Source organism: Rutilus rutilus (assembly GCF_951802725.1).
Source record: "Rutilus rutilus genome assembly, chromosome: 3".
NCBI classification, from domain to species: Eukaryota; Metazoa; Chordata; class Actinopteri; order Cypriniformes; family Leuciscidae; genus Rutilus; species Rutilus rutilus.
In genome coordinates this window covers 4,917,813-5,035,898 of record NC_140211.1, presented here as the reverse complement: position 1 = coordinate 5,035,898, position 118,086 = coordinate 4,917,813, and the positions used below count along the sequence as shown (strand labels likewise).

Here is a 118,086-nt window from a genome sequence, read left to right as displayed (position 1 = left end):
AAAAGCCCACATGGGGCCCACATGGACATGTTGGCTGGGAACACGCTTGCGTGTCGCGTGATAGGCGTCGATTCTATTTCTAGAATGCACGGGTTTTCCGCGCGGCAGTGTGCAAGCTCTAACCTGTTAACATGGGAACCGAAATAAAAACGGACACGCCACGCAGCCAGTGTCTTGTCTCGCCGGCCTTAGTGAGCAAATTTTTATATGCTCAAGTAGGCCATAATAAAATAAAATACATATAGCCCCTGTCACAATACATAACACATTATGTGCAATCAAATTCATGGTATTACCAGAGTATTTTTCCCAGACACAATTTACAAACTGCATGGTTCCTGTCGATATCGGTAGTGTGCCTCTTTACTCTGGAAACCAAAATGATTCCACACTTCAGCACGGAATGCAGCGGGAGCCGGTTCAGCCATCTACGTGGTTAACGTCTAGCAAAAATGTTAGGCGAGGACACTAGTGGTGCGTCTCAGCATAGCCATCTAGTGGTAGGGATTTAAACAACATAAACGTAAACCACTGTCTTACCATGAATATTTTTGCACGTAAACAAAAAAAAAAAAAAAAAATCGATATTGCGTTTTTGAAAATCGATACAGTATTGCAAAATAAAATATCGCGATACTCAAGTGTATCGATTTTTTCTTACACCCCTACTCTCATCCCTCATTCAGCTCATCACATCATTTGTGTATTGTTCAAAACCCATATTCCATATTTGACTTCCTCATTTGTGTATTCGCCCAACTCTTTCACCTTATTTGCATCTTGACGTCTGTGTCAGTCTGTTTCAGTCAATATGAATATGGACCTTAATCAGACAATTATATACGTAATTAACATTAATAATTTAAATTTGAACATTAATAACTAAACAGTTTCTCTAATGTTATTGCTGGACTGTATAACTCGTGTTACATCCCTGTTCAATTTGACATGTATGTTTGTGTTTCTCTGTTTTTGGTCACTTTTTATCTGTTTGTGTGTGAACTGAACAACCCACTAATGATCTGATTGATGAGGGTTGAGTTCATTAGTGAAGACTGGTGATACTGGTTACTGAGAGCCTTTAAAAAAAACCTGTTTGAGACTCCAATCAAAGAGAAAGAAACGTGTGTGAGATGAAGGAGTGAGTTTGACTATTGAGAGAGTTTGTGTTGAGAAGAGGGCTTGAAAACTGTTTTTGCTCTTATATTTCTTCTTTTCTTCCTCTTCTGAGAGCCGAGATCACTGATGTTGAGGAGGAGATCACGACAGACATTCACAACAGAGACGAGATAAAGACATTAAAGTGCTCATATCATGCTTTCATTCCCCTGAAGTCCATTTCTAATGTTAGTAAAGGTTGTTGGACTCTCATTATCTCACTGAAATAATATCATCATCTTCTGCTGCTGCTGTTTCAGAATAAACGTGTCTTTATTTCCTCCGTCTAAATACTTGATTGTGAATGGCTGGAATGTGGACATTAAAACAGTGTTAATTATTTTTTTTGAATTGGTCTCTTTGTGAAAATGTCATACTCCTTTTTACTGTTTCTTTGTTTGTTTATAAAACATGAACACATTTGCATGTTAACACATCCTCATCACTCAATTTTTTTATGTCTACATTCAGATGTTCAGGATGGACAATATTTACATCTTGTCAAACAGGAGAAACAGTGAGATTAATCTGTTGGTTTTACTGCAACAACAGGAAAGTTACACTATAATTGACTCCCAATTCAGAGCTGAATCCTTCGAAGTCCAGTAAGGTTGAAGTGAATGTTGTTAAAGGAGACGCTCTGAAATATGGAGGATTTCCTGTTTACATCACCAGCTGTTCCCGCCCACCAGTCCTGTCGCCTAGCAACTGTGACAGATGCATTTCTGACAGACTTTTAAATACAAAAATGGAGGCAGAAAAGGTTTTATTTTTTTTTTTTTTTTTTTTTTAGAAGCCACCCGCCATATCTCAGGCTGAGACAAGACCATAGACAGTTAAAATAAGTATTGTGTATTTCTCATGTTATTTAATTTAATATTTGAAATAAGCAGGGTAGGGTTGTCTAACCCTTATGCAGTGGCGCAAAAAGTGGTTATGTGCTATATGCGGCGCATAGGTATAGGTGCTAGCGCATAGGTGCTATATGCTATATGTGGCGCAAATACATTTAGGTATTTTCTTATGTAGCTGCTGTTGTGCGTTTCTAAACTATTTCTGCATTTCCTCAATGTTATATAACAATTTAGAGGACTAACAGGCTAGAGTAGGTGCCGGTGCTCTCATAAGATTCCATCAATCATTTAAAATTCGAACACATTATTCTCTATGAGTGTAGCCTACACACACCGCCGGCGTCTGTCGGCGACACCCAGCAACGGCTCAGGACCGTGTTCAAAATCGCGTCCGGTGTGTGATAACGTTACCTCGAGTTGTCCTAGATGTTGTCGTGATAGCCGCGGCTACATGCCAACCACAGAACTACCACGACTAACGTTTTTTTTTTTCAGCAAATGGTGCTAAACTAGCAACAGGGACATGAACACAGAAAAGTTTACATTACATCAACACTGAAAATACTCTCTTACCTTGAAATTGAATATAGATGAAGTTGCACCGATGAAGCACAGGCCAAAAAGGATCGAGCGCGAAAGCGACGGTTATTTCAAACGACTGTTGTTGTGAGAAAATTCCAGAACAACTGCGGGCGGGCGAGAGAGAGAGAGAGAGAGAGAGAGAGAGAGAAAGCCAACCCTATAACCCAGAACATGGGTTACTCTTTGAAAAATAACCCAGAAACCCAAACAACCCATGAATTGGGTCAAAATATTAGCCCTATAACCCAGAAAATGGTTACTCTCTGAAAAAATAACCCATAATTTTAACCCAACACAAATAACCCAGAAAATGGGTTGAAGAAATAACCCAGGAGTTTTTAGAGTTTAAGATTTAAAGTGTGACGTCTGTGTGTGCTTGGAGGCTTGCAAATATTCTTGTTAACAGACTAGCTAGCGTTTGCTAACACTGGGAATGTAGCAGCCAAATGGGGGGTTAAATTACGGCTATCTTAGAATATGCAAAACTGAGGTTGCTTAGCTGAAACCTGGAAAATATAAGGTAGCATGTATAATAAACGATCTGGAAAACAACTAATGCAATATCTCTGGTTTACCATGGAATCATGCATAGATTTGCTCCCAAACTTGGAGGCTTGCAAATATTGATGTAAACTGAGACTGGCTAGTGTTTGCTAACTTAATGCAGACTTTAAGGTTGCTGATATTTACATTTAGATTTTGGTTAAACCCTATGGTACCAATCCCATGCATGATATATCTCAATTTTATTAAGGTAAAATAAGGTAGCATGCACAATAAATGACTATTAGCTGGGAAACAAAACATAATATATATATATGTAGCAGACTTCAAGTGGTAACCACAGGACACCATGGAAACACGACCACACAATGACTGAAGTGATGATACTCTGAGTTGTTTATTCACCTTAAACAGAGTAGTGAGACACAATTAGGGACATACCAGAAGGCCTACTCTCTCATTCCTCCGCTTCCCCGTCTGCATACACCATGCGTCTGAGCCCGAACGCTTTAACAAGGGCATTATTTAGCCCATTTAACATATGTAGATGATGGTGCTGAATTACCCCACATAACAGGACAGCACTCATAGGAAACATAAATTGAAATTAAATAACACATTTGAGAAAGTTAACATACAAACATGTTATAAATTCACTTAAATGCACATATGAATGTACTTTAAACTGATTGTTGAACTACTGTGTGTATAATAAAGTTCCTTTTTTTACACAAACAGTCTCATTGTATGAAAATATACCACAAGGCATTTAGTATAAAATTAGCCCTAGTATTTACTGGAGGTACACAACTATCAACTCACACATTACATAGTAAACAGTCAAATAAAAGATCACAAATTGAAAAAACCTTAAACAGAGTAGTGAGACAAAATTAGGGACATACCAGAAGGCCTACTCTCTCATTCCTGCATTGAAAGACGCACGTGAAAACGAGGCTCTAACTTTAACACGGTTAAAAGAGCAACTTACAAAGAAAATAATCGAATCACACTGATACACATTATGACATAACCTCTTAACAGTGTTTTGACATCATAAAAAAAAGTGATTTCATTACAGAAAATCAGTTAATACAAGACATAGGAGAGAGGAAAAACTACCTCCGCTTCCTCGTCTCCATACACCATGCGTCTGAGGCTGAACGCGAATGTTTAAAGGAGACGCGAGCTGTGTCCCAATGTGAAGGCTGCATCCTCCGAAGGCCGTATTTGAAGGACGATTGGCCGCATTTGAAGGCCGATTGCGTCACAGCGGCGCGACGAAGGACGTCCCAATTCAAAGGCTGCATCCTTGGAAGGTCGCATTTGAAGGCCGATTGCGTCACGCGGCTCGATGAAGGCTGTCCCAATTCAGTTCTGCATCCTCCGAAGTCCGTATTTGAAGGCCGGTTGCGTCATTGCGACGCGACGAAGGCTACCCTGATTCAAAAGCGACGCCAAATGCGTCCTTCGTTTCCCCGTGAAAGGAAGGATACATAAATGAACACTTAGCGGCCTATCTTACCCTATTCTACCCCATAAGTCATTGCGCGCCGTTGACGACAGCATTTATTTATTTATTTTTAAAGGCGGTCGAGACTAGAGATCGGTGGTGGACAGCAAATTCACATTTAAATGTAAGTATTATGTTTTCATTTATTTAAATGGCTAGCGAAACCGAGTTAAAGTTTATTATAAACTTCATCTTAACTCCTTCGTCACTATTGCGTGGCTTCATTTGTCAGGTAGTTTGAGGCAAAACTTGTGCTAATATTAGTTTAACGACCTATTTGTAATATTTGCACTAGTCTATCTCACTTGTGTATTAGGCTAAAAGAAATATGCTAAAGAAGTAAGCCCACAACAATAAGAAAAGCAGTTGATAAGGCAATGGGGTTTCACTTTTATGTGTTTTTGTAGTGCTGTCATGCAAGCTATGTGGTTTTAACCAAATTTGAGTATATAGAAATATGATTTATTAAGTATTTTGTATGCATGTCTTGATGTGTCATATTTTGCAGTGTTAACAATGCACTTAAGATTGCACCCCTGTGTTAAGCTTTTTTAGAGCAATTCAGGAGAAAAAAAAAACACGTCTTTGCTGAAATGTATTGTGCTGTTGTTGTTAACAAGCCATGGTTAATTTGCTCTGCCCTTAGGATTGCAAGTGTCCTGGGACAGGTGAGGGTGTGAGTGGGAAACCCACTGCTGAAACTCGGCCCTGGTTTGTCCTCATGGCCCAGTTCAGCAGTGGGTGCCCACGGTGAGGAGGAGCCAGCACCAGCAGCACCAGCACCAGCACCAAGGCAGAGGCGAAGAGAGCAGGGAGAGGATGGACAGGCTGTTTTCTCTTCTTGAGAAAATGATTGAATTGTTTTTTTTTTTCTACATATTCTTTAACTTTTTTCATTATTTTTTAAAAGGAAAGAAAATCTGTACATTTTTTTATGCAACTTTAAATGTGTAAATAAAAGAGAATGAATTGTTCTGGACATAATTTCTACTTGAAACAAACTCTTGTAGGCCTATACCTTTTTTTTTTCAAATAAAATTGGTAAATGAAAATCATTTGTTCCATGGGCTACATTAAAGTACTTTTTCCAACTATTAACAACATACGTTAAACATATCAAAATCAACAAACATTTACAGTACATAAAATAAGAAAAAATGATGTAGACTTTTATTAGAATTTATTAGAATAATAATTAGACTTTCAAAAAGAGTAATTTCTGAAAAAAGTACTTTTAATAACAAGTTTTTAGTATCAAGAGTAAAACTAGAGGTATGTATTCTGCAGGGGAAAAAACTCCTTGTCAGGGTTTTTATTATAGTTTGTATTTATATTATGACATGCATTTTACTTCTGAATATTTTCAAGGTTGTTACATTATATACTTTTGTGTAGTTTAATGTAAAATCATATGTGAGGGGAAAAAAGGTACTTCAGTAGGTTACTTCACATTTGTACTTGAATATTTAATGAAATATGCAGTTCCGAAAATTAAAGTCCCATATCAGTTTGAAAATTAAAGTCTCATATAAGTTTGATATGTCCCATATCAAAGGGCTCATCTGAAGCGCTCGGACCGGTCTAGCCTACGGAGGATTGTTCTTGTCGCCTGGCAACCGTGACAGCTGCCGATCACGAGCGCGAGAAATACTGGACTTTTTTTATATTCAATTGGGTTTTATTTTCAAACAGGGCTAAACCGAAAATACATGACCTGGCAGCGCCAGGGCTGAAACATCCTCACCATGTCCTCCAGTAAAATATAAAACATAAAAATGACAGTAGCCAATTCTGGCTCCATAGCTGTTTACTCAATTAGGCTATATCAAATGAATGATCAGGATGGCAGCTGTCCTCTCGCACCGTTGAGGAGCGGTGATCAGAAACACCTGGTTGCGCAATTAGGAAATCCTATGAAGGCTACATGGTGCGTCCTTCGAGGACGCATAGGCTGCATCCTTGAAGTCTTCAGTCCTTCGAAGGATGCAGCCTTCACATTGGGACACAGCTGCGATATAGTTATCTTTGGTGTCCCACTAATTAAGGCCCACATACAACAATTGATAGGAACTCTCGATCAGAACCATTGAAAATAGTACATTGAAAACAAGTTTTGCTGAAGTTAACAGTTTACTACATTTCTTTTTACACATAAAAAATAAAAAAATAAAACTCAAATGCATAAATTGACCGTAAATTCAAATGTGAATGTAATTTCAACAGCAGCACAACCTTACTGCATAATAGAGCTGGTAAGTCCCGCCCCTTCTGCTAACCCCACTGGACCTCTAGGTTGAAAAATCGTCAATGCAAGTGAATGGGAGAAAATAATTATTTTCTGGTCCCGTTTGAATTGTGCCATGAATGTGAACATATGTTGTGTGTGAATGTTTTTATATAATTTTTCGTGTAAAGAATGCTACAATTTAGCGGGTAGAAGTTTGATACGGTTAGACTTTGTGTGAGAGGACTTTGTGGACTACAACTCTTCGCTGCTTTCGACGCGTTTGAAACGTCACCACCACTCGCACACGGACACTAGCTCACGGATCCCGCTAAACATGACTGTGTCTTTGGTGCACTTCACCGCCTTCTTTCAGGGAGAGGACAAAATCGTTGAGGTTGGAGAAAACCACGGGTAAGTCAACTTTATGGGGTGACGTCACATAGGCGACATGTAGTCTTTCTCGTTATGTCTTTTCCACAACTGCTAGCCGAAGAATCATACTATATTCTGTCAAACTCGTAACATGAAAGATTATATAAAAACTTACCAGCTCTATAGTTGTCTTATCTGATGCCATCACTAGGCTGATTTAAGAATTGAATTTAGGCTGCTATATTTTAACAGTGAGGATGGTGGATCAGGAAAGACAGGGAAAGGCAACAGGTAGGCTAGGTCTAACATTAGGTGGAAGTGTAGGGGGAGCCACTTGATACCAACAGATTAATTTCTTAATATTAATAATATGGAAAAAGTAATATGGAAAATCTATTACATAATATTTGTTTGACAATATGTCTTAGTGGAGAAGAACACAGGCAAGGAGTAAAAGAGACAGACATGAGGGGTGCTTCTCAATATCCCTCCTCGTCTCCTCGCTCCTCCGTCCTCCATCCTATGACCTGGAAACCGATCGAGCTCAGCCATCTTGAAGGACATCTCAGTTCTCTAATCGCACTGCGAGGAATCGAGGATCGAAGAGTTTTATGAGTACAAGAACCTATTTGTACTACTGTAGAAGTTTGGTACCATTCTGGGCATTATTAGTGTGGTAATTTACGAGATACATCCATTAGCACCTGCACTAAGCCATCCGGCTGATATCTCTAAATAAGCTCTAACTTTAATAATGTTCGACCAAGGGAGAAAAGGCTTCTGGGGGTGTGTTTGGCTCGGGTCATGGTGCAAAGGACCCTAGGTTGATTTTACTATCAACCTATGGTCCTTTAGACCATGACACCCTCGAGGCAAACACCAGCGTAAACGCTGCATCAGAAGTGTGTCTGAAATCAGTTTAGTGAGGTACCTTTGTGCGCAAACGCTGCCTGCAAAGTCACTGCCTAAGGTTTCGTACGCAGCAAACACTCACTTCGACCTTCTTGGACTTTGAAGGATTCAGCTCTGAATTGGGACAAAGTTATAGTGTAACTTTCCTGTTGTTTCAGTGAAACTAAATGAATGCGACTGAATGAAATATGACTAGAACAATAACACACTGTTTCTCCTGTTTCACGTCAGAGATGGAAATATTGTCCAGCCTGAACGTCTAAATGTGGACATAAACAAATGAGTGATGAGGATGTTTACATGCAAATGTGTTTACATGCAAATGTGTAAAAAAAAAAAAAAACAGCAGGAGTATGAAATTAAACAAAATAAGAATTTTCACAAAGAGACAGGTTTTACTTATTTTTATGTTTTAATGTCGCATCCAGCCAATCACAGTCAAGTATTTAGACGGAGGAGATAAAGACACGTTTATTCTGAAACAGCAGCAGCAGAAGATGATGATATTATTTCAGTGAGATAATGAGAGTCCAACAACCTTTACTAACATTAGAAATGGACTTCAGGGGAATGAAAGCATGATATGAGCACTTTAATGTCTTTATCTCGTCTCTGTTGTGAATGTCATGTCATTGTCTGCTGCTACAAGCTTATTTCTGCAACAGAATAAAAAAATGCAATTGTGACTTTTTATCTTTTTTCTCAGAATTGTGTGATATAAAGTATCAATGGTGAGTTATAAAGTCACAATTCTTTATTTTTCTCACAATTGTGACTATATCTAGCAATTCTGACTTCATGACTTGCATTTGTGAGTTTATATCTCACAATTTTGACTATTTACCTTGCAATTGAGAGATAAAAAGTCACAATTATCTTTTGAATAGTTTTATTACGTGGTTGAAACAAGTTTCCATTGGTTTCAGCCTAGAAACCTCTGTGCTGACGAGTTAATCAGAGCGGCTGAACCTGCTGTGCATTAAAGCTCCTAAATCTGCCTCACGGTTTGCTGTGTTTGTTGTCAGATTGTTGTTTGCTCTCGTCCTGTCGTTATTCTCACCAGTGTATCTCTAGTTCTCTGTTTCTGTGTGTGCGTCCAGCCATTGTGTGGATTTATCTGCCTGGTGTGGATTGCTTTAGCCCATTGCAGTCTCGGCATCTCGAAAACGCCACGCTGATATTGATCCTCGTTTTACTTCTCCTTTTGTCCCAAAGTCTGCTTGTCATGGTCCATAATGTTTCAACAAAACAACAACAGTGTGAGCTAAACGTAGCGCAGTTGTCCATGTCTGTCGCCATGGTTACTATGGCAGATCGAGCGGAAACCAGGGATAACGCGGATATTACGTCATTGACAGGCGACAAGTGAATATGGACGAGCCATTATTTAAAATTGGAATTTCTCTGAAATTAAAAAACTTTGGGAACTTTTGGGATATTGTAAGTACACAACTGCAGGAAATATATCACACTGTGCAAGAGATTTTTAGATATTTTATTACGAAAATCTTACGTATTGTAGCTTTAATATTGTCCTTTTCTATCCCTCAATCCCTCAACCCCCCCACCCACCTTCACTAATGAACTCAACCCTCATCAATCAGATCATTAGTGGGTTGTTCAGTTCACACACAGACAGATAAAAAGTTACACAAGAGATACACAAACATACATATAGAGTTGAACAGGGATGTAACACGAGTTATAGTCCAGCAATAACATTAGAGAAACTGTTTAGTTATTAATGTTCAAATGTAAATTATGAATGTTCATATGTATATAATTTTCTGATTAAGGTCCATATTAACATAGACTGATACAGACTGACAGGCGCCAAGATGCAAATAAGGGGAAAGAGTTGGAGAAACACACAAAAATAGAGGAAGTAAAATATGAAATAGGGGTTTTCAGAGAAATAAACAAATGACGTGATGAGCTGAATGAGGGATGAGAGCAGATATAATAATCACGTAGTTTAAATCTGCAGACAGAAACATCAGACTCAGGACAGAAACACACAACCTCTAAAGTAAGAACATGTTCATTCTTCAAACACAATTACACTTTCAGATGTTAATATTGTCTAAAAGATTATGTACAGTAAATTCATGCTGCTTTTAAGATAATAACTGAAATTGTCATTTTTTTACTCCAAAATGAATCAGGGAATGTTTGATGTCTGAGTTTTTCAATGTGTTTCTTCCTCAGAAATGGACCAAACTCTATATGTGATTCTTCTTCTCATTGGTGAGTGTGTTTGTTGTATTATTTATGGTTTATAGTTTCATCAGGTTTGACCCTGTTATGAAAAGCATTAAATCAAACGCTCTCTTTCACAGCTCTCTGCTCCGTATCTGAATGTGTTCAGCGTCAGTATCACTTTATAAACGTGTTGAAGACCTGGACTGAAGCTCAGAGATTCTGCAGAGAGAATTACACAGATCTGGCCACCGTTGACAACATGAACGACATGAACGAGCTGAAGAAGAGTGTGAATGATGGAGGTGTTGGGAATATCCGGATTGGGCTGAAGAGGACGAGTGTTGATAAATGGCAGTGGTCTTCAGGTGAACCTGCGCTCTATCTGAACTGGGGATCTGGACAACCTGATAGTGGAGATGAGTGTGCTTTCATGAGAAATGGAGAATGGCATGATTGGCCATGTAGTAACAGCCTGACTTTCATCTGCAGTTCATCTAACAGTAAGTGCAGCTCCATACAATCACAATAAACATTCATTAATAAAAAGATGCACAATATACTGTACAAAATTAATGTAATACTAAATGCTGCTACTTTTTAATGTAGTCATAAATATAGAGCAGACTGTGGATATTTGTCACATTTTCAACTTTTGGATAGAAAATAAACCGATATTGAACATGTTGATCTTCTGTTGTTGATAACTCTGGGAATCCGCCATTAGAGAGAAGAGTTTTTTATTTATTTTTATTTTTTTCAGCAACAATATATACTGTAAGTTATAAATTCAAAATAAATTGTAATGAAATAATGAATGCATATAATGTCAACATATAGTAGACATACAATAACGTTACACATCTTGAATGATATATATGAACAAAACTCTTGTACCGAGAACAAATTTCAGTATGATATATGTACAAAATAAATATGATATAATAATTTTGTTTTGATGATTATATTAACTGGAATTTAATTTGGAACAATAATCATTTGTCTACAATCCAACATTTAGATTTTTTTTTTTTTTTTTTACTGACACTACTTTTTTACTCTTCTTTAACTTTTTTTTCTAAGGACTAGTTAACAAACATTAATATGCAGTTTAACATCTTCATCTGTTTGATGTGTCTCTCATTCAGCTCTGTGTGTCTGAATACAGTATTCCAGAGAAATGTGTAAGGACACATAATGGAGAAATATAAAGTTGCAATAAAATTGTCATGAAAATTCTCTAAATGGTACTCAATGTTATTGTCAAGTGATTCCTCAATATTTTGCACGGTTCTCCGTGTGCAGAACTCTGCCACTTAGCCTACAATAATAATAAAACTGGACTTCACTCTTTGACCACACTTTTGCTCTCTTTCTTTTTTATTTTGAAAGTTTGATGCAGTCAATCAGTCAGGTGAAAAACTTTTAAACACAAATACAAACACCACTTTAAGAGCATACAAACATACAAAACAGGATTTTGCACACACCACTACAAGTGGCTGTTTCCTCAAATATGCCCTATTTAACCCCCTGGGGTCGGCTATCGCTCGTTTTTTTCCTTATCAGTGCAAAAAAGAATCAAAATTCTAATATTAATTTTTATTTTATATGCTTGTGTTATACATCAGTCGATCCTGTTAAGTGTGTATTTTTTTTTTGTGTGTATACTCATAATAAAAACAAAGTGTTGTGCTTTTCGCCAAATAAAGAAAAATAAACATTTGCGAGTTCTGCCTCCTCTCCGTCAGTGAAGTCCATTCTGAAACGCGTCCGAAAATGAACTGTAACTCAGCGAATACTTCTCACACAGGCACGTGATATATGTCTTTATGAAGCTTGGATTCTCTTCTTTTAAGTGAAGTAATTAATATAAAAAACAAATGTTTTCAACTCATGTAATCCGTTTGAAAGCAAGGAGAGGTGCCGTTTTTTCTTTCTGCCTCATTATCTCTATAATGAGCTGAGGCCGCCCCGCCCCCGGCGCTATTGACATGGTAAATAGTTTAGGTGATATAGATGCTTCGCACCCGCCCCCCGATCAATGCCATAAAAACACAAAGTTTCTTCATCAGATTCACTGATAGTTCATCGCGTTTAGAGAGGATGGCTCGTTTCTCCGGTAAAGACGCCCTTCAGATGATTCTGGACAGCGAGGAAGAACTCACCTTTTCCTCAGAGGAAGATTGTAACTCAGACACGAACGGCAGCATTTTCAAGAGCGAATTGATCACGCCGAGTAAACACCGAGTTTTCACGTGAGTATATACGTGGACTCAAGTGGTCTAGTGGTAGAACATTTGCCAAGCGTGTCAGAGGTTCTGAGTTCGAATCTGCACTCATATAGTTTTTTTATTTTTTTATAAAATCAGATTATGTTTATCAGTGGTTGTATATCAGGCAGAGACGTGTTTGTGTGTATTTTGTTTTGTAATTTCACTGGAACGAATAGAGAGTCTCCACAACGGATTGAAGCGCGCGTCCGAGTGAAGACTGCGCGAGCCTAAAACAAACACAGTATCCGCGTCTGACTCGCGGGAATCCACGGCGCAAACCTGTGAGGGGCTGTGTTTTCTCGAGCCCCATATCAGCTCGAGAAAACACAAGTTTATTCAGATCATTACTTGTTTACACCGTCTCGCAGCGCTGTGAGGAATAACAATAATGGAAAATGTCCCTCAAAAGGTAGATGTAAACAAACTATTAAAAGGTAAACATAATTTTTTTCTTTAAATAATTTTTATTGTGTTTTATTAGTAACAAATTTGGGGAGAGGATAAATATTCCAAAACTGAAAATACAGTATGAGAATTAACTGCACAATTACTAGACATGTTTACCTTGGATATTATACAATTTGCAAGCACAATTTGTAAAAAAAAAAAAAAAAAAAAAAAATGTATATAAAAAAAATATAAATAAAATGTATATTTGTGTATAAATATACACACACACACACACATATATATATATATATATGTGTGTGTGTGTGTGTATATGAAGAGTTCAGATGCAAAAGCCTCTAAATGCCATCTGAAATTTTCTCCTAGAATGATCATTTTTATGAAGCTTGTATATTTAAGTTAGCTATAGGTGACACACCTGAATGAATGGCTCATTAAGTATGCAGGGGCGTTGTCTCACCAGGTGTGAACTACTAAATATGCATGATGCTGTTGGAGCGTTTACGCCCCATCCGCATATTGGCTTTCCAAACTAAAAGTGTTTCACAAAACTAAAATCAATGTATCGTTTTATGTGAATGATTAGGCAGGATGATTTTCACATCATTTTGAAGAAAAAATTCTAGGCGACGACATCCATTAATCAGAAGTCTTATTGCCACATATTTAGTATGTGTTTTGTGGCCTTATTTCAGAAACTTTAATTTTTAGTTTTTTCAATAACCATGCATAAACATTATTCTCTCAAAAATGAAAACATGTACATACATGTGGCTCACATATTATGGAACTCCTGTTTGTGCTATATAGAGTGAATTTACACCTTTGCCATTAATATGTTTATAAGCAACTGAAAAAAGCACAAATGTCAGGGCATGTCAGAACATCTCAAGGACCCCAAAAACACCATAGACCCCAGAGGGTTAAGGGTGTATGTGCGATTTCGTACACAGCCTGTGTCTACCCTGCTAATGAGCAGATCAACTCCACCTGGTGCAGTCTGGCTGGACCAGCAGTTTGTCACAACAGTTATCAGCAAAATCAGTCTATGAATGACACATGTTTCTGATAGGGATGGAGAAGAGAATCCTCATGAAGCACTGAGAATTTCCCCTGATTGTTCCGGGAAAAGATTGGAAGCATCAAGAGTGTTGAAAACAGCGCCATCTTGTGGCAGGTCAAATCTATAGCAGCCATAAACCCTGTCCACAGCGCCGTTGTTTTATCTATTGAGCACAAATAAAAGCCTGACTACACTAAATGTTCAGTTTTCTGATAATATAATTCACATATTAAAGTGTGGCAATAAATTAAATATAACAATTATATTAATACTATTTATAAAAAATACCAACAAAGTTGCTTGATGCAAGTAAATGGTGGTCTAATTACTTTATAGTTTCTATGATGTTTATATGGCATAATATGTGATCATGTAACACAGGCTATAGGTCTATTTATAAAAAATAAAATAAAATAAAAATTATATATATATATAGTAAATGGACTTAAACTTTCAATAACCTGTAGAGTATTGTTCTGGGTTCAAACATTCCGACAAAGTGAAGCATTCACGAGACTGGACAGAAAGTGAGGCTTCATTTTACGCTGATCACTCGTTTCTCTGAAAGCAATACGCGCTCCGGCACGGAGATTCATGAGATATTGCTGAAAACTGGATATGCGCTTTGAAGCTTCAGTGTCAAATGTAACATCACTAGTTTCTGATGACCACTGGTCCTCTTTGCTTCCAAACTGTAAATCGGCATAATAATTATGAATAAACTGATTTATGAATCTGTTTCCATGTGTTTTTCTTAAAGTGAACACAGGACTCGTCTTTGTCAATCAGATGAAGAACTGGAGAGACGCTCAGAGTCACTGCAGACAGAATCACATTGATCTGGTCAGTGTGAGGAACCAGAATGAGAATCAACAGATTCAGAAGTTCATCAATGATAGTCACATATCTAATGATGTCTGGATCGGTCTGTTCAGAGACTCATGGCAGTGGTCAGATCAGAGTGACTCCTCATTCAGATACTGGGCTTCTGGTGAACCTAATAATGCTGTAGGAAATGAAAACTGTATAGTTCTCAGTCCGATTGACCCGAACACTCAGGGTCAATGGTATGACAGCTCTTGCAACGGCCCGCTTCCTTTTGTGTGTCATGAAGGTGAGCAGATCCTCACAAACACACACAATCCATCCATCACCTCCAGATATCTTAAAGTTCACGCTACATGTCTGACATGACAGATTCCTCCACAGTGTTTGTTCTGCATGTTGTTTTTGATCAGTCTCTCTCTAGTTTTTGCTTGTGGTTTGTTTTGTGTCCAGATAAACTGATTCTGATCAAAGAGACTCTGACGTGGCCTGAAGCTCTGAGATACTGCAGACAGAATTATACGGATCTGGTCTCGGTTCATTCAGTCGAGATGCAGGAGGAGGTGATGAATGTGGTTAAACGTGCGTCTACTGAGGCGGTGTGGTTGGGTTTACACAACTACTGCCAAATGAACATGTGGCTCTGGTTGAGCGGAGAGATCGTGTGCTATCAGAACTGGGCTCCAGGGAACGGAACGACACCGGAAGACTGCAGCCTTACGAAGAGAAAAGGAGCAGTTCAGTCTGGAGGAGATCAGCGCTGGATCAGCCTTCCTGAGACTCACAAACTCAACTTCATCTGCAGCAGATCTTAGGAGTGAGAAGACGTCAATGTTTGTGTGTTTACTTACATTCACCGTTTTCATTCTTTATTATTTTTCTTATTTACTTTCATGTTTAATTTGTTTTTTAGTATTTTCTGAGTGAATCTACTAACTGTTTTAAAAGTCTCTGTTTTATTTCTCTGTTAATTGTCATGACATAATGTGATCTTATCAAAGTTTTCTAACACCAATGATTATTCTTTAGATGTCTAAAATATTAACACAATATGTGTGTTTTAAGAAACTCTTTGCATATCTGGTGTGTTTGTGTCTTTATGCTTTTCACTGATCTTATCTGTAGAAATGTGCACTGCATTGTTTATAATTTACTGATATGAAAATAAACCGATGTTGCTTGAAAAACAATATACAAACACAAACAAAATATAGTCGCAATCGTGTGTTTGTTGGATTCATTTGTTCATATAAGGGACTTCCTGGAACTTCATAATTGCATGAGTCCAGTTTGTATTTTCTGGGAGAGATTGCCCTCCGGTTTTTGAACGAAACATACATTTCATTTCATTTAATTACATTTTCATTCAGAATTTTTAAAAAGTGTATATATTACATTTTTTTATGAAAATGGTGAATCTTTTCATTAGAGAAGACCCTTATTCGCAAGCTGGGTATTTGAAGCCCTAAATATGGATTTTGTACTGTCAAAAATGGCCCAGGTTGGGCGCCATTCACTTGGAAACAATCTTTGAGTGTTTTTCCTCCAAAACTAACTTCTCTTCTCTAATGAAGATCATATACATATTTGATGGCTTTGGTGTGAGTAATTAATCAGGAAATGTACATTTTTGGATGAACTATCTTCCTTTTAAGAGAGTGTGTGGTAAAGAAGGTGGTGATTGAGTTTTATTCTCAACCTTTTGTCATATTTGATGCCCTTAATGAGGAACTGGTGTTTTCTTATGTTCATCTAAGCCTTATTTTGGTTTGAGTTTGCATTGTATGATGTCCTGAGTCAAGCGATGCAACTATCAGTGGCAGCCATGCTTGAGTTTTGATAACCATTATGTAGATTATTACCATTGCTTGGATTAGATTTGTGGATTATGTGTGTATTGTAGCCTGGCAAGCATCAAGATGTTAGGTCTGGCAACTCACCATAGACACGGCTCAATCCGAGAGGCGGGATAAACGGTGGTCTTTCAAATTCCCTCGGCACGCAATAGGATAGCGCTTCAACCAACCAGGGCTGCGTTTCCCAAAAGCATCGTAAGCCTAAGTAGATCGTAAAAACGATCGTACGACTGATCTTAATATTACGGTCTGTTTCCCAAAAACATCGTAACTTAAGTAACACTTGAAAATCATCGTAGATCTGCGAATGCTCTGGAGTAATCGTAAATCCCTAAGTGCGTCGTAAGAAGACAGAGTTATGAGGACACCTGCAGGACAATCCGCAGATTACACCTTTAACTTTATTCAAACGCAATGTGATTATAATATAAGGTTTTGATTGTACTTTATTGTACACTTTATTACTTTATCATTATTTGTTTTGTTTAATGAATGTATAAATAAAATAATTAAAAAGGTCAGAAAACCAAACAAAAAATAGAAATAATTTAATCTAATAATTTTAATAAAAATTAAACGAATGAACAAAAAAATAAATAAAAGATGTGATATGCTTCAAAGACTGGGAAAAATAGGAAAAAATCTGACAATGACTTGCTGATCTGCACGAAAACCAGCCATGTATTGGGCATTTCTTGGTTGGCCATCATGTGGTCCCATGCCATCTTTGTCCTCCTAGTCCTCCACCAGCTCTTCATCTTATTCCTCCCTGTTAAGTAAGGACACTCTCATTTGCCCTGACAACAACTACAAAGACTCCCAAACTGCTGAGGTGTTGTGGCTGCAGTCTGGACAACAGAAGATGGAGGCTGAGGCCTGGGAGGGTTGTTTGGAGGACTAGGAGATGGTGGGTGCTGGGAGATGGCAGATGAAACTGATGAAGGACCTGACTCAGGCTCAGGCTGTGTTACCCCTACTCCTCCATGGATGTCAATACCACCACAAATGCCATCTGAAGCACTTGTGCCAAGCATTGACAAGGCCTTTTCTTCCTCTGCTGTGAGAAGGGAGGACTCATTGGTCCCACCACCTGTTTTATTAAATGTTGTCCTCTGCAGAGCCCTTTTCCTTTTAGCAAGGCTGGCAAAGTCCTGCCACTTCTTCCTGACCTCCTTCCCTGATCTTCTAATGCCACTAGTTGCACTCAGTTTTCTAGCAAAATCCCAGATTTTCAGTTTTTGTTTATTTGTATGACTTCCCTTAAACCTGCTGAAAATAATGTTTGTATAGCTCTAAAATGACATTAATCTCCTGTTTAAAAAAAAAAAGTTTGCTGGTAAATACTTTGGTGTTTAAAACGCTGGTAAAAAAAAAGGTTTGTGCTTTTGTAGATTATTGGCCTCGTAGAAAATGCACATCAGTTGAAAACAATTAAGTTAAACATTTCAAAATACAAGCGTGTGCTACAATTACGAGCCATTCTACAAGGTGACATTTCAGCACTTGACAAATGGACAGCGTTCTCACGCGTTCATGTTAAGTGCATTTTTGGGAAACGCGCGTGGAATTGCGGCGAGCATTCGTAACCTTGCATGTAGAGAGCGCTCTTAAGAGCTAAGATACATCGTTATCGGGAAACTCAGCCCAGAGCGTTTTCCCAACAGCGGAGCTAGTTGATAGATTAAACTTTTGCCGTATCTGGTCAGCAAAACTACGAACACATCTTCCTTTTTTAAGAATGACTTCAGTGCCGTTCTTTGTTCTTTTCTCAAAGAAAAGCTTAACTCCAAGTCTTCCAGAGTCGCGGCCAAAGCTGATTCGAAAGACCACTGTTCGTCATCAGCCATTCTTTGTTTTCAAGTAGCAGGGAATTCACACGGAACCGTCACAACTCTGTCGTCATTATGTTAAACTCTATACACAATGTGATTGGCCTGACCTGAGTTTGGTTTTTTCCAGCTCAAAAAGTCAACGGAGAGTTGCTAGACTACCCTGGAAGCAAAATAAATGTTGCTGCCGCTAGGGTGCGTCTAGATTTCTAGGCTATGTGTATTGTGGATTACTCGTTTTTGCAGACACCAGGCAGGCTAGGCCGAATGGAAGAACTCTGTATTGATATGATGAAAGTCAGGCTAATTCTACATGAATAATCATTCCATTCTCCATTCCCATTCATCATAGCACACTCATCTCTGCCTTCAGGTTGTCCAGATCCCCAGTTCAGATAGAGCGCAGGTTCACCTGAAGACCACTGCCATTTATCAGCTCGTTCATGTCGTTCATGTTGTCAACGGTGGCCAGATCTGTGTAATTCTCTCTGCAGAATCTCTGAGCTTCAGTCCAGGTCTTCAACACGTTTATAAAGTGATACTGACGCTGAACACATTCAGATACGGAGCAGAGAGCTGTGAAAGAGAGCGTTTGATTTAATGCTTTTCATAACAGGGTCAAACCTGATGAAACTATAAACCATAAGCACACTTTACCAATGAGAAGAAGAATCAAATATAGAGTTTGGTCCATTTCTGAGTTGAAAAACTCAAATATTAAGTTAAACATGATCATGTAAACATTTTATCAGCATAACACAATTCACGATCATTAAGACAGTATGAACATCTCAAAGTCTAATTGTGTTTGAAGAATAAACATGTTCTTACTTTAGAGGTTGTGCGTTTCTGTCCTGAGTCTGATGCAGAGTCCTGCACGGGTCCGATTTTGTAAATCCGCACCCGCCCGTACCCGCAATTAAAGCCGCATCCGACCCGTTTTCCGACAGCAGCACTAATTAAAATCCACACCTGACCCGCTTAAAACAGAACTGACCACCCGACCCGCACCCGAAATAAAATCAGTTTAGACTATCACATTATAGACACACTTAAAAAAAAATGTATTGCCAGGTCATACAGAAGTTATTACACGACCATTAACACAAGGACAACTTCAGCCGAAGCTGTCAAAAGGCCGGTACATGAAGAACATGGATAACGTTACCACAAAACTGAGTAGCCTTATAACATTTTACCAATGAACAGACGCAGCTACAACATATCTGCCACGCAATTTTGTCTAGCCTACATCTGACAATTTTGGGTTCAAACACGCCCTGCACACCACACATACTTAACAGTGTTAAATTTGAAAAATACTGTTCAATAGAACTGCTTGGTTTGTTACCACAGTTATCTGCGTGCTTCCTCGGCGATGAAGTTCCACATTTGCGGCTATCCAACACGAAAATGCATGCAGCAAAGCCTTTCACAATAATGTTTTCTTCAGAAACTCCAAATTTCTCCCACACACTGGACTTGATTTTTTATGACGTATTGTCGACAACTTTACAATCTCCACTAGCTATTATTTTCTTCAACTCCTCAGCATCCATCTCGACGACTGCAAGCAGATCGCGCGCGCGGTTATGAGGAATTTTTAAAAGTGAAAGTAGGTATAGAGACTCCTGGGAGGGCGTGGGCACAAATAAACTGATGTGGATTTTAAATTGTGTTATCAACTTGAAATACAGGCATATTTTTAGTAGATGTGTTCCTAAAATTATGCATATATTGTTTTAAACCTGTGTTTAGACCTGTGTTTAGCCCGTGTCCGACCTGACCCGCACCCGTATCCGACACAGTTGGATATTTTTCACCCATCTGAGCAAAATTTGCGGGTCACTCATCGGGTACCCGAACCCGTGCAGGACTCTGGTCTGATGTTTCTGTTTGCAATGTGATTATTATATCTGCTCTCATCCCTCATTCAGCTCATCACATCATTTGTGTATTGTTCTAAAACTAATTTTCATATTTTACTTCCTCCTTATTTGTATTTCTCTATATCTGCATATTGGCATATGTGTCAGTCAGTATCAGTAAAACTACAATTTCTGCTGAATAAAGGATTAACAAGAAAATATGTGAAATTTCATAATTTACATTTTAAATTTCACATCCAGACAGCTGCTTTCATGTTATCGCTAGGCAGCGTAAAGTGTTACTTCCCTGTTTAATTTGACGTACATTTGTTTTTCTGACAAATGTTTTCTGACATTTTTCATCCAAACAACCCACTAATGATCTGATTGATGAGGGTTGAGTTCATTAGTGAAGACTGGTGATACTGGTTACTGAGAGCCTTTAAAAAACCCTGTTTGAGACTCCAGTCAAAGAGAAAGAAATGTGTGTGAGATGACGGAGTAAGTTTGACTGTTGAGAGTGTATGTTGAATTTTTTGTGCAAAAATTTGCACACAGATTTTCACTTGAGCAGTGCCCTCAAAAGGACTTATTTGTACCATTTTTACCCCTAAAAGGTCATAGTACCTTAAGGGTACATCCCACATATCAAGCGATCTTGGCCCGAATGTGTCCTCACGCTGGCACTTCTGGCCTCCTGTCGGCAATGCCAGAGCTGGGCCATGTGAGGCAATGATGGCACAGCATGATCAATCCAGTGATCATCTGCTCCAAATCAGGCTTGTGACCCTGGGCATATTAAGTGCACTTTAATGCAGTTGACTTGACTGATTTACAATGTTCTTAATTTGAAATTATAACGTTTCATCTGTTATGACTTGGCATTTCAAAGATTACAAAACCAACACTACAGTGATAATCATGCAGTATTTTATTAATTTTGTTTATCATGGAGTATAATTTATTAATATGCTCTAATAAAAGACACTGTATTTTATTACTGGGCTGTAATCCAAATCTTCGGGATGTGATGCTTTGTGTGAGGAATTGTTGTGGAGTGAGATTTAAAAGTTCTATGTGAATATTTACGACAGTCTAGTGTAGTTCAACAGCTTAAAAAGTAACAAAGAAGAAGCTGTTGTTTGTGCATGTGGATCCAGCTGTGATGCGCTTGATTGAACTCACTCAGTAAATGATCAATCTTTAATTCTCAGACCTACTGTATCTCTCTCTCAAGTTATTACAGGAACAGATCCAAATTCAAACTTTTATCCAATGCTATTAATCTCCTTCCTCACAACAAAAACTGTAAAATTAAAGTAAAATATCCTATTTTCAATAAAACTTTAACAGAATTTTTCCTTAAATGTATTATTATTTTGTAGGTTTTTCCTGAATTAATTCAAATGACTGGCAGCAGCAGCACATACACCCTAACATATCTCTCAAGATCTCTGCATCTTCACTTGTTACAATCCAGTTTGACTTTATTTCTTTCATACAAAAGTTCTTATTCAGAATTAGCAGACATTTAGGTATTGTCTTATTGAAAAAAAATAAAAATTTGGTGTCACCATTATGGTGATCAGTGTTTGCTTTAGTTGGGCTCTTGACACTTGACTTTTTAAAATAAGTTTTTCATTTGTTGCTTTAACTTTGTGATTCTGATACCCATTTATTTGTGGTGAAAAAAAATGCTGGAGAATAAATCATTAGACAACGTTGGTCACTTGTATTGATGATACAGTTATCATGTAGTGGCCTGGTTCACTTATATTGCTTTAAGGCAAACTTATGAGTGTTTTAGCTGTCAATTTCACATATTTTCTTGTGATATATCTGGTATATAGATTTTTTTTTTATTATTATTATTATTATTATTTTTATGTCTTTATACAGAGAAGACAATTTAAAAAAAAAAAAAAAAGAAGATTTTTGGCCGCACAGATACATCATGAATCAACATAATGAATCTCAACAATGGTAGCAATTGTCATTTTCTCCATAATGACTTAATAAAATCTTTTAGAATATCACAGCACTGCAGGTACTTTTGCAGTAGTGTTGTCATGAGAAATGACTAAAAGATCAGAGATTATACTATGGTATCAGTGAATCAGGCCACTAAATTATGACAATATCATCACTAAAAAGAGATCAAGCTCATCTGATCAGAGGTTCTTTTGTATTTGTTTGCCACAACAAACATGTATCAGAGACGTGCAGTTACAACAATCAAAGATAAACTAATAGTAAATATTCAAGGGTCAAGAGCCCAACTAAAACAAACACTGATCACAATCATGGTGAACTTATTATTTTCAATACAAAAATGAACATCCAAACCTCTTTTAATTCTCAATAAGAGAACTTTAGTATAAAATAAATAAAGTCTGGATTGTAATAAGTGAAAATGCTGAGATCTTGAGAGATCTGTTGGTGTTTAATGTTCTATTGAGATTTAAAGGTTTTCTGTTATCTGTTACCATTGTGTTGAAGAGTAGAGCCTGTGCTTCAGTCCAGGAGAAGACCAAGAAACATTGATGATATGCTGCATGTTGTTCATTTAAGAGGCATTAACTGTGTAGTTACTGATGCAGTGAAGTTTAGTTACATTAATTCATGTATGTAGTTAACAGAAAGAGATTCACAGATGTTTGTTGGTAATATTTCAGGAAACACCTGTAAAATAACTGTTTTTCCTATAAAAATTTTATTGAAAATTTCTGTAAAAGTTTTTTGCACTTAATGTAAATGAGGACATTTTATTTAATTTTTCGTTTTTTTTTTTTCGTTTGGCAGCCATAGCTGACAGCCATTAACATTTTGTTTTTAACAGTGTAGCTCAGGTGTGGCTCAATTGTGGGGTTACTGGTTTACTGAAGGCTGAGAATCAGTACCAACACTAAAACTTATTCAGGCCCAGTGCAGGACAAGTTATGGGTTGGTAATTGACAAACTTTTATGGCCCATGTGTGGCCCTTGTCTTTAATCCAGATTGTGGCCTATCTAGAGCCTTCATTCTTTGTGGCATGTGGGCCGTTGTTAAAAGGGGCTGTGTGGACCAGAGCTGGGCCATACAAAATAATAATAATAATTGTTTTATGGGATATTACTACTCTTAAGCCATGAAAACACAACTTTTAGTTTGCTAAAAGTATCACTGCCCCAGTGACAAGCTGACGGGCTTCAGAGGGGGTTTGGGGATTGAAAAAAAAAAAAAAAAAAAGGAAGGGAATGATTGCCTTTGTTCTTTTGGGTTTTGGAGGAACATATCATCCGATATGTCTAATCCTAGAGTTTTCAATATGATGGTCAATAATAGTAAAATATATTAATTTAATTAAGCTAAGAAACAACAACATGAGCCAGTAACAATAGCAGTTAAATTATGTGAATTTGGGGAGAAAAAGGAAGACAAAACTCCAGGAAACAGGTATCCAACAAACAGTTAAAACAAATTACTCAGGTAAGATCATCCATAAATTGGTAACAATACAGTCTTTTCCAACAAATATGGTGCAAAAGGTGAATCAACGAAACATACAACAAGTCCAGACAATAACTGAGTGAAAGTGAGCAGATTAAATGCAAGACCAAACAATAAAAGAAAAGAGAAACAGGTGTGACTACCTAAACAATATAACCAAGGAGACAAATTATTAAAACTAGGCAACAGAACAGGGGTCCGTTCTTCGTAACTTACTCAATACATCTGAGATGATTTGACTGATTCCAGATCTTCTAATCGTGGTAAATGATCTCTGGCTGAATTGGTTCTTCAAACTAATTTGTGGATTTGATAAAAAAAATCTGGATTAAGTATAATAATAAAATAAAATAAACATCACACACCTGACAAAATCAGTGTCAAAAAGGTTGAAATAGTGCATCAAATCAAAGAAGGCGGGTTTACTTTTCACGGAACCTGAGTGTGAATTCAGTGGCTACATTTTTGACAACTGTTTTATGAAACAAAATACATTTATGCATACAAAACCTTTTTGAATGACAAATCTAAGCTATCATGTAGTGATTACTTCTAAATTGTTCTAAGTTGTTAGAACTTAGAAGTCCAGGAGCTGCTGTCAAAGAAAAGATCAGCACACAAGGCCCACCTGGCCCAACCCGTATAAAAAAAATCAGCCTTCCGTCTGGAATGCAGCACCCTCCAGCGTAAGCTGCGAGAGATTCAGAACAAGTGGTGGACCAACCTCGCAGTAAAAACTCGATAGATAATAGTGACTATAGGGGTTTCTACGAAGCTTTAAAAGCAGCATATGGTCCCTTGTACCAAATCCTGAGCCCCCTGCGGAGTGCAGACGGAAAAAAACTGCTCTCCGAAAAGGACTTTATTCTGAAGCGCTGGTCTGAACACTTTTACACCCTTTTTAATGCTAGCCGCTCAGTCCAAGAACCAGCGATTGACCGCATCCCACAACAACCAGTGAAAACTGAATTGGATGTGGCACCAACACTAAAAGAGACTGAGGAAGCCATTAAACAGCTAAAGAGTGGAAAAGCTGCAGGAGTTGATGCCATCCCTCCTGATGTATGGAAGAACGGAGGCCCAACACTACACACCAAACTCCATGAATTATTCGTCTGCTGCTGGGAGCAGGGAAAACTCCCTCAAGACCTCCGTGATCAGTCATCATTACTCTGTACAAGAACAAAGGGGAGAAGTCAGACTTTTCTAATTATCGAGGCATAACACTTCTGTCCATCGCCGGCAAAATCCTTGCAAGAGGTCTGCTGAATCGAATGGTACCCGTGATAGCAGAAGATCACCTTCCAGAGACACAGTGTGGCTTCAGAGCCAACCGGGGAACCACAGACCAGGAACAAAACAAAGCGCTTTACGTCACCTTTGTGGATCTGACAAAAGCATTTGATACCGTGAGCAGGCAGGGACTTTGGAAAATTCTGGAAAAGCTAGGCTCCCCACCGAAGTTCCTCACCATGATCATCCAGCTTCATGAAGACCAGCTTGGACAAGTCAGACACAGCAACGACCTTTCGCAGTCCTTCCCTATTGCAAACGGTGTAAAACAGGGCTGTGTTCTTGCTCCCACAGTTCACCATTTTTTTCAGCATGATGCTCCAGCAGATCACAGAGGACCTTGACGACATTGATGGCGTATACATCCGTTTTCGTCTCGATGGGACCGTGTTCAACCTGCGGCGTCTGCAGGCCCGTACAAAGACAATGGAGCTACTAATCCGGGAGCTGCTGTTTGCTGACGATGCCGCCCTCCTTGCTCACACAGAGACAGCTATGCAGCGAATCACGTCTTGTTTCGCAAAAACTGCTCAGGTCTTCGGCCTTGAAGTCAGCTTGAAGAAGACTGAAGTTCTGCATCAGCCCGCACCACAAAAAGAGTACCATCCACCAAGTATATCGATCGAACAAACAGAACTGAAGGCTGTCCACCATTTCAGCTACTTGGGGTGCGTGATCTCGTCTGACGCCAAGATCGACAAAGAAATCGACAACAGGCTGGCCAAGGCAAACAGAGCATTCAGCAGACTATACGGACACGTCTGGAACAACAACAACCTCAAAAAAGACACGAAGGTCAGTGTGTACAAAGCTGTCGTGCTGACCACTCTCCTGTATGGTGCTGAGTCCTGGGTTACGTACCGCCATCACCTGAGACTCCTCGAGCGCTTCCATCAGCGCTGCCTCCGCACAATCCTCAACATTTGTTGGAATGACTTTGTCGCCAACACTGAAGTCCTCGAGTCAGCGGAGGTCACTAGCATTGAGGCTATGGTCCTCAAGGTACAACTTCGCTGGGCAGGGCACGTCTCCAGGATGGAGAACCATCGCTTACCTAAGATCGTGCTGTATGGGGAATTGTCCTCTGGCTACCGTAACATCGGGGAACCACGAAAGCGGTACAAAGACTCCCTGAAGAAGTCCCTCACTGCTTGCTGCATCAATCACCATCAGTGGGCAACACAAGCAGATGATCGCGACTCCTGGCGGTGCACAGTCCATCAGGCCACCTCCCTCTTTGAAGATGCGTGTCCCGCATAGGCGGGGACCTGCCTGCCTGTCCCGCATAGGCCTTGTCAGCCACCAGCGTGCCTGTAGAAAACTTGGATTTCCTTCCCAAATCTTCGTTCGCGAAGCCAAGCCATGATGATGATGATGACTGTGATTCATAATTGATAGTGAAGAGATTCTAAACATTAGCATCGGGCGGCGCCCACCCCTGGAACCCGTTACCACCCTTGGGGAGTCGGACCAAGGTCAGGCAAGGAGGACAGACACAGAAACTTCACAGAAACAGTGTTTTATTGAACATAAAAATGGGTTAAAAGGATTAAAACAATGAATCTTCTGGGCAGGGTTGTCCCGTCCTACGGACCCGCCGAAGGCCCGCTGGACGCAGCGCAGGGGGGGGTGCTCTGGTGAGCGGCTCCACCGTCTTCCCGTGAAGCAACGGGTCGGGGCTCACGGCTGAAGGGAGGCTGCTGCAGGACGATCCAGGTGGGTTACTTCCGGTAACGTACTCCCTTCTTCTACGGAGGACGGAGGGGGAACTTACGGCTGAGGAGCTTCACTGCCAAGCAGTCAGGTGAATGTACAAGCGCGTAATCCTCTTCTTCATCCCATGACAGACAGAGGACTTACGGCTGAGGAGCTTCACTGCAAAGCAGTCAGGTGAGAATACAGACACGTAATCCTCTTCTCCACTCAATGACAGACAGAGAACTTACGGCTGGAGGAATCGCTGCAAAGCAGTTGGCGAGTCTTCCGGTACGGAATCCTCTGGAGGAGCTGGCGGCACAGACCTTACGGTGGCGGACTATTACTGTAAAGCAGACAGGTAAATATACAAGCACGTAGTCCTCTTCTTCAGCAACGACAGACAGAGAGCTTACGGCTGGAGGAATTTTCTGCAAAGCAGTCGGTGCGTCATTCACCTATGTGTCCCTCTTCACAACGGCAGTTAGACAGTACACTCAAACATCTGTGGAGTACAACAGTGTTAGCTTCTTCTTACGTCTCAGAACATGATAGACACTCAGGTAAACAATGGACATCCAGCGGGTTTAAGTTCACACTTCACACATCAAGAACGTGCATCACATCACTCCATCACTGCAGTTCAGCACTCAGTGGAAATTACATACATGGATGGCCGTCGCCCATTCTCTGACCTGACATGCGCATCAGGGAGTCCCATCGACACGAGAGGGAAGATGAAGATCGTTTGAACTACTCACAGTCTCTCACCAACGATCCCACTGTCAAGCAATTTCCTTCCTCTAGTTGAGTCAACATGCTCTTTCTCCCGAACTCACAGTCTCGTGCCCCTTTGCCAGCCCCATTTCCTCTTCTCCACTGCTCACGCTCCTTCCGAGATACTCAGTCCCCAAACACCACTTCCTGTCCCCAAACACTTCCCTCTCAAACGCCTCCCGTCCCAGCCTTCACATCGTCCCAGACTTCTCGTCCCTCCCAACTTCACTCGCTGTCTGATCTCCACTCTCTCCTTTTATCCTCCTCTAAATGGCAACGTGTCCCAATCGCGGGGCTCCAGTCCCCTCGTGCACAGCTGCTGGCGATTTCGGCTGATCACCTCATTCGCGGGGATTTTGCGCTAACCCGGAACTAACCCGGTGTTCCGTTTTTATGGGTCCGGCGGGAGGCAATCTCGGCGAATATTAGTTCCGCCTTACACAGAATTTTTTTTTACGTTTTCGTCACCCCGTGACATTTTCAAATCAATTTCAGCGTAACGGGACTCAGTGGGCGTGAGGGCCCGTGATGCAAGTGCCACAGGCTGCCCTCGCTGTAAGCATACTGCACCATACTGTGTCTCTTCTCAGCTCTTTCAGACTTCTCTCAGACGGTTCATACAGCAAACATATGTTAACAACCAAGTCCAAGGTGAGTTTTTTTTTTCACGGAGTAACTGTTTGCGAACAGTGTCATTTTCTATACCGCAAACTATGCGGCCTCTAATGAGTTCATCTTGCAGTGATCCGAATTCACATTTCTTTGCCAGAATTATTAAACGCGTGTCTATCCATGATGACGTTTTTTGCGGGTAAGCACAATTCAGAGAATTTTGTTGGAAGTACCTCCTCATGATCTTCCCCGTCAGCATACACAAATGTTTAAGACTTGTCAACCGCTTCGGGACCGGCCAGGCTTAACAATATGTAGGCTTGTACTTTCTATGATTCATAAATTTATGTTTAGCAGTAGATGTGCCATTCCTTTTCAAACTTTCTCCAGTTATCTGCAATGTTGTCATCAAAGATCAACGGATCGATACGGCGAAGTCCCTGGGCCATTTTATCCCGCTTCTTACGCCATGTATTTTTTGATAGATAGAAACACAGAAGCCGTCTTGATCCGTACAGTTGTTTTACTAATCTGCCCTCTCCACATGTACTCTCTGTTTTTCGACATGGGAGGAGGGGTTGGCCTTAAAGGGAAATACCACATCATTCTACAGGTCCTGTCCAAAGTTCAAGACAGGGATATGGCCTTGTGATGAACTACATCTGTGGTTCATTTGCTAGTTCACCTGTGTAACCTTGAGGAGAACTGACTTCACACATCCACAAAAATCACCAAAACACCCTTATGTATAAAAGTGTCCGTAGATGTCATCCTAAAAGTGTGCACACACACAAAATCTATGCAAAATTCCATTTTTTTCCCTTCAAAATTTTCCAATCACTGGATGTGCCGAACAATTGAAACTGAAGCATCGAGAAGAAAGGCCTTCTCTTTCTTCCGGATGCTCGTCAAGTTCACCCACAGATGTCTTTCCATGGTCACCATAGCCACCATTGATCTCCTGACTGTGGTGGCGGTCTGCTTGGTGGCCCTGACCCTGGTCCAAGTCTCTCAGCAGATTGGCTTGGTATGCCTGGAGCACTGCTATTGTGTGCAGTGAAGTCCCAGCCTGACCTGCTGCCGCATATGCAGTCTTCAACGGTTTAGATGGCAGGGCCGGAGCTTTCAGTGTCGATGTGTCACCCAGCGAGAAATAGCTCGCAAATGTCTCTTCAATGTGAGGCATAGACAAGTACCCGCGCTCGTGCATTTCCTCAATATGTGCATGATTGGCATGCTGATACCGATCAATGCGGACAGAGTACAGGTTCTTCTACGCCTTCTCGATCTCAAAATTGCAGATTGGAAAGAAATGGAAGGCTCATGGGAGCTAGCAGGCCCGTCGCGACAAGGCAAGCAAACCAAGCAATTGCTTGGAGCCCCAAGCTGGCCTGGGGCCCTAAGACAACGACTGGTTAAGAATAAAATGCAACGACAAATTGTTTGAGCGCCCCTTTGATAGTCAATGCAGTAAAGTGCAATGACACTGTTATCGGGATCCCCCTCAAGGGGGCCCCTCTCAGTAGTCGCTGACAGCAGCCAGCCAGCCATGTGATCTCCGCTGCCGGCAAAATACATAACCTCCTCGGCAGTCATCATGAAGCGGAATTATGCTTCAGGAAGCCAGAAAAGAAAGAAGAGAAGGAGAAAGGAAGAGAAGCAAAAATACGTTTATGTTAGCTACCTGCCTAACGGCAAATGCTGCTTGTAACGAACAGTTAGTGCAACTTTTTTTTCGAACGGACGGAACATGGTTACATACTGTTATATGTTTTTTAACGGGATAAGGAAGACGCAGATCTGTTCCAGAATCACTGTTTATCGAATTTAATGACATGACATTGCTATAGCTTTATAATAGATTTTGCATAGCATGCTATACTAACTATTCCACCGTGATAATCTATTTACCAAATGGGGGTCAGGAAAACCACACAATAAATTCTGTGCATCAAACATTAGCTTGGGATGTTTTTAAGCATTGGTAGTTGTGAAAGCAGCTGCATCCCTTCCCTTCTAATATCAAAATATGGAAATGCTAACATATCTTTTCGGTAACACTTTATAATAACCATCATTAATAGATGGTAAATTGTTAGTTATTTAATCTTTAGTTAGTTGTCATTTAACTGTTAGCAAACAGTCTGTTTACTTAATAAATACTTTGTAACCCATCTATAAACATTATTTAACCAGCCTCCATGTCCATTTTGCTTGGGGCCCCCAAATTCCTTCAAACGGCCCTGGGAGCTAGCGGGTTATGTCCAGAAAGAAGCTGCTCATCTAGCCTTCCATGAGCGGTCTCTTCACTCCCGCACCGCCATGGCAACTGGAGCCAGGCGGAAGCGCGCTCCTTCACCAGCTCAACATATGCGGTGCAGGGGGGCTGGGAGGGTTCAGCCATTTCGGCATCTTCACCCGTGTCAGCCTCCTACTGCTCATCTCGGCTCAGAGCACTGGCTGCTGGACCAAAATACACATCTGATGATGCATCATCCTCGACAGCTGCTGAGGGGTGCGAGAGATCTCAGATGGAGCTCGCTGAGGAGAGCTCCATCTGAGATCCCCACGATCTCAGTCTCCTCTCCGCCTCGGCGTGAGTGGGACCCGAGCGGTGGGGTGCAGATGACTGTCCCTCTTCCCTCGAGAAGAGAGACAGACGATAGTGAAGCATTTTTAGAGAAAAACACTCACAGTCTGAACACACGGATCCCTCAAAGGGCCGGGCACGCATGCTCCTCACCAAAACAAAAGTAGCAAGTTGTGAGTGTCACCAGGTGTCAGAATCCTCAGACAAGGGTCAGCACACTTATTAAAGCGCTTGTCACTTTTCATTATCTCTCAGTACTCAGCAAAACAGTCCCTGTAGATGAAGGAGAGGATGACGTTCTCTAGGCACCGCTTTTATACTTCCTGGTCGCACTAGTAGTGACGTCATGGCTGTCGCGTATATTACAGTGCTTCAGACATCAGTCAAGCTGAGGAGTTCCCCAATAGTGTCTCAGGAAACTACAACAACCCCAACAACCCCACTAATGATCTGATTGATGAGGGTTGAGTTCATTAGTGAAGACTGGTGATACTGGTTACTGAGAGTGTACTGCTCTCCTTGTGTGTTGCATGTTTCTGTCTGTAGCTTTAAACTACGTGATTATTATATCTGCTCTCTTCCCTCATTCAGCTCATAACACCATTTGTTTATTACTCTAAAAAGAGCCTTTTTCATTTTTCTTCTTCATTCGCGTGTCTCTACATATTTCCTCTGTGTTGGTCATTGTTGTTGTAATTCTTTGGAAACATGGTCATTTGAATGTGAGTGAAGGATCTGTATATTGTATTTCTATAGAAATTCACAGGAAAAATCCACCTCAGTATTTGCATTTTCTATTCTTATCATTTGTTTTCCATGTTCTTTCACCATCAATACTGTCAGTGACCAATACCTTGTTTCTGCATCCCAAACACAATATTTAAGACGCAGTCTGTCTCCATCAGCACTATATTTCTTCATATTGGAGCACTGTATGCACACAATTTAATGACCAACAACGGACGTGCAAAGTAAAAAAAGGACAACAGCAGAAACACACATGTAGCATGTATAAGTGCTGCAATGGTAGAAATAGTAGACCAGTATCAGATGAACTAGGTTCAGCTCAAGGAGGAAAAGGCTGGGTTTAATGAAACACAGACACAAGGTTGCAGTGCCAAGTTGTGGACTATATTTACAGTGAAATAAGATGACAGGTATTTACAATATTTACATGTGCACATAGGTAGTATTCAGTTCAAAGTTGTTAATGAGCCAAGTCAGGATTCATACACAACAATCCAAGCCCATATAGTCACTGGACGCTGTAACGGAACAGGGCCGCAACCACAAAACGATAGAGCCGGGTCTGGCCCGCATCCGCCTCACGGACTCGTTCCTGAGTCCAAACGCACATCGGGCCGAAGCCGTTTCTGGTCTGTTTTTAGGGGTTGGTGCGGATATGTGCCAGCGCCGATCCAGCACCGCCTGATCATCCCGTTACAGATGCGTAACGGGTGCGTGAAACGATTCCGCCTACTGGAGCTGTGCCGGATGTGTTACGATTCCGCTTAAATCACCACTGGATTGTCCTTTCGCCTTATTTTCAGCATTTTTGTCAGTTAGGGTATCATAGTAACCTATGCTACCTAGGTAGGCCTACATTTTTCACAGTCTGTGGAATGTCCACACCGCAAAAAATGCTTTTCTTACTTAGTATTTTTGTCTTGTTTCCAGTCCAAATATCTAAAAATTCTTAAACCAAGAAGCATTTACTAGAGAAGTAAAATGACATAAGAAATTCTTCTTTTTTTTTTTTTTTTTGATAAAAAGAAAGTAATTTAAGTAATTTTTGCTTAAAACAAGCAAAATTATCTGCCAGTGGGGTAAGCAAAAAAAATCTGAATAAGAATGGAAAACAAGAAAAAAAATCTTAATTCAAATGGAAAACAAGATTATTTTGCTTACCCCACTGGCAGATAATTTTGCTTAAAGCAAAAATTACTTAAATTACTTTCTTTTTATCTTAAAACAAAACAGAATTTCTTATGTCATTTAAGATTTTTTTGATATTTGGACTGGAAACAAGACAAGAAGAGAAAAGCATTTTTTGCAGTGCAGAAAAATATTTTCACTACAAGGCCTTGGCTATAAATAAAAAGCTTGACTTGACTTGATAAAGGCTAGTTTCAGTTAGAGCAATGCATAGGCCTATAGGCTATAGCTGAAATAAATCGTTTTAATGATTAAAACGCATACTAAAACAATGTGAACAAAGTTAACAAACACAGAATTAATGACCACAAATTCATAGATTTAAAGCTTCGTAGAAACCCCTATAGTCACTATTATCTATCGAGTTTTTACTGCGAGGTTGGTCCACCACTTGTTCTGAATCTCTCGCAGCTTACGCTGGAGGGTGCTGCATTCCAGACGGAAGGCTGATTTTTTTTTATGCGGGTTGGGCCAGGTGGGCCTTGTGTGCTGATCTTTTCTTTGACAGCAGCTCCTGGACTTCTAAGTTCTAACAACTTAGAACAATTTAGAAGTAATCACTACATGATAGCTTAGATTTGTCATTCAAAAAGGTTTTGTATGCATAAATGTATTTTGTTTCATAAAACAGTTGTCAAAAATGTAGCCACTGAATTCACACTCAGGTTCCGTGAAAAGTAAACCCGCCTTCTTTGATTTGATGCACTATTTCAACCTTTTTGACACTGATTTTGTCAGGTGTGTGATGTTTATTTTATTTTATTATTATACTTAATCCAGATTTTTTTTTATCAAATCCACAAATTAGTTTGAAGAACCAATTCAGCCAGAGATCATTTCCCACGATTAGAAGATCTGGAATCAGTCAAATCATCTCAGATGTATTGAGTAAGTTATGAAGAACGGACCCCTGTTCTGTTGCCTAGTTTTAATAATTTGTCTCTTTGGTTATATTGTTTAGGTAGTCACACCTGTTTCTCTTTTCTTTGATTGGTTTGGTCTTACATTTAATCTGCTCACTTTCACTCAGTTATTGTCTGGGCTTGTTGTTGTATGTTTCGTTGATTCACCTTTTGCACCATATTTGTTGGAAAAGACTGTATTGTTACCAATTTATGGATGATCTTACCTGAGTAATTTGTTTTAACTGTTTGTTGGATACCTGTTTCCTGGAGTTTTGTCTTCCTTTTTCTCCCCAAATTCACATAATTTAACTGCTATTGTTACTGGCTCATGTTGTTGTTTCTTAGCTTAATTAAATTAATATATTTTACTATTATTGACCATCATATTGAAAACTCTAGGATTAGACATATCGGATGAACATATTTTTTAGTGTTGGTACTGATTCTCAGCCTTCAGTAAACCAGGAACCCCACAATTGAGCCACACCTGAGGTACACTGTAAAAAACAAAATGTTAATGGCTGTCAGCTATGGCTGCCAAACGAAAAAAAAAAGAAAAAAAAAAAGAAAAATTAAAGTAAAATGTCCTCATTTACATTAAGTGCAAAAAACTTTTACAGAAATTTTCAATAAATTTTTATAGGAAAAACAGTTATTTTGCAGGTGTTTCCTGAAATATTACCAACAAACATCTGTGAATCTCTTGCTGTTAACTACATACATGAATTAATGTAACTAAACTTCACTGCATCAGCAACTACACAGTTAATGCCTCTTAAATGAACAACATGCAGCACATCATCAATGTTTCTTGGTCTTCTCCTGGACTGAAGCACAGGCTCTACTCTTCAACACAATGGTAACAGATAACAGAAAACCTTTAAATCTCAATAGAACATTAAACACCAACAGATCTCTCAAGATCTCAGCATTTTCACTTATTACAATCCAGACTTTATTTATTTTATACTAAAGTTCTTATTGAGAATTAAAAGAGGTTTGGATGTTCATTTTTGTATTGAAAATAGTAAGTTTCATGTCACCATGATTGTGATCAGTGTTTGTTTTAGTTGGGCTCTTGACCCTTGAATATTTAATATTAGTTTATCATTGATTGTTGTAACTGCACGTCTCTGATACATGTTTGTTGTGGCAAACAAATACAAAATAACCTCTGATCAGATGAGCTTGATCTCTTTTTAGTGATGATATTGTCATAATTTAGTGGCCTGATTCACTGATACCATAGTATAATCTCTGATCTTTAAGTCATTTCTCATGACAACACTACTGCAAAAGTACCTGCAGTAGGGATGGGTAAATGAAGCCTCATGAATCAATGAGGCTTTCCCCTGACTGTTCCGGGAAAAGATTCAAAGCTTCAAGAGTGTCGAGAACTGGTCGAGAACAGCGCCATCTGGTGCTTATTTAAAATAAAGCAGCCAGAAGCCTGTGTTAGAAGCTCTAGCAGATGAAGCAACCACAACACACTCCATATTTTCAATGTTATGTGTACAAATAAAAGCCTTACATGTTTGTGTTTGATTTGTTCATTAAATAAATAAATTTTCCCATTAAAGTGTGACAATAAAATATAATATAAGCTTATATGATTCAACAAGATTTAATGTAGGCCTTCTCTCTCTCTCTCTCTCTCTCTCTCTCTCTCTCTCTAGCACACACACACGCAATGAATAAGGACATTGTCTGATAGGATCATCTGTTATTAAATGTGCTTATGACACTTACTGATAGTGCTAATGTAACTGTAGGAATGACAGAGAGGTGATCAAGTTTTTTTATTATTTGTATTATTTTTGGCTGTCGTCATTGCTCTAAATACAAACCCTTCACCAAACACCAACACCCTATCCCTTCCCCCTAATCCCACCCTAAACACAAATACCAACACCAAATTACCTAAAATCACCAAAAAGTGCAACGATTTTACAAAAACAAAAAGACACAAAAACAACAAAATATAATAGCCTAAGTAGTGAAAAATAAATTTTGCTTCTTTAAATGTAATATATTGATTAACTTTCAAAGTAGCTGCTACAGCACTCACAAACCCATCAACCAGACTGTGGCAACAATGACTCGTTAAATAAGATCTGGAGTTCGAGCCTTCTGACACCCAAAGCGAAACGCGCACGTGATTTGACAGAAAGTGAGGCTTCATTTGTCATCGATCACGTGACTCTAGTAAACCAATACACACCCCGATACGGGGCTCCACTAGAAATTGTGTCGCTTGTGTGATACGCGCATCGAAGCTTCAGTGTCATACGTAACATCACTAACCTGCAGTGCTGTGATAATCTAAAAGATTTTAAGTCATTATGGAGAAAATGACAATTGCTACCATTGTGGAGATTCATTATGTTGATTCATGATGTATCTCTGCGCCCCAATTTTTTTTTTTTTTTTTTTTTTTTTTTTAAATAGTCTTCTCTGTATAAAGACATTAAAAAAAAATAAAAAATCTAAATACCAGATATATCACAAGAAAATATGTGAAATTGACAGCTAAAATACTCATAAGTTTGCCTTAAAGCAATATAAGTGAACCAGGCCACTACATGATAACTGTATCATCAATACAAGTGACCAACGTTGAACAACCAATTTTTTTCACCACAAATAAATGGGTATCAGAATCACAAAGTTAAAGCAACAAATGAAAAACTTATTTTAAAAAGTCAAGTGTCAAGAGCCCAACTAAAGCAAACACTGATCACCATAATGGTGACACCATTTTTATTTTTATTTTAAATTTTTTCTTCAATAAGACAATACCTAAATGTCTGCTAATTCTGAATAAGAACTTTTGTATGAAAGAAATAAAGTCAAACTGGATTGTAAAAAGTGAAGATGCAGAGATCTTGAGAGATATGTTAGGGTGTATGTGCTGCTGCTGCCAGTCATTTGAATTAATTCAGGAAAAACCTACAAAATAACAATACATTTAAGGAACAATTCTGTTAAAGTTTTATTGAAAATAGGATATTTTACTTTAATTTTACAGTTTTTGTTGTGAGGAAGGAGATTAATAGCATTGGATAAAAGTTTGAATTTGGATCTGTTCCTGTAATAACTTGAGAGAGAGATACAGTAGGTCTGAGAATTAAAGATTGATCATTTACTGAGTGAGTTCAATCAAGCGCATCACAGCTGGATCCACATGCACAAACAACAGCTTCTTCTTTGTTACTTTTTAAGCTGTTGAACTACACTAGACTGTCGTAAATATTCACATAGAACTTTTAAATCTCACTCCACAACAATTCCTCACACAAAGCATCACATCCCGAAGATTTGGATTACAGCCCAGTAATAAAATACAGTGTCTTTTATTAGAGCATATTAATAAATTATACTCCATGATAAACAAAATTAATAAAATACTGCATGATTATCACTGTAGTGTTGGTTTTGTAATCTTTGAAATGCCAAGTCATAACAGATGAAACGTTATAATTTCAAATTAAGAACATTGTAAATCAGTCAAGTTAACTGCATTAAAGTGCACTTAATATGCCCAGGGTCACAAGCCTGATTTGGAGCAGATGATCACTGGATTGATCATGCTGTGCCATCATTGCCTCACATGGCCCAGCTCTGGCATTGCCGACAGGAGGCCAGAAGTGCCAGCGTGAGGACACATTCGGGCCAAGATCGCTTGATATGTGGGATGTACCCTTAAGGTACTATGACCTTTTAGGGGTAAAAATGGTACAAATAAGTCCTTTTGAGGGCACTGCTCAAGTGAAAATCTGTGTGCAAATTTTTGCACAAAAAATTCAACATACACTCTCAACAGTCAAACTCACTCCGTCATCTCACACACATTTCTTTCTCTTTGACTGGAGTCTCAAACAGGGTTTTTTAAAGGCTCTCAGTAACCAGTATCACCAGTCTTCACTAATGAACTCAACCCTCATCAATCAGATCATTAGTGGGTTGTTTGGATGAAAAAATGTCAGAAAACATTTGTCAGAAAAACAAATGTACGTCAAATTAAACAGGGAAGTAACACTTTACGCTGCCTAGCGATAACATGAAAGCAGCTGTCTGGATGTGAAATTTAAAATGTAAATTATGAAATTTCACATATTTTCTTGTTAATCCTTTATTCAGCAGAAATTGTAGTTTTACTGATACTGACTGACACATATGCCAATATGCAGATATAGAGAAATACAAATAAGGAGGAAGTAAAATATGAAAATTAGTTTTAGAACAATACACAAATGATGTGATGAGCTGAATGAGGGATGAGAGCAGATATAATAATCACATTGCAAACAGAAACATCAGACCAGAGTCCTGCACGGGTTCGGGTACCCGATGAGTGACCCGCAAATTTTGCTCAGATGGGTGAAAAATATCCAACTGTGTCGGATACGGGTGCGGGTCAGGTCGGACACGGGCTAAACACGGGTCTAAACACAGGTTTAAAACAATATATGCATATTTTTAGGAACACATCTACTAAAAATATGCCTGTATTTCAAGTTGATAACACAATTTAAAATCCACATCAGTTTATTTGTGCCCACACCCTCCCAGGAGTCTCTATACCTACTTTCACTTTTAAAAATTCCTCATAACCGCGCGCGCGATCTGCTTGCAGTCGTCGAGATGGATGCTGAGGAGTTGAAGAAAATAATAGCTAGTGGAGATGGTAAAGTTGTCGACAATACGTCATCAAAAATCAAGTCCAGTGTGTGGGAGAAATTTGGAGTTATCTGAAGAAAACATTATTGTGAAAGGCTTTGCTGCATGCATTTTCGTGTTGGATAGCCGCAAATGTGGAACTTCATCGCCGAGGAAGCACGCAGATAACTGTGGAAACAAACTAAGCAGTTCTATTGAAGAGTATTTTTCAAATTTAACACTGTTAAGTATGTGTGGTGTGCAGGGCGTGTTTGAACCCAAAATTGTCAGATGTAGGCTAGACGAAATTGCGTGGCATATAGTGTTGTAGCCGCGTCTGTTCGATTGGTAAAATGTTATAAGGCTACTCAGTTTTGTGGTAACGTTAGCCATGTTCTTCATGTACCGGCCTTTTGACAGCTTCGGCTGAAGTTGTCCTTGTGTTAATGGTCGTGTAATAACTTCTGTATGACCTGGCAATACAATTTTTTTTAAGTGTGTCTATAATGTGATAGTCTAAACTGATTTTATTTCGGGTGCGGGTCGGGTGGTCAGTTCTGTTTTAAGCGGGTCGGGTGTGGATTTTAATTAGTGCTGCTGTCGGAAAACGGGTCGGATGCGGATTTAATTGCGGGTACGGGCGGGTGCGGATTTACAAAATCGGACCCGTGCAGGACTCTGCATCAGACTCAGGACAGAAACGCACAACCTCTAAAGTAAGAACATGTTTATTCTTCAAACACAATTAGACTTTGAGATGTTCATACTGTCTTAATGATCGTGAATTGTGTTATGCTGATAAAATGTTTACATGATCATGTTTAACTTAATATTTTAGTTTTTCAACTCAGAAATGGACCAAACTCTATATTTGATTCTTCTTCTCATTGGTAAAGTGTGCTTATGGTTTATAGTTTGATCAGGTTTGACCCTGTTATGAAAAGCATTAAATCAAACGCTCTCTTTCACAGCTCTCTGCTCCGTATCTGAATGTGTTCAGCGTCAGTATCACTTTATAAACGTGATGAAGACCTGGACTGAAGCTCAGAGATTCTGCATAGAGAATTACACAGATCTGGCCACCGTTGACAACATGAATGACATGAACGAGCTGAAGAAGAGTGTGAATGATGGAGGTGTTCAGGATATGTGGATTGGGCTGAAGAGGACGAGTGTTGATAAATGGCAGTGGTCTTCAGGTGAACCTGCGCTCTATCTGAACTGGGGACCTTATCAACCTGAAGGCAGAGATGAGTGTGCTATGATGAATGGGAATGGAGAATGGAATGATTATTCATGTAGTATTAGCCTGACTTTCATCATATCAATACAGAGTTCTTCCATTCGGCCTAGCCTGCCTGGTGTCTGCAAAAACGAGTAATCCACAATACACATAGCCTAGAAATCTAGACGCACCCTAGCGGCAGCAACATTTATTTTGCTTCCAGGGTAGTCTAGCAACTCTCCGTTGACTTTTTGAGCTGGAAAAACCAAACTCAGGTCAGGCCAATCACATTGTGTATAGAGTTTAACATAATGACGACAGAGTTGTGACGGTTCCGTGTGAATTCCCTGCTACTTGAAAACAAAGAATGGCTGATGACGAACAGTGGTCTTTCGAATCAGCTTTGGCCGCGACTCTGGAAGACTTGGAGTTAAGCTTTTCTTTGAGAAAAGAACAAAGAACGGCACTGAAGTCATTCTTAACCCCTTCCCCTTCACCCCCAATTTTGGCAAGTGCTGCATACATGAAATGCCCAAAATAAAAAGGTTACTGCTCATAAGTAATTCTGAATAGAAACATAACACACATACATTTAGAAAGCCAACACTTGAGAGTTTATAGTTCAAGACTCAAAATTAACCAGACTGTTATTAATATTGAGATATATAAGCTCAAACATATTTTGAACTAAAATAATCTGGGATCACCAGAGCCCAGTTCTGATAGCACACGATCTCTCCGCTCAACCAGAGCCACATGTTCATTTGGCAGTAGTTGTGTAAACCCAACCACACCGCCTCAGTAGACGCACGTTTAACCACATTCATCACCTCCTCCTGCATCTCGACTGAATGAACCGAGACCAGATCCGTATAATTCTGTCTGCAGTATCTCAGAGCTTCAGGCCACGTCAGAGTCTCGTTGATCAGAATCAGTTTATCTGGACACAAAACAAACCACAAGCAAAAACTAGAGAGAGACTGATCAAAAACAACATGCAGAACAAACACTGTGGAGGAATCTGTCATGTCAGACATGTAGCGTGAACTTTAAGATATCTGGAGGTGATGGATGGATTGTGTGTGTTTGTGAGGATCTGCTCACCTTCATGACACACAAAAGGAAGTTGCTTGTTGCAATCGTCGGCATGCCATTGACCATGAGTGTTCGGGTCATTTGGTTTGAGCACTATACAGTTTTCATGTCCTCCACCATTATTAGGTTCACCAGAAGTCCAGTCTCTGAATGAGGAGTCACTCTGATCTGACCACTGCCATGAGTCTCTGAACAGACCGATCCAGACATCATTAGATATGTGACTATCACTGATGAACTTCTGAATCTGTTGACTCTCATTCTGGTTCCTCACACTGACCAGATCAATGTGATTCTGTCTGCAGTAACTCTGAGCGCCTCTCCAGGTCTTCATCTGATTGACATAGACGAGTCCTGTGTTCACTTTAAGAAAAACAAATGGAAACAGATTCATGAATCAGCTTCTTCATTATTCTTATGCTGATTTACGTTTTGGAAGCAAAGAGGACCAGTGGTCATCAGAAACTAGTGATGTTACATTTGACACTGAAGCTTCAAAGTGCATATCCAGTTTTCAGCAATATCTCATGAATCTCCGTGCCGAAGCGCGTATTGCTTTCAGAGAAACACGTGATCAACGAAAAATGAAGCCTCCCTTTCTGTCCAGTCTCGTGAATGCTTTACTTTGCGTGTCGGGATGTTTGAACCCAGACCAATACTCTACAGGTTATTGAAAGTTTAAGTCCATTTACTATTTTTATTTTTTATAAATAGACCTATAGCCTGTGTTGCATGATCACATATTCTGCCATATAAACATCATAGAAACCATAAAGTAATTAGACCATCATTTACTTGCATCAAGCAACTTTGTTGGTATTTTTTATAAATAGTATTAATATAATTGTTAGATTTCATTTATTGCAACACTTTAATATGTGACTTATATTATCAGAAAACTGAACATTTAGCGTAGTCAGGCTTTTATTTGTGCTCAATAGATAAAACAACGGCGCTGTGGACAGGGTTTATGGCTGCTATAGATTTGACCTGCCACTAGATGGCGCTGTTTTCAACACTCTTGATGCTTCCAATCTTTTCCTGGAACAATCAGGGGAAATTCTCAGTGCTTCATGAGGCTTCATTTCTCCATCACTATCAGAAACATGTGTCATTCATGACTGATTTTGCTGATAACTGTTGTGACAAACTGCTGGTCCAGCCAGACTGCACCAGGTGGAGTTGATCTGCTCATTAGCAGGGTAGACACAGGCTGTGTACGAAATCACCCATATACCCTTAAATAGGGCACTTTTTGAGGAAACAGCCACTTGTAGTGGTGTGTGCAAAATCCTGTTTTGTATCTTCGTATGCTCTTAAAGTGGTGTTTGTATTTGTGTTTAAAAGTTTTTCACCTGACTGATTGACTGCATCAAACTTTCAAAATAAAAAAGAGAGAGAGCAAAAGTGTGGTCAAAGAGTGTCCAGTTTTATTATTATTGTAGGCTATTGGAAAGTGTCAGAGTTCTGCACACGGAGAACCGTGCAAAATATTGAGGAATCACTTGACAATAACATTGAGTACCATTTAGAGATTTTTCATGACAATTTTATTGCAACTTTATATTTCTCCATTATGTGTCCTTACACATTTCTCTGGAATACTGGATTCAGACACACAGAGCTGAATGAGAGACACATCAAACAGATGAAGATGTTAAACTGCATATTAATGTTTGTTAACTAGTCATTAGAAATGTCAGTAAAAAAAAAAAAAAAAAAAAAAAAAAAAATGGATTGTAGACTTATATTTTAGGCTATTCAAATGATTATTGCTCCAATATTAATAATAATGTTACTGTTCATCTTTTTTATTTTATTTATTGCAATGGACAATGTGTGAGTTCCCTTAAAGTTAATCTAAGAATGAAGTTTTTAGGGGTTAGTGTTGAGATCCTAAATCAGCAGCTCAATGCATCTCTTATCACATGCTCTGTAGCTAATGATCACAAATTCATGTCTGAAATGTTTAATTTGTTTTAATTCAATCATCAAAACAAAATTATTATATCATATTTACTTTTGTACATATATCATACTGAAATTTGTTCTCGGTACAAGAGTTTTGTTCATATATATCATTCAAGATGTGTAAAGTTATTGTATGTCTATTATATGTTAACTTTATACTGTATGCATTCATTAATTCATTACAATTTATTTATAATTTATAATTTACAGTATATATTGTTGCTGAAAAAAAAAAAATCTGTTCTCTAATGGCGGATTCCCAGAGTTATCAACAACAGAAGATCAACATGTTCAATATCGGTTTATTTTCTATCCAGAAGTTGAAACTGTGACAAATATCCACAGTCTGCTCTATATTTATGAGCACATTAAAAACTAGCAGCATTTAGTATTACATTAATTTTGTACAGTATATTGTGCATCTTTTTTATTTATTGTGATTGTATGGAGCTGCACTTACTGTTAGATGAACTGCAGATGAAAGTCAGGCTGTTACTACATGACTTTTACTAATAATCAAATACTTTGGGTTGGTAGATTATAATTAGATATTTCTCTTTCTGTAATTTGTTTCTGTTAACATTCCTGGTATCGTATATTTGCCACAATGTTATACAAGTAGATTTGACTTGGAAAATACTACATTTTGATGTTTTTCATTTACATTAATTATAGTGTTTACTATTGATGCCTTTCAATTTGTGTTGCAGGTGTGGAGAATTGGTTGATTCACCCTCGAGAGTGGAAACAATTGGGCTTGGTCGCTGCTGGTCTCGGTTGTAACATAAATGGGGAGGCCAAGCACATAATCAAATTTAGAACATTTAATATTTAATCAAGAAAACAGACATAACTACATTTACAGTAAAAAAAATCTACAAACACAAAACAACCACATCAAGCCTTGGACTGGAGAGAATGAAAAGTCAGCATGTCCACCAAGCAGCGAGACCAGCAGCGACCAAGCCCAATTGTTTCCTCTCTCGAGGGTGAATCAACCAATTCTCCACACCTGCGACACATCAATTAACCTGAAGACACAAAAAGTGTTACCCAGAGACACCTACTGGCAAAACAAAGCACCACAGCCCCTTGGATCATCACACTATTGAGAGAGTTTGTGTTGAGAAGAGGGTTTGAAAACTGTTTTTGCTCTTATATTTCTTCTTCTTTTCTTCTTCTGAGAGCTGAGATCACTGGTGTTGAGGAGGAGATCACGACAGACATTCACAACAGAGACGAGATAAAGACATTAAAGTGCTCATATCATGCTTTCATTCCCCTGAAGTCCATTTCTAATGTTAGTAAAGGTTGTTGGACTCTCATTATCTCACTGAAATAATATCATCATCTTCTGCTGCTGCTGTTCTACGTCACGACACTTCCTACTCTACGTCCTACGTCATACGCCAGCATCCATCTCCGTGAAAGCGTGTCGACCGCTACCGGAAGACAGTTATTTTCGTTTATAAAGTTTTAAATATGTATATTTTTACGACAAAACCGCACGGATTACCCTCAGAAGGCCTTCGTTTATACCCATGGAGCCGGATGGATTACTTTTGTGAAGGATGCATGCACATTTTGGGACTTGAACAATGTGGACCCCATTGCTTCACACTATAACCACTGAAAGATCTAAGACATTTTCTAAAATAACTGAAAATGTGTTCGTCTGAAAAAAGATTGACATACATCTCGAACGGCTTGAGGGTGAGTAAATCATGGGTTAAATATAATTTTTGGCCGAACTATCCCTTTAACACATCCTCATCACTCATTTGTTTATGTCCACATTCAGATGTTCAGGATGGACAATATTTACATCTCGTCAAACAGGAGAAACAGTGAGATTAATCTGTTGGTTTTACTGCAACAACAGGAAAGTTACACTATAATTGACTCCCAATTCAGAGCTGAATCATTCGAAGTCCAGTAAGGTTGAAGTGAATGTTGTTAAACGAGACACTCTAAAATATGGAGGATTTCCTGTTTACATCACCAGCTGTTCCCGCCCACCGCTCCTGTCGCCTAGCAACTGTGACAGATGTGTTTCTGACAGACTTTTAAATACAAAAATGGAGCCAGAAATGTCTTTTAAGCCACCCGGCATATCTAAGGCTGAGACAAGTCCATAGACAGTTAAAAGAAGTATTGTGTATTTGTCATGTTATTTAACTGATATTTCATTTCATATTTGAAATAAGCAGGGTAGGGTTGTGTAACCCTCCCCAGTCGGGTACACTTGTATAATACTATTAAAAGAGCCCTGGTATCCCAGCAGTAGTAAAGGGTAATGTCTGGTCCTTCCCCAGAAGAATGGATAGTTAGCTACAAGAATACTACAAAAATAATTTGTTATATAGCGCGGTGCCTCCAATTAATAAACATATATTCTTATGTGTTTGAGAATAATAAAAAAACAACAACAGGTTGACCATTAGAAAGTTATAATAAACCAAGAGGTGTGTCATATACCCTGAGTGTTATAAACCCTGAGGGTTCATTTTGCAAACAAACTCTATCTGCTTTGCAAAGGAAAACTTGACTCGCAAACAAACATAAAACAAAGTGCAAGTACAAAGGTCAATTTGAGCGAAAATGCAGTGGAGTAAAACATATGCAGTGGCGCAAAAAGTGGTTATGTGCTATATGCGGCGCATAGTTATAGGTGCTAGCGCATAGGTGCTATATGTGGCGCAAATACATTTAGGTATTTTCTTATGTAGCTGCTGTTGTGCGTTTCTAAACTATTTCTGCATTTCCTCAATGTTATATAACAATTTAGAGGACTAACAGGCTAGAGTAGGCGCCGGCGCTCTCATAAGATTCCATCATAGAATTTTGACAGTGTGTGGAGGTAATATCGGGAGAGGGCGGGGGCGCCGTGAGCGCTGAGCGAGCAGGTTCGAGTAATGAGTTGTCGTCGAAAAAGATGGATAAAGCAAAAAAGCTGTCGGGGGCTAAAAATAGAAAAAGAAAGAGGGAAAAGGAGATGGCATGTCAAGGGATGCGACAGCAGCTAAATAAGTGGATGGTGAAAGGCAACAGGTAAGATTTAAAGTGTGACGTCTGTGTGTGCTTGGAGGCTTGCAAATATTCTTGTTAACAGACTAGCTAGCGTTTGCTAACACTGGGAATGTAGCAGCCAAATGGGGGGTTAAATTACGGCTATCTTAGAATATGCAAAACTGAGGTTGCTGAGCTGAAAACTGGAAAATATAAGGTAGCATGTATAATAAATGATCTGGAAAACAACTAATGTAATATCTCTGGTTTACCATGGAATCATGCATAGATTTGCTCCCAAACTTGGAGGCTTGCGAATATTGATGTAAACTGAGACTGGCTAGTGTTTGCTGACTTAAAGGTGAACTAAGTAACTTTTTTACCTTAACTGAACAGCTTCGGAGTCAGTGGAATGGTTATATTACTTATTTCGGGTTGAATGGTGGTCGTTTCGCACCCCCCTGGTGCCCGTGAGCGGAAAATACGCACTTGCAAGTTTGAGCCGGCGGGCCACCGGCGCCGCGTCAGGAAGTCTCGCGTGATATCAGGTCTCGCGATGTAAACAATTGCTTTACGGCCAAAAGAAATCTGCTAAAATACTGTCATTATTGTGCTCCCTCACGCTGTTCGAACCCGAATGAAGAAGACGTTTTAAAGAATGTCCCATCTGCTTTGATGTCGTTGATCTACTAGCCTCTGGTGTCTGAGAATCGCTAACGAGTTTTTACAACAGTGTTGTCAAATATCTATTCCGAAGCTGTGGGGGGAGCTCTAGAGAGAAACCTGCAAGCAAAAAGCGAGAATACAGCGAAGAAATCCCGAAACTACTGAGCCCTGCTTTAATGCAGACTAAGGTTGCTGATATTTACATTTAGATTTTGGTTAAACCCTATGGTACCAATCCCATGCATGATATATCTCAATTTTATTAAGGTAAAATAACAACTGGTAAATATAAGGTAGCATGCACAATAAATGACTAGAAGCTGAAAAAAAAAAAACATTATATATATGTGCACGTGTAGCAGACTTCAAGTGGTAACCACAGGACACCATGGAAACACGACCACACAACGACTGAAGTGATGATACTCTGAGTTGTTTATTCACCTTAAACAGAGTAGTGAGACACAATTAGGGACATACCAGAAGGCCTACTCTCTCATTCCTCCACTTCCCCATCTGCATACACCATCCGTCTGAGCCCGAACGCTTTAACAAGGGCATTATATAGCATTTAACATATGTAGATGATGGTGCTGAATTACCCCACATAACAGGACAGCACTCATAGGAAACATAAATGGAAATTAAATAACACATTTGAGAAAGTTAACATACAAACATGTTATAAATTCACTTAAATGCACATATGAATGTACTTTAAACTGATTGTTGAACTACTGTGTGTATAATAAAGTTCCTTTTTTACACAAACAGTCTCATTGTATGAAAATATACCACAAGGCATTTAGTATGAAATTAGCCCTAGTATATACTGGAGGTACACAACTATCAAGTTAAACTCACACATTACATAGTAAACAGTCAAATAAAAGATCACAAATTGAAAAAACCTTAAACCGAGTAGTGAGACACAACTAGGGACATACCAGAAGGCCTACTCTCTCATTCCTGCATTGAAAGACGCACGTGAAAACGAGGCTCTAACTTTAACACGGTTAAAAGAGCAACTTACAAAGAAAATAATCGAATCACACTGATACACATTATGACATAACCTCTTAACAGTGTTTTGACATCATAAATAAAGTGTTCTCTTACGAGAGGTTCTCTCGTACTGCGTAAGTCTTACGCTAGGGGAAAATCTCTTTTCCGCGAGATACTGAAGCCAAAAATTATCCTTAATTTTGAAATAATGTAAAACGCGTTGCGGCAGCATGCAGACACAGGCGAGACGGCTCGCGCGCCTATTGGCTGCCCTGCGGCAACTGCAGCAGCCTATCGATAAGGCCTTTTCGTGACGTCAGCTCCAATGGGGGCGCTTCGCGCCCAATACGCCACGTCCCGCCAGAATGGGCGTGGCCTAGGGCTATAAATATAGCTTCGAGAGGCTAGCTCACTGATTTTTAAACAGTGGTCAAATATCGAAGCTGGAGTCTTAAATCTTTCTTATAATGCTGAGTTTGTCCAGATCAAGTACGAGTGTGATGTTTTAAAGAGTAATGAATTTTGAGCAACAACAATTTGGGGCCACCAGTGATCCCGTGACGGGCAAGGGGATGCTCATGCATCTATAAGCCTTTGTGTTCCCCCTGTGGCTCAGTGGTGGAATCATAGGTTTATCGCACGAGAGACCGGTGTTCGAATCCCGGTCTAACGGCATATATATTATGCCGCCAATGCTTCGGTCTGTCAGTTCCCTGAAGGCGACTGCAGATGTGCATTTTGCAGCCAACGAGCGCGTTGTACAACCCGCTCGCCTGCACCCAAACACCGTTTCTATGGTTCCCGTGCGTCACTGGCGAAAGGAGAAAAGGGTGTTTTTAGCCCCGCTGCGGCCGGGCCGACATCCACTCATCACACATTTCTCATTCCCCTCTGAAGTTCAGGTGACTGGAAATGTCAATATTGCAGTGAGCGAGCCTGTTGTTTTGCACGCACGCCTGCAAACAAACGCCAGCATGTTGACGCTCTCTGATAATACTCGCGCTAACTGAATGCCTATGTGTCTTCCTCTGTGGTCCAGTGGTAAATCATCGCGCGAGAGACCTGTGATCGAATCCCGGGTCTACCGGCAGAAATATTTTTTTGCCGTCAATGCTCGCTCTGGCAGTTCCCTGAAAAGGCGACTGCAGATGTGTATTTTGCAGCCAACGAGCGCGTGGTACAACCCGCTCGCCTGCACCCAAACACTGTTTCTATGGTTTCCGCCTCTGAAGTTCAGACGACTGGAAATGTCAATATTGCAGTGAACAAGCCTGCTGTGATACACGCACGCCTGCAAACAAACGCCAGCATGTTGACGCTCTCTGTTTCTATGGCAACTTCTCGCTCGTTCAGTTCCAGTAAATGCGACTGTTCCAGTGTATTCTGCAGTAAACAAGTCGGCGAAGCAGCCCGCTTGCCTGCACCCAAACGCCGCTTTTACGGCTACCCAGATAAATCCCATAAGAGTGTATTTTCTGGTGTCCCGGCCACGGCCGATGGTGTTACGAGTGTAGACAAAATGCCCACTGCCCAGTGCTCATTCCTACACACAAACACAGCCCGTCACAGGGCTCGCGCACATGAAATCGACCCAGATCGATTGCGCATTAAACGTGGTAAATGTGCCCACTGCCCAGTGCCCACAAACACTACATTCCGCATATCTCAAGGTTTCTGTAAAAACAAAACCAACGTGCATTCGCTCTGCTCAGAAGGACAATGCTCTCAGTGTTGTAAATGTGCCCGCTATCCCGCGCCCACATTCACACATAGACATGACAGGTCCTACGGGACTCGCCCAGCCCTCCCCTCTCGGTTGACCACCGCAAAGGAGTCGAGCGCGGGCACTCTGCCCGCTGTTATCAGCGCGCCCCCTGCCTCAAAGCGCGACGCTTATGTTGCAGCACACCGAAGCCCCTCTGTCGCTGAGCGACCGGAGCGCGCTCCGCATTCAGCCCCTAGCCATTCGTGCAGATGCATGGGGAAGGCTACCCGGGGGTTTTGAAGTGGGTGCTAGACATTATAGAAAGAGGCTATTCGCTACAGTTTCGCCGACGCCCTCGCCGCTATGTGACGCGCGTCGAAACTACGGTAAAAACAGAAGTAGCACCACCTACTTCGAGCCGAATTTTTGAAACTGTTGAGCAAAGGGGCCATAGAGCCTTTATCTCAAGCTCAGAGCGAAGGAGGGCTATACAGCAGATACTTCCTGGTACTGAAAAAAGACGGGGGTCTCAGACCCATACTAGATCTAAGGCAACTGAACAGAGTGCTTGCGAAGCGACAGTTCAGAATGCTCACGACCAGAAAAATCCTCATGCAGATTCGCCGAGGAGATTGGTTTGTGTCAATAGATCTGAAAGACGCATATTTTCAAATACAAATAGCGTCACGTCACAGGCGACATTTGAGATTCGCCTTCGAGGGCCAGGCATATCAGTGCTCAGTCCTACCGTTCGGCTTGTCTCTAGCACCCCGTACATGTACGATGTGCATGGACGCAGCGCTCGCACCCCTCAGACTACAGGGCATGCGAGTATTGAACTACTTGGACGATTGGCTGATTCTAGCTCAATCTCACTCGGTGCTCATAGAGCACAAGACCATTTTGCTCGATCACCTCGAGAATCTGGGTCTCAGAGTCAATTGGGCGAAGAGTTCTCTGTCTCCCAGACAGATAATATCTTTTCTGGGCACAGAACTGGACTCGCTGTCTATGATAGCGCGACTGTCACCACAGCGCGTACTAGACATTCAGCGCGCAGTGAGCTCTTTCCGCTGCGTCGCATCTGTCCCGCTCAAGAAATTTCAGAGGATGCTAGGTCTCATGGCCTCAGCATCATCAGTACTTCAGCTGGGCTTGCTTCACATGCGCCCGCTACAGTTCTGGCTGAAAGAGCGAGTACCGTGCCGAGCGTGGGCTTCCGGTCTGCTTCGTCTCAAGGTCAATCAGAAATGCATCGCAGCTCTGAAACCTTGGAAAGCAAACGACTTGTACTAATCAGGTGTAAGCCTGGGGACTTCCTCGAGTGTGAAGGTAGTGTCTACGGACGCATCCACCTTGGGATGGGGAGCACTGCTCAAGGGCAGACCGTTCTTCGGCCAATGGTCAGAACGGGAGAAGCTTCTACACATAAACTGCCTCGAAATGTTGGCAGTGGACAACGCGCTGATGCATTTTTGTCCCCAAATACAAGGACACCACGTCCTGGTCCGCTCGGACAACATGTCAGTGGTGTCCTACATAAATCGCCAGTGCGGCCTCAGGTCCCGAAACCTGCACAGGCTGACAGAACGCCTCCTGGTGTGGGCTCAGCGCAACCTGCTCTCGCTGAGAGCAGCGCATGTGCCAGGGCTCCTAAACGTAGGACCGGACAGACTGTTCAGGAACAATGTTCCGACAGGCGAGTGGCCTCTACACCCACAGACAGTCCAGCTGCTGTGGAAGAAATTCGGCAGAGCGGAAGTAGACCTGTTCGCGTCTCAAGAAAACGCTCACTGTCTGGAATTTTTCTCCAAGAGCAGGGACACGCTGGCTCATGTATGGCCCCGCCGCCCGCTCTATGCCTTTCCTCCCGTCTCTCTCCTGCCTCAGGTGATAGAACGGATCAGAGAAGGATGCTCAGTGCTACTCGTAGCGCCGTTCTGGAAAAACCAACCCTGGTTCCCAGTTCTGATGCAGATAGCAAGCACTGCCCCATGGCCAGTGAGGAGCGACCTCCTCTCTCAGGCCAAGGGCTCGTTTTGGCATCCGCGCCCAGAGCTGTGGTCCCTTCATGTTTGGGCCATCAACGGGTACCCGCTGACCTCCCAAGCGGAGTGTTAAACACGATCACGCAGGCTAGAGCTCCGTCTACGCGACGTCTCTATTCCTCAAAATGGTCAGTGCTCTCCAGCTGGTGCACAGCTCGTGGCATGTCGCCCCTAGACTGTGGGGTGACGGAGGTTCTCTCCTTCCTACAAGAGCTGTTGGACAAGGGCAGGACCCCTTCCACGCTCAAAGTGTATGTGGCGGCCATAGCAGCGTTCTCAAAACAACGCTGGGTCAGTCAGTAGGAAGGAACGATTTAGTCATCCGCTTCCTTAGAGGAGCTAAGAGACTGAATCCTCCCAGACCTCCCTCAGTCCCTGTATGGGACCTTTCTACAGTGCTGGAAGCCATGAAAGGTGACCCATTCGAGCCTTTACAGACGATTGATCTTAAACACCTGTCTTTCAAGACAGTGTTTCTTCTGGCTCTCGCTTCAGTGAAGCGCATAGGGGACTTACACGCGCTCTCAGTAAGCGCGACGTGCATGGAGTTTGGGCCTAATGACTCAAGAGTTATACTCAAACCTAAGCACGGTTATGTTCCAAAATCCCTCAACACACCGTTTAGGGCGCAGGTCATTTCCCTGTCAGCCCTACCGGTCTCTGACGAGGAAGGAGACGCAAGCTTCCTTTGCCCAGTCAGGGCATTAAGAGCTTATGTGTCTCGCAGGTCTGTTTTCAGACAGACAGAGCAGCTCTTTGTTTTCACTCTACGGACGTTCTAAGGGACTTGCCGTGTCGAAACAGAGCCTATCCAGTTGGATAGTTGATGCTATAGCGCTGGCTTATACCTCTAAGGGCTTACAGTGCCCATTAGGTGTCAGAGCACACTCCACGAGAGGCGTGGCCTCGTCGTGGGCTTGGTCTAGTGGGATTGCCTTGCAAGATATCTGTATGGCGGCAGGCTGGGCCTCCCCGTCTACATTTATAAGGTTTTATAACCTAGAGGTTCCCGCCTTGCAGGCTAAGCTGCTTTCGGTCTGAAATCGGTACTGTCTGCCCTGATGTGTTCGGGCCAGAATACTGAAACTGCTTGAGCAAATGCTCGCTGTTTGATCGCGCAGCTCTATGGGCAGTGTGTAAGACCCACTATATTCGTCAGTCCAGGCCGGGGATCGCCCTGACTGTACGACACATCATCAGTATAACCGCTCCTTATAGGATGTTATATTATTACAGGAATGATGCTATTCTAGCCACTCTTTCCTGGGCTCTCTGTGAGTCCCTTTTGATCATGTACTATATGAGCCCGGGCACTTGCCCTTGGGACTTTGGTGCTGGATCTTAGCATGCACGGCGTTTTACACTGTGTTCCCCTAGCGTAAGACTTACGCAGTACGAGAGAACCTCTCGTAAGAGAACGTACTCGGTTACTAACGTAACCTCGGTTCTCTCTAGAGAGGGAACGAGTACTGCGTATCTTGCCGTGCCTGCACACGCTCTGGTTCGCTTCGGCGATGAAAAACCAGTGAGCTAGCCTCTCGAAGCTATATTTATAGCCCTAGGCCACGCCCATTCTGACGGGACGTGACGTATTGGGCGCGAAGCGCCCCCATTGGAGCTGACGTCACGAAAAGGCCTTATCGATAGGCTGCTGCAGTTGCCGCAGGGCAGCCAATAGGCGCGCGAGCCGTCTCGCCTGTGTCTGCATGCTGCCGCAACGCGTTTTACATTATTTCAAAATTAAGGATAATTTTTGGCTTCAGTATCTCGCGGAAAAGAGATTTTCCCCTAGCGTAAGACTTACGCAGTACTCGTTCCCTCTCTAGAGAGAACCGAGGTTACGTTAGTAACCGAGTACGATTTCATTACAGAAAAGCAGTTAATACAAGACATAGGAGAGAGGAAAAACTACCTCCGCTTCCCCGTCTGCATCAAAGGGCAACATTCTCATCTGAAAAATGAAGCCTACCCGGAAGTGCGAAAAACTGCAATACATCGAAAATCCGCTAGGGGAAGGTCCCAAAAGGGAGCAAATGTCCATAGCCCTCATGTTAAAATGTCCGTTTTCACAGCATAAATTCATGTTTTTACAGGTTGGTCCCATGGACTTTTATTGTATTTTTCGATAGGTTCCGAGTGCCTGACAACGGCGAGGGTAATGAATTTTTTTAGATAGTAGTAGATAGTATTTAGATATAAAATGTATGACAAATAAGGGCGTGGTTAACTTTGATTGACAGCTTGATTGACAGCTTAGGCTGCGCCAACTGGAGAATGACAACATAAGAAGCGCCATTTTTTAACACATTTGAAATATAATACTACTGTTTCTGTATCATGAAATGTAGTTTTAAGAGTTTTTCAGGCGAGAATGTAGTTGTTTAAAGCTCAAATCTGTGGTTTATTTAAAGATTTATGAAAATTTTATCCAGTTGTGAGATCCAGCGATGATGACCGGGCGCTCGGCGCTCATGTACCCCGCCTGGAACAGCTTTTCCTCGGCTAGTCGTTCGCCGCTGACCCTGGCGCCTCTGTAGTGGTTAAACATGAGGTATAATTCGTCTTGTGTATATCTAACGGGCGATTTTTGGTTTTGTGAATCTATAACTTGTTCCCTGGCCAATCGTTTTGGCTGAGGGGAAGTTTCATAACTTTATAAGCTATTTAACTTTACCGTTGTATGGTTAGACTAGAGCGCTGACTTTGTATGTTTGACTGAATTGTTTGCTTTATTTGTATAGCTTCTTATACCTTTTACTTATACTTTATAATGGCTAATATTGATAAAACTGAAATTTAACAAAAAGAGACTGGGTTGAGTTTTGTCATTTTAAATTTTAATACAACGAAGATGATCTATAATGTTGTTTACTGCAAAATCTGTTGTTTAGTACAAATGCACATATTGCCTGGACCATATTAAAATGTTTAATATTTTTATATTATATTTAAAACGAAAAGAGGCAGGTTTGTGTTTTATATTTTGTTTTTTTATAAATAGGCAAACGTTATGTGCAGTGAATATAATCAATACGCGTTGCCTGAACCACATTTGTGTGGCTATAATGTTTAAGATTTCTTTAAATGAAAACGAAAAGAGTTAGTATGGTGTTTTATAACAAATTTCGTTGCCTAAAATATACACAGAGATAACCAGAGTAGCAGAGCGAGCTGAGTGTCGCGCGCTGCGTTAGAAGGTGGGCGGGGTTAGGATTTCCCAAGATTTCCCAAGATGGCGCCGCCCATACCCCCCATAAACGGCTTCAAAACCGTTCTTCAGAAAGTCTATGGGTGACGTCACAGACGCTTTGTCCATATTTTTTACAGTCTATGGTCTGCATACACCATGCGTCTGAGGCTGAACGCGAATGTTTAAAGGAGAAGCGATATAGTTTTCTTTGGTGTCCCACTAAATAAGGCCCACATACAACAATTGATAGGAACTCTTGATCGGAACCATTGAAAATAGTACATTGAAAACAAGTTTTGCTGAAGTTAACAGTTTACTACATTTCTTATTACACATAAAAAAAAAAAATTAAAAAAAACCTCAAATGCCTAAATTGACCGGCTACATGTGCGTGTGTCATATTTGTATTTTTTTAAATACAAAATGTGAATGTAATTTCAACAGCAGCACAACCTTACTGCATAATAGAGCTGGTAAGTCCCGCCCCTTCCGCTAACCCCACTGGACCTCTAGGTTGAAAAATCGTCAATGCAAGTGAATGGGAGAAAATAATTATTTTCTGGTCCCGTTTGAATTGTGCCATGAATGTGAACATATGTTGTCTGTGAATTTTTTATAGAATTTTTTGTGTAAAGAATGCTACAATTTAGCGGGTAGAAGTTTGATACGGTTAGACTTTGTGTGAGAGCACTTTGTGGACTACAACTCTTCGCTGCTTTCGACGCGTTTGAAACGTCACCACCACGCGCACACGGACACTAGCTCACGGATCCCGCTAAACATGACTGTGTCTTTGGTGCACTTCACCGCCTTCTTTCAGGGAGAGGACAAAATCGTTGAGGTTGGCGAAAACCACGGGTAAGTCAACTTTATGGGGTGACGTCACATAGGCGACATGTAGTCTTTCTCGTTATGTCTTTTCCACAACTGCTAGCCGAAGAATCATACCATATACTGTCAAACTCGTAACATGAAAAATGATATAAAAAATTCACAGACAACATATGTTCACATTCATGGCACAATTCAAACGGGACCAGAAAATAATTATTTTCTCCCTTTCACTTGCATTGACGATTTTTCAACCTAGAGGTCCAGTGGGGTTAGCGGAAGGGGCGGGACTTACCAGCTCTATAGTTGTCTTATCTGATGCCATCACTAGGCTGATTTAAGAATTGAATTTAGGCTGCTATATTTAACAGTGAGGATGGTGGATCGGGAAAGACAGGGAAAGGCAACAGGTAGGCTAGGTCTAACATTAGGTGGAAGTGTAGGGGGAGCCACTTGATACCAACAAATTCATTTCTTAATATTATTAATATGGAAAAAGTAATATGGAAAATCTATTACATAATATTTGTTTGACAATATGTCTTAGTGGAGAAGAACACAGGCAAGGAGTAAAAGAGATAGACATGAGGGGTGCTTCTCAATATCCCTCCTCGTCTCCTCGCTCCTCCGTCCTCCATCCTATGACCTGGAAACCGATCGAGCTCAGCCATCTTGAAGGACATCTCAGTTCTCTAATCGCACTGCGAGGAATCGAGGATCGAAGAGTTTTATGAGTACAGAACCTATTTGTACTGCTGTAGAAGTTTGGTACCATTCTGGGCATTATTAGTGGGGTAATTTACGAGATACATCATAGGATCCAATAGCACCTGCACTAAGCCATTCGGCTGATATCTCTAAATAAGCTCTAACTTTAATAATGTTCGACCAAGGGAGAAAAGGCTTCTGGGGGTGTGTTTGGCTCGAGGTCATGGTGCAAAGGACCATAGGTTGATTTTACTATCAACCTATGGTCCTTTGCACCATGACACCCTCGAGGCAAACACCAGCGTAAACGCTGCATCAGAAGTGTGTCTGAAATCAGTTTAGTGAGGTACCTTTGTGCTCAAACGCTGCCTGCAAAGTCACTGCCTAAGGTTTCGTACGCAGCAAACACTCACTTCGACCTTCTTGGACTTTGAAGGATTCAGCTCTGAATTGGGACAAAGTTATAGTGTAACTTTCCTGTTGTTTCAGTGAAACTAAATGAATGCGACTGAATGAAATATGACTAGAACAATAACACACTGTTTCTCCTGTTTCACGTCAGAGATGGAAATATTGTCCAGCCTGAACGTCTAAATGTGGACTTAAACAAATGAGTGACGAGGATGTGTTAACATGCAAATGTGTAAAAAAAAAACAGCAGGAGTATGAAATTAAACAAAATAAGAATTTTCACAAAGAGACAGATTACTTCTTCTTTTTATGTTTTAATGTCGCATCCAGCCAATCACAGTCAAGTATTTAGACGGAGGAAATAAAGACACGTTTAATGTCTTTAGGCTTGTTCGACTTGAACCGGCGCTGCACAGACCGATCGGTTTATGACATCAAAGTACCGCGAGAGCAATTCAAAAGCATATAGGAGCCGTCTACTTTCTATTCGCTCTCGCGGTACTTTGATGTCATTCACCGATCGGTCTGTGCAGCGCCGGTTCAAGTCGAACAAGCCTATCATCTCGTCTCTGTTGTGAATGTCATGCCATTGTCTGCTGCTACAAGCTTATTTCTGCAACAGAATAAAAAAATGCAATTGTGACTTTTTAATCTCACAAAACTTTTTTTCTCAGAATTGTGTGATATAAAGTATCAATGGTGAGTAATAAAGTCACAATTCTTTATTTTTCTCACAATTGTGACTATATCTAGCAATTCTGACTTCATGACTTGCATTTGTGAGTTTATATCTCACAATTTTGACTATTTACCTTGCAATTGAGAGATAAAAAGTCACAATTATCTTTTGAATAGTTTTATTACGTGGTTGAAACAAGTTTCCATTGGTTTCAGCCTAGAAACCTCTGTGCTGACGAGTTAATCAGAGCGGCTGAACCTGCTGTGCATTAAAGCTCCTATCTCTGCCTCATGGTTTGCTGTGTTTGTTGTCAGATTGTTGTTTGCTCTCGTCCTGTCGTTATTCTCACCAGAGTTTCTCTAGTTCTCTGTTTCTGTGTCTGCGTCCAGCCATTGTGTGGATTTATCTGCCTGGTGTGGATTGCTTTAGCCCATTGCAGTCTCGGCATCTCGAAAACGCCACGCTGATATTGATCCTCGTTTTACTTCTCCTTTTGTCCCAAAGTCTGCTTGCCATGGTCCATAATGTTTGAACGAAACAACAACAGCGTGAGCTAAACGTAGCGCAGTTGTCCACGTCTGTCGCCATGGTTACTATGGCAGATCGAGCGGAAACCAGGGATAACACGGATATTACGTCATTGACAGGTGACAAGTGAACATGGACGAGCCATTATTTAAAACTGGAATTTCTCTGAAATTAAAAATCTTTGGGAACTTTTGGGATATTGTAAGTACACAACTGCAGGACATATATCACACTGTGCAAGTGATTTTTAGATATTTTATTACAAAAATCTTACATATTGTATCTTTAATATTGTCCTTTTCTATCCCTCAATCCCTCAACCCCCCCACCCACCTTCACTAATGAACTCAACCCTCATCAATCAGATCATTAGTGGGTTGTTCAGTTCACACACAAACAGATAAAAAGTGACCACAAACAGAGATACACAAACATACATATAGAGTTGAACAGGGATGATACACGAGTTATACAGTCCAGCAATAACATTAGAGAAACTGTTTAGTTATTAGTGTTCAAATGTAAATTATGAATGTTCATATGTATATGATTTTCTGATAAGGTCCATATTAACATAGACTGATACAGACTGACAGGCATCAAGATGCAAATAAGGGGAAAGAGTTGGAGAAATACACAAATAAGGAGGAAGTAAAATATGGAATAGGGGTTTTCAGAGAAATAAACAAATGACATGATGAGCTGAATGAGGGATGAGAGCAGATATAATAATCACGTAGTTTAAATCTGCAGACAGAAACATCAGACTCAGGACAGAAACACACGACCTCTAAAGTAAGAACATGTTCATTCTTCAAACACAATTACACTTTCAGATGTTAATATTGTCTCAATGATTATGTACAGTAAATTCATGCTGCTTTTAAGATAATAACTGAAATTGTCATTTTTTACTCCAAAATGAATCAGGGAATGTTTGATGTCTGAGTTTTTCAATGTGTTTCTTCCTCAGAAATGGACCAAACTCTATATTTGATTCTTCTTCTCATTGGTGAGTGTGTTTGTTGTATTATTTATGGTTTATAGTTTCATCAGGTTTGACCCTGTTATGAAAAGCATTAAATCAAACGCTCTCTTTCACAGCTCTCTGCTCCGTATCTGAGTGTGTTCAGCGTCAGTATCACTTTATAAACGTGTTGAAGAACTGGACTGAAGCTCAGAGATTCTGCAGAGAGAATTACACAGATCTGGCCACCGTTGACAACATGAACGACATGAACGAGCTGAAGAAGAGTGTGAATGATGGAGGTGTTCAGGATATCCGGATTGGGCTGAAGAGGACGAGTGTTGATAAATGGCAGTGGTCTTCAGGTGAACCTGCGCTCTATCTGAACTGGGGACCTGGACAACCTAATGGTGGAGATGAGTGTGCTTTCATGAGAAATGGAGAATGGCATGATTGGCCATGGAGTGACAGCCTGACTTTCATCTGCAGTTCATCTAACAGTAAGTGCAGCTCCATACAATCACAATAAACATTCATTAATAAAAAGATGCACAATATACTGTACAAAATTAATGTAATACTAAATGCTGCTACTTTTTAATGTAGTCATAAATATAGAGCAGACTGTGGATATTTTTTCACATTTTCAACTTTTGGATAGAAAATAAACCGATATTGAACATGTTGATCTTCTGTTGTTGATAACTCTGGGAATCCGCCATTAGAGAGAAGAGTTTTTTATTTATTTTTATTTTTTTCAGCAACAATATATACTGTAAGTTATAAATTCAAAATAAATTGTAATGAAATAATGAATGCATATAATGTCAACATATAGTAGACATACAATAACGTTACACATCTTGAATGATATATATGAACAAAACTCTTGTACCGAGAACAAATTTCAGTATGATATATGTAAAAAATAAATATGATATAATAATTTTGTTTTGATGATTATATTAACTGGAATTTAATTTGGAACAATAATCATTTGTCTACAATCCAACATTTAGATTTTTTTTTTTTTTTTTTACTGACACTACTTTTTTACTTTTCTTTAACTTTTTTTTCTAAGGACTAGTTAACAAACATTAATATGCAGTTTAACATCTTCATCTGTTTGATGTGTCTCTCGTTCAGCTCTGTGTGTCTGAATACAGTATCCCACAGAAATGTGTAAGGACACATAATGGAGAAATATAAAGTTGCAATAAAATTGTCATGAAAATTCACTAAATGGTACTCAATGTTATTGTCAAGTGATTCCTCAATATTTTGCACGGTTCTCAGTGTGCAGAACTCTGCCACTTAGCCTACAATAATAATAAAACTGGACTTCACTCTTTGACCACACTTTTGCTCTCTTTCTTTTTTATTTTGAAAGTTTGATGCAGTCAATCAGTCAGGTGAAAAACTTTTAAACACAAATACAAACACCACTTTAAGAGCATACAAAGATACAAAACAGGATTTTGCACACACCACTACAAGTGGCTGTTTCCTCAAATATGCCCTATTTAACCCCCTGGGGTCGGCTATCGCGCCGGCATGATAGGCTCGTTTTTTTCCTTATCAGTGCAAAAAAGAATCAAAATTCTAATATTAATTTTTATTTTATATGCTTGTGTTATACATCAGTCGATCCTGTTAAGTGTGTATTTTTTTTTTGTGTATACTCATAATAAAAACAAAGTGTTGTGCTTTTCGCCAAATAAAGAAAAATAAACATTTGCGAGTTCTGCCTCCTCTCCGTCAGTGAAGTCCATTCTGAAACGCGTCCGAAAATGAACTGTAACTCAGCGAATACTTCTCACACAGGCACGTGAGATATGTCTTTATGAAGCTTGAATTCTCTTCTTTTAAGTGAAGTAATTAATATAAAAAACAAATGTTTTCAACTCATGTAATCCGTTTGAAAGCAAGGAGAGGTGCCGTTTTTTCTTTCTGCCTCATTATCTCAATAATGAGCTGAGGCCGCCCCGCCCCCGGCACTATTCACATGGTAAATAGTTTAGGTGATCTATGCTTCGCACCCGCCCCCCGATCAATGCCATAAAAACACAAAGTTTCTTCATCAGATTCACTGATAGTTCATCGCGTTTAGAGAGGATGGCTCGTTTCTCCGGTAAAGACGCCCTTCAGATGATTCTGGACAGCGAGGAAGAACTCACCTTTTCCTCAGAGGAAGATTGTAACTCAGACACGAACGGCAGCATGTTCAAGAGCGAATTGATCACGCCGAGTGGACTCAAGTGGTCTAGTGGTAGAACATTTGCCAAGCGTGTCAGAGGTTCTGAGTTCGAATCTGCACTCATATAGTTTTTTTATTTTTTTATAAAATCAGATTATGTTTATCAGTGGTTGTATATCAGGCAGAGACATGTTTGTGTGTATTTTGTTTTGTAATTTCACTGGAACGAATAGAGAGTCTCCACAACGGATTGAAGTGCGCGTCCGAGTGAAGACTGCGCGAGCCTAAAACAAACACAGTATCCGCGTCTGACTCGCGGGAATCCACGGCGCAAACCTGTGAGGGGCTGTGTTTTCTCGAGCCCCATATCAGCTCGAGAAAACACAAGTTTATTCAGATCATTACTTGTTTACACCGTCTCGCAGCGCTGTGAGGAATAACAATAATGGAAAATGTCCCTCAAAAGGTAGATGTAAACAAACTATTAAAAGGTAAACATAATTTTTTTCTTTAAATAATTTTTATTGTGTTTTATTAGTAACAAATTTGGGGAGAGGATAAATATTCCAAAACTGAAAATACAGTATGAGAATTTACTGCACAATTACTAGACATGTTTACCTTGGATATTATACAATTTGCAAGCACAATTTGTAAAAAAAAAAAATGTATATAAAAAAAATATAAATAAAATGTATATTTGTGTATAAATATACACACACACATATATATATATATATATGTGTGTGTGTGTGTGTGTGTATATGAAGAGTTCAGATGCAAAAGCCTCTAAATGCCATCTGAAATTTTCTCCTAGAATGATCATTTTTATGAAGCTTGTATATTTAAGTTAGCTATAGGTGACACACCTGAATGAATGGCTCATTAAGTATGCAGGGGCGTTGTCTCACCAGGTGTGAACTACTAAATATGCATGATGCTGTTGGAGCGTTTACGCCCCATCCGCATATTGGCTTTCCAAACTAAAAGTGTTTCACAAAACTAAAATCAATGTATCGTTTTATGTGAATGATTAGGCAGGATGATTTTCACATCATTTTGAAGAAAAAATTCTAGGCGACGACATCCATTAATCAGAAGTCTTATTGCCACATATTTAGTGTGTGTTTTGTGGCCTTATTTCAGAAACTTTAATTTTTAGTTTTTTCAATAACCATGCATAAACATTATTCTCTCAAAAATGAAAACATGTACATACATGTGGCTCACATATTATGGAACTCCTGTTTGTGCTATATAGAGTGAATTTACACCTTTGCCATTAATATGTTTATAAGCAACTGAAAAAAGCACAAATGTCAGGGCATGTCAGAACATCTCAAGGACCCCAAAAACACCATAGACCCCAGAGGGTTAAGGGTGTATGTGCGATTTCGTACACAGCCTGTGTCTACCCTGCTAATGAGCAGATCAACTCCACCTGGTGCAGTCTGGCTGGACCAGCAGTTTGTCACAACAGTTATCAGCTAAATCAGTCTATGAATGACACATGTTTCTGATAGGGATGGAGAAAAGAATCCTCATGAATCACTGAGAATTTCCCCTGATTGTTCCGGGAAAAGATTGGAAGCATCAAGAGTGTTGAAAACAGCGCCATCTTGTGGCAGGTCAAATCTATAGCAGCCATAAACCCTGTCCACAGCGCCATTGTTTTATCTATTGAGCACAAATAAAAGCCTGACTACGCTAAATGTTCAGTTTTCTGATAATATAAATCACATATTAAAGTGTGGCAATAAATTAAATCTAACAATTATATTAATACTTTTTATAAAAAATACCAACAAAGTTGCTTGATGCAAGTAAATGGTGGTCTAATTACTTTATAGTTTCTATGATGTTTATATGGCATAATATGTGATCAAGTAACACAGGCTATAGGTCTATTTATAAAAAATAAAATAAAATAAAAATTATATATATATATATATAGTAAATGGACTTAAACTTTCAAAAACCTGTAGAGTATTGTTCTGGGTTCAAACATTCCGACAAAGTGAAGCATTCACGAGACTGGACAGAAAGTGAGGCTTCATTTTACGCTGATCACTCGTTTCTCTGAAAGCAATACGCGCTCCGGCACGGAGATTCATGAGATATTGCTGAAAACTGGATATGCACTTTGAAGCTTCAGTGTCAAATGTAACATCACTAGTTTCTGATGACCACTGGTCCTCTTTGCTTCCAAACTGTAAATCGGCATAATAATTATGAATAAACTGATTTATGAATCTGTTTCCATGTGTTTTTCTTAAAGTGAACACAGGACTCGTCTTTGTCAATCAGATGAAGAACTGGAGAGGCGCTCAGAGTTACTGCAGACAGTATCACATTGATCTGGTCAGTGTGAGGAACCAGAATGAGAATCAACAGATTCAGAAGTTCATCAATGATAGTCACATATCTAATGATGTCTGGATCGGTCTGTTCAGAGACTCATGGCAGTGGTCAGATCAGAGTGACTCCTCATTCAGATACTGGGCTTCTGGTGAACCTAATAATGCTGGAGGACATGAAAACTGTATAGTTCTCAGTCCGATTGACCCGTTCACTCTGGGTAAATGGTATGACAGCCGTTGTGACGGCCCGCTTCCTTTTGTGTGTCATGAAGGTGAGCAGATCCTCACAAACACACACAATCCATCCATCACCTCCAGATATCTTAAAGTTCACGCTACATGTCTGACATGACAGATTCCTCCACAGTGTTTGTTCTGCATGTTGTTTTTGATCAGTCTCTCTCTAGTTTTTGCTTGTGGTTTGTTTTGTGTCCAGATAAACTGATTCTGATCAACGAGAATCTGACGTGGCCTGAAGCTCTGAGATACTGCAGACAGAATTATACGGATCTGGTCTCGGTTCATTCAGTCGAGATGCAGGAGGAGGTGACGAATGTGGTTAAACGTGCGTCTACTGAGGCGGTGTGGTTGGGTTTACACAACTACTGCCAAATGAACATGTGGCTCTGGTTGAGCGGAGAGATCGTGTGCTATCAGAACTGGGCTCCAGGGAACGGAGCGACACCGGAAAACTGCAGCCTTACGAAGAGAAAAGGAGCAGTTCAGTCTGGAGGAGATCAGCGCTGGATCAGCCTTCCTGAGACTCACAAACTCAACTTCATCTGCAGCAGATCTTAGGAGAGAGAAGACGTCAATGTTTGTGTGTTTACTTACATTCACTGTTTTCATTCTTTATTATTTTTCTTATTTACTTTCATGTTTAATTTGTTTTTTAGTATTTTCTGAGTGAATCTACTAACTGTTTTAAAAGTCTCTGTTTTATTTCTCTGTTAATTGTCATGACATAATGTGATCTTATCAAAGTTTTCTAACACCAATGATTATTCTTTAGATGTCTAAAATATTAACACAATATATGTGTGTTTTAAGAAACTCTTTGCATATCTGGTGTGTTTGTGTCTTTATGTTTTTCACTGATCTTATCTGTAGAAATGTGCACTGCATTGTTTATAATTTACTGATATGAAAATAAACCGATGTTGCTTGAAAAACAATATACAAACACAAACAAAATATAGTCGCAATCGTGTGTTTGTTGGATTCATTTGTCCATATAAGGGACTTCCTTGAACTTCATAATTGCATGAGTCCAGTTTGTATTTTCTGGGAGAGATTACCCTCCGGTTTTTGAACGAAACATACATTTCATTTCATTTAATTACATTTTCATTCAGAATTTTAAAAAAGTGTATATATTTAATTTTTTTATGAAAATGGTGAATCTTTTCATTGGAGAAGACCCTTATTCGCCAGCTGGGTATTTGAAGCCCTAAATATGGATTTTGTACTGTCAAAAATGGCCCAGGTTGGGCGCCATTCACTTGGAAACACAATCTTTGAGTGTTTTTCCTCCAAAACTAACTTCTCTTCTCTAATGAAGATCATATACATATTTGATGGCTTTGGTGTGAGTAATTAATCAGGAAATGTACATTTTTGGATGAACTATCTTCCTTTTAAGAGAGTGTGTGGTAAAGAAGGTGGTGACTGAGTTTTATTATCAACCTTTTGTCATATTTGATGCCCTTGATGAGGAACTGGTGTTTTCTTACGTTCATCTACGCCTTATTTTGGTTTGATTGAGTTTGCATTGTATGATGTCCTGAGTCAAGCGATGCAACTATCAGTGGCAGCCATGCTTGAGTTTTGATAACCATTATGTGGATTATTACCATTGCTTGGATTAGATTTGTGGATTATGTGTGTATTGTAGCCTGGCAAGCATCGAGATGTTAGGTCTGGCAACTCACCATAGACACGGCTCAATCCGAGGGGCGGGATAAACGGTGGTCTTTCAAATTCCCTCGGCACGCAATAGGATAGCGCTTCAACCAACCAGGGCTGCGTTTCCCAAAAGCATCGTAAGCCTAAGTAGATCGTAAAAACGATCGTACGACTGATCTTAATATTACGGTCTGTTTCCCAAAAACATCGTAACTTAACACTTGAAAATCATCGTAGATCTACGAGTGATCTGGAGTAATTGTAAATCCCTAAGTGCGTCGTAAGAAGACAGAGTTATGAGGACACCTGCAGGACAACCCGCAGATTACACCTTTAACTTTATTCAAATGCAATGTGATTATAATATAAGGTTTTGATTGTACTTTATTGTACACTTTATTACTTTATTATTATTTGTTTTGTTTAATGAATGTATAAATAAAATAATTAAAAAGGTCAGAAAACCAAACAAAAAATAGAAATAATTTAATCTAATAATTTTAATAAAAATTAAACGAATGAACAAAAAAATAAATAAAATATGTGATATGCTTCAAAGACTTGGAAAAATAGGAAAAAATCTGACAATGACTTGCTGATCTGCACGAAAACCAGCCATGTATTGGGCATTTCTTGGTTGGCCATCATGTGGTCCCATGCCATCTTTGTCCTCCTAGTCCTCCACCAGCTCTTCATCTTATTCCTCCCTGTTAAGTAAGGACACTCTCATTTGCCCTGACAACAACTACAAAGATTCTCAAACTGCTGAGGTGTTGTGGCTGCAGTCTGGACAACAGAAGATGGAGGCTAAGGCCTGGGAGGGTTGTTTGGAGGACTAGGAGATGGTAGGTGCTGGGAGATGGCAGATGAAACTGATGAAGGACCTGACTCAGGCTCAGGCTGTGTTACCCCTACTCCTCCATGGATGTCAATACCACCACAAATGCCATCTGAAGCACTTGTGCCGAGCATTGACAAGGCCTTTTCTTCCTCTGCTGTGAGAAGGGAGGACTCATTGGTCCCACCACCTGTTTTATTAAATGTTGTCCTCTGCAGAGCCCTTTTCCTTTTAGCAAGGCTGGCAAAGTCCTGCCACTTCTTCCTGACCTCCTTCCCTGATCTTCTAATGCCACTAGTTGCAGTCAGTTTTCTAGCAAAATCACAGATTTTCAGTTTTTGTTTATTTGTATGACTTCCCTTAAACCTGCTGAAAATAATGTTTGTATAGCTCTAAAATGACATTAATCTCCTCTTTAAAAAAAAAAGGTTGCTGGTAAACACTTTGGTGTTTAAAACGCTGGTAAAAAAAAGTTTGTGCTTTTGTAGATTATTGGCCTCGTAGAAAATGCACATCAGTTGAAAACAATTAGGTTAAACATTTCAAAATACAAGCGTGTGCTACAATTACGAGCCATTCTACAAGGTGACATTTCAGCAACGCGTGTGGAATTGCGGCGAGCATTCGTAACCTTGCACGTAGAGAGCGCTCTTAAGAGCTAAGATACATCGTTATCGGGAAACTCAGCCCAGAGCGTTTTCCCAACAGTGGAGCTAGTTGATAGATTAAACTTTTGCCGTATCTGGTCGGCAAAACTACGAATACATCTTCCTTTTTTAAGAATGACTTCAGTGCCGTTCTTTGTTCTTTTCTCAAAGAAAAGCTTAACTCCAAGTCTTCCAGAGTCGCGGCCAAAGCTGATTCGAAAGACCACTGTTCGTCATCAGCCATTCTTTGTTTTCAAGTAGCAGGGAATTCACACGGAACCGTCACAACTCTGTCGTCATTATGTTAAACTCTAAACACAATGTGATTGGCCTGACCTGAGTTTGGTTTTTCCAGCTCAAAAAGTCAACGGAGAGTTGCTAGACTACCCTGGAAGCAAAATAAATGTTGCTGCCGCTAGGGTGCGTCTAGATTTCTAGGCTATGTGTATTGTGGATTACTCGTTTTTGCAGACACCAGGCAGGCTAGGCCGAATGGAAGAACTCTGTATTGATATGATGAAAGTCAGGCTAATTCTACATGAATAATCATTCCATTCTCCATTCCCATTCATCATAGCACACTCATCTCTGCCATCAGGTTGTCCAGATCCCCAGTTCAGATAGAGCGCAGGTTCACCTGAAGACCACTGCCATTTATCAACACTCGTCCTCTTCAGCCCAATCCAGATATACTGAACACCTCCATCATTCACACTCTTCTTCAGCTCGTTCATGTCGTTCATGTTGTCAACGGTGGCCAGATCTGTGTAATTCTCTCTGCAGAATCTCTGAGCTTCAGTCCAGGTCTTCCTCACGTTTATAAAGTGATACTGACGCTGAACACATTCAGATACGGAGCAGAGAGCTGTGAAAGAGAGCGTTTGATTTAATGCTTTTCATACCTGATGAAACTATAAACCATAAGCACACTTTACCAATGAGAAGAAGAATCAAATATAGAGTTTGGTCCATTTCTGAGTTGAAAAACTCAAATATTAAGTTAAACATGATCATGCAAACATTTTATCAGCATAACACAATTCACGATCATTAAGACAGTATGAACATCTCAAAGTCTAATTGTGTTTGAAGAATAAACATGTTCTTACTTTAGAGGTTGTGCGTTTCTGTCCTGAGTCTGATGCAGAGTCCTGCACGGGTCCGATTTTGTAAATCCGTACCCGCCCGTACCCGCAATTAAATCTGCATCTGACCCGTTTTCCGACAGCAGCACTAATTAAAATCCACACCTGACCCGCTTAAAACAGAACTGACCACCCGACCCGCACCCGAAATAAAATCAGTTTAGACTATCACATTATAGACACACTTAAAAAAAATTGTATTGCCAGGTCATACAGAAGTTATTACACGACCATTAACACAAGGACAACTTCAGCCGAAGCTGTCAAAAGGCCGGTACATGAAGAACATGGATAACGTTACCACAAAACTGAGTAGCCTTATAACATTTTACCAATGAACAGACGCGGCTACAACACTATATGCCACGCAATTTCGTCTAGCCTACATCTGACAATTTTGGGTTCAAACACGCCCTGCACACCACACATACTTAACAGTGTTAAATTTGAAAAATACTCTTCGATAGAACTGCTTAGTTTGTTTCCACAGTTATCTGCGCGCTTCCTCAGGGATGAAGTTCCACATTTGCGGCTATCCAACACGAAAATGCATGCAGCAAAGCCTTTCACAATAATGGCCTAGGACCTCAATATATTGCAGATATGCTCACTGAATATAAACCCAACAGATCACTCAGATCATTAGGATCATATCAGCTAGAAATACCAAGGGTTCACTCTAAGCATGGCGAGTCCGCTTTTAGCTATTATGCCAGCCGCAGCTGGAACCAGCTTCCAGAGGAGATCAGACGTGCTCCTACTGTAGTCACATTCAAATCCAGACTCAAAACACTTCTGTTTAGCTATGCATTTACTGAATGAGCACTGCCACTGTTCGTCCGACTGTTTGTACTGTACTGTATTTTATTTTATTTTTCTAAACTGTTTTAATTATTCTTATTTCTTTTATTATTTTAATTTCTTCTATGTAAAGCACTTTGAATTGCCATTGTGTATGAAATGTGCTATATAAATAAACTTGCCTTGTCTTGCCTTGCCTAATGTTTTCTTCAGATAACTCCAAATTTCTCCCACACACTGGACTTGATTTTTGATGACGTATTGTCGACAACTTTACAATCTCCACTAGCTATTATTTTCTTCAACTCCTCAGCATCCATCTCGACGACTGCAAGCAGATCGCGCGCGGTTATGAAGAATTTTTAAAAGTGAAAGTAGGTATAGAGACTCCTGGGAGGGTGTGGGCAAAAATAAACTGATGTGGATTTTAAATTGTGTTATCAACTTGAAATACAGGCATATTTTTAGTAGATGTGTTCCTAAAAATATGCATATATTGTTTTAAACCTGTGTTTAAACCCGTGTTTAGCCCGTGTCCGACCTGACCCGCACCCGTATCCGACACAGTTGGATATTTTTCACCCGTCTGAGCAAAATTTGCGGGTCACTCATCGGGTACCCGAACCCGTGCAGGACTCTGGTCTGATATTTCTGTTTTGCAATGTGATTATTATATCTGCTCTCATCCCTCATTCAGCTCATCACATCATTTGTGTACTGTTCTAAAACAAATTTTCATATTTTACTTCCTCCTTATTTGTATTTCTCTATATCTGCATATTGGCATATGTGTCAGTCAGTATCAGTAAAACTACAATTTCTGCTGAATAAAGGATTACCAAGAAAATATGTAAAATTTCATAATTTACATTTTAAATTTCACATCCAGACAGCTGCTTTCATGTTATCGCTAGGCAGCGTAAAGTGTTACTTCCCTGTTTAATTTGACGTACATTTGTTTTTCTGACATTTTTCATCCAAACAACCCACTAATGATCTGATTGATGAGGGTTGAGTTCATTAGTGAATACTGGTGATACTGGTTACTGAGAGTGTACTGCTCTCCTTGTGTGTTGTATGTTTCTGTCTGTAGCTTTAAACTACGTGATTATTATATCTGCTCTCTTCCCTCAGTCAGCTCATCACAATGTAAGTTTCAGTTCACAGCACATTCACCAACAGTGTTACATTTATGAACACATACTTATATCAGGTTGCTGCAGTTGACAGTCCCTCTTGCTCCGGCATTGGACGGCAGTTTTTCCGACGTGCGATGAGCATGCGAGCAAACTCTATATGCTGCGTTGACACCAAACGCGAACAGAGCGTCTGGCGCGGGCTATTTCCATGTTAATGGTGTGTCCACTGGCACAGAGCGAGCGGAGTGGAGCGAACGTTTTCAATTCATTCCTATGGAAGTCAAGCTTCACGCTCGCGCAGGGCATTGTGGGATTGACAGCAGACCGGAGAAAGCATTGAGAGCGTCAAAAGTTTGGGCAGTTCTCGACTTTATTATATCTGCTCTCATCCCTCATTCAGCTCATCACAAAACATAATTTGTTCATTACTTAAAAAAAAAAAAGCCTTTTTCATTTTTCTTCTTCATTCGCGTGTCTCTACATATTTCCTCTGTGTTGGTCATTGTTGTTGTAATTCTTTGGAAACATGGTCATTTGAATGTGAGTGAAGGATCTGTATATTGTATTTATAAAGCAATTTACAGGAAAAATCCACCTCAGTATTTGTATTTTCTATTCTTATTTGTTTTCCATGTTCTTTCACCATCAATACTGTCAGTGACCAATACCTTGTTTCTGCATCCCAAACACAAAATTTAAGACGCAGTCTGTCTCCATCAGCACTATATTTCTTCATATTGGAGCACTATATGCACACAATTTAATGGCCAACAACGGACGTGCAAAGTAAAAAAAGGACAGCAGCAGAAACACACATGTAGCATGTATAAGTGCTGCAATGGTATAAATAGTAGACCAGTATCTGATGAACTAGGTTCAGCTCAAGGAGGAAAAGGCTGGGTTTAATGAAACACAGACACAAGGTTGCGGTGCCAAGTTGTGGACTATATTACAGTGAAATAAGATGACAGGTATTTACAATATTTACATGTGCACATAGGTAGTATTCAATTCAAAGTTGTTAATGAGCCAAGTCAGAATTCATACACAACGATCCAAGTGCTCGAAGCCGCAACAGTTCACAGCCCACGCAAAGGGCAGAGTCCAATAATTTAGAAGAAAAGTTCATGAGGGAATCAGTCCATGAGGTCAGTATTAATGTGTGTGAGTGTGTGTGAGGCTGTGTGAGGGGAGCGGCTGCAGCGCCTCCTACCGCACCGGCAGATGCATGCATATAAAATCATCATGTCATCCTATTGTCATAGTCACAATTTCATCATATTTCATCATGTACATGATTCAATTTAAATACAGCATATAGCAATATAAATCATTTTACTCACCAGTTCCTGTATCATTAAGTCACTCAAACAGAACAGTCTCAACCGAATGGTAGAGGTGTCTAAAAAGGTTGGCAGGCATAACAGTCAAACCGGCAGTTTAGAGAGTTAAATTATATGTTTACAGGGCTAAACGGCAACCTGCAGCAGCTCAAACACACCGGCTCCCACACACACCAACCAATAGTGCACGGCCATATTTAAAGGAAAGTGACGCAAGCTCTGCGTCAAATCTCGCGATACCAGCATGAAGTCTCGCTTCTACGTGTGAGCACACTACGTGAACATAGTGTGGAGCCGTGATAAGGGAAAATAAGGCAGAGAAAATACCTGGGTTACACACAACTCTACATTATTTCACTATGTAGGTGACTGACATCACTCACACTTGATATGATTCCAACTCTACGTGGCTGTCTCTCTCTCTCTCTCTCTCTCTCTCTCTCTCTCTCTCTCTCTCTCTCTCTCTGACATATTCTTAGGCTCGCTCCACCTCTGGTCTGCTTTTGGCTTGGAGAGCTGTCAGTTCTCTTACGAGAGATACTCTCGTACTGCGTAGAATACGCTAGGGGAAAATCCTTTTCCACGAGAATACTGAAGCCAAAAAATTATCCTTTAATTTTGTATTAATGTAAAACGCGTTGCGGCAGCATACAGACATAGGCGAGACAGCTCGCGCGCCTATTGGCTGGTCTGCTGGCAACTGCTTAAGCCTATCGAGCGAGACCTAGAGTGACGTCAGACCCAATGAGGGCGCTTCGCGTCACGTCCCGCCGAAACGGGCGTGGCTTAGGTCTATAAATACCGCTCGCAGGCTTCATATCTCTGATTTTTCATCCTTCAGCGAAGCAACTCACATCGCTGGATCCGAGAAGAAGCCGCGCTGTTGAAGAAAGCACCTCAGCGGGACGAGTCGAGAAGCTGCTGGCCGCGCCGCCTTCATCGCCTTCCTGCTGCGCTATCCAGCGCCTATATCCTTTCTCTGCATTGTGTGTGTTCGCCAGCGCGACACACACTGTCTGAAAGAGCTGCGTCTTTTTTAAGATACCTTCCTGCGGCTCGTGCAGAGCCACACTCAGCGACGGGGACCGCCATGTTATTTGCGCTTCCTGCCTGGGTCAAGATCATGCAGCTCTCGCGCTCGCTGACGGCGGCTGCCCTCACTGTGAGCTGTTGCCATTAGCGACTCTGAGGACTCACTTGGCACTATTCAGCGAGACTGCGAATCCCGGAACCTTCTCCCAGCCGTCAAAGCTCGCCGGTGCGCCCGCCTGCTTCTCCGGTTTCATCAGCATCACTTCCTGACGGACAATGGCCGCGGTCTGCCGCCGCTTCTGTCGACGATGCTGATGAAGTCGACGTGCTGCTGCGAGAGGGGGATTCCTGCTCTCTCTTGGCATCAGGCAGTGAGGGTTGGGCAAGCTCTGAGGATCTCGCCCCTCCTGCCCGTGCTTCAACGGGGAAGAGAGCGAGCATTGAGGCGGAGCTCATGCGCGTTCTCACTCAGGCCACGGCGAGCCTCGGACTCGAGTGGATTACGCCTGAGCAGCCTGCTCACAACTGGCTGGACGGCTACTTCCTGCCTGGGGAGCGCACTTCACCTGCATCCAAGCCAGTGCCCTTTCTTCCTGAGCTTCATGAAGAAGTCGCTAAGTCTTGGAACTCCCCTTTTTCGGCCAGGACACGATCCTCTGTTTCTTTGGCGTTCTCCGCTGTCGACGACGCTAAAAACAGAGGCTACCACTCCCTGCCGCCGGTCGAAGAGGCTATTGCAGGCTATACCGCGTTCCTCGACGCGCCGCTTTCCCCTGCCGGCCTCTTCGGAACCTCGGTCAAAGACTTCGCCGATAGGTTCGCTGAGGTGCAGAAAGCGACCCAGGCCATGAGGCACTTCCTCCCGAAGCGCTCCGGTTCTGCAGCAGGCCGTGCGAAACCGTCTGCTCAGAGCTCACAGCCTAAGCCTCCGCCCACTGCCTCCTCTTCACAACGCCGCCAGACCCAGAGCTCGAGACCGCGCTCTCGCTCATCCAGCCGCCGCCCCGCCCCGCGTGGCCCGCGGCCAAAGGTTGCGTTGAAGCCAGAGGCTCCGAAATCGTCCTAGCACGCCTAGGAAAGCGACGGTGTCCAAGTCCCGCTGCGGCCGGACTGCCACCAAAGCTTGCCGCTCGTCCAGTTCCAGGAAATGTGACTGGTCCAGCTTATTTAGCAGCCAACAAGCCGGTTCCATTGCCCGCTTGCCTGCACAAAAAAGCCGTTTTTATAGCTACCCAGATAAATCCCTTAAAGAGTGTATTTTCTGGTGTCCCGGCCACGGCCGATGGTGTTTCATGTGTAGAAAAAATGCCCACTACTCAGTGCCCATTCCTACACACAAGCACAGCCCTTCACACAGGGCTCGCGCACATAAAATCGACTCAGATCGGTTGCGCATTAAACGTAGCAAACGTGCCCACTACCCAGTGCCCACAAACGCTACTTCCCACATGTCTCACGGTCTCTGTAAAAACGAGACCAGTATGCATACGCTCTGCTCACGCGAGCAATGCTGTAAAAGTGGTATATGTGCCCGCTACCCTGCGCCCACGTCCACACACAGACATGGAACTAGCCCAGCCCTCCCCCTCTCGGTTAAACACTGCAGAGGAGTCGAGCGCGGGCATTCTGCCCGCTGTTATCAGCGCGCCCCCTGCCTCAGATGTCATGAGCGCGACGCTTATGTCACAGCACACCGAAGCCGCTGTATCGCGAGCCGATCAGAGCGTGCTTCGCATCCAGCCCCTAGCTACTCGCGCACATGCGTGGGAAAAGCTTCCCGGGGTTTCGAGATGGGTGCTGAACATCATAAAAGAAGGCTATTCGCTACATGGCGCGCGTCGAGACCACGGTAGAATCGAAAGTAGCTCACCTACTTCGAGCCGAGATTCTGTTGAGCAAAGGGGCTATAGAACCCCTATCTCAAGCTCAAAGCGAAGGGGGGCTTTACAGCAGATACTTCCTGGTGCCCAAGAAAGACGGGGGTCTCAGACCCATACTAGATCTGCGGCAACTGAACAGAGCGCTTGTGAAGCGTCAGTTCAGGATGCTCACGACCAGAAAAATCTTCGCGCATGTCCGCCGAGGGGATTGGTTTGTGTCAATAGATATCCTAAAGGACGCGTATTTTCAAATACAGATAGCGTCACGTCACAGGCGATTTTTGAGATTCGCCTTCGAGGGCCAGGCATATCAGTACACAGTCCTGCCTTTCGGCTTGTCCCTGGCACCCCGTACATTTACGAAGTGCATGGACGCAGCGCTCGCACCCCTCAGACTGCGGGGCATACGAGTGCTGAACTATTTGGACGACTGGCTGATTCTAGCCCAATCTCACTCGGAGCTCGTGGAGCACAGGACCATTTTACTCGATCACCTCGAGAATCTCGGTCACGCAGTGAATTGGGAAAAGAGCTCGCTATTCCCCAGACAGATTATATCTTTTCTAGGAATAGAACTGAACTCGCTGTCAATGACAGCACGCCTGTCATCTCAGCGCACACTGGACATTCGGCGCGCAGCCGGCTCGTTCCGCTGCGGCGCGATAGTCCCTCTCAAGATATTTCAAAGGATGCTAGGTCTGATGGCCTCAGCATCATCAGTTCTCCAGTTGGGCCTTCTGCGCATGCGCCCACTGCAGTTCTGGCTCAGAGAGAGAGTGCCACGCACAGCGTGGGCCTCCGGTCGGCTTCAAAGCAGGAGAAGCTCCTACATATCAACTGCCTCGAATTGTTGGCAGTGAGCAAAGCGCTCACGCGCTTTTGTCCCCTCATAAAGGGACACCACGTGCTAGTACGTTCAGACAACGTCTCAGTGGTGTCCTACATAAATCGCCAGGGCGGCCTCAGGTCCCTGACTCTGTACAGGCTAACCAGGCGCCTCCTGATATGGGCTCGCAGCAACCTGCTCTCGCTGAGAGCAGCGCACGTGCCAGGGCTCCTAAATATAGGGCCAGACAGACTGTCCAGGAACCAGGTTCCGACAGGAGAATGGTCTTTGCACCCACAGACAGTCCAGCTGCTGTGGAGGAAATTCGGCAGAGCGGAAGTAGACCTGTTCGCGTCTCAAGAAAACGCTCACTGTCCAGAATTTTTCTCGAAGAGCAAGGACGCGCTGACCCACGAGTGGCCTCGCCGTCCTCTCTACGCTTTTCCCCCCGTCTCCCTCCTGACACAGGTGGTAGAACAGGTCAGGGAAGAAAGATGCTCAGTGCTGCTTGTAGCCCCACTTTGGACGAGCCAACCTTGGTTCCCAATTGTGATGCAGTTAGCAAGCACCGCCCCGTGGCCAGTGCCTCTGAGGAGGGATCTCCTCTCTCAAGCCAACGGCTCGATCTGGCATCCTCACCCAGAGCTGTGGTCCCTTCATGTGTGCGCCATCAACGGGTACCCGCTGACCTCCCACAGGGAGTGTTAAACACTCTCACGCAGGCCAGAGCTCCGTCTACGCGACGTCTCTATGCCTCCAAATGGTCGGTGTTTTCTGGCTGGTGCACAGCTCGTGGTGTGTCACCCCTACATTGCGGTGTGACGGAGGTTCTCTCCTTCCTACAGGAGCTGTTGGATAAGGGCAGGTCCCCTACCATGCTCAAAGTCTATGTGGCGGCCATAGCAGTGTTCTCTTCGACCACGCTTGGCCAGTCTATTGGAAGGAACGATTTAGTCATTCGCTTCCTTAGAGGAGCTAAGAGACTGAATCCTCCCAGACCTCCCACAGTCCCTATATGGAACCTTTCTACGGTACTGGAAGCCATGAAAGGTCATCCATTCGAGCCCTTGCAGAAGATTGATCTTAAACACCTGTCTTTCAAAACGCCGTTTCTTCTGGCTCTCGCTTCAGTGAAGCGCATAGGGGACTTACACGCGCTCTCAGTAAGCGCGACGTGCATGGAATTTGGGCCTAATGACTCTAGAGTTATACTCAAACCTAAGCACGCAGGTTATGTTCCTAAATCCCTCAATACACTGTTCAGAGCACAGGTCGTCTCCCTGTCTGCCCTGCCGGTCACTGAAGGAAATATGGACGAAAGCTCCCTTTGCCCAGTCAGGGCATTAAGAGCTTATGTGTCTCGCTCGTCTGTTTTCAGACAGACGGAGCAGCTCTTTGTTTCATTCAGCGGGCGTTCTAAGGGACTAGCCACTTCGAAACAGACCCTATCCAGATGGATAGTGGACGCAATAGCGCTAGCTTACACAACCAAGGGCATGCAGTGCCCACTGGGTGTCAAGGCGCACTCCACGAGAAGCATGGCTTCATCGTGGGCCTGGTCAAGTGGGATTGCCTTGCAAGATATTTGTATGGCGGCAGGCTGGGCCTCTCCGTCTACATTTATAAGGTTTTACAACCTAGAGGTTCCCGCACTACAGGCCAGACTACTGTCGGTCTAGTATGGCCAAATCTCATAAACTGACACTGTCAGTTATGCAGCTATTGAGAATTGCAGTGCTGCTCTATGCTAGCCTGGTTCTACCAGACTCTTGTACATTTCATTTGTACAGAGAGTCTGGAATCTCTCCATTGAGAAACGTTTACTTCCTTGTAGGCGGGTTCTCTGTTAAAGTTCAAAACTATTGGATCTGCCCAGAGTCACTCAGGATCTGCCATAGCCAATCGCTAACGTGTGGTCGTGACGTATGTCATGCGCCGAAACCGGCCGGAAACATTTACAAATTCAAAATGTATAAGGACAGTGATGTATTCAGTCAACTGTCGAAGCTGGGTCTAATCATTAACAATACGCCGCTGCGGTCGTTTCGGATCTGCCGCAAATGCTGTACAGTGATCACCAGGCTACTGCGCGATACGGAAACAACTTTTCTGCCTCCTTCACTTGGTCCTCCATTAGTGCAACAAGAGGGGAGACGACAACAACTATCGGCTTTGCATCCCTATCGTTCGCCTTAGCTAACTCATTCACCACTAGAACTGCCATGGCGGTCATTTTGACCGTTTTGAATTTTATATCTGCAATAACTTTGTTGAAAAAATAAATACAATCCTGCTGGTACCTGACTTTTCCTAAAAGTGTCTGTATTTTCATTTAAAATGTTTTTCATATAAATTACCTATGTAAATTACACATAAGGCAAAAAAACAAAACAAATGAACATATTTACCTATTTCGGCCATAAACGGTCATATTGACCGCACTGAATTTCGCGGTATTATTATACCAATATACGCAACAATAAAATGTGGTAAAAAATACACTAAACATATTCAACAACAAATCATTTAAATGTAATTATATTCAGAACAGAACAAGAATGAAAAAATAACTAAAGCCAAAATGAAATGCTTTATACGCGAAAGTGAAAGTAAGCGGCGTTGGGCTCACGGCGTTGGGCTTTTATTATGGCTATAATGAACAGGCTGCAATGCTGGAATATGGTGTGTGTGTCGGCGGGCGCGGGCGCGGGCGCGGGCGCGGGTGCGATCGAACAGTGGAAACATGAAAACATCTCCGTCATTTTGTTCAGGGCATCTACGAATATTTTTTATTTATAAATTATAATTAAACTTGTTTAAATGTACAGTTTGGTGTTGTTTTGTTTTTAAAAGACATCCTAATACAATAAATGCATTAATCTCTCAATTGGGGATTTATCATTAAAGATAGAGTTTTGAATAGTGATCAAAATGACCGCTTGTGGCAGTTCTAGTAGTTATGGAATTCTGGCACTTCTAGTGCTGAGTGAGCTGGAAAATTTAACTTTTCCCAAACCCCGTGGGGAGGAGGGCCACAACATCATGGCCACCAACAAAACTTAGCAAACATTGTTCTTGCTCCGGCTTTAACTTCTGTATATTCGGCAGTTTTGCAACAACGGACCGAATAGCTTTTCTCACATCTTTCTCCGCTGCCATTACTCCAACTCAAACTGACGCACTACATCAACGTCATCGTTCTCAGCCACTCCCTCTGTTCGCTGATTGGTCCTCCAAAAAAAATGGTTTCTGGAAACCTAAGAATATACAGCAGTCCCAGACGTAGTACTGAAGGAAAATGAAATTGAGCGGAAGTACGTAGGAGGGCGGAGCCAGGCTAGCTCTATGCTGCCATATAGGAAGATAGTGGCTAAACCCCTCTTCTTCCAGGATTCCCTGTGAGTCCCCTGGGTGATTGTGTACTGTATGAACTCCGGGCTGTCGCCCTTGAGTCTATAGTATCAGATCCCAGCACGCACAGTGTTTTACAGTAGGTTCCCCTAGCGTATTCTACGCAGTACGAGAGTATCTCTCGTAAGAGAACGTACTCGGTTACTAACGTAACCTCGGTTCTCTCTAGAGAGAGGAACGAGTACTGCGTATCCTGCCGTGCATGCACGCGCTCTGGTTGCTTCGACTATGAAAAACCAGAGATATGAAGCCTGCGAGCGGTATTTATAGACCTAAGCCACGCCCGTTTCGGCGGGACGTGACGCATATCCATGCCAACTATTGGGTATGACGTCACTCTAGGTTTCGCTCGATAGGCTCAAGCAGTTGCCAGCAGATCAGCCAATAGGCGCGCGAGCTGTCTCGCCTATGTCTGTATGCTGCCGCAACGCGTTTTACATTAATACAAAATTAAAGGATAATTTTTTGGCTTCAGTATTCTCGTGGAAAAGGATTTTCCCCTAGTGTATTCTACGCAGTACTCGTTCCTCTCTCTAGAGAGAACCGAGGTTACGTTAGTAACCGAGTACGTTTTTATCAGTGGCGTGACATCAAGTTTCGTCATGCTGACATTTGTGGAAAGTTTTCAAGCATGTGTGTAAACTAACCCCACGTTAGTTTGTGCCCCGCTCACCCCTACTTTGTAACGTAGTAACTTGAGTAGTTTTTCAGCAAACTACTTATTTACTCTCACTTGAGTTATGCTATTTTTCAGTACTTCTACTTGTACTCAGGTAAATTATTTCTTAAGTAGCAATACTTTTACTTAAGTACAATTTTTGTTAGTACTCTTTCCACCACTGCACTATAGTAAACATGAAAATATACTTTTAAAGCCTTTTTTAAATCTTAGCTTATGTAAATTTCTACATATAGCATTTTCATAGGCTAATAAAATAAATTGATGTATCATCATTAAGAACTAAGATCTATCAATGGAAAAAAAGGGTTTTGATTTTGACTCTTTGACCCACTGAAGGTTTCTGTGTGATTCACACCATTAATAAGAAACGTTATGGGAAGCATTTACATAATTTTATGAATGCACCTTTGAAATTCAGAATCGAATCAATAATTTAATTGTATCTCATTGTAAATCGTCTCAAATTGAATCATTATGAATTTGCAAAAATCACTTGAATCGAAAACCTATGAATCATGAATCAAATCAATTCGCTGTCGACCCAAAGATTCACACCACTAATTTATTCAAGGAAACTGAAATGTGCATGTTTTATAAGTGACATAATATACTAAATATCAACCAATCAAATATAAATTTTACATATTTATTACATTTAATTGACAGTTTATTGTGACATCACTTCACCTCTGCCTTTCTAAGAATAAACCAGATTTAATTCTCCTGAGACACAAATAATGATTATTCTTAAGAGCTGCTGCTCACAGAATCATATTCAACAGTTATTGATACAGATAAGATTAGTGAAAAACATAAAGACACATAAACACACCAGATATGCAAAGAGATTCTTAAAACACACATATATTGTGTTAGTATTTTAGACATCTAAAGAACATGCATTGATGTCTGAAATCTTTAATAAGATCACATTATGTTATGATAATTAACACAGAGAAATAATAAAGACTATTACAATATAATTAGAAGATTCACTCAGAAATTACCAAAAAAAATAATTAAACCTGAAAGTGAATATGAAAAATAAAGAATGAAAATAGTGAAAGTAAGTAAACACACAAACATTGGTGTCTTCTCTCTCCTAAGATCTGCTGCAGATGAAGTTGAGTTTGTGAGTCTCAGGAAGGCTGATCCAGCGCTGATCTCCTCCAGACTGAACTGCTCCTTTTCTCTTCGTAAGGCTGCAGTTTTCCGGTGTCGTTCCGTTCCCTGGAGCCCAGTTCTGATAGCACACGATCTCTCCGCTCAACCAGAGCCACATGTTCATTTGGCAGTAGTTGTGTAAACCCAACCACACCGCCTCAGTAGACGCACGTTTAACCACATTCATCACACGCCGCTGCATCTCGACTGAATGAACCGAGACCAGATCCGTATAATTCTGTCTGCAGTATCTCAGAGCTTCAGGCCACGTCAGATTCTCTTTGATCAGAATCAGTTTATCTGGACACAAAACAAACCACAAGCAAAAACTAGAGAGAGACTGATCAAAAACAACATGCAGAACAAACACTGTGGAGGAATCTGTCATGTCAGACATGTAGCGTGAACTTTAAGATATCTGGAGGTGATGGATGGATTGTGTGTGTTTGTGAGGATCTGCTCACCTTCATGACACACAAAAGGAAGTTGGTTAATGCTAGAGTAGTCATGCCATAGACCCAGAGCGTTTGGTTCGATCATTGTACAGTTTTCAACACCTCCAACATTATCAGGTTCACCAGAATACCAGTATCTGAATGAGGAGTCACTCTGATCTGACCACTGCCATGAGTCTCTGAACAGACCGATCCAGACACCATTAGATGTGTGACTATCATTGATGACCTTATGAATCTGTTGACTCTCATTCTGGTTCCTCACACTGACCAGATCAATGTGATTCTGTCTGCAGTGACTCTGAGCGCCTCTCCAGGTCTTCATCTGATTGACATAGACGAGTCCTGTGTTCACTTTAAGAAAAACAAATGGAAACAGATTCATAAATCAGTTTGTTCATCATTCTTTTGCTGGTTTATGGTTTTTAATGTGAATAAGAGCAGCGAAGCATCAGAAACACGTGTAATTCAAAGACTGTTTCTACAGCTGATGATGTATTACAAATTATATTAATGATGATTTTGCTAACATTAAGTATCCTTTGTGAATGTCTGGTAATTTTATTGCATCTTTATATTTCTCCATCATGTTTTGTTACACATTTCTCTAGAATACTGTATTCAGACACACAGAGCTGAATGAAAGAAACATCAAACAGATGAAGATGTTAAACTGCAGCTAAAAACTGCTAAATATATATTTTAACTAGTCCTTAGAAATATGTCAGTAAAATATTCATTCAAAAGGTTGAATTGTAGACTAATAATACATACAAATTAATATTGTTGCAATAATAATAGTGTTAGTGTTTGTTTTGATAATAGTCTGTTTGGTTTTTTACATTGTAATGGACAATGTGTCTTTGTGAGTTCATTTAAAGTTCATCTAAGAATTACATTTTTTACAGGTTTGTGTTGAGATGATTTATTAGGGGTTCAAGCATGAAATGCTGAAACCCTATTGTAATTGTAAGGATTCGTAAAACGCATTGTGCAGGACAAACCGTAAGGCCTAGAGACCTGAAACCTGGCCAGATGGTAGGCCTCAATTTGGGGACAACCTATCAGAGTTTGACCCCGATTGGCCCATAGGTGGCGCTACAGCGACCAAAAGTACAAAATCGCTCATAACTCTTAGACCGTTTGTCCTAGACTCAAGTGCCTTACACCCTGTCCCTGGCTCAAGGCGGACAAAATGGCTATCTCAATGGCTATCTTTTGGCCCGATCAGAACCAAACCAGTCTAGAACAATTCTCTGGACTCTCTAGATCAATAGTTATCGAAAAAAAGTTGAACTTTTGCATTTGGGTGGCTGTAATAGGGTCATTTAGAAAATGGGTGTGGCAAAATACACTAAAAAGCCTATAGATCCTAAACGAAAACTCAGAACTTCACGAAAATTGGTGAGCATATGTGACATAACATTCTGAACAAGCATGCAAAATTGTATGGAGATCGGTTGATAGGTGGCGCTATAACAGTTAAAATGCTTTAAAACCATATATTTCCGGTAAATTGCCTGTATCGGCTGTAAATGGTCTTTTCCATCTATTATATCAGTGGTTACATGCTTGCTAAATAAAACTTAATAACTTTTGATGCTTTTGTGCTTAAAGGCCTTAACTGCTTGAACCCCGATAAATGTTGCTTGCAGCTTTAATTTTTAATTACGATCTCCAAAACAAAATGACTATAGAGTCAAGAGTTTTGTTCATACATATCAAGATGGGGCAAGATGTTGTACGTCTATTTTATGTTAAAATATTATGCATTCATTAAATTATTACAAGTTATGTTTGTCAAAACAATGGTTTGAAATTTCTGAAAATATAATTCCCTTTCAAGGGAACTCGCGTTGCGTCGAGTTTGACGCTATGGGAACGCTTTGCGTGATGATGTCTTGAAGCACATGTAAAATCAGTCCAATGGCGTGGCGGAACGTCAGATGCGGGTGACGTCACGTACCAGGAAACTATAAAGCCTGCAAGAAAACAGAGAGCGGCAGCTTCTGTGTCTTCAGTAGCGCTCTATGTGGAATCTGTCTCTGTCTATTTATTGTTGTCTTGTCACTCAAAGCAATTATGTCCAGCGAACAGTTCAGAATGTGTGTGCATCCCTGCCCGCGTTTTATTACGGGTAGGGACACTCACGTTCTGTGCATTGTTTGTTTGGGAGAGGAGCATGCCCAGTCAGCACTCGAGGGTGCTGGCTGTGTGCATTGCGAGGCGCTGTCCATGCGCTCGCTCCGATCCCGGCTGAGCTTCTTCCGGGAAGCTCGCGTTCCCCAGGGCTCGGGTCCCGCTGCTGCCGAGGCACAGCGGCGATCTCAGTCCTGGGGTTCGCAAATGGATCTATCAGCGGGGTCTGAGACGGGCTCTGCCCTATCTCAGCCCTTACCTGATAGATCCGGTGTCTCTCATCAGGGTTCGGAAGCACGCGCGGCGGTTTCTTCCCCCCCGGTGATTGAACAAACACTGCAATTGTCCAGTTCTGAGGAACTGGATGTTGTTAGTGTTGATGCTGAGTCTGAGGAAGCCCCACCTCAGTCTCATGCATTTGAAGAATTGCTGGATGTAGTGACAAGAGCGGTTGATAGACTATGTATTGAGTGGCCAACTGATAAACAGGACGTTCGTTCAAAAAGTAAACTTGACGAACGCTTCCTGCCCTCACGTGCACAACCACAACGCCGAAATCTGCCGTTTTTTCCCGATCTCCACACTGAGGTGTCGAGATCGTGGGAGAAACCAGTTTCCTATAGAGTTTTTAATCCACAAACCATGAATTATTCCACTATATCTGGGTATAAAGAGTATGGTTATGGGGAGATGCCGAAGGTGGAAGAGACGCTTGCGAGCTATCTCTCTCCAGCGACGGCATCTTCCCTGAAAGCTCCGGCGTTGCCTAATAAGCCCCTCAGAGTCACATCTTCTCTGGTGGGCAAGGCTTATTCAGCGTCTGGTCAGGCTGCAGCGTGTCTTCATACTATGTCACTGCTGCAGGCTTATCAGGCTGAATTATTGTGTGATTTGGATGAGGGCGGGGGTATTGGTCCTGAGGTGGTTGCTGAACTACGCAGAGCCACAGATTTGTCTCTCAGGGCCACCAAGGAGACCGCTAAATCAACCGGGCGGTCTATGGCAGCCCTGGTGGCCACTGAGAGGCACCTGTGGCTCAACCTCAGCGACATTAAAGACAAAGAGAAGAATGTTCTTTTAGATTCTCCGGTTTCTACGCATGGTCTCTTTGGCAACGCTGTTACTGCTGCTGTGGATAAGCTTCAGGAAGCATCTAAGCAGGCAGCTGCTTTGCAAAAACTTCTCCCCCGCCGATCTTTTCATGAGGCTGCTGAGCGGGAGCAGCCTCACTCATCAAAAAAGAGCACTGAATATCGTGCGACTCAAAAACAGAGCGTGTCCTCCCGTGCTCCCCCACGTAAATCTCGGGGACACGGAGGGCACGCTCAAACCCAGCAGCCTTCGAGGGGTAGGACGGATCTGCGGACCGTGATTACCGCCAAGAAGGCTGCTGGGAAAAAGTCCTGACGTCCGAGGGCTCAGGACATATGAGGGTAGTCCCCCCCGAAGTGCAGCGGTCAACACCTCTTTTTACGGTGCCCGTCTCCCTTCGGTACCCTCAGGGGACCGTTCTGCCAACCCTGCCACCTCTGGTGTTTCAGGGCGCAGCGGTCTCCGGCGAGCACATATCTCAAGGACCACCCGGAAACGTAGTGGCCTCGGGATGCCCTCCCCCTCCGAGGAGGGTGTTAGAGCAGTCCGTTCAGTCATTCCCTGCCGGTGCGCCGTTACAGGGCGACGAACCGACTACTCAACAACAACAGAACCCAGAAGTCAGTCTCGAGAGACTGGTACCTCTAGTAGAATCTTTGACAGCGTGGAAGCTACTGTCAAATGTTTCTCGTTGGGTCCTGCAGACCGTGGAAAAAGGGTATCAGATACAATTCAAGAAACGCCCACCTCGGTTTATGGGGGTCCTGCCCACAGTGGTGGGCCCCGAGCAGGTTCTGGTTATGGAACAGGAAGTAAACACTCTGTTAGAGAAAGGGGCCATAGAGTATGTACCTCCCTCCAACAGGGAAACCGGGTTTTACAGCCGGTACTTCATAGTTCCAAAAAAGGACGGGGGATTGCGTCCCATTTTAGATCTTCGAGTTCTGAACGAGTCAGTCATGCAGCTCAAGTTCAAAATGTTAACATTGAGACAAATCGTGCCACAGATCAGGTCCGAGGACTGGTTTGTCACGATAGACCTCAAGGACGCATATTTCCATATTTCCATCCGTCCGTGTCATTGGAAGTTCCTGAGGTTTGCTTTCGGGGGCAAAGCATACCAATATCGAGTTCTTCCATTCGGCCTGGCTTTATCACCCCGCACTTTCACCAAATGCGTGGATGCAGCTCTGGCGCCACTGCGCCTCCAGGGTATTCGCATCATGAACTACATCGACGATTGGTTGATTTTAGCTCAGTCGCATCAGGTAGCGGTTCAACATCGAGATGTTGTTCTCGCCCATATGAGAGAGTTGGGGTTACGGCTGAACGCCAAGAAGAGTGTGCTCACTCCTCTCCAGAGGACCACTTTTCTAGGCGTGGTATGGGATTCAGTGCTGATGCAGGCGCGCCTGTCACCTCCACGCATAGAGTCCATCCTTGCAGCTGTGAAATATGTAAAGCTAGGCCAGCTACTCACTGTCAAACAGTTCCAGAGACTGTTGGGTCTCATGGCAGCAGCTTCCAACGTGATACCTTTTGGACTGCTACACATGAGGCCCCTGCAGTGGTGGCTCAGGACCAGGGGGTTTTCCCCGAGGGGCAACCCATTTCGCACAATCAAGGTCACGCGGCGATGCCTACGTGCCTTGGTTATGTGGAAGAAACCTTGGTTCCTGTCCCAGGGCCCAGTGCTGGGAGCTCCTTGTCGTCGCAAACTGCTAACGACAGATGCTTCCCTCACGGGCTGGGGAGCGATCCTGGAGGGTCGCTCGTCTCAAGGTCTGTGGGAAGACCATCATCGTTCCTGGCATATCAATCGCCTAGAGATGTTAGCTGTCTTCCGGGCTCTGAGGAGCTTCATCACAGATCTCAGGGGACACCATGTGTTAGTGCATACGGACAACACGTCGGTAGTCGCCTATATCAACCTCCAAGGGGGTTTGCGCTCGCGCCCATTATCCAATCTGGCACGCCATATCCTCTTGTGGTCCCAGGGGAAGTTGCTGTCTCTCAGGGCAGCTTACATCCCCGGGGTCCAGAATATAGGAGCAGACACTCTGTCGAGACAGGGGCTGAGGCCCGGGGAATGGAGGCTCCACACCGAGGTGGTGGAGCTGATATGGAGGGAGTTTGGCCAAGCTCAAGTGGATCTGTTTGCGTCTCGAGAGACGTCTCACTGTCCACTTTGGTTCTCCCTCACGCATCCAGCTCCTCTGGGACTGGATGCTATGGTGCAGACGTGGCCGAGGCTACGTCTGTACGCTTTTCCCCCAGTTGCTCTGCTCCCGGGAGTTCTGGAGAGAGTTCGCAGGGACCGGGTTTGCCTGCTTCTTGTAGCCCCGCGCTGGCCGGGCAGAGTATGGTTTCCCGATCTTGTGTCGCTCCTCGACGGGCCTCCTCTGGAGCTACCCGTCAGGAGGGACCTTCTGTCCCAGGCAGAGGGCTCGATATTTCACCCTCGGCCAGAACTGTGGAACCTGTGGGCTTGGCCTCTGAGGGGGCCCAGCTCATAGAGTCAGGTCTCTCAACTGAGGTTGTTGAGACCATTCTACAGTCCAGAGCTCCCTCCACGAGGAAACTTTATGCCCTGAAGTGGAGAGTCTTCACTTCTTGGTGTAGTGACCGTCGGTTGGACCCAGTTAACTGCCCAATTGGTACAGTGCTGGAGTTCATGCAGGACCGGTTCACTGCAGGTCTGACCCCGTCCACTCTAAAGGTCTATGTGGCGGCCATAGGTGCTTACCACATTCCTTTGGGTGGAATGTCTGTGGGGAAAGACCCTTTGGTATCTCGTTTCCTTCGTGGCACTTGGAGGCTGAGGCCTGCAGTTCGCTCTAGGGTGCCACCATGGGATCTGTCCATTGCTCTGCAAGGCCTTTCCCTGGCTCCCTTTGAGCCCATTGAGGAGGTTCCTGAGAAATTTCTAACTCTGAAAGCTCTTTTCCTTCTTGCTATTTCTTCTCTTAAGAGGATAGGGGATCTCCAAGCACTGTCGGTTGCCCCGTCATGCTTGGAGTTTGCTCCAGGCATGGTGAAAGCTTTTCTTCATCCTAGGCCGGGCTATATCCCCAAGGTCCCCACTAATGTGGCCAGACCTGTTATTCTGCAGGCCTTCTGTCCTCCTCCCTTTATGAATGCGGACCAGGAGACTAATAATTTGCTTTGCCCAGTCCGGGCATTAGATGCTTATGTCCACAGAGCTGCCCTGTGGCGTAAAAGTGATCAATTATTTGTGTGCTTTGGGTCCCCTAACAAGGGATCTCCAGTGTCTAAGCAAAGGATGAGCAAGTGGGTGGTTGAGGCTATTTCGCTTGCTTATGAAGCGGCCGGGCAGCCTTCTCCTATGGCTGTCCGGTCACACTCTACTAGGAGTATGGCGGCCTCCAAGGCCCTTATTTCAGGAGTTTCTCTCCAGGACGTGTGTGATGCGGCAGGCTGGTCCTCACCGCACACCTTTGTCAGGTTTTACTCCTTGGACCTGGACTCTACACCAGGGTCTCAGGTCCTGTCATCCTAGTGCTGCTCTACATGATTTCACACAGGACAGACACTTGTAGCTATGGGGGCGTTGGTATAGACGTTCCCATAGCGTCAAACTCGACGCAACGCGAGTTCCCTTGAAAGGGAACGCCTCGGTTACGACTGTAACCTCGGTTCCCTGAAGAGGGAACGAGCGTTGCGTCACCTTGCCATATCTCCTTCATGCCTGTCAGCTGCTACTTCAGACTTTACGAAGCTGCCGCTCTCTGTTTTCTTGCAGGCTTTATAGTTTCCTGGTACGTGACGTCACCCGCATCTGACGTTCCGCCACGCCATTGGACTGATTTTACATGTGCTTCAAGACATCATCACGCAAAGCGTTCCCATAGCGTCAAACTCGACGCAACGCTCGTTCCCTCTTCAGGGAACCGAGGTTACAGTCGTAACCGAGGCGTTCTCTAGGCTCTCTAATGTCAGATTCTCACAGTTATCAACAACAAAAGATCAACATGCGTTTAATATCGGTTTATTCTCTATACACAAGTTAAAATTGTGGCAAATTAAAAAGTAGCAGCATTTATTGCATTAAAATTTTGTACAGTATATTGTGCATCTTTTTATTAATGAATGTTTATTGTGATTGTATGGAGCTGCACTTACTGTTAGATGAACTGCAGATGAAAGTCAGGCTGTAACTACATGGATAATCATGCCATTCTCCATTTCTCATGAAAGCACACTCATCTCCACCATTAGGTTGTCCAGGTCCCCAGTTCAGATAGAGCGCAGGTTCACCTGAAGACCAATGCCATTTATTAACACCTGTCTTCTTCAGCCCAATCCAGATATACCGAACACCTCCATCATTCACACTCTTCTTCAGCTCGTTCATGTCGTTCATGTTGTCAACGGTGGCCAGATCTGTGTAATTCTCTCTGCAGAATCTCTGAGCTTCAGTCCAGGTCTTCAACACGTTTATAAAGTGATACTGACGCTGAACACATTCAGATACGGAGCAGAGAGCTGTGAAAGAGAGCGTTTGATTTAATGCTTTTCATAACAGGGTCAAACCTGATGAAACTATAAACCATAAATAATACAACAAACACACTCACCAATGAGAAGAAGAATCAAATATTGAGTTTGGTCCATTTCTGAGGAAGAAACACATTGAAAAACCCAAGTAAAAAAAAAACAAAAAACATGATCATGCAATAAAAACATTTTATCAGCATAGCACGATTCACAATCATTTAGACAATATTAACATCTGAAAGTGTAATTGTATTTGAAGAATGAACATGTTCTTACTTTAGAGGTCGTGTGTTTCTGTCCTGAGTCTGATGTTTCTGTCTGCAGATTTAAACTACGTGATTATTATATCTGCTCTCATCCCTCATTCAGCTCATCACATCATTTGTGTATTTCTCTAAAACTAATTTTCATATTCTAATTCTTCCTTAGTTGCATTTTTTTCCCACCTCTTTTCCTTTATTTGCATATTGTCAGTCAATATCAGTCAATATGAACATGGACCTTAAACAGAAAATATAATCATATTTACATTCATAATCAATTTTTTTTAACATTAATAACTAAACAGCTGCTTTAATGTTATTGATGGACTGTATAACTTGTGTATCATCCCTGTTCAATTTGACATGTATGTTTGTGTTTCTCTGTTTTTGGTCACTTTTTATCTGTTTGTGTGTGAACTGAACAACCCACTAATGATCTGATTGATGAGGGTTGAGTTCATTAGTGAAGACTGGTGATACTGGTTACTGAGAGCCTTTAAAAAAAAACAGTTTGAGACTCCAGTCAAAGAGAAAGAAACGTGTGTGAGATGAAGGAGTGAGTTTGACTATTGAGAGAGTTTGTGTTGAGAAGAGGGTTTGAAAACTGTTTTTGCTCTTATATTTCTTCTTTTCTTCCTCTTCTGAGAGCCGAGATCACTGGTGTTGAGGAGGAGACACGACAGACATTCACAACAGAGACGAGATAAAGACATTAAAGTGCTCATATCATGCTTTCATTCCCCTGAAGTCCATTTCTAATGTTAATAAAGGTTGTTAGACTCTCATTATCTCACTGAAATAATATCATCATCTTCTGCTGCTGCTGTTTCAGAATAAACGTGTCTTTATCTCCTCCGCCTAAATACTTGATTGTGATTGGCTGGAATGAAGAGATTAAAACTTTTTTTTTTTTTTTTTTTTTTTATATCTCTTTGTGAAAATTCTTATTTAATTTAATTTCATACTCCTTCTGTTTACTGTTTCTTTTTTAATAAAACATGAACACATTTGAATGTAAACGCATCCTCATCACTCATTTGTTTATGTCCACGTTCAGTATGGACAATATTTACATCTCTGACGTGAAACAGAAGGAGAAACAGAGTGTTATTGTTCTAGTCATTACGTTTCATTCAGTCTTATTCATCTGTTAGTTTTATTGAAACAACAGGAAAGTCACGCTATAGTTCACAAAGGTCTAAGTGAATGCTGTTAAATGAGACTCTCTAACATTTCCTGCTGTTCCCGCCCACCGCTCCTGTCGCCTAGCAACTGTGACAGATGCCATCAGGACACAGCAGAGATGTTTATGACAGGCATTTAAATACAAAAATGGAGCCATGTTTAGTTTTTTAGAAGCCACCCGACATATTTCAGGCTGAGACAAGACCATAGACAGTTAAAATCACGGCCTTTCAGGCCTTTCCTAACTGAGCACGCAGCACAACTTCTCATCCAGGCCCTGGTCATATCTAGGCTTGATTACTGCAATGCTCCTCTGGCTGGACTTGAATTTATTGTTGGGAAATACCTTTTTGTGCGGCTGCGCACACTTCTCCGATACGAAAGGAATGACTTGAAAATTGAGCGTCAGCGTCAGTTCTGGCAGGCCAGGTAGTCAAGATGCTGCTAATGCTATTCACCTTATTCCGCCCCGCCCACTTTTACTTCTGTCCAGTACTTCCGTTGTAAACCAACTTCCGGTTTAGCGGACCCTCATTCAATTTCGAGGAGAACTGCAGAGAAGTCTCACTGATAAAATGTCACATAAGATAAGCTAATTTGTGCCAAATGTGCTATGTACGTGTGTACCAACAGCACAGCACAGCAATGCACTGTTTCTCGGGGTAATTTTTAAACGACTTTTAGGTGTTTATATGACCCGTCTGCCTGTCTGATCGCAGCCCGGCCGATGTGTAGTGTTTAGCCTACATTAGCCACAAACATCTAAGGTAACACTTTAAAATACGGATCCTTCGTTAATGAATAACTACACAGGAACAAATGAGTAACACAATGTTAACAATCTAGTAACTACAGTTAACTAACAAGTAACTCTGATTAACGAATTAGTAAGTAATAGCACACAGATTTAAGTGGTAGTGCACTATTACCTAATCAATAACTACTATTTTTTAATACTTCAGAGAGAACTACTGAATTTTTTACAGATTTAAGTGGTAGTTCACTAATAACTAATCAATAACTACAATTTTTTAATACTTCCCAGAGAAATAATGAAAAGAATTCACAATTCATGCAAAACTTAATAACTAATGCAGGAAAAATTACTAGCACTAGATTAACATTACTGCTAGATACTGTACACTAATTATCAATATGTAGTAGCGTAGCAGACTTATGATTTGGGAAAGCTGTCAATAATTAGCCTATGCACTGCTGTCTTTTAGAGAACTATTCATAAACTAAATAATTTTTAAGAATTGTTTTTATAAATGCACTTGTCTGGAACACTTACCCTGTGGCCGATTTTCCGGCATTCCTCTGGACTGGCTTTGAATAACTAGACTCATCATGGTGAGTACTGGAACATACTGAGTCATCAGCCATCCAAATACCAGTTATTTTATTATTTAACCTACCTCTCAAAATTGTTTTTATGTATCTCTCTTTGTTCATATGTATATATATATATATATATATATATATATATATATATAAATATGTGTGTGTATATATATCCTGTGAATGATTAGATGATTCTACCCTTTCGGGTTGGCTCTTCATTAGTAACTACAGCATGGAATCATGATAACTAGTAATTACTCAAGTGTTAATGCATACTTTTATAGGACTTACAAATTATTTGGATCCGTATTCTAAAGTGAAGATCATGTTAACTAACTAGTAATGACTCAAGTGTTACTACATACCTCTATAGGAACTACTAATTATTTGGATCCGTATTCTAAAGTCAAGATCATGTTAACTAACTAGTAATGACTCAAGTGTTACTACATACCCCTATTTGGATCCGTATTCTAAAGTGAAGATCATGTTAACTAACTAGTAATGACTCAAGTGTCTCAAATGACTCAAGCTTTAATAAAATAACTGGTATTTGGATGGCTGATGACTCAGTATGTTCCAGTACTCACCATGATGAGTCTAGTTATTCAAAGCCAGTCCAGAGGAATGCCGGAGAATCGGCCACAGGGTAAGTGTTCCAGACAAGTGCATTTATAAAAACAATTCTTAAAAATTATTTAGTTTATGAATAGTTCTCTAAAAGACAGCAGTGCATAGGATAATTATTGACAGCTTTCCCAAATCATAAGTCTGCTACGCTATTACATATTTATAATTAGTGTACAGTATCTAGCAGTAATGTTAATCTAGTGCTAGTAATTTGTCCTGCATTAGTTATTAATTAGTTTTGCATGAATTGTGAATTTTTTTCATTATTTCTCTGGGAAGTATTGAAAAATAGTAGTTATTGATTAGTTATTAGTTAACTACCACTTATATCTGTAAAAAAATTCAGTAGTTCTCTGTGAAGTATTAAAAAATAGTAGTTATTGATTAGTTAATAGTGAACTACCACTTAAATCTGTGTGCTATTACTTACTAATTCGTTAATCAGAGTTACTTGTTAGTTAACTGTAGTTACTAGATTGTTAATATTGTGTTACTCATTTGTTCCTGTGTAGTTATTCATTAACGAAGGATCCGTATTTTAAAGTGTTACCACATCTAATGTTGTAATGGTCTCACTACAGGACACATACACATGCTATACCTTGTTTGAAAGCTATGGTCCTCTAGAATTCAGTCGCTGGATTTATTTTACAGCCATTACTTGTGTTAGAGATCAGATCAAAGCATAAGAAATTGCAGCTAGCAGTTAGCTAAGCTAACGTTACCCTCTTGTTCATCTAGTTGAGGCTCTACTTTCTTTCTACACCAGTTCGTGGCTATTTTTTTCTCATCTGTTGGCTATACACTGCAAATGTATCTGTTGATTAAGCAAACAAACTGTGGTGTAATAATGTTTCAAACTTTACATGTAGTAGTGTTTGTGCACATCTTCATAACTAAGTAATAGCTATTAGAAAGACACAGCTATTAAATAATTTGATTGTGGCATTGTTTCAAAAGCTTCAAGTGAAATGTACTTTAGTACGTTGCAGCAGTTGTTAATAACCATAGGCCAACGCATTTGGCTATAATATTATAGTCTATCTACTTATATCAAGACAGATAACAGATTGGACCAGGGCAAACAAAGCGCTAAGTAGCTAAACCAGGAAGTGAGATTACGCGGATGGCGCCACCCAGTGCTACTTCCGGAATAAGGTGAATAGCTTCAACACTGTCCCGCCAGCTGATCTGCTCCAGCTGATCTGCTTCAGCTGAGCTGCATTAGCTGGGTAACTCCCCTCGTTGCTCAATGGCCAAGCTCAAACAAGGCGCCCTATTTAAAGCACATTCAGTTTGCTCATACATGCTTGCTGCTCGCTACTGCTGCCCGCCACCTCCCCAGCTCCTCCTTATGCATAACGTGGCATTTTGCTTTATGTCATGTTGCCTGCTCTTTTCACAGGGGGGATATTTTATAGCCTGGCTGCGCCCTCCTACGCACTTCCGCTCAATTTCATTTTCCTTCAGTACTACGTCTGGGACTGCTGTATATTCTTAGGTTTCCAGAAATCAATTTTTTGTAGGACCAATCAGCGAACAGAGGGAGTGGCTGAGAACGATGACGTTGATGTGATCACACACATGACTGGCGTCGGCCAATAGTGTGACGTACAACACAGACGCGCTGCTCTATCATACTGCTCTATCTATCGAGAGAAGGAAATGAATAGTGGAATAAAGTCGTTATTTTTGTTTGTTTTTGCGCACAAAAAGTATTCTCGTCGCTTTATAAACTTTATAAAAGACAGACATCTTATTCTAAACATAATCCTCTGATCATTCGGACTTGTTGTTTCCGGCCGGTTTCGGCGCATGACATTACGTTACGACCACATGTTAGCGATTGGCTATGGCAGATCCTGAGTGACTCTGGGCAGATCCAATAGTTTTGAACTTTAACAGAGAACCCGCCTACAAGGAAGTAAACGTTTCTCAATGGAGAGAGGCCAGACTCTCTGTACAAATGAAATGTACGAGAGTCTGGTAGAACCAGGCTAGATATTTTAGCTCTCACAGTCCTAAACTGTGTGAACGTTCCCTAATGCTGCTGCTGCTGTCCTCTGACTCTCTGCTATTTCATGGTGCTCATGAAAGGTCAGAGGACTCCCTGAACAGAGCCATACCGCCAAATTTCAATTCAGGAACATCAACCTGTTTGCAATCTATTCAATAAAAATTCTAAATTATTTTTATTGTCTGTGTGTTCTTGACTTAATGGACCTGACAGAAATGTATTTGCTGCGATACCGGATTGGGTGAGGACTGCTTCAAGATTTTTTTGGAACCAGAATCTCGTGGCTGGATGATTGGAGTCGTCTGCGAAGAGTGGATCGAGTGGGGTTTTGAACATGGAACGTTTATACTGCAGGTAATTTATAAGAGAATAGTACGGTTGAATTGGAGTTGGCAGATTGAAAATGTAAACGAAGTGTCCTTTTTTAGCTCGATCAGTTTTACTTTGTTTAACCCTCTGAGGTCGGCAAACGCGCTGGCGCGTTTTGCTGGATTTTCTTCACATTGTAGCACAATAGACTTAAATTACTCCGTCATTTATGGTCATACAGAAAAAAGAAATATGAAAAAAGAATCTGTAATATGTCTACTTTTGTATGTGTCCACTTACAATCAAATCAAAACATTGTGCTTTTGTAAAATAAAGAAAATAAACAGGGTGTGCTTTCTGCCTCTCCGTCTCGGTGAACTTTTTTTTCTTGAGCACGTCTATAAACTGAAACAAAACTCAGCGAATACTTGTCACACATTTATGAGCCATATATCTTTATTAACATTTAAGTGTGTACTTTTAAATGATCGGATTCAAACTGATGTGACCACCACGGGTCTTTTATATATTCTCAATACTACTTAAATCAAAGACCCATAATTATAACATAGTCAGTTCAAAGAACTACCCGGTGGCACGCAAGCCACCCTAATTAAAGGACGTAGATGGAAGCTGGTGTGTCAAAAAAATATACATTTATTTATTTCACAATAGTTCAATTATATAAACAATTCTAAAAGACAACTGTAATACTTTATGAAACTCTCAATCAAAACACCAAATGGTTAAGGGTATGTACGGAGTTTCCCTCCTGAGACGTGTCTGAATATAAAGCACACCACACGTCACTCTTAATAAATAATTTAAGAAGAATACACAAGTGAAACAACCCAGTTACATATTTCACGTGATTCACAGCAATATCCCCCCTTCACTTCACACACACCACTGCAGGCGTTTGTCCCTTTAGGAAACTACACATTACCCAAGTATCTCAATTAAAAGAACCTCACCATGTATACATGAATTATCAGAGAGAGTCAAGACAAAAACAAAACAAGAAAAAAAACAGACATACAATGTAAAAGCTCAAACCTCCGCCCTCTCGCTCCCTCCTCACATGCCCCTAGGGCAGTCAACAAACAGTCGTATAAATTATGGTAGGCAGTTGGTATAGCTAAAACTAAAATAGGAAAAACAGTGACTGGACACACGTCCTGTAACAATAATAAAATGTCATGAAATAGGTTTCTTTTGTAACAACATACAATCAATAGTTATAGGCATGTTCATACCTGTCCTGAATAGCAAACAAATGTTTGCACAATGCGTCTTCACCACAATCGCACTGCGTTACCGTGACAGAATAGGATGCATCCTCACCACAATCTCAAACTGTGTTACTGCAACAGTTTTTCCCAGAACAACCGTTTTGTCCACTGGCCAATCTCCAGCCTCAAGCAATGACAACAGCACTGGTTTGAACCATCGATTTTGGTGCTTTCATTCCCCACGCTGTACCGACACACTATGCTGGAATGCTAGCTTGGCTTGTCGCTCTGTGACTACGTCACACTAAATAGCCGGCTGAGCAATGACGCGCTCTGAGGTGGTGTCTACTGGGTCCTAATGTCCTACCTCTTACACTGAAAACAAATATTCTCTGTTTAAGTAATTTGTATAAAACCAACAAGATGTCCAGTTTCTCAAACCCTTGCTCATTAGTTTTAATTTGACCACGCCCACACGCGCAAAAGAGATTCACATGCAAATCGTCCACATGGAACGTGAACACGCTCCTTACTTTAAAAACAAAGCACCAAACTTCATAAGTCTCTGCTTTTCGTCAAGTTTGGAAGACACGCCGTGAGCTTACATTGGATTTACCTCAGAAGAAGAAGAAGGCGATTTGAAGACAAGAAAGATGTAAGGTAAGAAATTCTTAATTATATTAGTTAATGTTATTGTTGCATAAACTTCACATTGCAGTTGAACTGTTGCTAGATATATGCTGAATATTAGGCTATAATATTTAGACCCGTGTTTACTGTTAAATACTGTGTTTGTGGATATCTGCTCAAACGTAGATATGTATATGGTAACAATAATGTTTCATAGTTTGGAGCGGCTTGATCGCTTAAGTAAATAACGCGCTGTGCGTTTGAAAAGCAAAACGCACCAAACATTAGGCTTCATGTTTTTACTCCAATCTCATTTCATAACGTCATAAGTAGTAACAATATATTTTTCTCTAGCGTAGTTGTTACTGATGTGCTCCTTTTTAACGATATATAGGCTGCTATAGGTTATTGTTATTATTATAATTGTATGCAGCACTGCGCGTAGCCTATGCCTACAAGGCACAACAAACCTGGTGTTCATTATATATTGTTCTTTTTTAAATCTCCTCATTCTTTGTGCAAGGTTGCTCAGAATGATAGGGCCTGATGGCTCCTAATAGGGCCATTAGGGGAGGGTCTTTGTCTTTCTCAGGAGTGAAAAGCCATAAATATTCAGGATGTGTTTACGCCTACTCGCATAAAGCTTTCTCACACAAAACACGTCTTACAAATTTTAAATCAATTTATTGTCTTATCTGAATGAGCAGTCAGGGTGATTTTCACATAGTTTTGAAGCAAATATTCTAGGCTACGTGATACAATTTTCAAAAATCTTGTGAAGAAATAATCAGTATGGGTTTCATGACCTTATTTCAGTGACAATTTTTTTAGTTTTTTTCACAAACCACGCATAAATGTCATTATCTCAAAACTACAAAGTTTTACATACATGCTGCTGACATATTATTGTAGCAGAGTTTGTGCTAAATACAGTGTAATCAGACTTTAGCCATGGAAATGTCACAAGTAACAGAAATAAGCACAAATATCAGAGTATGTCAGAACACCTCCAGGGCCCAGAAAACACCTCAGACCCCAGAGGGTTAATGAAGAAGATATGGTTTCGTTATCTACGACCTGTAAATCAGAAATTGTAGGGTGGATATTCGTGTCGAAGTTAGATGTGATTGTTAGTTCGGAGCAGCGGAGAAAACCGAAGAAAGCTAGGATGAACATTGCTTCTAGTCTGCGGGCGGTGTTGGTGGAATGGTATCCGAGACGGAGTGTTGCAATACATTTGGTGAGTATGTCAATTGTAATAGGTTGTCTGGTATCCGGGCAAGTGGGATGAGTTCTTTGAATTCCTTTAATGAGAAGGGACGTTTGAGAGTTATTAATGGCGGGGGCAGGCTTACCATAGGCTAATTTATGGAAAAATTGAATGCCGCTTAGCTTTTTATGGATCCGGCTTGGAGACCTTTAACTCTGTTAAGGTGAGATATGAATGATGTAACGGTTAAAAGAGAAAAATCGGGAAACGGCAGATTTCCATGCGATGAAATATGTTTGGAGGGTTCTAGGTGAATCTGCTTGGAGGAGAGAATAGATAGAGGTGTCCAGAAGGGATTTTAGCGGATGATTTATGGGAAGATCAGCTGAGAATAATGAGGGACTGGGGTTGGAATGGGATCCGCTTCTGGCGCCAGCATCCTGAATTTCTGAAAGAGAAACGGGAGAGAGAGTCAGCGATTTGATTTTGTGCACCTGGAACGTGTTTGGCAGTTATTATAAACTGATCACAAGCGGAGATCCAGATGAGGCGTCTGAAGAGTGGCATTAACGCAGGTGAGCAAGAACGACCTTTGTTAATGCAGTGCACAGTTGTTTCGTTGTCGCAATTGACTAGAATGCTTTTAGTTGACCACTCTTTCCCCCATAGGGAAGCTGCGACGACGATCGGATAGAGCTCAAAAAGGGCAGAGGAGGCTGAAGACTGGGGAGTGTCTATGAGCTGGGGGGGCCAGGAAGACGCGAACCAGCGTCCTTGGTAAAATCCCCCGAAGCCGATCGAGGGAGCTGCGTCTGTGAACAGCTTGATATCGAAGGGGAGAGAGATAAAGTCGTCGTAGAAAAAAGTTAAGCCATTCCACTGGTTAAGGAAAGTTATCCATAAACTTAACTCGTTTTTGCACTCGCAAGATAGAATAATTGGTCTTCCAGCGCATGAACGGATGACGCGAGGGCGAGGAGATGCGCGATGAAAGGGCGGCCTTGCGGAATTATGAGCATAGCATAGTTTAGGTGGCCAAGCAGCGAGAGGAGTTCGCGTTTGGAACAATTTGGGCAGTCTATGAGATTGGACGCGATTAAAATTATTCAATCGATTTTTTCCTTAGGCAGTGAAGCCTGGAAATTTACTGAGTCCAAATTGATGCCCAAAAACTCGATGGATGTAGTCGGACCCATTGTTTTCTCCTGAGCTAGCGGGATCCCTAGCTCTGTGGAAAAAAAAATTGCACCGTGAGGAGGTGTGCCGCGGGGATGGCGTTGTGCGGTGAAATGATTAAGAAATCATCGAGCAGATGGAGAAGGTAAGGAATTGCGTAATTATTGGATAGAATCCAACATATGGCTTTGGATAGAGTGTTGAAGATTTTGGGGCTGCTTTTGCAGCCGAAAGTTAAACGTACTGCGAAATAAAACTTTTTCCGCCAGTTCACGCCAAATAAATGCCATGAATCTGGGTGGATTGCCATTACTTTAAAAGCCGAAGTGATGTCTACTTTTGCCATCCATGCGCCGCGTCCAACGATTTTGATCATTGTTATGGCTTGTTCGATATCGTGATAATGAAGAGAATTATGAGTTATGAGGGGCTGAGAGATCAATTATCATGCGCCTTTTTCCTGAAAATTTTCTGGTAGCCACGCCTATGGGGCTAATACGAAATTTGTCAAACGGGGGTGCTTCGAAAGGGCCGATCATGAAACCTGATTCGATTTCTTTTTTGATAAGTTTGTCTACTACTTCAGGGAGGATTGAAGATTATCACAGATGATGTTTTGAGTGGGCTGACATTCTACGCAGCGTTGTCTTGGGCATTTCCCCTCGTTGAAATTATTGTATACTTGCCTGTTAGATGTAACATGTGAGGCTCTGCTTGAAAAAATTCTACCGAAAGAGTGATCCTCTCTTGCGGGTCGCGGAACATAACTGGTAGATTTAATTGGATTCTGTTCTGGGCAGGGAGGAATTGAGGGATTAATTTGAGGGCATGCCGTAGTGGCATGGTTGACGGATCTGCAAATTGCGCATGAAATATTTCGGCATCCGAGAAAAACTCTGTTATGGAGATCAGTATCCAACGCTCCCCAATAAGGACACTGATTCCATTGGGAGATACGTACGGCGCATTTGGCAGAAAACAGTTTGTGGTACGTGTAGAAATGACTACCCATACAGCAGCGCGAGCTCCGCTATAATGGAAAGATAATCGTTCAGCTTGCGCCGTCTATGGGGAAAAGCAGAACATATAATTTCAGTATAGCGGTTGAAAGCAATACAAAATTCGGCCAATGACAGTGTGCGTGACTAAACCTGTGTGTTGTTTTTTAAAGTAACGGATATATCACCACAGTCCACCTGGCGATTGGACTCTGATGGGGGAAACAAGGACAGTAAAGAACCCAAGTCCACGTCCGCAACTGCAAGGATTTGAGCTCTGATGTTGTTCATCACTGGAGGAGGTTCTGTGGTGACAGCGTTTGGAGGAGCTGGTTGAGGTGTTGCTGAAAAGAGAGAGAAGGGAGATCGAGCATGGAGAGGGTTAATAGGAGGGAGGGCCGGGGCTGTGGCCGTTTGCGGAGGCATCCTCACGCAAAAGTCGGCCCCCGGGACAGGTGCAGGAGGAAGAAAGGAGCAGGGTGAGGAACGGGAAGGGGAAGGAATTGCATCGGCGCTTGTCCAGTTAGCGGGGGCATCCTCACGCTAGGGTGAGCACCTGGAGCTGGAAAGTACTGATAGTGGAAAAGGTAGGAGGAAAAGGGAACGTTTGAGGAGTTGATGTGTAGTTGGTGTTGCAGGGGGCTGGAGCGTGCGGTGCAGTGGTGGGAGGAGCTGAGGACAAAAGTTGACCCGGAAGAGTTTGAAGCCCTACCGCGACTGGTTCTGGGGCGCGGCCCAGGCTCGCTGAAGGTCTGTGGCGGCGTGACCCGGCACTGCGTGTGAGGAAGGTGGAGACGCTGCAGGACGAGAGATCGGGACCCGGCGGGCCTTGCTCGTTCGAGCCGATGAAGTGGGAGCTGAAGGAGAAGGGTGAGTAGATTGCATGGAGACATATAGATTAAAAATTCTGCTTTATTCAATCTTCATGAAAAGTTGACGTCAGAATTAATCAGGGCTTGTCTCAGCCCTTTAACAGTCCATTTCCCTATGGCAGGGATGTTTGGATGGACCGGAGAGGAGGTAGACGAAGAGGAAGATGGTGGATTTCTCGCCGGCGGTGGTGAGGGGAGTCTTCGGCGTCTTGGCGTGCGTGGAGAGGATCGTGTGAGCCGGCGTCCCCGATTTGATGATGGAGGCTCGATGATGTTGGTGGTTGGAGAAGGAATGATCCTTGGATCGGCGGATTGCAATGGAGGCTCATCTGTGACGAAAGAATCATCATCAGAAGGGAAGAGCTCTAACTCGGACATGACAGCAAAAGGGCGAGGCCAAATGCTGTGAAACTTGTCATGAGACAGAGGTGAGGAAAGTCTTCATTTATACCGGCTTCCTCTTGTGCTGATTGGTTGATTACCTGAACGTACTCCTCCCGAACTTTGTTACATAAAACTTCATCAAGTGAGACTTGTTTTTACTTGTTATCTTTTAGCTCATCAAATCACAAGATTTTTTTTCCACAAGTTAGCGTGACCATTTTCTTATTTCCAGTGTTGCAATGTTGTTGCAGCAAAGCAAATAATCAAATGTAACAACATTATTTACCTGAGAATTTAAATTTTTAGTTTTCAACCCTCTGTTGAGTACCAGAATAAAATTTGGATGATGTTATTCCAATTTAGGTTTCATCACTTGTTGCATAGGCAAACAAGGAGGTATTTAAAGTTAAGCAAGGGATGTCATTTCTAACCTACGCTGCCGCTATCATGTCCCTGGTATCTGGTATTTTATCCAATTCTCAAACCCAACTGGATTTTGCGTTCTCCGGTCTAACTGGGTATGGCGACCCATTTTATAAATGTGTCTATATGAGGTGCGTCTGAATTTTCCCTCAACACTTCTAAAAGGCAAATAAGAATTGACTTACCACAACAGCGGAAGAAAGAGAAGGACATCAAACCTTTTACTTGTTGCAAGTCCCAATATTTCACTGAAAAGCCCCTTGCAATCTGGAGAATCACGGAGGGACTGTCACCACTTTGTATGGACCACCCATTGGCCCAACGACGGAATCCAACGGTGGGCGAAGGAATAATGTGTGTATGTCTTTTCAGCGCTCCAGTGAAGTCCACTTAATTTATTAGAATTTAGTTTCAATATTACTTTAGCTCTATGCGTAATCTGACTCCAATTTCAAATGATAATCAAATTTAGATCGTGTTTCTGATTAGAAAATAATCATAAATATTGATTATGAATTAATTAGATCTTTGATTATTCTGAGCATCTCATAATTTCAAATATTCGTTCATTAAGGACCCAGACACTTTGAGACGTCACGTCGCGAATGTGCGTTCACGATCACAAACTAGCCAGTCCTGAAATAGTCAGAGGATACAGTGCAACTATTTTACCCTAAGCGGCCGCTCACTGCTGACTCATAACAAAGGTGTAATTTTTTTAAATAGTTGCGAGCTTGCAATGTGCTAAGTCAGTGAAGGTCAGAAATCGGAAGGTCTCCCTAATGATGTGCCCCATGGTCAATTCATAGCGCCTTCGGTTTGATCTATCCTGAACAGAGATTTGCGGAAACACCAGACTGCACGTTAATCTACTGGAAATAATGATTTCTGAAAAATGCAGAATGAATCAAGATGTAACATTTATTTGTCAGGTAAAAATGTATCATGCCAATTACACAAGCAAATAATTAAAAGCCAATTCAGAAATAATAAATACATGACATCAGTTACTCAAAGAGGACTCTAAAAGTAAGCAATGCATTCCTGACAGAGACACACAGTGGTGTGCCAGTGCTTTCCAACAGGAAAACACTGAAACAGCACTGTATGGGGGATGATCCTGGTAAAGGGTGCCAAAGACTGCTCTTTCACCCACCATTAAATACCCAGACCAGACCAAAAGGGTTATACAAATGTTGTTTAGAGTTGTTTTGGGTTAGTTCATGTACCCTTGGGGTAACACCTGGTTTCGGGAGATATCTTGAAGAGACATTACCCAGAGAGGAGAACAGGATTCTCCTAAGTTCTCAATCTTTCTGATTAACCCTCAATTGGGCTTTGGGGTCTATATGACCCCAAGCGACTTTTCTTTAATAAAAAAAAATGGTTCCCTTCATCTCAGTGGAATAAAATTTGGTGACTTTTTCTACATTACCTATCTATACACACAGAAAAAAACTGGGCTTGATTCGGTCGTTCTAAAGGTATGTAAAAAAAAAAGTCACACTTCTGTCCCTTGGGGTCAATATGACCCCACATTGAAATGAATGGGAAAATCGAAGAATTTTTTTTTTTTTTTTTTTTTTTTTATCAAAAAAAAATCTATTAATCCAGAATAAATTTCAATACCACAATGAAGTCCTGGTACTAGAACACAAATGAAATGTGGAACAAACATGACCACTTGCACACACACATGTTCGCGCACACAAACACACACACAGGTCTGACTCCAAAAGAAAGCATTTTTATAGAAATTGACAAATAAAATCAATAATTCCAGCATAAATCTGAAAATTCTCACACATAAATGAAGGCCTGGTACTAGAGCACTAATGCAATGTGGAATGAACATTATCACACACACATATGCGCCCACACAGACACAGACACAAATACACACATAGACAGAGAAAGGGTGTGACTGCAATAGAGATCATTTTTACTGAAATTGTGAAATAAAATCAATAATTTCTGCATAAATCTAAAAAATTTCACACATAAATGAAGGTATGGTATGAGAGCACAAATGCAACGTGGAAAGAACATGACTACACACAGATCAAATACACACAGAGAGACAAACACAAACAAACAATAAAGATATTATTGCAAATTTATATAGCATTATTGCAATAACAAGACACTTCAAAAGACCTCAAACAACAACAACAAAAAAATTCTAAACTTTGACAAAATACTGATTTAATGTATTTTAAAATGTTTAAATATGTAATTCATAAAAAAAAAAGCTATTATAAGAGCATTAAGTCACATCCAGAAAAATGAATGGATCTCTATGGGGCCTCTGCTGGAAGTATATGGTAATTACACTTTGTGGCTAAAACTATATTAGCTACAAAAAAACATCTAACCAGCAGATGGCAGAATTATGCATCTAACACCTAGATCAATATCCAGAAACAACTCATAGTTAAATTTGATCATCATTAATGTGTTTTTTTCATAAAAAAAATATATTTCATATGTATGCTAATGGTGTAGTTGAGGAATTTTGCAGTAAATAGGTAAAAAAGTACTTCATATCCCCCAAAACACAGCATTAATGAATAGATGAGAAGTAAAAAAAAAACAAAAAAAACATATTATTTGTATAATTAAAAATGTATATTTTTTGTACAATTTCTCTATCAATTGTTGGGGTCATATAGACCCCAAAGACCAGATTTGTAAACAGGAAACGAAGACCTTATGAGGGTTAAACCAATGACTGTAATGAAATTAAGACCATTTTACCAATCGCACTGAGACACTTAAAATGATACCAAACATGAAAAGGAAAAACAATAGATTCACAAGATACATCATATGTGATATATAAACATTCTTAGTGAACTTTTGGTGACTTGATTCGCTGGAAGAGGAAGGGAGGAGGGAGAGGGGGATGCAGAGATAAGGAAGAAGAACAGTTTGGACAGGCTAAGTCACACTAAATAATGCAGGTGTGTCCTGTGCTCTGTCTTTGCTATCTTTTGTCCAGGGTGCATTTTATGGCTTCATTGCAGGGTGAGTTTGGTCTTAGCAGGAAAATCAATCCTTAGTATGTTGAAGAGAGTATGCCAGAAGACCCCCGGATGGTCTATTATTTCCGGTGGATTTTCGAAGTGTGGATCTGTGCTCACTATAACAGCTAATATTACCCACAACCCATTGCGTTTGGAAGAGGATCCAGATCAGAACTACAAACATGAGTAAAAAGTGTTCAGAAAACTACAAAACATGCCAAATGTGCGCGACCAAGAGTGAGTGACTAAAAATCAACATTTAAGCTGAAAGTATTTATTTAATGTTATCCGTGTTATATTTAATCTGCAACAACAACTTTATAAAGATCTCCGGAGAGTCTCCGCATGAAGACCCATGACTGCAGATCAACGTGCCTCTGCATTTCTCTCCGATACAGTAGGAAATTAAAGTAGATTAAATGTGGAGGATTTTATCTTTGACAAGATGATTAACAGGTCAGTTTACGTGACAGGATGAGTGTGACTAAGCGACAGAGAGCAACCGATAAAGATGCTATTTTATGACGTGATAGTAGTGTGGATTGCCCTAATGTGGGACACTGCCTAATGTGGGACACCTAAGCTCCAGTGGGTGTGGCTCTTCCCCAAACTAATGAATGTCACTGAAACTATGGGAAAGCCAAAGCTGTAGTGTCATGTGAACAAAATCATATAACCTTTGAACTGTCCAGTCATAAATTAGGGCGGGGCAATCATCAAACAGGAAGTACTTGCTGTGAAAGCTACAAGAAGGTCAGTGACATACAATTTTGACCAAATTAGTGTTAAGGGTATAAATTAATTATTATCAAAATAATCATGCTACTTTTTATCTTAACCTGTTTATAAAATGTTTGTTCATTAAAAAATAGTATAGCATAGTATATATTTAAGCTATATATTTGATTTTAATACATTTTTCTATTGTCCCACTTTAGGACAAGTAGTGTCCTAAAGTGGGACAGTATGATTAGCCTAATGTGGGACAGTTGTAAAGCTACATGCCAGTCAAGAATGTGTGGTGGAGCATGGTTTATGCAGCAGTAATGGTTATTTACATGTTCTTAGTGATCTTTTGTAGTATTAAAATACTTTATTACTACAGATATTTAAGGGCAAGGGACATGTAAAGGTTGCCTATTCCCAGAAATGTAGCGACTTATTAACTTCTGCAGGCCATTTGTTATCTGCTGTTTTTTTATCTGTTGTTGTTTGATATATATAGGCCTATGCAACATTTTATATATTTACCTTTAAATATAGGCTACTTCATGAGTTCATGACTTATTAACTTCTACAGGCCATTTGTTATCTGCTGTTTTTTTATCTGTTGTTGTTTGATATATTGTAATAAGCCTATGCAACATTTTATATATTTACCTTTAAATATAGGCTACTTCATGAGTTCATAATAAATACATTCATAATAATAAGTTAATAATAAATTCATGCATGCAAAACCATAATGTTGTTTTATTTGCTTGATGATGCTCAATTGTCCAATGTTCATCTTAAACCTTGGTTTTATGACAGGAACAACATTGCAAATGGTAAAATGACTGAACATAAAAATAAAGAATTAAAGAAATAGACAGAATTACTTATTGAGGACGTTTTACTATTATTCATGAATGAAGGTGCACCATGGTTTAGACCTTTTAACATAGACTTTACAGTGTCCCACATTAGGCAAATGACTGTCCCACATTAGGAAGCTGCACATTTTCTCAGACAATTTGGCACTAAAAGCACTGATATCTGTATAATTTATTTTATGAATGTGTTATCTACATGTTCTCTTTTGATTTGATTAGAAAACCCCCTGAGGATTCCAAAAAGGTATTGGATGTGGATTTAATGTATTGTCTTCACATCGTAATATTCTACAAAAGTCTGAAAAGCAAAAAATGTCCCACATTAGGGCAATCCACCCTATGTCCCAAAGCTTGTCGACTCTTATACTTTTTCTTCATAAAAAGAGTACATACTTTTAGGGTGTAGTATAAGTGTATTGAGACGCAGCAGCAGACAGCAGCGCAGACGAGTCACAACCGCCAACACAAACATCTCGCCATTCAACACAGGGTATACAGGAAGCATGGAGTTAAAATAAAGACATTTTAAGACCTTTTTAAAGACCCCTTTCATACATGTTAAGACCTCATCGCCACTTCAAGTTTTAACCCTTACATCGACGACACCTTACATTTACTATATATTGATTATAAGATAGCACAACTAAACAGTCTTAGTTTGTGATAAATCCTTATCAGTGCAACATCATTCAGAAGGGTGGGAAGGAAGCACAAAATAATTAACTGAGATTGAGAATACATTTATTTGTAACATCAACTCTTAAAACTGTCTGCAAACCATTGCTCTTTTGTGGTACACTACTCATGACAAACACCTGACTGGTCAGACAGTTTACCTGTGATTACGGAGTGCTTGATTTGATGCACCAGAGCAAGTCCTTCAAACACAGAGTGTCAGTACTAGGAGTGTGCACGAATACATCTGTAATTATTATTCGAAAAATAAAATACATGATAAATCCGAACACTAACTCACAGTTATAATTAAATGCACTGGGTGGCGCTGTGGAGCTTGTTGATTGAATTTGATCATATAATGTCGTCATCTGCCCCGTGAAGTTTGGAATTACTTGGATGAAAATGATCTTACTAAATGATATTACAAAATGGAATTACTTTTTATCAAATTAATGAATGATGAATTATCATAATATCACCACCACAATGAGAAATCACATGACATCCAAACAGCAGTCAAATGAGGAAATACAGCTGTCCAGCTCTGCATGCACGACTGCAGGTAAGCGCAGCTGGACCCTGAGTGAGCTGAGATGACAACTTGACTGATAGCAAAATGATTTTGAGACATAGGCTATGATTCCTTTAAGTTTTGTTAAGGGATGCAGGTTTAAGAACAGAAAACGCAAACTGCTGTTAGAAACTTCACTTAGCACACCGTTATCTGTGTCCCTGCAACGTCTGTCAGCGCAGTGCGTTTTCTCACTCCAATATGTGGATTTTTTATTTTATTTTCTCAGTGTGAAACAACGTTGTCGTGCCGTTGATAATGCACATCGAAACGCGGGTGGAATGAGCCACGACAAGGAGTCTTTCAAAAGTTTTACTTTTCTTTGAACACAGATGTAAGTTTCAGTTCACAGCACATTCACCAACAGTGTTACATTTATGAACACATACTTATATCAGGTTGCTGCAGTTGACAGTCGCTCTTGCTCTTGGTAATTAATTACACCCAACACTGTATAACTAATTAAAATGTAAAGGTGAGAAAATGCAGACCTCTTTTTGTCTGGCGCTGTTGCCATGGTGACTCATAATATCTGTGCTCCATTGATAATGGCTTTTTATAGTTGTGGTGCACGCGCTTAACTCAGAGTAGGTCAACTCAGAGTTGATTGAACCTTGTGTTTTTAGCTCATGAAAAAGCAATAATACATGAACTGGACATGGGTGAGTTTGTAACAGAATTCTCTAAAATGAATAGAAAGCTAATGTTGTAAATTATAGTGATGTAAGTAGATCTTTTTCAAGACCTGCCCCGGTTTCCTCAAATCTAAAGTTACTAAACTGATACAAGATCTGTTGTGTGGTAAAAAAAAAAAAAAAACAAAAAAAAAAACAATTCTAAATATACATAAGAATGTAAAAATAAAAGTGTAAAAAATAACAATGGCCAAAAATCTGCAATGTTATACTACATTACCAGACGTGAGAATAATTCTCAAGAAAAACAGCATTTCAGATAAAATTAACATTTTTAGCTTGTAACAGTTTTCTAAAATGAGCAAAAAGCTGCTGTTGTAAATGGTATAGTGATGTAAATAGTTATTTTAAAAGACCTGTCCCTTTTTATCAAATCTAAAGTTACTTGATACAGGATCTGTTAAGATTACAAGTTTAAATTAAATAAGATTATAAGATTATAAGATTAAAATTACAAACGCAAAAAGAGAGAATGTAAAAATAAACTTGTTAAACATTTTTATCTCTCTATATATAGAGTTACTTATAGTTGCAAAATATATATAAAAAAAAATATATATATATATATATATATATATATATATATATATATATATATATATATATATATATATATATATAGGCCTATATAAATACACCCGGCCCACCTGGAACATCACTTGGCCCACCTTTCATCTTATATCTGGAGCCGGGCCTGATTCATACACAACGACCCAAGTGCTCGAAGCCGCAACAGTTCACACACAGCCCACGCAAAGGGCAGAGTCCAATAATTTAGAAGAAAAGTTCATGAGGGAATCAGTCCATGAGGTCAGTATTAATGTGTGTGAGTGTGTGTGAGGCTGTGTGAGGGGAGCGGCTGCAGCGCCTCCTACCGCACCGGCAGATGCATGCACTCTTAATCTTCGGCTCAAGGCCTAGTAGCTCGCCATCCACATATGGAACCTGGCCTGTACAAAATAGGACCAAGCTATGAGTAACACTATTTTCGATAGCATTAGTATTTTAGCACCATATGATACCAACAATGACACTCACCAGCTCCTGTATCATTAAGTCACTCAAACAGAACAGTCTCAACCGAATGGTAGAGGCGTCTAAAAAGGTTGGCAGACATTACAGTCAAACCGGCAGTTTAGAGAGTTAAATTATATGTTTACAGGGCTAAACGGCAACCTGCAGCAGCTCAAACACACCGGCTCCCACACACACCAACCAACAGCGCGCGCCCATATTTAAAGGAAAGTGCAAATAAGCAAATCTCGCGATACCAGCATGAAGTCTCGTGATAACGTGAACATAGTGTGGAGCCGTAAGAAGGGAAAATAAGGCAGAGAAAATACCTGGGTTACACACAACTCTACATTATTTCACTATGTAGGTGACTGACATCACTCACTCTTGATATGCCGCCAACTCACGGTCAACATTATAACAAATTTAGAAATAAATTTAAATATAAATTTTCTTCACTGGTGTTTCAAAACATTCTTCTATTTAATTTCAGTGATACTTAAAACTTTTTCTCTTTTTAACCTCTTTCTATCTCTTTTTGAAAAACAGTGAAAGTAAAAGTAGAAGGCCAAGTATGGTAACCCATACTCTCGGACTGCAGTCACCCCTCCCCGACCCAGGAGCACGGCAGCGAGCTCTCCGTCTCAATCGCTCCAGCTCCACCTCCTCAGACAGCCACCGGCGGTCACCCCTCCCCGACCCAGGAGCACGGCAGCGAGCTCTCCGTCTCAATCACTCCAGCTCCACCTCCACCTCCTCAGACAGCCACCGGCGGTCACCCCTCCCCGACCCAGGAGCACGACAGCGAGCTCTCCGTCTCAATCTACAGCGTATCCCACAGCGTATCCCTCCTTTCTCCCGGGCTTTCTCCCGGGCTACTGTAATTTTACAGTAACTTACTGGCAGCTGGATGCCAGTAATTTACTGTAAAATGTTTACAGTATTATTACTGTATTTTCACTTACAGTATACTGTACCATTTACTGTACTTGCATTTACAGTATTATTACTGTATTTTTCATTTACAGTATTAGTATTGAGTTTATTTAATTTTTTTTCATCATTTCATTTTTTTTTTTTAAATGTATGTTTACCCCACCCCCCAAAAATCACAATAACTCATGAACATTTGTCCTTATAATATTATTTTTAATCGTTGAACATTTTGTTTTAGAAGTACAAATTACAAATCTTGACCTTTAGGAGCCACTAGCTGAAGAAAAAAAAAGGCAACATCTCCAAAGTCCATAGAATGAATCTCCTGGTGACCATTTGTATCTGTAGCATGGCAAAAACGTACTCACACTGAAAAGCAAAACAGGCCTTAAAACAATAAAATACAGTCAAAGTCAGTTTGTGTTATTACTTTTCAGTAATTTTGACAGTCAAAGTTGACAAGCTCTCTGATGAGAAACACTGAGGGTTTCAGGCTGATGCTTTTCTTTGGACCTTTCCAGATTTCCATCTGATCTGTGCCTTTGGTGTTTGGTGCCATCAGGGTTGATTCTCAGAATGAACCTGCAAGCACAAGCAGGGAAAAATATATTATTTTTTCAGACCGGTGTTGGCAGAATTTTCCCTAACTCTCAAACTTGATGCTGCATGTACTTTGACGTTAATAAAAGCACTACATTTGATTCTGAATGTACCTACAGGGATGGTATTACCTCATAATACATTACATTAAAATCATTAAAGCTTCATTCTTTTTCAATACATTCCTGTAGCTTAGATTTCCAGGGAATGGATAACTTAAATTAAACTTAAATACAATGCTAGTTGCTTTGGATAAAAGTGTCTTCATGCATGTAAATGTAATGTAAAAAATATATAAATATTGGTTTACCCAATTCTGCATTCGACAAAATAGACAGCTGATTGATGATTCTGTCAGCAACCATGTTTTTGCTTAGAGAACAGACTCTCCTGAAACAGACGAAGTCACAGTAGCCTTTTAGTGTTATAGTTTACAGAAAAAACTAAAATACAATAACAGACCTTATTACTAACAAGAATAACATGTGGGGTGAAGATGAGGTAAGATATGATGTTGTATGGTGTTTATAGTTTTTAATCAATTAAACAACATTAAAAATATTAGTTAGCAAAACTTTGCTATATTGATAATGGTATATTGCTAACCCTTTCCTCCTCCTCCTCCTTCAACGTCAACCCGTTCTGTGTATTACTGGAGAGCGTCAGCAGTGTTGTCCAGTCCGGAGGGAATGGCTCCTGCAAATTCAAAATAAAGAACAGAAACTGAGAGATGATTTAACTCTGCTGCCTGGTAAACCACTGTTTTCTCCCCTTCCTTTGGTTTCATCGGCAGTTATATTATGTTTGCCTGCTTAACTAACGTATACTTCAGCTAATTTAGTTGATGTCATCTTACTCACCTGTAGATGTTATAACCGTTACGAATATAATGTCAGACGACATAATTCAGACCACAAACTTGAAAATAAAACAAAAGATGAAATTAACAATGGTGTTGGATAAAGGGTTAGTTTACTCAAAATTGTAAATTCTGTTACCATTTACTCACCCTCAACTTGTTCATAAGCTCTATTAATTTATTTATTGTGCTGTATACAAAAGAAGATATTTTAAAGAACACGAGTAACCAAACACTTACTGGTCCCCATTGACATTCATGTGTTATTTTTTTTTTAAGTCCATTATTATAATTTTTTTTAAGTCCATGGGGACCAGCAACTATTCCATTACCAACAATCTTCAAAATATCTTATTTTATGTTCAGAAGAAAGAACTTCATGCAGGTTTAGAACCAGTGGCGTAGCGCAAACTGCGTTGGCCCACCCGCAAGAGTGGAGGCGGGGCCCCTCACCGCATAATTAGATGGGGGATTCACCTTTTCATTCAAAATCGTGAATTAGTACTGTGGAATTTAATAGTATGTAATTATTTCGTATTTATTTATTAAGAACTTTTCACAAAAAAAAAAAAAGAATAAAAGAAACACCAACAATAAAACAGCAATTACATTAACTTGTTAAAATGCAAGGGAGTGTCATGATTCTGCCTTCTTGTCTCTGATTTTCCTTGGTCTTGAGGCAGGATCATGACAGGCCCATGTTTTATGTGTAAGCACATGGCCATTTGTTTTGGCTGTGTGCTTGCGTTGTCTTGTCACCTTACCCCGCCCTCTTGTTATCTCATCTTGTAATCATTAGATTGTTGCTTTCACCTGTTCCTGATTAGTTTGCTCCCTATTTAATCCCCTCATGTTCTCTGTCCTGTGTCGGTACATTGTCAATCATTGCGTGTCAATCATTGCGTGTTATTCATTGTGAAACCTTGTGAGTATCCTGTCAAGTGGATTGTCTAGTGAAGTTCTGTTTTTGCTGTTTGTTTATAGTCTAGTTAAATTGTCAGAGTCATAGTCTAGTTTAGTCACTTGTAGTCCTGTCTTGTTTTGCCCCCTCGTGGGCTTTGTTTTTCCTGTTATTTGTACAATAAACTGTGTTGCTGTGACTACTGTCTGCAATTGGGTTCATCTCCACACAACCCCATGACAGAATGTACCGACCAATAAAGAACCCAGCAGACAGTATGTCCTCCCAGCTCCAGCGACAAATGGAGATCCGTGAACAATGCTGGTTATCGGCTCCCACCGACAGAAAGAGGGTCAACCTCCCATTCTCGTCCCAGGGTGAGTGGATCCTGAAGAATTATGCCCAACTCTGGGATCGTTTCTCCCGGGAGGAGCCGCAGGCTTCTTCCTCGAGGTCTTCATCTGCCAAGCTGTCAGTGATCCCAGAGGGTCGTGTCCTGGCTGTGGTTTCCCTGGGGGATCAAGCTGGTCCCACTTCCACTCCCGAGACGTCATCCGGACCCGTTGATCTTCGTGGCAAACGAGGGAGACGGACTTCGTGGGATTCTCCGTCGGAGTCGTCCTCAACCGAGTCAGTGCTGCCTGAGCCTGCCTTTCCAACTCAAGTCACAGATCCCGCTGAGCTTCTCCAACCGGTCACTAGTCCGGCTATGACTTCCACACCACGACCTAGGAGAAAGAAGAGGAGGAAGGGAGCCTCTCGTCCTTCATCTCTGCCTGTCCCAGAGCCCGCTACTGCAAGCGCTGTCCCAGGCGCTGTTCCAGAGCCCGCTACTGCAAGCGCTGTTCCAGAGCCCGCTACTGCAAGCGCTGTTCCAGAGCCCGCTACTGCAAGCGCTGTTCCAGAGCCCGCTACTGCAAGCGCTGTTCCAGAGCCCGCTACTGCAAGCGCTGTTCCAGAGCCCGCTACTGCAAGCGCTGTTCCAGAGCCCGCTACTGCAAGCGCTGTTCCAGAGCCCGCTACTGCAAGCGCTGTTCCAGAGCCCGCTACTGCAAGCGCTGTTCCAGAGCCCGCTACTGCAAGCGCTGTTCCAGAGCCCGCTACTGCAAGCGCTGTTCCAGAGCCCGCTACTGCAAGCGCTGTTCCAGAGCCCGCTACTGCAAGCGCTGTTCCAGAGCCCGCTACTGCAAGCGCTGTTCCAGAGCCCGCTACTGCAAGCGCTGTTCCAGAGCCCGCTACTGCAAGCGCTGTTCCAGAGCCCGCTACTGCAAGCGCTGTTCCAGAGCCCGCTACTGCAAGCGCTGTTCCAGAGCCCGCTACTGCAAGCGCTGTTCCAGAGCCCGCTACTGCAAGCGCTGTTCCAGAGCCCGCTACTGCAAGCGCTGTTCCAGAGCCCGCTACTGCAAGCGCTAGTCACTTGTAGTCATGTCTTGTTTTGCCCCCTCGTGGGCTTTGTTTTTCCTGTTCTCCCTGCATGACAGGGAGCATATGACGTCAAAATATTTTTTCTATCTGCAGTATACAACAAAGATTCATGACGTTTAACATTCAATAAAGGTAATATATATTACCTTTAAAATCCTCCAAAGCGCCCCTTTCTCCTAGCATTTTTCTGCGCAAAGTCCTTGACAATGTCTGTTATGTCCATCTGACGCGCGTGCTGTACCTCTTGCTGTCGCCTCCTCTGTAATATTTTCAGTGCTGTGACAGTCATCGTCTGGAGCATCTGAGTCCATGTCTGGCGTATCATTCACCACAGCCGCGCCCGCGCCCACGTTAGAAGCAGTAATGTCCGTGATGACACTGCTAGCAAACTCCTGAGTAACGTTACCCGTGCTCGCTCTCGCAGCTCCTTCCCGCTGATTTGGAAGAAATATGGATGAAATTTTCGGTAGTTTTGCATTGAATTGCTCTTTTCGGTGTTGGTTTGTCCCTTTTTGAGCTCCGCTGACATTTTCTTTTACTCATTTTGCGCTCATAAGCTTCACTCTCTAAACAGTTGCGGAAATTCTTAATCGTGATTGGATAATAAGGACAACGGATATGGTCATAATCGCCAAACACGGTAGGCTGCAATTACTACCAAAATAAAAGTCCTATAAGTTCACGTTATAAAAACGCTTTAATTATTTATTCGAGTCAATTTTTGGGGGGCCCCCCACAACGCATATTTTCCCATAATCCTTCGCTGTTTACAGTAACATACTGAATATATATTTTACAGTATCTTACTGTACATATTACAGTAAAATACTGTTCAAAGTCCGTTACAGTGTAAATGTTTTGCCACATTTCTTCTCTATATAGTGTTGATATGGCAACTACTGTAGTAAATACACTAAGTTTCGTCATGCTGACATTTGTGGAAAGTTTTCAACCATGTGTGTTAACTAACCCCACGTTAGTTTGTGCCCCGCTCACCCCTACCTTGTAACGTAGTAACTTGAGTAGTTTTTCAGCAAACTACTTATTTACTCTCACTTGAGTTATGCTATTTTTATATGCAGGTTTCTGTGTGATTCACACCATGAATAAGAAACGTTATGGGAAGCATTTACATCATTTTATGAATGCACTTTTGAAATTCAGAATCGAATCATTAATTTAATTGTATCTCATTGTAAATCGTCTCAAATCGAATCATTCTGAATTTGCGAAAATCACTTGAATCGAAAACCTATGAATCATGAATCAAATCAATTCGCTGTCGACCCAAAGATTCACACCACTAATTTATTCCAGGAAACTGAAATGTGCATGTTTTGTAAGTGACACAATATACTAAATATCAACCAATCAAATATAAAATTTACGTATTTATTACATTTAATTGACAGTTTATTGTGACATCACTTCACTTCTGCCTTTCTAAGAATAAACCAGATTTAATTCTCCTGAGACATAAATAATAATTATTTTGAAGAGCTGCTGCTCACAGAATCATATTCAACAGTTATTGATACAGATAAGATTAGTGAAAAACATAAAGACACATAAACACACCAGATATGCAACGAGATTCTTAAAACACACATATATTGTGTTAGTATTTTAGACATCTAAAGAACATTCATTGATGTCTGAAATCTTTAATAAGATCACATTATGTTATGATAATTAACACAGAGAAATATTACAGACTATTAAAATATAATTAGAAGATTCACTCAGAAATGACTAAAGAACAAATTAAACATATGAAAGTGAATATGAAAAATAAAGAATGAAAACAGTGAATGTAAGTAAACACAAACATTGACGTCTTCTCACTCCTAAGATCTGCTGCAGATGAAGTTGAGTTTGTGAGTCTCAGGAAGGCTGATCCAGCGCTGATCTCCTCCAGACTGAACTGCTCCTTTTCTCTTCGTAAGGCTGCAGTTTTCCGGTGTCGTTCCGTTCCCTGGAGCCCAGTTCTGATAGCACACGATCTCTCCGCTCAACCAGAGCCACATGTTCATTTGGCAGTAGTTGTGTAAACCCAACCACACCGCCTCAGTAGACGCACCTTTAACCACATTCATCACACGCCGCTGCATCTCGACTGAATGAACCGAGACCAGATCCGTATAATTCTGTCTGCAGTATCTCAGAGCTTCAGGCCACGTCAGAGTCTCTTTGATCAGAATCAGTTTATCTGGACACAAAACAAACCACAAGCAAAAACTAGAGAGAGACTGATCAAAAACAACATGCAGAACAAACACTGTGGAGGAATCTGTCATGTCAGACATGTAGCGTGAACTTTAAGATATCTGGAGGTGATGGATGGATTGTGTGTGTTTGTGAGGATCTGCTCACCTTCATGACACACAAAAGGAAGTGGGCCGTCGCAACGGCTGTCATACCATTTACCCAGAGTGTTCTGGTTATTCGGATTGAGAACTATACAGTTTTCATTTCCTCCAGCATTATTAGGTTCACCAGAAGCCCAGTCTCTGAATGAGGAGTCACTCTGATCTGACCACTGCCATGAGTCTCTGAACAGACCGATCCAGACATCATTAGATATGTGACTATCATTGATGAACTTCTGAATCTGTTGATTCTCATTCTGGTTCCTCACACTGACCAGATCAATGTGATTCTGTCTGCAGTAACTCTGAGCATCTCTCCAGTTCATCGTCTGATTGACAAAGACGAGTCCTGTGTTCACTTTAAGAAAAACAAATGGAAATAGATTCATAAATCAGTTTGTTCATCATTCTTATGCTGATTTATGGTTTTTAATGTGAATAAAACAGCGAAGCATCAGAAACACGTGTCATTCAAAGACTTTTTCTACAGCTGATGATATATTAAATATTCAAATTATATTCATGATGATTTTGCTGATACAACATCAAGTATCCATTGTGAATTTTTGTGATAATTTTATTGCAACTATATTTCTCCATCATGTTTTGTTACACATTTCTCTGGAATACTGTATTCAGACACACAGAGCTGAATGAGAGACACATCAAACAGATGAAGATGTTAAACTGCAGGTTAATGTTTGTTAACAAGTCCTTAGAAATATATCAGCAAAAAAATCTATTCAAAAGGTTGAATTGTAGACTAATAATACATACAAATTAATATTGTTGCAATAATAACACTATTAAGTGTTTGTCTTGTTTCTAGTCTGATCGTTTTTTCACATTGTAATGGACAATTTGTCTTTGTGTGTTCAATTAAAGTTCATCTAACAATGATGATTTTTACAGGTTTGTGTTAAGATATTTTTTTATTCATTTTTTTATTGTAATACGTGTAACAAGTGAACACAAAAAAATTCCACTGAAAATACAAGAACTGAATTTTGTTCTCAGGACAAGAGTTTTGTTCATAAATATCAAGATGGGGCAAGATGTTGCGCATCTATTATATGTTGAAATGTTATGCATTCATTAATTCATTACAATTTACAGTATGTCAAAACAATGGTTTGATATTTTTCAATTTAAAATGTACAGTATAAAGTTTGCTGAAAATATAATTCTCTAGGCTCATAATGGCAGATTCCCACAGTTATGAGCTACAAATATCAAAATGTGTTCAATATCAGTTTATTTTCACATTTTTATTCACATTATATTGTGCATCTTTTTATAAATTAATGTTTATTGTGATTGTATGGAGCTGCACTTACTGTTAGATGAACTGCAGATGAAAGTCAGGCTGTAACTACATGGATAATCATGCCATTCTCCATTTGTCATCATAGCACACTCATCTCCTCCATTAGGTTGTCCAGATCCCCAGTTCAGATAGAGCGCAGGTTCACCTGAAGACCACTGCCATTTCCTCTGCAACCCAATCCAGATATCCTGAACAACTCCATCATTCACACTCTTCTTCAGCTCGTTCATGTCGTTCATGTTGTCAACGGTGGCCAGATCTGTGTAATTCTCTCTGCAGAATCTCTGAGCTTCAGTCCAGGTCTTCCTCACGTTTATAAAGTGATACTGACGCTGAACACATTCAGATACGGAGCAGAGAGCTGTGAAAGAGAGCGTTTGATTTAATGCTTTTCATAACAGGGTCAAACCTGATGAAACTATAAACCATAAATAATACAACAAACACACTCACCAATGAGAAGAAGAATCAAATATAGAGTTTGGTCCATTTCTGAGGAAAAACACATAGAAAAACTCAGACAACAAACATTCTCACAGATTCATTTTGGAGTAAAATATGACAATTTCAGTTATTATCTTAACAGCAGCATGAATTTACTGTACATAATCAATGAGACAATATTAACATCTGAAAGTCTAATTGTGTTTGAAGAATGAACATGTTCTTACTTTAGACGTCGTGTGTTTCTGTCCTGAGTCTGATGTTTCTGTCTGCAGATTTAAACTACGTGATTATTATATCTGCTCTCTTCCCTCATTCAGCTCATCACGTCATTTTCATATTTCTCTAAAACTAATTTTCATATTCTATTTCTTCCTTAGTTGTACATTTTTCTCTTTTCCTTTATTTGCATATTGTCAGTCAATATCAGTCAATATAAACATGGACCTTAATCAGAAAATATAATCATATTTACATTCATATTTATTTATATTTTTTTTACATTCACAACTAAATGTTATTGCTGGACTGTATAACTCGTGTTAGTTCAATTTATTGTGTTTTGTGTTTCTCTGTTTTTGGTCACTTTTTATCTGTTTGTGTGTGAACTGAACAACCCATTAGTGGGTCAATCTGATTGATGAGGGTTGAGTTCATTAGTGAAGACTGGTGATACTTAGCCTAGAAATCTAGACGCACCCTAGCAGCAGCAAAATGTATTTTGCAGCCAGGGTAGTCTAGCAACTCTCTATTGACTTTCGAGCTGCAAAAACCTAAATTGGGTCAGGCCAATCACGTCGTGTATAGAGTAGGCGGGGCGGGCTTAACAGAATGACGACAGAGTTACGACGGTTCCCTGCTACTTGAAAACAAAGAACGGCTGCTAGAGAACAGTCTTTCGAATCGGCTTTGGCCGCGACTCTGGAGGACTTGGAGTTAAGATTTTCTTTGAGAAAAGA

General features: G+C 41.0%; 5 protein-coding genes across 5 annotated transcripts; 2 read left to right on the top strand and 3 right to left on the bottom strand.

The window, feature by feature from the left end:
- The first annotated feature begins 9,876 nt into the window (after nucleotides 1-9,876).
- Nucleotides 9,877-16,075, top strand: LOC311287702 (C-type mannose receptor 2-like). Its single transcript, XM_084404717.1, has 5 exons — nucleotides 9,877-10,151; nucleotides 10,331-10,369; nucleotides 10,462-10,824; nucleotides 14,829-15,182; nucleotides 15,347-16,075. Exons 2-5 carry the CDS (start codon nucleotides 10,333-10,335, stop codon nucleotides 15,706-15,708), a joined length of 1,116 nt encoding a protein of 371 aa, XP_084260843.1. The 5' UTR covers nucleotides 9,877-10,151; nucleotides 10,331-10,332; the 3' UTR covers nucleotides 15,709-16,075.
- Nucleotides 16,076-40,298: 24,223 nt separating this feature from the next.
- LOC311288335 (C-type mannose receptor 2-like) lies at nucleotides 40,299-73,472 on the bottom strand (the record flags this gene model as incomplete). Its single annotated transcript, XM_084405675.1, has 5 exons — nucleotides 40,299-40,567; nucleotides 40,732-41,085; nucleotides 66,926-67,252; nucleotides 72,020-72,263; nucleotides 73,386-73,472. The coding sequence occupies 5 exons, from the start codon at nucleotides 73,470-73,472 to the stop codon at nucleotides 40,299-40,301; spliced, it is 1,281 nt and encodes a 426-aa protein (XP_084261801.1).
- Nucleotides 58,109-64,191, top strand: LOC311287703 (C-type mannose receptor 2-like). The gene is made up of 5 exons (XM_084404718.1): nucleotides 58,109-58,268; nucleotides 58,447-58,485; nucleotides 58,578-58,940; nucleotides 62,916-63,269; nucleotides 63,434-64,191. Exons 2-5 carry the CDS (start codon nucleotides 58,449-58,451, stop codon nucleotides 63,793-63,795), a joined length of 1,116 nt encoding a protein of 371 aa, XP_084260844.1. The 5' UTR covers nucleotides 58,109-58,268; nucleotides 58,447-58,448; the 3' UTR covers nucleotides 63,796-64,191.
- Nucleotides 73,473-79,744: 6,272 nt separating the features above from the next.
- Nucleotides 79,745-88,131, bottom strand: LOC311287543 (C-type mannose receptor 2-like; the record flags this gene model as incomplete). The annotated part of the gene is made up of 4 exons (XM_084404437.1): nucleotides 79,745-80,110; nucleotides 80,275-80,619; nucleotides 87,640-88,002; nucleotides 88,095-88,131. The coding sequence occupies 4 exons, from the start codon at nucleotides 88,129-88,131 to the stop codon at nucleotides 79,749-79,751; spliced, it is 1,107 nt and encodes a 368-aa protein (XP_084260563.1). The 3' UTR covers nucleotides 79,745-79,748.
- A 26,684-nt stretch (nucleotides 88,132-114,815) lies between these two features.
- LOC311286913 (macrophage mannose receptor 1-like) lies at nucleotides 114,816-117,173 on the bottom strand (the record flags this gene model as incomplete). Its single annotated transcript, XM_084403359.1, has 4 exons — nucleotides 114,816-115,196; nucleotides 115,361-115,714; nucleotides 116,694-117,044; nucleotides 117,137-117,173. The coding sequence occupies 4 exons, from the start codon at nucleotides 117,171-117,173 to the stop codon at nucleotides 114,835-114,837; spliced, it is 1,104 nt and encodes a 367-aa protein (XP_084259485.1). The 3' UTR covers nucleotides 114,816-114,834.
- Between the last annotated feature and the right edge of the window lie 913 nt (nucleotides 117,174-118,086).

Coding starts and splice junctions, on each gene's coding strand:
- LOC311287702 (XM_084404717.1), top strand. CDS start 10,333: ATGGACCAAACTCTATATGTGATTCTTCTTCTCATTG. Junction 10,825..14,828: donor CATCTGCAGTTCATCTAACA/GTAAGTGCAGCT, acceptor TTTTTCTTAAAG/TGAACACAGGACTCGTCTTT. Junction 15,183..15,346: donor TCCTTTTGTGTGTCATGAAG/GTGAGCAGATCC, acceptor TTTTGTGTCCAG/ATAAACTGATTCTGATCAAA.
- LOC311287703 (XM_084404718.1), top strand. CDS start 58,449: ATGGACCAAACTCTATATTTGATTCTTCTTCTCATTG. Junction 58,941..62,915: donor CATCTGCAGTTCATCTAACA/GTAAGTGCAGCT, acceptor TTTTTCTTAAAG/TGAACACAGGACTCGTCTTT. Junction 63,270..63,433: donor TCCTTTTGTGTGTCATGAAG/GTGAGCAGATCC, acceptor TTTTGTGTCCAG/ATAAACTGATTCTGATCAAC.